The sequence below is a fragment of the Antechinus flavipes genome, chromosome 3 (genome assembly GCF_016432865.1).
Source record: "Antechinus flavipes isolate AdamAnt ecotype Samford, QLD, Australia chromosome 3, AdamAnt_v2, whole genome shotgun sequence".
Classification (NCBI taxonomy): domain Eukaryota; kingdom Metazoa; phylum Chordata; class Mammalia; order Dasyuromorphia; family Dasyuridae; genus Antechinus; species Antechinus flavipes.
The window spans coordinates 523496842-523641020 of record NC_067400.1 but is presented as its reverse complement, the minus strand read 5'-3'; the positions used below and the strand labels follow the sequence as shown (position 1 = coordinate 523641020).

At 36.6% G+C, this 144179-nt stretch overlaps 2 protein-coding genes across 3 annotated transcripts; both read left to right on the top strand.

The window, feature by feature from the left end:
* Positions 1-27365: 27365 nt before the first annotated feature.
* Positions 27366-33772, top strand: KCTD14 (potassium channel tetramerization domain containing 14). Its single transcript, XM_051987204.1, has 2 exons — positions 27366-27517; positions 32986-33772. The coding sequence occupies exons 1-2, from the start codon at positions 27464-27466 to the stop codon at positions 33655-33657; spliced, it is 726 nt and encodes a 241-aa protein (XP_051843164.1). The 5' UTR covers positions 27366-27463; the 3' UTR covers positions 33658-33772.
* A 13282-nt stretch (positions 33773-47054) lies between these two features.
* On the top strand, positions 47055-139577 carry INTS4 (integrator complex subunit 4). Of its 2 annotated transcripts, XM_051987201.1 has the most exons (24): positions 47055-47406; positions 49974-50168; positions 51267-51347; positions 53227-53344; positions 55542-55648; positions 63304-63489; positions 66337-66387; positions 69423-69511; positions 69901-70021; positions 76351-76422; positions 77229-77403; positions 79825-80030; positions 85189-85331; positions 88758-88873; positions 90366-90499; positions 91788-91945; positions 106215-106308; positions 108717-108797; positions 111543-111673; positions 120220-120279; positions 126576-126735; positions 127907-128050; positions 135281-135401; positions 139094-139577. In XM_051987201.1, the coding sequence occupies exons 1-24, from the start codon at positions 47353-47355 to the stop codon at positions 139270-139272; spliced, it is 2976 nt and encodes a 991-aa protein (XP_051843161.1). In that variant the 5' UTR covers positions 47055-47352; the 3' UTR covers positions 139273-139577. The 2 variants fall into 2 exon arrangements, with proteins under 2 accessions (XP_051843161.1, XP_051843162.1); XM_051987202.1 differs by lacking the exon at positions 51267-51347 and having other exon boundaries at positions 47056-47406.
* The last annotated feature ends 4602 nt before the right edge of the window (positions 139578-144179 follow it).

Genomic DNA, 144179 nt, shown 5'->3' with positions numbered 1-144179 from the left:
ATGAATTTGCAGTTCCACCAACAATGAATTGGTGTAACTTTCCAACAATTGCAATCCCCTGTAATATAATGTAAAAGTAATGTTTTAATTTACATTTTTCTAATTATTGGTGATATGGAGGTATTCTGCTATATTAATCCATTCTTCAAAAGCAATTTTCCCAATAAATAGTTCTGATTATGTCATTACTCAGCTCAAAAATGTTGGCTAACTTTATTGCCTTCTTAGTATGGCAGTCAAAACCCTTGCCAATCTAATTCCAACTTATTTTCAATATTCGTTCACTTCATTCTATTTCACATCTATTGACTTATACAGAAATGTCCTAAGGAAGAGGAAAAGGTTCAAAGACAGATCTCATGATGAGTTTGTAGTCTACTAAGATTTTCAAGTCTTCTTTACATATAATGTTTCCTGGCCATGCTTTTTGCATTAGTAAGAATTTATTTTTCTGGACCAATTTATCAGGACATGTGGGAAATAATGCCTAATACTAAATAAATAGCTATAATAATCTAAGCCTGATAGACTAAAATGACAGGAAAAGATAATGATAAATATTGGAGGGGATGTGGGAAAACTGGGACACTAATACATTGTTGGTGAAGTTGTGAACTGATCCAACCATTCTGGAAAGCAATTTGGAACTATGTGCAAAGAACTATCAAACTGTGATCCAGCAGGGTCTCTTCTTTTTCTGTATCCCAAAGAGATCATAAAAGAGGGGAAAGGAAGCACATGTGTAAAAATGTTTGTGGCAGTCTTTTTTGTAATGGCAAGACAGATATTGTTGTTTGCTTTTTTTCTTACTTTTTTCCCTTTTTGTTATGATTTTTTTATGCAGCATGATAAATGAAGAAATATGTTTAAAAGAATTTACACATGTTTAATTGATATTGGTACTAATTATCTGACTTTAAGATTCATGAAGCACTTTACTTCTATTAATGCATTTGATATATACAAAACTTTGTGAACAAAATGCTAGATACTATTATTCCCATTTTATAGAAAGGAAAGTACCTTTGAAATTGAATAGGTGACATGACCATAGTTACATTTCTAAGAATTAGAGTCAGAATTTGACTCCAAGATTCAGATTATTCCAAACCAATATACTTCTTATCACTATATGCAGAGGTTCAGCTCATATAGCAGTTTCTTTATAGGAAGGCTAATATCTTCAGTTAGATGTCATAGCTAATCATCTCTCCTCACTTCTGAATGAGCAACCATAAGGTGGTTCCTGGTGAGCTAAGAATGGGCTTTATAGCAATTGGGAGTCATAGTTTATATTTCTATAGAATGTTTAGGCTCAAGAAGTGGAGTTATTATTCTATATAATTTCATCTCCTTCATTTGTATAATAAGGAAACTATTGATTCAGTGTGGCCCAGGGTCCCAGAGTTGAGTCGTTCCTTGAAATCATGTCTCCTGACTCAAGAACCAGCATTCATAGAGACCTCAGGATTTAGAATCAGAAGGAATATTATAATTTAATTATCTTGAAGAGTGAACCTAAAGATTATAGGTCTCCCAGGAAAACATAACAAATCAAAAAACTCAAACACCACAATGCAAGAAATAATAAAAGAAAACATTTAAGAATTTCTGAACACAGAAAATTAAATAATAATTATAAGAATTCATTGACTGGGTCCAGGGAAAAAACATAAACAAACAAAAAACCTTAAGGCTTCAAAGTCCAAGACGCATAGTGGTTAAGGTTTAACAATTTGATTCAGAAATAACAGATTCTGCAAGTGACCAAGAGAAAGATCTTCAAATACAGAGAAGACCCAAATTTCTTTTGAATAGACTAGTCCATCAAAGATATAAACTAGGTATGAATAAATCCTTGAATATGTGAAATATTTTGATTATTTAATGGAATCAAATGACATCATGTAGGAGTTATGTTGGAATTGGTTTAGGGAATTGGATACATATCTGGAAATGAAATCTGAATAACACAAGACTATTCTGCAGCCACCAAAAATATAGAAGAGAATGGAATAATGTGTACTGAAGAGCCATGGAGCTCAGAATGCAGCCCAGTGTGACCTACCCTGAAATCTGAGCTTAAGCATAAGTGGAAAGGGATGTACACTCTTTGAAAGAAAACTAAACCTGAAGAGATTATTTGCTGCTCAAGTATCCCAAAAAAGAGAAATGCAGGAAAGATGAATGGATGCAGCAGCCAAGGATAGCAAGAGCAACAAAATGACAACAAAGAGACCAATAATAGAGTTCTTTCTAAATGTACACATAGAGACAGGGGTGGGGGGAAGAGTTCAGGTGGAGAGAACAGTAGAGATGAAGCAACTATGTGGTTCTATGGACAAAGTGCTGCTTCTGAGTTCAAATTTGGACCATATACACATTAGCTGTGTGATCCTGGGCATGTCAGTTTAACCTTAATCATTCTATTATCTTTGACAAGAAACCCTACATAGAATCATGAAGAGAGTCAATACAACTGAACGACTGAACAATAACAACAGAAGAGAGGCAGAACTGGGGCATTATGGATAGAACCTCATAGATCCTGCCTGAGATGAATCAATGTTTGGGTTTTTTTTAATGAAATTATATTACAAAATAGGAAGTGAATATAAATGGGGAGGGAAGTAGGAGCATACAGAGGAGTATGTAAAGTGCTCTGATTAAATCTAGAGCTTGGCAATGAGGGAAAGGGGATCCCTATTGTTTCTAAGGAAGAAAAAACCTACAGGAGAGTGTATGAGGAGGGGAGGGAGGAAAAGGGAGGTTTTGTTTTAGTGATGAGAGGGGGCTCCACTAATGAATGTGCTTGCCGGTTAAGAGAGATGGGGACTTCCGGGAGTGTTGTCTGGAGGATGTGAAGCTTATCCTATTTTGAGAGGAAGAAGGTGAAATTTTAAGAAGCAACTGGAACATAGGGGAATATGAAAGCATACTCAGGGAGGACATTTTAAGGCAAATGGGAAAAGAAGGTAACCAGGGAGAAGGTTTTTAGATAAACAGGCAGACAGACAGATAAACGGATAATCTTTTTTTCTACCATACTGGCAAAAGTTCCAAGGAAGTTTAACATTTTGTAAATATTTTACTATCCTTCATCCACGCCCTTTGATGAATTTAAAATGCAAAAGAGATCAGGACCCCAGATTTTGGGTAGTGCCTTCTCTTACTAGTCTATTATATACAAAAACTATATATACATTTGCAACAGACTTTATATACTTAAACTGTACATGTTCAGAAGGGATAAGCGAGGGCATTGTTTCAAAGAATAAAAATAAAATAAAGTAAAGTAATTCAAAGCCAAGCTACTCTCAGAGCAACTGAAGCCTTCTTCAGGCAATGATGACAGAGAAGAAAGGGAAAGAGAAAGCCCTAACTGCAGCACTTCTCTCCTAGGTGCACTCTGACTTTCTAAATTATGGAAGGAGAAAAGAGAGGTCAGTAAATAGGTATATTTGGCAATTTTAGGGGGAAGGGATCCTACCATGAAAGCACTGTCCTCTCTTTCACCTGAAGGAATTGGCACCATTCTGGGAATGAGGTACAGTGGAAAAGGGAAATTTGTTGGGCACACTTTACAAGTTATTGGCTGAAATTGCTTAGAAGGGAGAGCCCAAAATATACACTTCAATTTTGATTCCATGAGGAATAAAGAGAATGGAAAATGAGACAATATAATAATAGGAGTGATGATTCAGAGAATGAGGATATAGAGTAGACAGAAAGAGAGGATGGATGATGAAGAAAGTGAGAGTAATCCTCTTTAGAAAGAGGTGCAAAAAATAAACTTTTAACAACTAATGAACAGATTCTTCTTTCACAACATGACTAATGTGGAAATATGTTTAATGTGATTATACATATATGATCCATATCAGATTGTTAACTGTCTTGCAGAAAAGAGGGAGAAAAATTTGGAACTCAAAATCTTACAAAAAATAAATGTTGAAAATTATTTTTACATATAATTGGAAAAAATAAAATTTTTTGTTTGCTTTTTTTTTGCAAATTTTTATTAATTGCAAAATTATTCATTGCTATTAATTGCAAAATAAAAAAACAACTAATGAACACAATTAGTTGAAGGGGAAGAGAAAATAGAGGAAGACTTGATTTAGTCTTTGATGGAGAGGAAAAATAGATAGGGAACTAAATAACCAAAAAGTAAAAAGGAATAAACAAGGTAACAACACTATGCAGGAAGGAATCACAGACAAAAAGTTGACATCTATAATTAGCTTTTATACTAAAAAAATTTAATCAGTTCTAGAAGCAGAGCACACTCCTATATGTACTTCTTTGACAATCTGGTAAATCTTATGAACTTCCTCAGGTTCCACAGAATGTTTTTAAACATGTAAAATATAATATATAAGGTTACAAAAATACATACTTAAATGCAGTTATTGAAATGTATATTTTTAAGTTTATGGACCCCAGATTAAGGACTCACAAGCTAAACAAAGTATTTTTTAATTTTATTTTTCCATTAACAAAAATTTACCTTCTTTCTTTCTCAACTTCCCTCCCACCACCCCAACTGAGAAAGGAAGGAAAACAAAACACTGTTACAAATGTGTAGTCAAGCAAAACAAATTTCTCAATTGTCCACGTCTAAAAAAAATAAAATTATGTCTCATTTTGCATTCTGAAATGGTCAGCTCTCTTTCAGGTAAGTAGCTGTTGTCCTTCACTCACAAAGAGGGCCAAAATGACATCACCATGTTAGAACTGAGTTACAGTGTGCCTGACTGTGGTTGATGAGACCAATACGAGGTCGGAGTGCTCTGCACTGATGGGACACAGATAGTCCGAGGAACATTTGGCATGGATTCTCTTCACTTTGCGTGTCTCACATTTCTTCTGAGCTAATTCACTTCTGCTTTGCTCACGGAGCCCAGCACCTTCTCTGATGAGGGCACGCTGTGCTGGGTGGTTCCATGTCATACAGTCAATTCCAAAGTTCCTGAGAGACTTTGAGAGATTTCTATCACTTTTTCTAACCACCTTGTGGGCGCTTGCCTGTGTGAGTTCTCCATAAAATAGTCCTATTGGCAAGTAAGTGTACATTTGACATTCAAACAATGCAGCCAGCCCAATGGAGTTGTGATCTCTGCAGCAGAGTCAGAATGCTGAGCAGTTTAGTTCAAGAAAGGACCTCAGTATCCACTACCTCATCCTGCCAGGTGATCTTCAGAATCTTCCGAAGACAATTCAAATGGAAGAGATTCCGTTTCCTGGCCCGGCGCTGGTTCACTGCCCAGGTTTCACAGGGAGGCAACAGTGAGTTCTGGGGTGGCTCTTTGACCCTCAGTTTCATAGTCAATCTAATTCCTCTCCTCTCCCACACTTTCCTTCAGAGCCTCCCAAACACAGCTAGCTCTGGCAATGTGTGTGTCAACCTCATTATCAATGTGAACATCCCGGGAAAGCATAACGCCAAAGTAAGAGAACTTCTCCACAGCATTCAGAACTCTCCATCTGCTCTAACTGATGGTTCCACATACAGATGGTGAGATGTTGGCTGATGGAGCACCTGTGTTTTCTTGTGTTAATTCTCAGGCCAAAATTAGCACAAGCAGCAGAGAATCAACCCATACCTTGCTGCATCCCAGCTTTGGAGGCTTCCTTGAGTGTACAATCATCTGCAAACAAAAGTTCCTGCCACTTTGGCTTGTAGCCTTTTCAGGTTGAAGAATTTACCATCAGTGCAGCAGCTGACTTTGATTCCATGTTTGTCCTGATTGAAGGCGTTTGACAACATGGCTGAAAACATCAAGCTAAAATGCACGGGAACAAGAACACTTGTTTCCCTCCACTGGTGACTGGAAAAGCTCAAGAGCATTGCTCATTGTCCAGAACCCAGGCAAGCGTGCCATTGTGAAATTAATGTGCTCTACTGATGAACTTCTCAGCACAACCAAATTTTGACATAATTTTCCATAAGTCTTCACAACTGACAGTATCAAAGACCTTGGCCAGATCTAAAAATGTTGTATACAAATCTTTGTTCTGCTCCTGGCATTTCTCCTGGATTTATTAGGCAGTAAACATCATATTAAATGTTCCTCTCTTTCTTCTGAAGCTACAGTGACTCTCTGGTAGATGATCCAGAGGTACTAGTTTTTTCTGAATTCATCCTACACCCCACAGATCAGAGTCTTTCAGAATTACTTCTTTACATTATTGTTGTTATTGTATAAATTTTTCTGATTTTGCTTTCATCACTCTATAGTAATTCAAACATGTCTTCCCAGGTTTCTCTGAAACTATCCCCTTTATCTTTTTATAGCACAAAACTATTCCAATTATATTTATTTAACAGAAATTGTTTAGCCAATCCTCTATTGATGAACACTTCTGTTTTTACGGAATAAGTTTTTTCCCTTTTATTTATTTATTTATTTTGATTTTTTTATTGAAGATTTTTATTTTCAAAACATATGCAAGAATAAATTTTCACATTGACCCTTGCAAAATCTTGTGTTGCAATTTCCCCCTTCCTCCTACCCCCTCTCCTAAATGGAAAGTAATCCAATGTATGTTAAACATGGTAAAAATATATGTAAATCTAATATAGGCATACATATTTATACAATTATCTTGCTGCACAAGAAGAATCAGATCAAAAAGGAAAGAAAACGAGAAAGAAAATAAAATGCAAGCAAACAACAAAAAAAGTAAAAATGTTATGTTGTGATCCAACTCAGTGCCCACAGTCCTCTCTCTGGATGTAGATGGCTCTCTCCATCACAAGATCATTTGCAACTGGCCTGAATCATGTCATTGTTGGAAAGAGCCATATTCATCAGAATTGATCATCACATAATCTTGTTGCCATGCACAATGTTTTCTGAGTTCCACTCACTTTACTCAGCTTCAGTTCATGTGAATCTCTCCAGGTCTCTCTGAAATCATTCTGCTAATTGTTTCTTATAGAACAATAATATTCCATAACAGGAATAAGGTTTTTAAATGCATAAAATATGATACATAAGATGAAAAATATTAAAATGTATTTATCAAAATATATTATTTTAAAAGTTTCCAGTCTGCAGGCTCAAGACCTTAGACTAGACACAATGAAGAAAGGAAGCTTCAGGACCATATGAGCCTACTGATTGTTGGCATCCAGAAGAAAGAGTGAAACACTTACGGAGAAATGCATGAGGTCTTCAGAGAGATAAAAAGGCTTCTAGTAATCAAGAGCTGTGAATGGGTCCATACAGGAGTCTATATGGGCTTATGGGAAAGGTGCCAGTTCTTGAGAGATTTTATACCAATTGTTTTTATTACACCATCTTTGGTAAACATCCCTTTCTAAAAGCTAATTTATTCTAGCTGTCTGATTGATCATCAATGGGGAACACATTGCATGGGAGCTTGTGAACAACCCCAGAAAAAGTAATCAGTGACCCTTTAGGACACCACACAAAAGACCATAAACATGAGTGGGAATTGGGGGAATTAGCACAAAAACCATCCTTAGCTATAAAGTCAGCTAGAATGTACGTTTAAATGGTGGCCTAAAAGTCAGAAGAAAGGATTCATAGCCTCAGCTTTAATAACTTATTCTGGGTTTCAGTTTTTTCCTTTTTCAAATGAAGAAATTATAAGCAGTGGGGAGGATCTGGGTTCAAGGGTTGTTTCTGATAAATACTAATTGTATGACCTAAGCCAGTGGGATGTGATAAGAAAGGAAATCTGCACTAGTAGAGGAAGTTCCTTGCACAAAGCAGAAGGGCATTAGATAAAACAACTTAAAGATCAGTCTCAGGTTTGTCTAGACTAGCACCTGTCTGTGTGGTCACCATTGCTGGGGAGGAGGGCATCAGGCTGAGAAAAAGCCTGAAGTGCCTTGCCATACTTGACCAAGAGAGAGAACAATTGGAGGTGTTGGCTCTCTAATTGGGGGGAAGGGGAGCTCTTCCTGGTCAGTGACCAATCTTCTTTAAAATCACCTCTCATTTTGGGATCCCAGGGACCAGCCAGCAGTATTCTTCCACGCTCTCCAGCAAGAGGCTGAACACATGCATTTTACATTAAAAGTGGCCTGATGCAGGAGACATCAGTAGGGACCAGGGCTCAGGACTACATATGTAGGGTGAAAGAGTGAGTTGAATGTGATACCAATATTATGAATCTAGGAAATCAGAAGAATGATGTTGCCTTGAACAGAAATAGGGAAGATAACCCTACCTTAAATGCTAGGTCTCAATACAGGAAAGACTCTTTGTTTTTTTTTTTTTGTTTTGTTTTGTTTTTAAGGTGAATTAGATACATGGAGAAATATACCATTTATTTATATTAGCTCAGATCTCTTTGTACACACAATTCTTTGGATCCTTGCCTGACCTTAGCCCGTACTTGCCTGTTTTGGCCTTTGGAACCTGAGTCTCTTGCCATATTGGTCATGCATTCTGCTTCTTGCCCCAAGCTGCTCAGTGCCTGCTTATAATTCACCCTCCACTTGCTTGGCTCTGGCCCAGATCAGAATCTTGCTCCATGGAGGGTTCTTGGGGTCAGCCATGGGCTGGACAGTCTCTGGACTTAGTACCAGGAGGTACTAAGGAAGGCTCTTCCCAGAACCAACATAATTCTTGGACATCTACAATGACTTGACTCACTGCCTGGTCTGCCAACAAGAAAAAAAGAAATTGTTTGCACTGCACCACAGGAACACACAGGGGCGGGCCAAGTCAGGGAAACAAACATGAAAAAAAATGTATTTCAGGACTGGTGACTATTGTTTTCAGTGTGCCAGTGTGCATGTACCTGGGCGGAGGACCTAGGATAACTTGCACAAAGCCACAAGACAATCAAAATATTTGCACCAAGGTTTCTGCTTAAGTTTGCCCTCAAATGATTCAAAGTAAACCTTAGTGGAGTAACTGATACTATCCAACACTTTCTCATTCAACAAACATTTACTGATCTCCTATGTGCTCAACACTGAGCTGGGTGGGGTGTGTGTGTGTAGGGTGGACAGTAGGATACAAATACATGTGTAATGACGATAATCAGCAGAAAGTACCATTATGCTCTGGCTAGGACACTTCCATGGAACCAGGAGCACTGGTTCCTTATGGGGTCCCCAACATCAGGCTACTTTTAATGTTACATGGGTCTTAGCCTCTTGCTAAAGAGCCTGTAAGAATAGTGTTTGGTCCCTGTGATGAAGTGTTGTGCTGAAGAGATTTGATAACAGAGCAAAAAGAGCTCCTCATTTAATCATTATTAAGAAAGATGATGTCTGCAATTGTTTTTCTGTCAGGTGTGGCAAGGCACTTCAAATTCTCCCAAAGACTCATTTTAGAAGGGAGGAAAGGGAATCTTATTTTCCACCAGGACAGAAATGGTGTCTGCACTGTGTTGGTCCAGATAAGGGCCTAAACTATTTTTACTCGATACACCTCTTTATTCTTGGGAAATTTTTATGCGATCCCAGGTATATAGGTATATAAAACAGGTATACAAATACTAACAATAAATCATAATTTCATGACACCCACATTCATTTACACAACCCCATATGGGACTGTAAGTTTAAGAAGCTTTGGTCTATACAAGCCTGATGTTGGTGTTCCAGTTTCTAAGTGCCTCTTCTGCTTTGTTTTTCTATCTCTGAACATAAGTGACTGAATGGTGATCCTGAAATGGATTTTTCTAGCCTTGGCAGTAACATTGTTGTTGGGTTTTTCTTTCATTTGTTTTCTCAATTCAACTTTATTTTCAGTTCTGAATTCTCCCCTTCTCCTATTCACTGAGAAGGAAAATAAAATAAAAATCATTCCAAATATATATAGTGATGCAAACAAATTCTTGTATTAGCTATGTCCCTCCCCCCAAAAAAGAAAAAAAAGAAAATAAGCTAAATCTTCTTTGAGTCCATCAGGTCTCCCTGTGGAGGTATGTTTCATCTTGAGTCTTTTGGAATCATGGCTAGTCATTGTGTTGATCAGAGTTATTAAGTCTTTTAGAATTGGTGGTCTTTGCAATATTGCTGGTACTGTATAAATTCTTCTGCCTCTGCTTAGTTTACTTTGCATCAATTCACACAAATCTTCCCAAGTTTTTCTGGGAAAGAAAAAAATATCTACTTCATCGTTACTTATAGCATAAAAGTATTCCGTCACATTCATATACCATAACTTATTCACATATTTCTCAATTAATGCTTTTGATTTCCGATTTTTTGATATTACAAAAAGAGCTGCTATAAATACTCTATACATATAGGATCTTTTCTTCTTTGGTCTCTTTGCTTGCAGTTCTAGTTGCTGGATCAATGGAACAAAGGGTGTGCACAGTTTAACAGTTATGGGGCATAATTCCAAGCTTCTTTCTGGAATAACTGGACTAGTTCACAGATCCATCAACAGTACATTAGCGTACTTGTTTTTCCACAACCCCTCCAATATTTGTCATTTGCCTTTTTTGTCACCATAGTCAATTTGATGGGTGTGATGCTATACTTTAGAGTTGTTTCAATTTTCACTTTCTCTAGTTATTAGTTATTTAGGACATTTAAAATTTTTTTGGCTATTCATATCTTTGATACCTTCCTCCAAAATTTTTTCTTCATATCTTTTGACTATTTATCTATTGAAAATATATTTTATTCTTATAAATTTGACTTAGTACCTTATATGAAACCTTAGAAATGAAACCTTTATCAGAGAAACTTGCTGCACATATTTTCCCCCAATTTCCTTTAGCAGTAACTTTGTAGGTTGGAAAGATTGGGAACAACTAGGTTTAAGTCCACCTCCATTAAGAAGTGATCTTTGCAACAACTTTTTAGAGATAATCCAAGCCAGGGGGTTAGCATCCAGGATCCTCTTCTGACTACTCTTTTATACATCTGACCCTCTTATTTTAAAGACGAAGAAACCAGGATCCAGAGAGGTCAAATGATTTGCCTAGGATCATACAGATAGTAAGTAATAAAGCTAGGATCGATCCAAAAGATATCCAGGGAGAAAAAACTCAGTACTTCCCCAGGCAGTGCAGCCCAATTTTTTTTTTTAATAGCTCTCATTGCTAGACCTACTCAGTGGGAGCATCTGGCTATCTGCCCTACTACATTGTCTATGCCCACATACCTCCTTCCCTGCCTCTTTTTTTTACTCTGCTAATAGCAAACAAATCAATGATATCTTGTTATTAGAGTGTGACAATTTATTGCCCTGTAGTTCTATTTACAATTTCTATATAACTGTTCACATTAAAACTTTCTTTCTTGGCCCATTGCCTATAGGTCTTCTATCTCCTTAATAACATTTTAAAACCTTGAAGATAGAAATTGGGCCACTTTTATATTTGTATTTCCAATACCAGGAACATAGTAGGTACTTAATCAACGCTTGTTCACTCATCAATTAAGAAGTTTTTCCTTTATTTTAGATTTGCTTAAATTTGTCTTGTTTTCCTGAATTTGTTGCCTTGTTGTCTTCAATTTGTCTTTATTTAAATGTCTTGGAACTTTGAATTAATTCCTTCCTCTTGGGCTATGCAAAACAAGTCTAATCTTTTCCCCTATAGCTCTTCTTAACACATTAAGAAGTGGTCTACAACAGGTTTCTTAATTTTTTTCTACTCATTTTTTGCCCAAGAAATTTTTATATGACCCCAGGAACAGATATATAAAATAGATATACTAATCAAACATTTACTGATAATAAATTATAATTTTGTGGCCCCCATTCAGATATAAAACTGATATGGGATCGAGACCCTCAGTTTAAGAATCTAGAGTCTATAATATGGTTCTGCATGAATGAACATGTATAAGTAAGCTATATTATTTACCATGTCAAGAGGAGAGAAGTGGGGGAAGGATAGAAAAAAAATTAGTACTCAAAAATTTTTTAAAGGAATGTTAAAATTACCTTTACATCTAACTGGAGAAAAAATAAAAGATTATTTTTTAAAAGGCAGTGGTTTAGGTCCTAGAACAAGATCAACAGGAGAAAAGGACTGCAGTAAAATATCTGCTTTCCTAGAGTAATATTTTGTATCCTCTAGTAAAGGGAAACCTACTAATTACATCCTGAGAAAGCCCATTTTATTTTTGGATACTTTTGAAATGCTAGATAGTTTTTTCCTAACATCAAGTCTAAACCCTCCCTTCTGATATTTCCCACTCTTAGCTTAGTTCTTCCTACTAAAGCTGAGCCAAATGAGTCATCCTCAATGATGGTCCTTCAAATACTTGAAGATAGCTATCTTATTTCCTTTTTAAATCTCTTCTCTAAATTTAGTATGCCTAATTTTTTCTTTTTTTTTAATCTTAACTTTTTTTCTTTTGTTTAATCCAGTTTTATTTCATTTTCAGTTCCAAATTCTACACACCCACACCCACACATACACAATCCTACCCACTGGGAATCCCTAGTTCTTCCTACTGATCCTCATATAGTATAACTTTAAGATCTTTAACCTTAAACTGAAATTCTCTTTACCAATAGAGAACCACATTTTATAGCCTTAGATATTACCTGGGGAACTGGGAACCCAGGAGGTATGTTTTAGAGGTGGGTCTTGAACCCAGTTATTCCTGACTTTGAGGTCAATTCACTATCCACTATCCCATGCTGCCTCTCATCTTTTTACATTTTTAAGTGCCTTTACTAATATTCTTACATGATCAACATAAGCTCAAGTGGCTTAGAGGGCAAGAAATGGGAAGAGTGTGTCCATCTTTTGACAGAAGTCTGATATACCCTTAGGGGGAACTCCCATTTTCATAAGAGAAGAGGAAGGGCTCCATAGAGGAGGAACTATGAGAAATGTTTTTTTTAGAGGAAATGCTTCTATCCCAGATTTGGCAAGACTTAGAGGAGGTGAGACAAGAAACCAATTTTATCAAAAACTTACATTCAAAATGGTATTTCTGGAGGAGAGTTAGGAATTATCTAGTCTAGATGTTCTTAATTTGGGCTTTAGGAGGATTTCAAAGGATCCTTGAAGTTGGCTGGGAAAAAAAAATCATATCTTTATTATCACTTATCTATGGTTTTCTTTGAAATTCTACATATTTTACTTGATAAATGTAAAAACAATATTCCAAGGAGTCCATGGAGCACAAAAAGGGTGGGAGCCCTTGGTCCACTTCAGCCCTTTCTGTTGATAGAGGAAGACAATGAGACTCAAAAAGGGACGATGGCCTGCTTTAGGCTACATAATTGTAGGTGATATGGTTAGCACTAGCACTCAGGCCTTCTAACAGGAAGATGAATGAATAGTCTTTCCAGTACATCCCAATGCCTCCAAAGGAAGGCTTTCCTCTTTCAAACTATTTCTGTTGGGAGGCAGCACACTGATTCCTCTGAAATTGCCATTACTCAAACCAATTTTTTCCTTTTGCCATTCTTCTTTGGGATTTCCAAAATATTCTTCCCATGTGTCCCTGCTTTCCATCTCCAGTCATCACCCTGGTTTGAATTCCTTGTTAGTTATAACTATGAAAGAAGAAACAGACCAAAAAAAAAGCACCAAAGAAATAAAGTGAAAATAGTATGCTTCAATCTGTATTTCTCTGAATACAGATAGCATTCTCCATCATGAGTCTTTCTTAATTGCCTTGGATCACTGTATTGCTGAGAAGAACTAAATCAGTTTTATTTGATTATTGTAATGGTCTTCTCTAAAAATATAATCTTCTCTAGGAGCAGGTTTCTTGGGAGGCTTCTGGGAGCAGCCTTTGTTTCAGTTCAGTGTAATAATCATCTCAAATGCAGCCAGGGATTAAAGTACAGGTCCTTTATTGTTTCCTTCAAAATAGCCTGGTTAGCTTTCTTAGAGGCCTCTCTCCCTCCTTGGTTCTGAGAGCTCTTGCCGCTAGTCCTTTGTCTCTTCCAGCTTCTGCCTTAGCTCTGAATGTCTCCAGCCAGCACAAAGATGGAAGATGGAATGAATCTCTCTCTGCCTCTGAGAGTGGGCCTCTGTGTCTTAGTGGGCTTCCTCCTTATATATGCTCTCTTAAAGGTATGAATTTTGTGGAACTCTAATAAGTTCTCTAGATGATAGTTCTCTAGAGAACCATTAAGCACCTTTCTAAACAATCATTGTCTGTCTATTCCACTGACTTAGCACCTTGTAAGAATTCTAAAAGATTATTGTGCAATATTGCTGTTACTGGGTACAATATTCTGTTTTTGCTCATTTTGCTTTGCATCAGTTCATGTAAGCCTTTCTAGATTTTTCTGAAATCTGCCTGCTCATCATTTCTTACTGCACAATAATACACTCGTAAACCACAATTTGCTCAGCTATTCCCCAATTGATGGGCATTAATTTCCAATTTTTCACCACCACAAAAAGGGCTGCTATAAACATTTTGTACATGTAGGTCCTTTTCCCTTTCTTATTAGAGTTAATATGTCTTAAAGTTCTATGTAAATGTGAATAATTATCATTGCAATGTGTCTCTGATTAAAAACAGACCTTGAATGACTATCTATAATATATGGTCTAACCAAATGAAATTCAAATCCCTGAATTTAGATTCAAGGCTCCAGAATAAGATGTCATGTAATATTTCTGGACTTTTTTCCCTGTTCTCTTAGTTTTCACATTGTCTTTTAAAAAATTCTATTGATATCATTCTATAGATGTTTCTATATAGTCTAGATTTCCCAAATACCCATTCTTTCCATTACCCATACCCATTATTTATTTATGTATTTATTTAGTTTTTAATTAAAGCTTTTTATTTTTCAAAACATATGCATGGATAATTTTTCAACAATGACTTTTGCAAAACCTGTATTGTCCCTTCCCCATCCCCTCCCCTAGATGGCAAATGATCCAATATATATTAAATATGTTAAAAAATATATGTTAATTCCAATGTATGTCTATATAGTTATACAATTATCTTGCTGCACAAGAAAAAACTCAGATCAAAAAAATGAGAAAGGAAACAAAATGCAAGCAAATAATAACAAAAAGAATGAAAATGTTATGTTATAATCCACTCTCAGTTCCCACAGTCTTCTCTTTGGGTGCAGATGGCTCTCTTCATCATAAGATTATTGAAATTGGCCTGAATCAACTCATTACTGAAAAGAGTCAACATCCATCAGAAATGATCTTTTTATAATCTTGCTGTTGCCATCCATACTCAGTATTTGTTGAGTGAATAATCTTAGAGACTATAGCACATTCTTTTGAATGCCCTTTTTGTGGTGAATCTTTTTGTCTTTTGAAGATCCTCATTTTTTTTTTATCCCAAAGTAAGCTGCAGACAAATCCGGTTAAAAACTATGGTCAATCTGGTGGCACTTTTTGAAATTTTTAAAAGAAAAATGTGATCATAAAGCAAGGATATTGGTATTTCCACATGGATCATAATGTGACATTCTTAAAGAGAAGCTACCAAAATATATATTTTTTAAATTTTATTTTATTTAATAATAACTTTATATTGACAGAATCCATGCCAGGGTAATTTTTTACTACATTATCCCTTGCACTCGCTTCTGTTTCGATTTTTCCCCTCCCTCCTTCCACCCCCTCCCCTAGATGGCAAGCAGTTCTATATATGTTAGATATGTTGCAGTATATCCTAGATACAATATATGTTTGCAGAACCGAACAGTTCTCTTATTGCACAGGGAGAATTGGATTCAGAAGGTATAAATAACCTGGGAAGAAAATCAAAAATGCAAATAGTTCATATTCATTTCCCAGTGTTCTTTCTTTGGGTATAGCTAATTCTGTCCATCACTTATCCATTGAAACTCAGTTAGGTCTCTTTGTCAAAGAAATCCACTTCCATCAGAATACATCCTCATACAATATTGTTGTCGAAGTGTATAATGATCTCCTGGTTCTGCTCATTTCACTTAGCATCAGTTCATGTAAGTCTCTCCAAGCCTCTCTGTATTCATCCTGCTGGTCATTCCTTATAGAACAATAATATTCCATAACATTCATATACCACAATTTACCCAGCCATTCTCCAATTGATGGGCATCCATTCATTTTCCAGTTTCTAGCTACTACAAACAGGGCTGCCACAAACATTTTGGCACGTACAGGTCCCTTTCCCTTCTTTAGTATCTCTTTGGGGTATAAGCCCAATAGAAACACTGCTGGATCAAAGGGTATGCACAGTTTGATAACTTTTTGGGCATAATTCCAGTATGCTCTCCAGAATGGTTGGATTCGTTCACAACTCCACCAACAATGCATCAATGTCCCTGTTTTCCCGCATCCCCTCCAACATTCATCATTATTTTTTCCTGTCATCTTAGCCAACCTGACAGGTGTGTAGTGGTATCTCAGAGTTGTCTTAATTTGCATTTCTCTGATCAATAGTGATTTGGAACACTCTTTCATATGAGTGGTAATAGTTTTAATTTCATCCTCTGAAAATTGTCTGTTCATATCCTTTGACCATTTATCAATTGGAGAATGGCTTGATTTCTTATAAATTAGGGTCAGTTCTTATATATTTTGGAAATGAGGCCTTTATCAGAACCTTTAATGTAAAGATGTTTTCCCAGTTTGTTGCTTCCCTTCTAATCTTGTTTGCATTAGTTCTGTTTGTACAAAGGCTTTTTAATTTGATATAATCAAAATTTTCTATCTTGTGATCAGTAATGGTCTCTAATTCATCTTTGGTCACAAATTTCTTTCTCCTCCACAAGTCTGAGAGATAAACTATCCTATGTTCCTCTAATTTATTTATAATCTCGTTCTTTATGCCTAGGTCATGGACCCATTTTGATCTTATCTTGGTATATGGTGTTAAGTGTGGGTCCATGCCTAATTTCTGCCATATTAATTTTGTTATCCCAGCAGTTTTTATCAAATAATGAATTCTTATCCCAAAAGTTAGAATCTTTGGGTTTGTCAAACACTAGATTACTATAGTTGATTATTCTGTCTTGTGAACCTAACCTTTTCCACTGATCAACTAATCTATTTCTTAGCCAATACCAAATGGTTTTGGTGACTGTTGCTTTATAATATAATTTTAGATCAGGTACAGCTAGACCACCTTCATTTGATTTTTTTTTCATTAATTCCCTTGAGATTCTCAACTTTTTATTGTTCTATATGAATTTTGTTGTTATTTTTTCTAGATCATTAAAATATTTTCTTGGAAGTCTGATTGGTATAGCACTAAATAAATAGATTAGTTTAGGGAGTATTGTCATTATTATATTCGCTCGGCCTATCCAAGAGCACTTAATATTTTTCCAATTATTTAAGTCTGACTTAATTTGTGTGGAAACTTTTTTGTAATTTTGCTCATATAATTCCTGACTTTCCTTTGGTATGTAGATTCCCAAATATTTTATACTATCAACAGTTATTTTGAATGGAATTTCTCTTTGTATCTCTTGCTCTTGGATTTTGTTGGTGGTGTATAAAAATGCTGAGGATTTATGGGAATTTATTTTGTATCCTGCTACTTTGCTAAAATTATGAATTATTTCTAATAGCTTTTTAGTAGAATCTCTGGGGTTCTCTAGGTATACCATCATATCATCTGCAGAGAGTGATAGTTTGGTTTCCTCATTGCCTACTCTAATTCCTTTAATCTCTTTCTCAACTCTTATTGCAGAGGCTAGTGTTTCTAATACAATATTGAATAATAATGGTGATAATGGGCAACCTTGCTTCACTCCAGATCTTACTGGGAAAGGTTCCAGTTTTTCCCCATTGCATATGATGCTTACTGAAGGTTTTTAATATATGCTCCTGACTATTTTAAGGAAAAGTCCTTTTATTCCTATGCTCTCAAGTGTTTTTATTAGGAATGGATGTTGGATTTTATCAAATGCTTTTTCTGCATCTATTGAGATGATCATATGGTTTTTGTTTGTTTGGTTATTGATATAGTCAATTATGCTAATAGTTTTCCTAATATTGAACCAGCCCTGCATTCTTGGTATAAATCCTACTTGGTCATAGTGTATTATCCTGGGGATGATTTTCTGTAATCTTTTTGCTAATATTTTATTTAAGATTTTAGCATCAATATTCATTAGGGAAATTGGTCTATAATTTTCTTTCTCTGTTTTCAGCCTACCTGGTTTAGGTATCAGTACCATGTCTGTGTCATAAAAGGAGTTTGGTAGGACTCCTTCAATCCCTATTTTTTCAAATTGTTTATTTAGCATTGGAGTTATTTGTTCTTTAAATGTTTGATAGAATTCACATGTAAATCCATCTGGTCCTGGGGATTTTTTCTTAGGGAGTTGATTGATAGTTTGTTCTATTTCTTTTTCTGAAATGGGAGTATTTAGGATATTTACTTCTTCCTCTATTAGTTTGGGCAAGCTATATTTTTATAGGTATTCTTCTATTTCATTTAAGTTGTCGAATTTATTGGCATAAAGTTGGGCAAAATAACTCCTAATTATTGCTCTAATTTCCTCTTCGTTAGTGGTGAGTTCTCCCTTTTCATTTTTAAGACTAACAATTTGATTTTCCTCTTTCCTTTTTTTAATCAGATTTACTAAGGGTTTGTCTATTTTGTTGGTTTTTTCATAGAACCAACTCTTAGTTTTATTAATTAATTCAATAGTTTTTTTACTTTCAATTTTATTGATCTCTCCTTTTATTTTTAGAATTTCAAGTTTAGTGTTTGACTGGGGGTTTTTAATTTGTTCCTTTTCTAGCATTTTTAGTTGCAAGCCCAATTCATTGACCTTCTCTTTCTCTATTTTATACAAATAGGCCTCTAGAACTACCAAAATATTTTGAGCAATAATAGTCTCATTGAACTAAGTATATATGTCGCCCAAGGGATTGCTTTTGAGAGAACACATTTGTAGGCATGAAGCCTGGTTTCCAACATTGCCTTCTCATCCTATCTCATATTCCAAATTACACTGGTCACAAAAGTGAGATCTGGCAAAGAACCTAAGGATATAAAATATTATAGATAAAAGGAATCTTGGAATATATAATATTGGAACTTTGAATGAAAGGAGCTTTAGAGATTATTTAATCATCTATCACTATCATCTTATAGATGAGTAAACATTCTTAGAAATATAAAGCAACTTGCCAAAGTTATATAATAATTTACTGGAGAGCCAGGACTAGACATTAGGTCTCTTGGCTCCAAATACATTGATTGCTTTAATCATTAGATACATGGGAAGAATGGAAGCTTTCTATGTCAAAACTTAAATAATATTTCTTTCATTCAGGGCTGGCAAAAGTATTTGAAAATGTAGTACAAGAAAGCATCCCTCAAGATAGTGCAGATGAGAGTTGTGTCCATCAAAAAAGAAAAAAAAAGAAAGAAAAGAAAGAAATGCCTCAAATTAATAAAAACAAGGAAGAGGGAAATAAGTTTCTATAATTTCTACAGAAAAAAATTAAGTCGTGCAGATGAGAGCTGTGTCCATCAAAAAAGAAAAAAAAAAGAAAGAAAAGAAAGAAATGCCTCAAATTAATAAAAACAAGGAAGAGGGAAATAAGTTTCTATAATTTCTACAGAAAAAAATTAAGTCTTTGCTGTAGGTTGACCACTCCTAGATGAGCTCAGCACTACTCATTCTCAAAGCTATAATCTCTGGCTAAGGGAATATTTGTAATTGTAACTTGAAGTCTGCCCTTCTCAGTGATCCAGCCAAACTACTCTTTAATGGGTGGAGGCTTATGAATTGGACTAAACAATGAAGGACAAGGATAAGGAAGGATTCCAGAAGTGTTGGGCCAGAGTCGGTTATCTTGTATAGAAGAGAAGAAACTTTCATCCAGAAAGTCAAGTGAAAGATCACAAAAGATCTCTTTAACATTTAAAAGGCTATTATTCCAAGCAGAACTGTTTGGACCACAAGGACAGAATTAGAAACAATGGATGGATACTGAAAAGAAAAAGCTTTAGAAAGCTTTCATAGGTTTAAAAAAAAAACAACACATTTTAGTAATAGCTTTTTAATTTTCAAAATACATGCAAAAATAATTTTCAACATTCACCCTTGCAAAACCTTGTATATCAAATTTTTCTTCCTCCCTTCTTCCACCCTCTCCCCTAGATAGCAAGTAATCCAATATATGTTAAACATGTACAATTATATATATATTTCCATATATTATGCTACACAAGAAAAATCAGATCAAAAAGGAAAAAAATGAGAAAAAAACAAAATGCAAGCAAATAACAAAAAAGATGAAAATACTATTCTGTGATCCACCTTCAGACTCCATAGTCCTTTCCCTGGATGCAGATGATTGTCGCCATCACAAGTCTATCAGAACTGGCCTGAACTGGTTGTTGAAAAGAGCCAAGTTCATCAGCTGATCAAAACATAATCTTCTTATTGTATACAATGTTCTCTTGGTTTTACTCACTTCAATTAGCATCAGTTCATATTAAGTCTTTCCAGGTCTCTCTGAAATAATCCTGCTGATCATTTCTTATAGCACAATAATATTCCATAACACTCATATACCATAACTTATTCATCCATTCCCCAAATGATGAGCATCCAACCATTCAGTTTTCAGTTCCTTGCCACCACAAAAAGGGCTGCCACAAACATTCTTGTACATGTGGGTTCTTTTCCCTCCTTTATGATTTCTCTGGCATATAGCAGTAGAAACACTGTTGGATCAAAGGATATGTATATTTTGATAACCTTTTGGGCACAGTTCCAAATTACTCTCCAGAATGACTGGACCAGTTCACAACTCAGCCAACAATGTATCAGTGTCCCAGTTTTCCCACATTCCCTCCAATATTTATCATTATCTTTTCCTGTCATTTTATTTTATTTTATTTTTTATAACTTTTTATTGATAGAACCCATGCCAGAGTAATTTTTTTTTTTTACAGCATTATCCCTTGCATTCACTTCTGTTCCGATTTTTCCCCTCCCTCCCTCTACCCCTTCCCCTAGATGGCAAGCAGTCCTTTACATGTTGAATGGGTTACTGTATATCCTAGATACAATATATGTGTGCAGAACTGAACAGTTTTCTTGTTGCACAGGGAGAATTGAATTCAGAAGGTAGAAATAACCCGGGAAGAAAAACAAAAATGCAAGCAGTTTATATTCATTTCCCAATGTTCTTTCTTTGGGTGTAGCTGCTTCTGTCCCTCTTTGATCTGAATTAACTCTCTTTATTGAAGAGATCCACTTCCATCAGAATACATCCTCAAACAGTATCGTTGTTGAGGTATATAATGATCTCCTGGTTCTGCTCATTTCACTTAGCATCAGTTCATGTAAGTCTCTCCAAGTCACTCTGTATTCATCCTGCTGATCATTCCTTACAGAACGATAATATTCCATAACATTCATATACCACAATTTACTCAACCATTCTCCAATTGATGGGCATCCATTCAATTTCCAGCTTCTAGCCACTACAAACAGGGCACATTTTGGCACATACCAGTCCCTTTCCTTTCTTTATTATCTCTTTGGGATATAAGCCCAATAGAAACACTGCTGGATCAAAGGGTATGTACAGTTTGATAACTTTTTGAGCATAGTTCCAAATTGCTCTCCAGAATTTTTCCTGTCATTTTAGCCAATCTGAGAGATATGTAGTGGTACCTCAGAGTTGTCTTCATTTGCATTTCTCTGATCAGAAGTGATTTAGAGCATTTTTTCATATGACTAGAAATGGAAAAAACAACTTTCTTAATAATTAGTGTCTTCAAGAATGCAATGGGTTGTCCCTATACTAAAGTTTTTTAAACTGTAGGTCATGATCCCTATGGAGTCTTATAACTGAATGTGGGGGTTGTGAAATTACAAATTATTATTAGTAAATGTTTGATTTGTATACCTATTTTATATACCTCTACATCTGGGGTCACATAAAAAATTTCCCAGGCAAACAGGGGTCGCAAGTGGAAAGTTTGGGAAGTCTTGTGTCCTATACCAGCAGTCTTTGAGCAGAGACTAAATTACCATGAATAAGGTATGTGGTAGAAGGGATCCTTGAACTATGAGTTGACCTATTTGGCCTCTGCAAGTTCCTGCTAACTGTGATATTCTGTGTTTCTTCTTTTCCTGCTTTTACCTAGGATTAGAGACAGAGTTGAAGAAAGAGAAGCTTTGTTGATTGTTGTAGTAATACCCAATGGCCAGGATCACAAAGATTCCTTGTGTCTGAGCTGGCCAGACCAGTCAGTAAGATTAGCTCATTGATAGGATGCTGGAGTGCTGGGTTTGCATTGTCTGGACTATGAGGGAAGGTTGCCACAGGCAACCTGTTAACAGAAAGCCAGCCTCAACAAAAGAGTCTTTCTCTATGAACCCCGAGATGCTGTATCTTGGCAGTGACCCACTACCCTGGTTAGGAGGAAGGCGAGACGTTTCCCTATGGGAATAATATAGATCTTATTTCTATCACATTTTAAGGTTTACAAAAATGCTTTCCTCTCAATGGCCCTAGAGGATAAATAATGCAATAAGAGTTATAATCCTTGTTTTATGCATGAGGAAAATATGGCTCAGAGACAATCAATGATTTTTACGTTACTCCAGACTGCAATTCTTCAAGTATTTCATCAGTGAGCTTGCCTTCTATCAAGTCAAGTTTCCACCCCTGCAATGCAAGCCAATTCAGCAAGCACCCATTAGACAGTTAGGTGGTGCAGCTGATAGGACAATATTGGACTTCCAAATGGGAATACCTGAATTGAAATCCTACCTCCAACATTTATTTATCTGTGTGACCCAGGACAAATTACTGACTCGTTGTCAGCCTCTTTGTCCTTATGTGCAAAATGAGAATAAATAGCACCTACTTCTTAGGTTGTTATAAGTCTAAGATGAGCTTATATTTGCAAAATACTTTGCAAAACTTAAAGCATCATACAAATATTGTTATTATATCCTAGATGCTGGATGACAATACACAAATATAAAAATGATCAGTCCCTTGTCTTTAGAAAGCTTACATTTTATTCAGGGATATAGCATATCAACAAATAAGTAAATACAAGATGATTTAGGGAGGGTCACATTATTCTTGTTTTTTCATCCTTTGTTTTTGAAGATGACCAAAGACTTTATGGGGTGATGGCTTGATTTGTGCATGAACTGCACTTAAGTGAAGCAGAGCTGCACAAAGTTGTCAGCCTTACTCTCTCTTCCAATCATTGAAGATCAGAGGCAAAATAGAAATCAAGCTGTCTGGTGATGGCGTGGAATACAGTGGATGATTTTGGCATTTGCAATGTCCAACCAAGCTCTAAGCAATTCACAGCACTTGCTTCAGCCACCTTCATGGCAACTGGAAATAATTGTTCTCATTTGTCCATTCCACTAGGGAAGCTAAGAGGCATAGTAGATAGAATAATAAATTTTTAATAAAGTGACTAACAATTCATGTTGTTGACTGGTTTGGGAGCTAAAACAAAAAAAAATCATTTTACATCCTTCTGAAAGAGAGCTTGTATAATTCTCTCATTTTCCATGTCATACATGTGTAAATATTTTTGTGATGATAGGATTCAGGATTAGAAGGAGCCTTTATGGTCTCTTAGTCAAACCCTCCCATTGTATAGATGAGGAAACTGAGGTAGCAAGTAATAAAACCAGGATTTGTGTCCAAATCATAACTAGAAGGGCCTATAGAGGTTATTAGTCAACTCCTTTCATTTTGCAAATGGGGAAACAGGACCAGAGTAGGCTTGCCCAAGATCACGAGGTAGTTAACTTTGGAGGTCCAATTTGAACCCAGGATCTGCCTCTATAGCCAGGACTCACTCATTGTATTCTACTGCCTGCTAAGAGGTCATCTAGTCTAAGCCCTGCATTTGACAAATGAGAAAACTCAGGCTCAGACTCCAAATACATCACTTAGTCCTCACTTTTTCTAAGAAACCCCATGGAATCATTTTAGAAGTCTGAAAATGGCACTCAAATTATGGTGGAAGCCATTCAAATTTCAACATTACAAGCAACTGGCCTTTTTTCACCCTGAAGAGGAATTAGTGTGGCTTCCAGTTGGTGATTCAACATTAGAATGTTTCATTGATGTTTAACAAACTTGGCTGAGATATAATAAGCCCTACTGTTTCTTTCGGGATCCAGTTTTTCTTGTGCAGCAAGATAACTGTATGGAAATGTATACATATATTGGATTTAATATATATTTTAACATGTATTGGAATATCTGCCATCTAGGGAAGGGAGTGGGGGGGAGGAGAGGAAAATTTGGAACAGAAGGTTTTGCAAGAGTCAGTGTTGAAAAATTACCCATGCATATGTTTTATAAATAAAAAACTGTAATAAAAATAAAATAAAATAAAATGATTGTATAATCTATATCAGATTGCTTGCCATCTTGAGGAGAGAGGAGATATGAAGGAAGAAAAATTTGGAACTCAATATCTTACAAACATGAATATTGAAAACTATATATGTAATTGGAAAAATAAAATACTATTTAGAGAAAAATGCTGACCTGTATTCAGATCCCAGCTCTGATAAATGTACTTGCTTTGTGACCTTGGACAAAGTCACTTAATCTCAGTTAATTCAGAAGTTTGTTTCCATATTTGGAAAATCAGAGTAATACTGCCACTGCTACCAACCCTATCACCCACTCAGTATAAACTTCAGTATCTCCCTATCTCGCATCTCCAGGATTAAATACAAAAGCCTATTTGGTGGCTTCATAATCTTCATAAGGTCCTTCATAACCAGGTCCCTCTCCTTTATCCAGTAACACTGGCTTCCAGCTTCCTGTTCTTAAGACACTCCATCTCTCAGCAGTCCTCATTTTCTCCAGCTGTCTCCCATGCCTGGAATTGTTCTTCCTCTTCATCTTATTCTCATCTCCACCTCTGGCTTCCCTGAAGTCCCAGATAAAACACTATTTTCTTCAGGAAATCTGACCTGAAAGGACTTATATGTGCAAAAATGTTTCTGTCACCCTGGCAAGAAACTGGAAACTGATTAGATGCCCTTCAATTGGAAAATGGCTGAATAAGTTATGGTATATGAATGTTACAGAATATTATTGTTCTATAAGAAATGATCAGTAGGGGAAATGAATATAAACTGCTTGCATTTTTGTTTTTCTTCCCTGGTTATTTATACCTTCTGAATTCAATTCTCCCTGTGCAACAAGAGAACTGTTCGGTTCTGCACACATATATTGTATCTAGGATATACTGTAACCTATTCAACATGTAAAGGACTGCTTGCCATCTGGGGGAGGGGGTGGAGAGAGGGAGGGGAAAAATCAAAACAGAAGTGAGTGCAAGGAATAATGCTGTAAAAAAAATCAACCTGGCATGGGTTCTGTCAATAAAAAGTTATAAAAAAAAAAATCCTCACTATAAAATAATCACAAAAAAAAAAAGAAAGAAATGATCAGTGGGATGATTTCAGAGAGGCCTAAAGAGACTTACATGAACTGATACTGAGTGAAATGAGTATAATCAAGATAACATTGTGCAAAGCAACAAGATTATATAAATGATCAATTCTGACAGAAGAGGCTCTTTTCAACAGTGATGGGATTCAGGCCTGTTCCAATGGATTTGTGATGAAAAGAGTCATCTGCACCAAGAGAGAGGACTGTGGGGACTGAGTGTGGATCACAGCACAATGTTTTCACTTTTGTTGTTTGCTTGTATTTTGTTTTCTTTCTCATTCCTTCCCCTTTTTGATCTGATTTTTCTTGTGCAGCATGATAATTGTGAATGTGTATATAGAAGAATTACATGGTTAACACGTATATGATTGCTTGCGAGCTGGGAGGAGTGGAGGGGGGAGGAGAAAAGAAAATTTGGAATGTAGGCTTTTGCAGGGATGGGTATGGAGGGCTATATATGCATATGTTTTGAAAATGGAAGGCTTTGAAAAAAAATAAATTTCAATTAAAAATAAAGAAAAAGAAAAAAAGAAACTAGTATTTGGGTTTTTTTTTTGTAATTTTGCAATAAAATTATAAGGCTAACGTATTTATTGCAGAAAAGTTTAGTTATTTACCCATGTTCATATAATGTAGCTATAGGATATTAGTCAGTACTGAAAACAGACCCCTGAAGTCATCATTCAGCCCTCTCATTATCCAGGTTTGGACCTGGTCTCCTAATTCTCAATTAAATGCTTTATCTATTATATCATGCTTCCATTATGGTATTACATAAAGAGAAGCAGATAAAACGATGGATATTTATAACATTTAAAGAAAGAACAGTAGATAACAATGGGCTTGATTTCAGGCCCAGCCTTCTATCCTCTATGTCATTACTAATTCAGAAGAACATGATGAGGATTGGTAATAGCTTGACATGTGACTTCTCTCAAAAAACATTAATCAACAGTTTGCATGTTCTCCCACCCATTAGATTGTGAGCTCCTGCCAAGGCAGGTCTCTCTTTTGTCTTTCTTCCTGTTCCCAGTATTTAGCACAGTACCGGCACATGGTAGGTGCTAAATAAATGTTAATTGGCGCAATCAATTGAGACCTATACTACAGATGCAAACCTAGGCTCCCAGGATCACAGACTTGTGGCGGGATCACAGATTTATGTAACTGCAACTCAAGAGACTGAAACTGCTCTAACTCATACAGGAAATGGATGACCAAGCTCAAATTCGAACCCAGAATCTCTGTCTTCAAATCCAGACAGTTTTCCAGGGCATGGAACTACTTACTGTGACTCGGGACAAGTACTCATCTCAGTATGATCAGTCTTTCCCTCATCTGTAAATGGGGATAGATAATCAGGGCTGTGAGAGGCAGCATTTGTGTAAAGACCTGTGCGCTCTGTCTTTGGGAGGCAACAGCCTATAGCTGCGGTGCTTGGGCTGGAAGCAGGGCGCCGCCACCACATCTCTGGGCCATGGCTAGATAACTTTTAAAAGTTTGAACTCTAAAACGGGTATTTGAGAGGTATGCGCTTTATAAACTTTAAAGAGCCGGGGAAAAGCCGGTAGCTAAAATATCAACACTTAAAAGCGTTAAGGAGGTCCCAAGACGGCGCTGGAAGGAACTTTGGAACCTTCTCTACCCGCTCTTTTTACAGAGGAGGATGACAGGCAGAGGACAGACTTTCGTTCAAGGTCACAGAGCCAAGCCTCGGACGTAAAGCCTCCGGCTTCTGCGGTGCCGATGCCCGGCCCCTGGCCCCGGGCTCCCACATCTCACCTAGCCTACCTAGCCCCAGGAGCAGCAGCCAAGGAGCCTTCCTCAGCCTTTATTCCCGAGACGTTCCGGACTCGAAGGCCCGGCCGGCAGAACTGCTTCCTCCTCCAGTCTCCTCCCTTAAACTCCACCCTGCCTCACCTGGCCAGGCTGGGCCCCGCCCCTCTCACCTGGCCAGGCTGGGCCCCGCCCCTCTCACCTGGCCAGGCTGGGCCCCGCCCCTCTCACCTGGTCCGGCTGGGCTGGGCAGCCGCGGCCGCACCAGCAGCAGCTGGTAGAGCGTGTCCGCGCAGTACAGGTGCCAAGCAGTCCGGTCCAGCCCGCGCCCAGTCCGGGGCCTTTCCAGGGAAAAGGAATGAGTCTGATGGGCGAATCTCGAGCTCCGGGGAAGCCTGCGGTGTTACAGACGGTGAGCTCAGCTAGCGGAGCGGGTCTGGGGCCTTTGCCTGTTCTCGCTCCAACCTGTGCCCTCGTCTCCTCTTGGCCCGGGTTGCGGGACGTTCCCTCACACCTTGGGTTTTGGCCACCGCTCTGCTCTCCCCCCGCCCCCTCTCACATATGCTCCCTGCCAACCCCTCTCTCCCCCGCACCTGCACGCACGTATTCCCACGTACCTCGCCCGCACACAACCACAACTACTTGATTGAGCACACTTACCTCCCTGCGCACTTACACTTACTCTGCCCTTCTAGCGAACGGGCACGAACCCTCCGCGCTCCCCGCCAGTTCCTGAAATCTTTTACCAGCCTGTTCAGAATAGACCCAACCTAGGGAGTGCTGCCCTCTCCGAAAAAAGCAGATCCTGACTCCCCATCCTCTCCCCGCCGGGCTGAGAGAGGCCGGATCAACCAATCCATGTCTCTGGCCCTTTGAGTTCCCCAGGCTCTCTGGCTAGTTCGCACCTGAGTAAGGAAGTGGCTAAAAGTATTTTATATTACTTAAGTACTGTAGGAAGCCTCTCAGTGAAATGCCAAAGAGCAAATTTTCACTCTTTTGAAAAGGGGAAATAATGGCATGAGATTTGCACTGTGCATTTTGGATTTTATCACAGTGTTCCTTTATGTTTTGTAGTCTGAATTTTGCCAGAGTATCTACTACTGAGCAGCATTCCCTTCTCTTACTTTGGCTATGGAACGTTTTAAATGATCTTGATAAAATTTCACTTGTTAATCTTGTGGAAGAGATTGGACTAAATCATAGTATTGTTAGGTATATTTGGCAGTGGTTTAATGGTGGGACCCATAAAAAAGTCATTACAGATTTATGCCTAATTTGGAAGGTCTCCAGTGGAGTGTTTGAAGAATATGTGCCTGGCTTTATGCTTTTACATTATTTGGGTAAAAGCATAGATAATATCACCATCAAATTCACCAACGACCCAAAGCTAGATGGGATGGCTAAAACATTGAATGACAAAGATTAAAAAAGATCTCAATAGGTCCCATCCAACAAAATGAAACTCCATAGGGATAAATGGGAATTCAAAAAAAAAAAAATCAACTCCTCGAATACAAGACTGGGATGGCAGGGATTAACAGCAGATTATCTAAAATCAAACAAACAACAACAACAACAACAACAAAAACAACAACACTAGGATCTATTGTGAAAGCTCATTGTGAGTCAACAGTGTGATCTAACAGAGATGTAGTGCCCAGGAATTGAAGTGATCATTCTACTGATCAAGCCACTGTAAAGTCTTAATTCTGGGCACCACATTTTAGAGAGGACATTGCTAAGCTTGAGAGGTGGGGAATCATGAAAATAAAGGACTAATTAATGGAAAGGGGGATTTTGTCCTACAGATGAGAAGATCCAGAGAAACATGACTGTTAATTATATTTGGGTACTTGAAGGACTATCATGTGAAAAATAATAGCTAATAAATATAATGAAAGCTAGCATTTTAAAGTGTTTACTAAGGGCCAGGCACTGGCTAAATGCTTTACAATTGATCCTTTCAACTACCCAGAGAGGTAGGTATTATCCCATTTTACAATTGAGGAAACTAAGGTGAATATGAGGCTTGCCCACATTCATACTGTTGAGGGCCTGAGGTTCTGTTTGAACTCATGTTTCCCAGGTCTCCCTAAAACCCACTGCCTAGTCAGACACCAAGATCATCATGACTGTCCATTCTGGCTTTTGTCTTGCTACAGATGACTCTGGAAGAAAAAATGAGGCTGTATACTTTGTGAATTGTCTCATTTAAATTTAGTTCACAAATGAGTCTAGACACCACCCTGTGATAGCATTGCTCCTCTTGGAAATGGAGGATGTGTGGACTGTTGGACCTGCAGTCAGAAGTACCTGAGTTTGAATCTTGCCTCAGATGCCATAGCTGTGTTTAAACAACTCCTTTAATTTCTCTGGGTCTTAGTTTCATCATCTGCAAAACGAAGGTTTGGACTGAATGATCTAAGTTTATTTCCAGTTCAAACATTCTATGATTTTAAAATGTGACTTCAATGTGTGTTCTACTTTCACCCATCTATTTCATATAGGGGATGTAATGAATAATAACCCTGTGACAGTGCTTTGAGCTTTGTAATTGAAGGATGTATATGAGGAGCAATGTTCTGATTCTTTTTCTTATTGCTGTTTATTGTTTAAATGTGTGGCTTGGGAGCCATACTGCCTGATCAAGTACGAAATGGCCATTCAAAGATACTACCCCCTTTTTCCTTCCCTAGACCCTGTGCTAGTTAGAGTTGCCCATGGCAACACAGTCCTCCTGAGCAGTTAGGTTGCTTCTGATTTTTTTAATGCGTTAAAGCATTCTTGGCTAGAGCCTGCAGCAGCTTTTCTACACCCTCCATATGTCTCTTTATGCTTTGGTTACTTGCAACTTTGAATCTTTTGGAATGGTGAAGAACATCAATTGGTATAGAGAAAATAACTGATGTTTATATAGTGCTTTAAGAAAGTATATATACATACACTGAAATCATCTAAATAGCCAAGTGAAATATCATTTCAGAGGAACAAATCACAGATCAAGAAAATAGGATATGAGAACAAAGCTATTAAGACTGTAGCAGAAATATATTTCTCTGCATCCTTTCTCTGCTACTTAGCACAAGGATGAAAGTACATTCTAAACTATAAGAGCCATCCATAAAACAAATTTGCAGGATTACAGCACAATACATTTTTGGTGTGGTAGTAAAATAATTAGCCACATACCAATATTAAGTGGATGAATTAAGTGGAATTTTGGTTGGAATTTAAAGGAACCATGGGGGTCAATAGAGCAGAGGAGGGAGATGATTTCGTGCAAAGGGGATAGCTAGAGAATAGACTCAAAGCCTAGAGATGCAGGGTCATGTTTTTCGAATATCATGCTGTTCAGCATGCAAAGCCCCCTCTTACTTTCCAATCTGATTCAGCGACACTGGCTTCATGATGTTCGAAAAACATGACCCTGCATCTCTAGGCTTTGAGTCTATTCTCTAGCTAGAGATAATAGAAACCCACTGGAGTTTATTGAGTAGAGAGGTGACAGAATCAGACCCCAGTGAGGGAAAAGCACTTCAGTGGCTGAACAGAAGATGGACTAGAGTGAGTTGAGACTTAAGGTGAGCTGCTGCAATAATCAGGTCATAAGATGAGGAACACTGGTCCTTGAGTGATGGCAGAGAAGAGAGGAAGGCAGATAATTGCAAAGATGAAATCCACAGGCCTTGGTGGATTTGGGAAGAAGTGGTGAGGAGTCCCTGATGACTCCTGTGTGGTGAGCCTGGGAGGCTGATGTTGGCTTCTACAGAGATAGGGAAAGGAGAAGGACTTAGTTTAGCAATGACAAGTTTTGTTTGGTCTTGGAACATCTTAAATCCTGGGCCTTTCTTCTGCTTGATCCATTCCGTATGTGTGGCATTGCTGGCCACCTCCTTTATGAAACCTCTGTTTTCCCTGATAGAACATTTCCCCATTTTTTCTTCTTATGTTTTGTGTCTGGGTTTGCTGGCTTATCTCCTTCTGGCCTCAGACTGTGAACATTCCCCAAAGCTTGGTTCTTGACTCTGCACTAAGAGAAATTATTCCAAACAAAGTCCTACGACTACTAAAATTCCCTTTTCACTTGATTCTCAGCAACCCAGTGACCCAGGAATATAAACAGAATCACCTTCAGGCTGGGATGTGGAGGACTAGATTCTGGTTCTGGTTTCATACTGTCTTGCAATGGAGCATTAAGTGACTCAGTTTGCCTCTGGGTATCTTTTTCCCATACTAATGATTATGGTACCTGTTCCTACTTAGCACTATCTAGGTTTATGGTTTATGTATGTATAGTGCTTAAAGGGTGGTAAAGATCCTTTCCTCATCATATCCCTATGAAGTGATATAATTCTTGGAATCACAGAAATTAATGGGAAAGAACCATACTTTTTCTACTTATATTCTACATATACCATGTACTTTCTACACCATACATCTTCCAATTTTTTATTTTAGGCTTCCAGTAAGGAGGAACCCATGAATTGTGGAAGAGTGGAAAGAGGTTCTGCAGTCAAGAGAATCTGAGTTCAAATTCTATTTCTGAAACTAACCTGTGTGATTTTAAACCAATCATTTAACTCCTGCCAACTCCATTTTCCTTTTCTGGGCAACAAGAGTATACTAGATGGTCTCTGAGGTCCCTTTTAGCTCTAGATTTATGATCCGATGACCTCCCAGGGCACTTAGTTCAGCTTTGTGATAGCCCTCATCGTTAGGAAGCTTCTTCTGCTCAATCTGAATTTCTCTCTTTGCTACTTCCAGCCATTACTTATAAATCTGTTAAGACCAAGCAGAAAAAGTCTATTCCCTCTTTCAATAACAGTCCTTGAAATATTTGAAGATACCTGTATAGATTCTCCTTTGAGTCTTTTCTTCTCCAGATTAAATATCCCTAATTCCTTTAACTGATCCTTGTAAGACATTGTGAACATCCTGATTGTAGAGGGCTGAAACTCTGAAAAGGTGTGCTTGAATCAGACAACAGAGCACTTAAGGCTAATCACTTATTCAATGTGAGATAATGGCTCTATATACATATATTTAGATGAGATGATGTGATGGTTCTCCTCACCATTGGTGCTTGCTGAATATTTTGTGATGAGGTAATTGTAGGCAAGGATTGCCGGGCTGAGAGAGAGAAATCAGGGGTCACTTGGCTGCAGGAAGAGGAGGAGAAGGGCTGGAGACTCTGTACTCCAGAATCCAGGATACATCTTTGGCAAGCCTCATGGCAGCTTGCCTGCCTCCTTCACTTCTCTCTCTAAAGACCAAAAACTTTGATTGAAACTAACTCTGACTGATTCTGAGACCCTCCAGGGAGTTAGCTTGTTGATGTATGATACCCAGAATTAAACACAGTATTCCAGATGTAGTCTGACTTGGGCAGATTTTATACAGGGATACATAACTACCTGGTTTAGGACACTGTGTCTCTCTAAACATAGCTTCAGATTGCGTTAATTTCTTTGCTGCCATATCACACTGTTGACTTTCATTGAGCTTAAAGTTCACTAAAACCCCTAGATTTTTTTCAAACCATTGTCTATCTAGCTATCTCCCCTATCTTAACATTTGTGAACTTAATTTTTTAGATATCAAAATGTAAGATTTTATATCAATCCCTATTACATTTCATTTTATCCTTCCTAGCTCCTTTTTAAAAAATAAAATCCAACAAATTATGTAATTAAGAATCAGATTAGGTGATTTCCCCAGGATTTCTATGCTATATTCCCAGAATCTATACTAGATTCCCAAACTTTATATTTCGAATCGATGCTTATTCTGCCACACCATAGATTTTATTTTGCAAATAAAAGTGTCATGAAATTTTTGGGTATAATCAAGGTGCTAATGATCCTTTCTGGTTATCTACAGATGTCACTTGTTGTTGAACTGAATGTGGGGGGTGAGCTGTACACTACCACTGTGGGCACCCTGAAAAAATTCCCTGGCTCCAAGCTGGCAGAAATGTTCAGCACAGCCAAGCCTCCTCGGCCTGATTCCCAAGGCAGAATCTTCATTGACCGACCAGGTACCCATTTTCGACCCATCCTAGAATATCTCCGTAGTGGACAGCTGCCTACACAGAGCATCCCAGAGGTATATAGAGAAGCCCAGTTCTATGAGATCCAACCCCTGGTCAAGCTTCTAGAGGATACACCCCAGATCTTTGGGGAGCAGGTAGCCAGGAAGCAGTTCTTGCTCCGAGTCCCAGGATACAATGAGAACCTTGAGCTCATGATCCGGATCGCCAGAGCAGAGGCTGTGGCAGCTCGATGTTCTGGTGTGGTGGTATGTGCAGTGCGGACTGAGGAGGATGCCACTCGCTGTCTGGATGCTTTACAGACTCTGGAGACAGACAAGAGGTCAGTGGTGAAGTTTGGGCCCTGGAAGGCATCACCAGCCATCACCGACCTATTGGATTGTGTCAAAATGGACATTGAAGCTCAGGGATACTGTGTGTCTTACCAGCCCTATGCAGCTGAGAAGGGATTCCGAATCAAGTCCTCTGATTATTTTTATAAATTCACTTTCACCTGGTGGTGACCTCCTCAATAGTCTAAGGATTGATACATTTGGCTAGGGGTGGATGCTTATAGAAAAAGAAATTGTTAAATCATTTAAGTGAAATAAATTAAGAAAGTAAAAATTACAACATAAACATTTTGAATGTTTTCATGACAAAGGGAAGATAATGTGGTTGGTAATCAGTACTGGACAAATAGGAAAAGTAAGTGACATCTGGACCCCTTTCTGATTTTGTCTGTTAACAATGGGCATATTATTTCAATTCTCTGTACTTTTTTGCTATAAAAAATATATGTATACTCATATGTTTACACACATATGTATAAATACACACATAATTATACACACACACATACACACACACACACAATGCATTTTCAAATCATTATCTAGCTATACTTTCCCCATCTTAACATTTGTGAACTTGATTTTTTGGAAGTCAAAGTAAAAGACTTTATATCAATCCCAATTACACACACATGCACACACACACACACACACACACACACACACACAATCCAACAGTATCTATATACATACACACAATATGGTAGGAAAAATGAAGAAGAATTGGATTAGAGCCTCTAAGATCTAAGAATATGTAATCTAAGGTGCCTTGCACCACTGATATACTATGATTTATATTTTTTAATACTTTTATTTCTTCAGAGAAAGGGTCTATGTGAATGATAAATATAAAACATTGAAATTCTTATATTGCTAGCCTTTTTTAAGGCTAGTACAGTAAAAAGAGAATTTCGTTTAGCTTTATTTTTTTTTCCTCTGTAAAAAGACTGCTGAAAGCTTTTTAATTGTGTCCCTTTTTCCTGGAGTAAAACATGTCTAACTTTGCCAATAGTATAGAATCAATACTACCTCTATGAATGGCCAGATAGGTGCCAGCTCAGAAATATTGTCTTTGGTTGTAAAAAATAGAAAGCTGCAAAAATGTTAGGCCAACAGGTAATGAGAATGTTGACACATTTCCCAAACCATTTGTTGATCAAGAAGCCATATCAGAAAAGGATTCTTTGGAAGATCATTGACTTGACTGTGAAGCAAAGCCCAAAAGTAAAGCGATATTTTTCTTATCTTAATGAAAATTCTAAAATTCTGTTTTTAAGTAATGTGTTGGTAATGGTAGTTATGAGTCTATGATTTTTTTTTAATTTCTGAATCCTGAAAAGTAAATAATTCTAGTTCAAAAGAACTGATTCCTTATTCATGGTACTATTAACTGTAGACTTTTTAAAAATAAAATTGATAAAGGATAGAGATTTTTCAAATTAGAATCTCTGCTCACAGTGATTATGCAATAAAATTGTTTATGGTATGTTACTATTTAGTCATTGTGGCTGGTTTGGGGGGGGTCATTCATAAATTTTGCTTTATGGGTTTTCTTTTGATAATTTTAAAATATAATTAAATAGTTGGATTATTGATGATAATAATGATAACAATGGCTATTTAGTATTTAAGATTTATAAAGTTCTTTCTTCAAAACCACAAGAGATAGCACAATTTGATGGATTTAGAAGAAATGGGCTCTAATTCTAGCTCTGCTAAGTACTGTGTGTCACCTTGAACAAGTCACATAACCTATCAAATCTATTTTTTCATCTATAAAATAAGAATGCTTCCCTCAAAAGATTGTTATAATAACAATAGCTCATAGCTCTTTAAAGGTTTCAAAGCATTGTTCTAGCAATGATGGAAAAGCAACATGGTGTAATAAAGTGCTGGTCTTGAAATTGGGAAAACCTGAGATCAAAAAATGGGTTCTTTTTCTATGCATCTGACTATTTTTCAGTCTCTTTTATAGGTTCTTCATTCATGGCATGTTCACTAACCCTGTGAACCTATGGCTCTTACCTTCTCTTTTTGCTCTATACTGTCTTACTGAGAAGTGATATGGTACAGTCTGTTCAATTTGGAGTCAAGAAAACCCAAGTTCAGATCCTTCCACTTATCTTTGTGGCCCTGGTCAAACCATTTAACTCTTAATAGCACCTAATTCACAGGGTTGTTGTGAGGGTCAAGTAAGATAACATATGTACAATCCTTTGCAAACCTTAAAGCACTATATAATTGCTAGCTTTTATGTAGTTATTTACATGTTATCTCCCCTATTAGAATATACAAATCTTGAAGGTATTGAATGTTTTTGTTTTTCTTTGCATCTTCAGCAAAAATACTTGTTTACTGATTTGATTCCATCCCTAATTAGCTGTAAATCCACAGGAAAATCACTTAACATTTCTAAGTCTTAGTATTCCTTAAAATGGTGACAATTATCTATAGTACCAAACAGGCTTACTGTGAAATTCCATTCCTTTAAGCTAACAATCTTTATCTCTCATAGAAACTCATAGTCAAACTCATAGAAAATCCTACTCCACAAATTATTGGCAACTCTTTGCGATTTAACTTCTGCCTTCATTTATCTAAAATAACTCTCCAAATTATGAGTGATCTCTTAATTGTCAAATCGATGGTTTACTAACTTTCTTGACCTCTTTGTATCTTGACAATATTGACCCAGTCTTCCTCCAGGAGACTCCTCTGTGTTAACCTTTGTTTTAGGAAAATCCCTCTGGTAGCTCTGTGGAGACTGGATTGGAATGGGGAAACCAATTAGAAAACTATTGCCATAGTCTAGATGAGAGGTAATTTCTTGAATTAGGGTGGCAGCTGTGTGAAGAGGTTGTGAAAGTAAAAAATGTCAAAATTTGACATAATTGAATATGTGGGGTGAAGATGAGGAGTTGACACAGATTGTAGATCTGGCTAACTGGGATGGTGGGGCCCTCAGCAACAATAAGGAAGATGAGAAAAGGAATGGGAAATGGGAAAGATTAGTTGTTTTGGATATGTTGAGTTTTAAGAGATTAATAGGATATCCAGTTTGAAATATTCAGTGCACACTTAACAATGTGAGCCTGGAGCTCAGAATAGGAATTGGGACTGGCTCTATAAATCTGGTAATCAACTGTGTAAATAATTTAATTTATAGATGAGATTATCAAATGAGATAGTATAATGAACAAAGGAAGCCAGGACAGAGGCTTAGTTTGCAATATCCAAATTGAAATAACTTGGATAAAAGTGTAACAAAAACTGAGAAACTGTGATACAGATTAAGTGAATCATTGCTTTGTAGTTCCCCAAACATGGGGAACTATGTTGGAATGTATATCTTCTTCACCCCTGCTTCTTAAATCCTTATGTTCTTTCTAATGCCACATCCTAGAGAAGGCCTGTACTGACATTCTAAGTTAAATTGCCAGATTGGCTAAGTTGACAGGAAAAGATGATAAATGTTGGAGGGTTTGTGGGGAAACTGGGACACTAATACATTGTTGGTGAAATTATGAAGTGATCCAGCCATTCTGGAGAGCTATCTGGAACTATGCGCAAAAGATTATCAAACTGTGCATACCCTTTGACCCAGCAGTGCCATTACTGGGTCTATATCACAAGGCAATCATAAGGAAAAGGACCCCATGTGCAAAAATGTTTGTAGCAGCTCTTTTTGTGGTAGCAAAGAATTGGGGAATGGCTGAACAAGCAGAACCAGGAATATATTATACACAATAATAGCAAGAATGTGCGATGATCAACTACAAAAGACTTGGTACTTCTCAGTAATTCAGTCATCCAAAGCAATTCCAATAGACTTTGGACAGAAAATGTCATTTGCATCCAGAAAAACAACTAAGGAGATTGAATATAAATCAACACATATTATATTCACTTCTTTTTTCTGTTTTAATTTCTCCTGTGGTTTTTTCCTTTTGCTCTGATTTTTCTCTCCCAACATGATTCATAAAACAATATATATTAAAAAATAAACTTACCAAATTAAATTGCCAGTACCCTCTTATCACACACATGCACAATGTTTATATTTATATATCTTTATATATGTTGTTTTCTTTGGTAGACTAATAAGTTTCTTTAGGCTAGACCCCATCCATTTTTGTGTTGTATGACTTTTGCCTAATAAGAGTGCCTGGCACATTTAAACTACTTAATAATCAATTCTTGCTAAATAAAGTGTGTAAAATACCTTTTGGATTGCAAAATGTTATATGTTATACCTTTATCTTTTTTTCTCATCATAGGGAGACAATTTTCAAAAGATCAAAAAAAGCCAACCTTCAGGGAATTCAGAAAAGAGAAACTTCAATTATCTGAAAACATTGCTTTATGTTAATATGATCAAATGCCACAGTCCTGAGTCTTCTAGCAAGAGATTTTGACTAAGTCTCACAAAGAGTTAAAGGCCTGTTTCTTCTAAATTGAAAAGATTGAACTAAATATTTATAAGAGTTTGTTCAACACCAACATCCTCTGATGTACATATTTGTTTTGCAGCTCTAACCAGAATCCTATTTTGTATATAAACAGTAGAATAGGGAAAAATGTATTACTATATGTTGACCACTGTGTTAAAAGCTGAGAATAAGAGCAAAATCAAGCTAAATCTCTCACATTTGAATAGGATAAGACAACACACATGGTTTATGTATTTAGTTTCTGGCAGCAAATAAGTAGGGCTGGTCTCTGACCAACAAGATATGCCCTTTGTGGAGAAGAATTCTAATGGAAATTCTTAAGAGTAATGGTGTTCCTTTTGTAAAGTAGAACCTATGAGTAAATCTAATATATTATCCTCCCCAACCCCAAAATTTTCCTCTAAGTGTTTACTTAACTTCCAGTATGAACATAGATATGGGTCCTTGTTTTGGGTATGACCTAACATCCAACTGGATGCATAACTGGTCTTATGCAATTGTATTGTTTGAGAAGCGAGTTTGAGAGAACAAAACTAATACCAGATAATCCTGACTATCTGTCTCCAACTTGGACTATTGGACCCTTGATTTGGATTAAGGGAGATATCATTTATTATGCCTTCCTACTGGACACGAGGAGCTGAAAACTGGAGAGGGCTATTCTCTCCTCTTCCATCCCATCGTCAAGTTGGTTGCTCTTTGCTGTTAGAGAATGTCTGTTTCATTTATAGAACATAAGATCCTTAAAAATAGGGGCTGTTTGTATTTTATTGTTTTATCCACAGTTCTATTGCACGTAGCATAAGCAGTAAGTATAAGATGCCTTCTACATGCAAAGTAATGTGCTAGGTGAAAGGGCTATAAAGATAGATAGAAAACCAAATTCTGTTTTCAATCAACTTAATTAGGAGAATACACAAACTATGATAAAAGGGAAAATCAGCTAAAAGTTAAAGATTCAGAAAAGATTCTAGGAAAGTAATTTTATATATCTGGAGAGATAAACCTTTGTCAATTAAACAAAACTTTTCTAAGAATATATCTATGACTGAAAACAAACTGCCGGAATTATCTTTATGCTGGAAACAGTACTAGATGCCTACAATTCATATGACTAACTTGCTGAGAATCATATAAGATGGAGAACTGATATTTACATCTAGGTCTCCTAACTCCAAAATCAGGGTTCTTCTCAAGATAGACATAAACTACTGATATCATATTCCATTAAAAATGTTTCTTAACAACACCAAAGTTTTCCTTAAAGAAACATTCAAATGAGCAAACCAGGAACATTTTATAGATAGGGACATTTGTAAGGCCTCCTAAAATCTTACTGATCTTTGGGAATTGAAATTGAGAAAATCCTGTCAGGACTCATCAGAGACAAGGTAGGTAGAGAAAGATGCTATTTTTGGCATGTAATCTATAAGTTTCATTTGACTGCTAGAAATCATATGGCAATCGATTTTGCATATGTTTAAAAAGCAATGTTCAATTATAAGGGCATTGTTTTCTTTTAATTATAAAGAATCTCAGCAAATGCAAACAAAAATAATTTAAAACTAAATGCAAGCCATGGAATCAGATTATTTGCATATCGGAATACATTTTAACAAAATAACTCTGGGTCCTTTTCTATCTGAAGTTTTAAGATGATTGTTGTCTTCTCATGGTATGGCCACCCTGTTATTGAGAACTATGCTGGAAAGTGCAAGTTCTGGAATAGCTTTAATATAGGTCTAGGAACTGGCTACATTTTTTAAGGATCAGCCTAGCTAAGTTTGGAAAGATTTATCATTTAGTAGGTTGATCATGAAGTAATTATTTTTGGTCACAGCAAATCATGAAACTTTGTATTATGGAGGGAATTACAATGACAGATGTCAATCAAAAGTACATTCACACCAATAAAATCATGAATCCTTATTCAAAACCTGCTGTTTTAAATCTTTCTTTACATTCCTCTATTCTGAATATCTTTACATTCTTTATATTTTCCATTTGGATTCCCCCCCCCCCCCCGAGACAATTGGGGTTAAGTGACTTGCCCAGGGTCACACAACTAGGCAGTATTAAGTGTCTGAGACCAGATTTGAACTCAGATCCTCCTGAATTCTGAGATGGTGCTTTATCCACTTCGCCACCTAGCTGCCCCCATTATATTCTGGAAAATTTTCTTCACTAATTTTCTGAAAGTAACCCAATTATTACTCTTAATGTGTTCTAGGATGCTAATAATTCTGAGGTTCCCTTTCCTTAATCAGTCCTCCAAATCTATAATCTATTCTGCAAATCTTACATATCTTTTCACAGATGAGTTTTTTATTTTAATATTTTTCTTTAAAGTCTTGAGTTCCAAATTCTATCCCTTCTTCTCTTTCACCTTCCCTTACATGATAAGCAATCAGACTTTATATATGTGCAATTGTATAAGACTTTTTCCTATTATTCAGTCTGTGGTTAGTCAAAATCAGTTCCTTCACAGGAGACAGCAGGCTTCATCACTAATCTTTTGGGATTGTCTTGGATCATTGTATTGCTGAGAATAGCTAAGTCATAGTTCTTTCAACAATATTCCTGTAACTGTAACTGTAATGTTCTCCTGGTTCTATGCACTTGACTTTGCAACAGTTCATGTAAGTCTTTCCAGCTTTTTCTGAAATCATCCTGCTTGTCATTTCTCATAGTATAATAATATTCCATTACAGTCCTATACCACAGCTTGTTTAGCCAAAGTCCAATTGATGGGCCTCTCTTTAATTTCCAATTCTTAACCAATATGAAAAAAGTTGCTATAAATATTTTTATACAAACAGGTCCTTTCTCCTTTTTTTTTCCTGGATGTCTTTGGGATATAGACCTAATAGTGGTTTTGCTAATCAAAGGGTATGCAGTTTTATAGCATTTGGGGCATAGTTCCAAATTATTCTCCAGAAAGTTTGGATCTGTTCACAAACTCAATTATTTTTTAATCTTGCTTTTCTACTTCAATTGCATTATCTGCTACTTTTTGTTCCACTTCCTTAATTCTGCTTTTGGCTGCATCCAGTGAAATTTTCAAGTCCTCTAAGTGTTATGAGCCAGAACTTGAAACAAGATGTTAAGTCACTAGAATTGATAGACACAATGCTTAAGTTTACACCTTTAAGAATTCACACATTAGCTCACACATTAGTTCATAAGTTCGGGAGATTCACAAGTCAGAAACCCACAATCCCACTCTCTCAGAGGAGGAATCAACCTTTGGATTCACATCTTTAAGAGATTATATATAAGAAGCTCTTAGAGCTTCAGTCAAGAGACTTGAAGAGATTGAGAAGCCAGCAGTCAGAGTTGAGCTAGAGGCAGAAGCTGGAAGAGCTAAAAGACAAGCTGCAAGAACTCTTGGAACAAGGAAGGATATAGGCCTCTAAAAAAACTAACTGGGCTATTTTGGAAGAGACAATAAAAGACTGTACTTTAATCCCTGGCTGCATTTGAGATGATTATTACTTTGAACTGAAACTAAGGCTGCCTCCAGAAGCCCCCCAAGAAACCTCCTCCTCCCAGAGAATGATCCTATTTTAGAAAAGAAGAGAACACCACATCTAAGTTATTTTCTAGTTTCATAATTTTAAAAAAATCATTCTGGGATTTCTTAGCTGCATTCAATTTCTTTGTTTCTTTTTGTAATTTTTAAAATTAATTTATTTACAAAGCATATGCATAGGTAATTTTTCTAACATTGACTCACACAAAACCTTTTGTTCCAAATTTTCCCCTTCTTTCCCCCACCCTCTCCCCTAGCTGGCAGGTAGTCCAATACATAAATATGTTGAAATACATGTTAAATCCAATATATGTATACATATTTATACAGTTATCTTGCTGCACAAGAAAAATCAGATCAAGAAGGCAAAAAACTGAAAAAAACAAAATGCAAGCAAATAACAGATAGAGTGAAAATGCTATGTTGTGTTCCACACTGTTCCCATGTAGCTCTCTCCATCACTGAACAAGTGGAACTGGTTTGAATCCTCTCATTATTGAAAAGAGCCACATCTATCAGAACTGATCATTGTATAGTCTTGTTTTCGTATATAATGATCTCCTGGTTCTGCTCATTTCATTTAGCATCAGTTCAAGTAGGCCTCTCCAAACCTCTCTGAAATCATCCTGCTGGTCATTTCTTACAGAACAGTAGTATTCCATAACATTCATATACCATAATTTATTCAGCCATTTTCCAATTGATGGGCTTCCACTCAGTTTCCAGTTTTTTGCCACTACAAAAAGTGCTGCCACAAACATTTTTACACATGTGGGTTCCTTTCCCTCTTTTAAGGGAAGACAAGCTGAAAGTATATTGGGTTATAATCCCAGTAGAAACACTGCTGGGTCAAAAGGTATGCAGTTTGCTAACTTTTTGAGCATAGTTTCAAACTGCTTTCTAGAATGGTTGGATCCGTTCACAGTTTCACCAACAATGTATCAGTGTCCCAGTTTTCTTACATCCTTTACAACATTTGTCATTATCTTTTCCTGTCATCTTAGCCAATTTGACAGGTGTGTAGTGGTATCTCAGAGTTGTCTTAATTTGCATTTATCTGATCAATAGTGATTTGGAGCACCTTTTCATGTGAGTATAGTTTTAATTTCTTCATCTGAAAATTGTCTATTCATATCCTTTGATCATTTATCAATTGGAGAGTGGCTTGAACTATTATAAATTTGAGTCAATTCTCTATATATTTTAGAAATGAGGCCTTTGGATGTGTTTTCCCAATTTATTGCTTCCCTTTTTCTTATCTGCATTAGTTTTGTTTGCACAAAAACTTTTTAAGTTAATATAATAAAAATTATCTATTTTGTGATCAAATTCCTTCCTCCTCCACAAATCTGCAAGGTAAACTATCCTATGTTCTTCTAATTTGTTTATAATACCATTATGTCTACATCATGAACCTATTTCGACTTTATCTTGGTATACGATGTTAAGTGTGGGTCTATACCTAGTTTCTGCCATACTACTTTCCAATTTTCCCAGCAGTTTTTATCAGATAATGAATTCTTTTCCCAAAATCTGGGGCCTTTAGGTTTGTCAAATACTAGATTACTATAGTCATTGACTATTTTGTTCTGTGAATCTAACCTATTCCACTCATCAACTTTATTTCTTAGCCAGTATCAAATGGTTTTGATGACTGCTGCTTTATAATATAGTTTTAAATCTGGTACAACTAGGCCACTTTAGTTTGCTTTTCTCTTCATTAATTCCTTTGAAATGTTTGACCTTTTGTTCTTTCAGATGAATTTTGTTATTTTTTCTAGGTCAGTAAAATAGTTTCTTGGGAGTTTGATTGGTATAGCACTAAATACATAGATTAATTTAGGGAGTATTGTCATCTTTGTTATATTTGCTCAACCTATCCAAGAGCACTTGATATTTTTCCAATTGCTTAAATCTGACTTTGTGAGGAAAGTGTTTTGTAGTTTTGCTCATATAATTCCTGACTTTCCTTTGGTAGATGGATTCCCAAATACTTTCACTATAGATAGTTATTTTAAATGGAATTTCTCTTTGAATCTCTTGCTGTTGGATTTTGTTAATGATATATTAAAATGCTGGTGATTTATATGGATTTACTTTGTATCCTGCAACTTTGCTAAAGTTGTGGATTATTTTTAATAGTTTTTTTGGTTAATTCTCTAGGGTTCTCTAAGTATACCATAATATCATCTGCAAAGAAGGATAATTTGTTTTCCTCATGTAATCTTTTTTCTATGCTTGATTCTTTTAATTCCTTGAGTGAGTCTATGATCCATGTGAGCACATCTCTAAGGATTTTTTGGTATTATTTTAGATGTAGTTTCTGACACTATGTCAGGGTGCCTTTTTCCTCTTTTTTTTCAAAAATGTCTTTTAAAAATTATATTAGAATTTTCCTTAGTTTATTGTCTCTTTTGGTCAGTTTTTTTTTTTTTAATAAAATCTTTCTTTTTGGTGTTTCTATTGCTCTTTCTTAGGACCATGAAAACTCTACTCCTTATGAACTCAGTTCATAAATTTTCCTCGTAAATATATTTTAAAAGCTTAATTATGATATAAACTGAATTTTAACTCCAAATTCTTTGACAAGTCAGTCTATACAGAAGTAGTTTATACAGGATCCTATTAGAACAGCTTGTCTAAACTTATTGTATAGATAAGTTAAAATGCAATTTTCATATTTTACACAATTGCCTGCTAAAGTACTAATCACAAAATGTGGGAAGCTTAGGGGAATTAGTAAAGCTGATGGGAACTCATAGGAATCAGAAAAAGGTCAGGCAGCTTATTCACCATGACATTCCAAGGCTACAGCAATTAGCTGATGCCTAATTGCTTTCTTACTGCTTTTCCAGATGTCTCAGGGGAGTGAGGATAGAAAAGATTCTCCTTGAAATTCTTGGCTTCCCTAACCTTTGGCCTATCCTCTCATCCTTTTTTGGCATTTCTTGCTCTCTACTTGAATCACTAAGATTCAATCATTACACCTCCACTCTTCTCTCAGTATATTTCTTCAAAGAGCACAGGCACACTTTCAACTTCAACTATAGCTTCTACGTAGATGAAGCCCAAGACTTTGTCTTCTCTCTGTTCCAATCTTCTCATCCTGAACTCCCAATCTTATTGACCCTCCTGACTTGTCTCTTTTTTAATGGCATTTTCAATCCCCCTCATACTAACTCAAAACCCTTAAGAATCTAACCTGAGATTAATTGTTTTAATTTTTGTTGGAATCTTTACAAACTGCTAATTCATTAGAGTTGATAGATTATTGATCTGATCTTACAAGAATCTGTTTTGGGCCAGAACCTGAAACAAGGTACTAAGTGAACTAATTGATACAATGCTTGTGTTCACACCTTTACTCATTGGAGTTCACAAGTATGGGGGTTCTTGTGTTCACACCTTTACTCATTGGAGTTCACAAGTATGGGGATTCTTGTGTTCACACCTTTACTCATTGGAGTTCACAAGTATGGGGGTTCTTGTGTTCACACCTTTACTCATTGGAGTTCACAAGTATGGGGGGTTCTTGTGTTCACACCTTTACTCATTGGAGTTCACAAGTATGGGAGTTGACAAAAGAACTCCCATACTTGTGAACTCCAATGAGTAAAGGTGTGAACACAAGCACTGTATCAATTAGTTCTACTTAATACCTTGTTTCAGGTTCTGGCCCAAAACATCTTCTTGTAAGATCAGATCAATAATCTATCAACTCTAATGAGTTAGTAGTTTGTAAAGATTCCAAAAAATTTTGATCAAGTTATTTAACTCCCACATTCCGTTTTCTCATCAATAAAATAAGGGGGTTAGACTAAATGGTCCCTGATGTACCTTCAGACTCTAGATTTACAGTCTTTTAAGTTTTGTTGATCACCATTTCTTTAAATTCTGGCAGCACTGAACTCCTACTACTTTGAAATGCTAGAAAACTGATAAATCTAGAGCGGGAAGGGACTTCAGAAGCCAAGTAGTCCAGCTTCCTTATTTTATAGATGAAGAAATCAAAGCTCCTAAAATTAAAGACTTTTAGCTAAAATAAGCATCAGGTGAGATTTGAATCCTAGGTTCAGGTTCTTATTACCAAGTCAAGCTGCACTGCTGTCTCCAGCTTAGGTGAGCGTTTTCTTCCTTCTGTCTCGGATTGATCTCACACATAGTTTCTAACTAGATTCTTTTTTTCCCCCTCCCTCTCCTGATACATATAGTTTGCAAATACCCCAGAAATATTTTAAGATTCATCTTATAATGTGAGCACTCCTGCCAGTGATGGGGCCAATTTGGGTTCTCAAATGGCAAAATTTATTGATAGCCCAATGAAGCTAGGTCAGGATGGCCAGAGCTTGGGTCCTGCCATTAAAAGTCTTCAAGAATCCATGATCTAATTATCAGGGGGATATCTTTCCTTTCCTCTCCCAGAAATCCTTCCAACTCATAGATTCCTACATAGTCCTCTCCCGTGGATCCGTCACCCCCATTTCCTTCACACATACTCCCACTTCCTCTTACCACAACCTCAAACTCACTCCCTTTTTCTCTATCCTCACCCCTCATATATCCTTCTTGTCCCCATACCTTTCCTCCCCTTACAAATTTTATCCCCTCACTTTCTTTCTCCTTACTTTTCACATATCCTTTCCCCTTTCCCTACTTCCCCATCACATATCCCCCATCTTCCATTCTTTCTCCCTACTTCCCCATACATTCCTTTTCCTCACATCCTCCCTACTCCTCTCGTCCATCACTGTCCTTCACATTCCCGTCCTCCTTTCCTCAATCTCCTCTACCCTTACACTTCCCAATCCCCCATCTCCACTCCTATCCCCTCTACCTACCCGATTTCTGCTCACCCTTTCTCACTCACAATCCCATCCTCTTTTTCCCCTCATCTTCATGTCCTCCCCATCCCATCCTCCACCCCAATATGTCCTCCCAGTTCCTCCTCCATGTCCCACTCCAGACATCCTCTCCTCCCTCCTCTCTTCCTACTTCCCACTCCCTCTCCGTTTCTGCACAACCTCCCCTCACAAATCCTTACACGGCCCCTTCCATCTCCCATCCTCACAATCCCCGCACTTTCTACCGTCCCTTACTTCCTCCTTCTCCCCAAGTCCTCAGAGCATCCCCTCCTCTCCATTCTCCACTCTCCACTCATTTCCTCATCCCCTCTCCTATCCCCCTCTTCTCCCTCAGACATTCACCCTTTTCATATGTTCCCTCACATCCTTCTCCCTCCTTCCCCTGTATAAAAACTCTGCCCTAATTCGTTGGTATCATCTCCCGAATCACCTGGACTGACTGCCTTCAGCCAACCCGGGCCAATCCCGCCCAATCCGGGCCCAGCCCCCCCCTCAGTCCCGCATTCGCTCCATAGCTGCTCTCACTCTAGCTCCAGGACCAAATCCTGCTCCGCCTTTTCCCGTTCTCTCCAAATTCAGTCCCGCCCTCATGAGGTCTCACCCAATTACAACCGGCGCAGCCGTCTGCTCTGGTTCACTGGCTATCTGCCCTCCTGAGCTCCGCCCCCTTCCTCTAGCTTTCTCTCCACCTCTTTCCCAGTCCCTTCTCTCCCTTGTTTTCATTCCCTCAGTCGCATGAGGCCCAAACGTCGCTGGGGTAGTTGGGGCGGGCGCGGGAAACTAAGCGCCTAGGGGGAGGAAAGAGCACGTAATCCACGCCACTCCTCCTCTTTCCCCGCTGCATTGTGGGATACTGGCGTCCCAATTCTAACTCTATTCTCCATTCCCTTCCCCGCCCGCACCCAGCGGGGCTCTCGGAGGCTGAAGGGGGTGGGAGCCCGGCCGAGGCTACGGCGGCCGGGAAGGGCCGGCCCGGAAGAGAAAGGCGGCTGTGGAGGTGCTGTTTGTCCCAGCTGCCGCCATGGCCGCGCACCTCAAGAAGCGAGTATATGAAGAGTTCACCAAGGTCGTGCAGGTAAACGGCTCTCAGTCTGAGGGACCGCGGCAGCATCTGGGGAGCAGGATCCTGGGTTGCGGGGTGCCACCTCCGAGGGGATCCCTCGAGATCTGGCCAGCCTGCAATAGTCAAAACACCTGGGTCGTGCCATTTCGCGTCTAACGCGTCCATCTTCTCACTCCGGACCTCAGTTCCCTCTTCTGTTAAATGGGCACAGTGATCTAATAACGAGTGAAAGAAGGTTCAGCTGAGTTGGGGGGATTTCAGAGGCGACCTATCCCATCTTATACCTGGGTACAAGCCCCACCTCCGGATCTCTAATTGTGTGAAAGTTCTGGCTTCGTTCAATCCCATCTTTAGTTCTGATCCCAACACGTTTATTTGTAGTCAACAAACATTATGCTCCTATGGGGAAAGTTTAGACTTTGGAGAAGGTGATAATCACGCCTACTTTTTGGGCTTCAGTCAGTTCATCATCTTTACAATGAGCTGATTGGACTAACCGGCTTGGGCAAACGGAGCGACACAGGCCTAGGCACCGAGCATGTCAATCAGATAAGAGTCCTGAAAATTTTATCTTATTAGGAATACACAGAATAGTAGATATAAAGTGTGTGTAAAATAAATAAAAGGTTAATTTCCCAGGCCGTGGCCTAGAGAGAGCAGGAATGTGGCTCTTGCCTGGACAGATAGCCCTAAAGGTAGGGCACGAGCAAACTGTGAAGAACGTTAAATGCCAAAGAGAGGTTTGGTCCAAGAGCCCCTGAAGCTTCCTGAGGGACGGAAGGAGACAGTATCAGTGTCAGTCGGGGCTGGGAATATTTGAGGAAGGCGAAATCATGCCCTTCTGGGATGAGGAGGGAGGAGGGTGATTCCGCACTAGAGATTGTCTCTTTGGCATTAGAGAGCAGATCCTGAATATCAGAAGATCGAAGAAGTTTTACTGTAGCATAGGGTGAAACATATTGAGATTGGAACTAGTTTTGGGAGGAGAGAGGAGGTCGCAAGTGGAAGAGATGTGGAGATAGAATCAGCAAAATTTGTCAACTGATTTTTTAGACAGTGTTCTGAAAAAAGTCTCATTTCTAAAATATATATAGAGATTGGCTTAAATTTATAGAAATACAAGCTGTTCCCCATTTGATGAATGGTCAAAGGATATGAAGTTTTCAGATGAAGACATTAAAACTGTAATCACAGAAAAAATGCTCTAAATCACTATTGGTTAGAGAAATGCAAATTAAAACAACTCTAGCTACCACTTCACACTTCTCAGATTGGCTAAGATGACAGGAAAAAATAATGATAAATGTTGGAGGGGATGTGGGAAAACTGGAACACTAACGCATTGTTGGTGGAGTTGTGAACTGATGCAACCATTCTGGAGAGCAATTTGGAACCATGCTCGAAGGGCTATAAAACTCTGCATACCCTTTGACCCAGCAGTGACACTACTGAATCCATACCTGAAAGAGATCATAAAAGGAGAAAGAGTCCATATTTACAAAAATGTTTGTAGCAGCTCTTTTTATGGTTGAACAAGTTATGGCATATGAAAGTAATGGAATATTCTATAAAAAATGATGAACAAGCTGATTTTAGAAAGGCCTGGAAAGATTTACATGAACTGATGCTGAGCGGAACAAGCAGAACCAGGAAAACATTTTACTATAGCAACAGCAGGATTGTACAATGATCCTCTCTGACAGACTTGGTTCTTCTCAGAGGTTCAGTGATCCAAGAAAATTCCAATAAACTTTGGATAGAAAACACCATTAGCACTATTTCCTTTTTTTTCTTGTGGTTTTTCCCTTTTGTTTTGATTTTTCTCTCTTAATATGATTCATATAGAAGTACATAAAAATGGATGTATGTATACAACAAAAAGCATTTTTACATATAAACAGGAAAATAAAAATACTTAAAAAAAAGATTTGTCAATTAATTGGATGAGGTCAGGGTGAAAGGGAGGAGTTAAGAGGCAGTTAGAGGTCACAGCCAATAGATACTTAACACTTCCTAGCTGTGTGATCCTGGGCAAGTCACTTACCTCCAATTGTCTCAGCCAAAAAAAAAAAGTGAGTCAGTGGGTTGTGTTCTAAGTTTTAAGCAGTACATAAGTATATTTTTTCAATAGTATTTGATTCTGTGACCCCAGTTGGGATATTCTTGGCAGAGATAATGGAATGGTTTTTAACATTTCCTTCTCCAGCTCATTTTTACAGATGAGGAAATTGAGTCAAACATGGTTAAGTGACTTGCCCAGTGAGGCTGGATTTGAACTCGGGTCTTCCTGATTCTTTGAATAATGCTCTACTTCAACACCTTGCTGCTACATATATGTATGATAGAGAAATATAAAACAAAGTTCCATGTGAGGTCTGGTGGGGAGGTCAGTCCCATGGAATTGGTCACTTAACAAACCCTTATTGGGTGCATCTCTAATGTGCCAAGTACTGCTAATCATTAGAGATACAAAGAATCTATAGAACTTGACAATTCATTAGTTTTTATAGAATTGCTTGGGTGTACTCTTTATTTTCGTATTTTCCTTCACCAAAATAATCTGTTTTAATCCATTGCAGCAACAGCATGAAGAGATTGCAACCAAGAAGCTCCGTCTGACTAAGCCGAGTAAGTCAGCAGCACTCCATATAGATCTCTGCAAAGCCACTTCACCAGCAGATGCCTTGCAGTACCTCCTTCAGTTTGCTCGGAAACCAGTGGAGGCAGAGAGTGTAGAGGGAGTTGTCAGAATTCTCTTGGAACATTATTACAAGGTGAGAAGATGGCCACTGAAGTCATCCTGGGCAGCCTTGTTGTGGGGTGTAGGGGGAGTCTGGGTCCTTATAGTCTGGGTCAGAAGACTGGTAAGCCTCACAAGAGCCTGGCTATTTAGACTGATTTAAGACAGTGGACTGAATTGTAGATTGGGTGCTAGAGAGAACTAGAGGAAATGTTGATATAAAAGAAAGAGGTCTTAGTAGATAATTCTTGAGTGCTCCTTCTGTGTGCAAGGCTATTTGGCTTAGGTGCTGGGGAGATAAGTAAAGTAACATCCCTTATCAAGGAGTTTACAGACTACAGGTAAATCTCATTTTATTGCACATTTGCTTTATTACACTTCACAATAGTGAAGATACTGCTTTTTTTTTTTAAACAAATTTAAGGTTTATGACAACTTTGCAGGTATGCAAGTCTATCTGCACCATTTTTCCAACAGCATGTACTCACATCATGTCTGTCATATTTTAGTAATTCTCACAGTATTTCAAACTTTTTCATTATATATCTATTATGGTGATCTGTGAACAGTGATCTTTGATGTTACTGTTACTGTTGTTATTGTTGGGGGTGGGGAAGACACACTCCACAGACTGTACTCATAGAAGATAGTAAACTTAATAAATGTTGTGTGTTTTGACTGCTCTATCAACCAGCAATCTCTCCCCCTTCTTGAATCTTCCTATTTCCTGAGACACAATAATGTTTAAATTAGGCCAATTAATAACCCTGCAATGGCCCCTAAGTGTTCAGGTGAAAGAAAGAATCCATCAATGTGGCAAGCTTCATTGCCTCATTTTAAGAAATTGCCACAGCCATTCCAACTTTCAACCCTGATCAGTCAGCAGCCAACAACATCGGGGCAAGATTTTCCACCAGCATAAAGACTATGATTCGTTGACGACTCAGAGGATGGTTCAGACCTAGTTTAACAATAAAATATTCTTTAATTAAGGTATGTGCATTGTTTTTTGAGACATAATACTGTTGCACAATTAATAGACTATGATGTAGTGTAAACATAACTTTAATATGTACTGGGAAATCAAAAAATTCACATGACTTGCTTTATTGTGATATTTGCTTTATTACAGTGGTCTGGAACTGACCCTTCAACATCTCTGAGATACACTTGTAGTGGGAAAAGCAAGACAGATCAGTATCCAAAATACAAGGTAGATTGCATAAGTACAATAATTCAGGCTAATACTGGTGTTGTGGGCGTTCAGATGGCTGGGATATGAATGTGAGAAACACCAGCTCTCCAAAATGAGTTAAAATAGGCTAAGTGAATGAAAGGTGAAATTGTTTCTTCAGGCTTTGTACTGCAAAGTGCTTTGAGTCACTTGTAAAGTTTACTTGTTCATTCTATGAGTATTCATTGAGTACTTCAGTCTTCATAGCTTTATCCCAGGTATCATTGGAGAGATTATAATCTAGATGAGAACTGAGACTTCCTAATCATAGCATATAGGATGATAATTAAAAAGTTTGAAATATTGTGAGAATTGGGGCAGTTAGAAGGCACAGTGGATAGAGTACCAGCTCTGGAATCAGGAGGACCTGAGTTCAAATCCAGTTTTGGAATCTTCAGAAGTTAATCTGAAAATCTATAGAGTAAAAATATATCAAAGCACTTAACCTATTTAAATACTAGGCAAGTCACTTAATCCCAGTTGTCTCCAATAAAAAGAAATAGTGTCAAGAATTACTAAAATGTGACACAGAGTTGTCACAAGCCTTCAATTTTTTTTTTTTAAAGAAGATGAACAAATTCATTATATAATTGTATATTTAAGTATGAAATGTCTTCTTTTGGTCTTTGTGCTGAAGATCTATTCAGTCTTATGCTTTTCAAAGCTAGATAGCACACCGATTAGAGTGCTGGGTACAATCCTGTCTCAGACCCTAAATAGCTGTATCACTATGGGCAAGTCACTTAACCTGTCTGTCTCAGTTTCTTCAGAAACTTGTGATCCTTTTTTGTCATTTTCTTGTCAAAGATATGGAATTGTTTGCCATTTCCTTTTCCAACTTAGAAGGAAACAGGGATAAGTGACTTGTCTGGCTAATATGTGTTTAAGACCGTATTTGAATTCTGGAAGTTGTATATTTATGATTTCAAGCCCAGCCCTCTAGTCACTATTGTCCTGTAGCATATAATAGTCACTTAATAAGTACTTGTTTCCTCTTTCTCTTGCCTCCTACCTACCAGGAGGTGAGTGCTTGTTTCATATTCAGTCTTCTGCATTTGTCCTCTTTGTACAGATGAAAAAACTGAGGCTAAGAGAGGTTAAGTTAGTTCACGAGCATTTAAACATCTGGTATGTTCCAGGCACTGTGTTATGAACTGTCCAGGGTCACAAGCTAATTAGCAACTGGGGCAGGATTTGAATTTATGTCTTCCTGCCTACAAATCCTGCACTCTATCTGCTATACCGCTTTGTTTTAATAAACATTTATTAAGTGCCTATTATGTATCAAGCAGTTAGGCCAAAGAGAATAGAGCTAGTCTATTCCCTCAAGCTCACATTCTATTAGTTAAAGGAGAGCTGAGAATTGGAAATCCCCATTACTATTGCCTGGGAGATGATAAATGTTTCATATACAGCTGCCTTTTTTTTTAATTAAAGCTTTTTATTTTTCAAAATATATGCGTGGACAATTCTTCAACATTAGCCCTTGCAAAATCCACAGCTGCTCTTTAAAGATGTACCAACTTAGAGTAACATTGTAATTTTCAAATGTAGTAACCATTATTAACACAATTCTACCCTGACAAATTGGACATAGCATTGTGAAACCTAGAGCTCTGACCTTTTTTTTTTTCCTCCCCTCCCCTGGATTGTACACAGTCTCATCTGGCAGCTAGGTAGTGGAGTAGGTAGAAAGCCCCAGGAAAAATTCTTCCAAAATAGCCATAGTTCTGAACCAAAGCTTTGGCCCAGATAGTCCTCTGAGGCTCTTCTCAGATTTTGCTTCCTTTAGTCTGCAGGTTTATGATTAGTTGAAAGAATAGTGTGAAGATAACAACAGTCACTTCTTTTGTTCTAGGAAAATGATGCATCTGTGAGGCTGAAAATAGCTTCATTGTTGGGTTTGTTATCAAAGACAGCAGGATTTTCACCAGACTGTATCATGGATGATGCCATTAACACCCTTCAGAATGAAAGTAAGTTATAGTTTTTAAAAGTACTATATAGAGCTTGGTAATTTTCTGAAATAAAGCAAGAAAGAGATCTTACCTTTTCAGAACATAATCTGAAAATCTATAGAGTAAAATATATCAAAGCACTTAATCTATTTAAAGAATCAAAAAAAGAATATCTAAATTTCAAATCATTAAGTTAACATAATTTACAAATGTAAAGACTTTATTGTAATTTTAAATGTGTTTTACTGCAGTTTGTTTCATTCTTTGACTATAAGGCTATATATAATAAAATTTATTTCTATGAAAAAAAAGAAAAAAGCTCTATACAGGGGAAAGATTTTTGATTCCTTTTATATAAAATTTTGTATGGTGACAAGTAAAATGAGGAGAGAAAGCATCTCAAGCATGGAAAAGAGTAAGAGATGGAGTGTCATGTCTGAAAAGTTGCTGGTAGACCAATGTAGTCAGATTGTAGAATTTACGGAAAGCTGTAAAGTCTGAGGACTGGAAAAGTTGAAAGGAGCAGACAGTTAATATGCAGAGGACTTTAAAATTAACACTGGAGTTAATAGGGAACTACTCTAGTTCATTGACTAGAAGAAGAGCAGGGGAGCATAATAGGAGGGAGGTAACATGTTAGAATTCTGTTTTAAGAAAATCACTTTGGTAGCTCTATGGAGGTCAGGTTGGCATAGGGAGAAACTTGAGGTAGGGGGATCAATTAGAAGATTATTTCAATAATCCAGATGAGTAGTGATAAGGGCCTGAACTAAGGTGGTATAATTGGTGAGGGGGCAACATAGGTTAGAGATGGCAAGTCCTGTGGATTGGATAACTAGGGTGAAGGCAAGTGAGGGTGATGAGGACCTAATTCAATGAGAGAATGGTGTTCAGTGCTTATATTCTTAAGTGCTTATTGGAATTTTTTTCTTATGCTAAAGTTATATTATAATAATATTTGTACTCAGTTGTGATTTATAACTTCTATGGAATTATTTAGTAAAGATTGAGGAAAATTTTTATTTAAATAGTGAAAGTTATTTTATTGCCCAAGTATAGGAAATGTCTTTTTCACATAGAAAAATATGATGGTTGCTATTGAATGAATTTCACATGTGGAGATTGGGAAGAATGTGATTATACAGTTCTTAAAGGAATGATCTCAGTTCATCTAACCTTTTCAGATGAGGAATCTGAAAACTGAAAGCTGTAATAGCTGAGCTATGACTAAAATCCACTTACTGTATTTTAATTGAAATGTTTTTTCCTAAAAAATATATTTAAAAGAAAAAAAAATTAATGTGGTCCAGGACTCATCTTCCTCTTAAAGAGTACAAGAATTTTAGATTTTTTTTAGCAGGAACAGTTGATTCTCCTTGAATTACTTAGTATTTCCATTCTAGCACTCCACTTTATAGTCTCATTTCTTTTCTGCTAATACTGTCCTTGCACTGGATTCATAGAGTGATAGAATTTGAGTGAGAAGGGAAGTCATCAGTGGACTCATGAAGCTAGCTGGAGGGAAATAGACAACATGTAATCCAGTCTGAGAATATTTTCTCTCACATATAATGAGGTATTCCTGTGCAGTGGCGCTACCAAATTTGCAGTAAAGCTAGAAAGGCATCCACAGTCTTCTGACTCTGCTTTTTGCACTGAAAGTGTACAACATCCTATGAAGTGGTTTTGGCACCCAGAGAATCTAGCATATTCTAGTAGAAGCATTCTTAGTTGTAGGATAGGGACTGGACCTATGACTTCATTGGCTTAGGGAACTTTGAGGAGAGGAAGCTCCATTTGCCATTTGAGAACGTTTACCAATTCAGACCATTCTGCTCTCTACCATTTAAGTTCATAGAGAGCAGCCCAGGACAGATTTGCCCAGAGTTTGAGTGGCATGTGTCAGAAGTAGGACTTTAAATGTGCCAGGCCTTCCTGGCCTTAAGTCTCAGTTCTAGACACTAAATATGTTGTCTTTCCCAGAATGCTTCATTTGTTAAAATCAATCAGTTTAAAAGTATTTATGGAGTATCTGCTGTGTATTTAGTATAATGATAGTTGCAAAGAAAAATGTAGAATAATTTGATACAGTCTCTGCCCATGTGATGCTTACATCTTATTTGGAAAAATGAGACTTAAATTCCAAATTCTCATGACCAAATAGACAATGTGCTGAGTCTCATTTTCATATTCTGTGATTCCATCTTGCTTCTAGAATCTCATCAAGTTCTTGCTCAGCTTCTGGACACACTGTTAGCTATTGGCACTAAACTTCCAGAGAATCCAGCTGTTCAAGCACGACTGATTGATGTTGCCTGCAAGGTAAAAGAGCATGAGTTTTTGAAAATTATTCTTTAATATATTATTTTGCATTTTTTCCTATGGTGGCATATTTCATATCTCTGATTCATATAAAGTCTGTCTTTGTATCTTATATTTCCATGTGTGAAGCTAAAAAAATTCCATTTTTTATGATCTCTAAAAGAGTACTACATTCTCACTTTGTATTCCGAGGAAGATGATAGCTAACTTTTTACATAGGGAGATAACCAAATTCTCTAGGAAAAGCAAAAAAAAAAAAAATTGTTTAGAAAACCTTGACTTGGAAAATCAGAGGTCCCTGGATTTTTGGTAGATATTCCCTAATCAACTCACATTCTTAAAGTATTTTAAAGTTTGCTTTCCTCACAACATCCTTATGAAGTAGATAGTGCTTGTAGTTTACATATGAGGAAACTGAGACAGAGAGAAGTACCTGTCTTCATGCAATTAGTGTCAGATTTTTTTTTCTAAATGTTTTCTCTTATGTCTTTTTTCTTTGAAATTATAGTTTGATTGATAGTTCTCTCAGTAATGAAATAATTAAACTAACTTTGAAAGGAAAAACAGGTAGTATACATTCTTTGAGTTATTATAAGAATATTAGTTAAGGAATCAGAAGTCTTAATTTTGTTTCTGTGTTGTACCCTTTATTTTCCCTTGAGATCCTATGAAATTTGTAAGTATGAGTGTTAACATTAGGTGAACTATTCAGAGTCACATGGCCAGGATGGAATAGGGTCAGGACTTGACCCTAAAGCTTGTGATTTAATCTGAGCCCAACTTCCTCACTTCGAAAAAGAAGATAATGACTTGTGTATTAGTTAACCCATTCTACAGGGTTAGTGGAAAGAGAATATTTTGGAAACCATAAGATGTTTTACAAATAGGAACTCATTCTTCAAGTTTAATTTAGGTTTCTAATAAACATTCTTTTATGCATGGCATTTACATAACATGTCCATGTACTGAGTGTTTTATAAATACTTTTTCAAAAGATTGTTTTGATATTCTGAGAAGAAAAAGAATTAAAATAGTTGTGAAATTAGTTAGCAGTTTTTGATTTCTGAGAGCTGATTGATTCATTCCTTTTTAAATACTTTGGAGGATAAGCACAATAATAAATATTGTGACTTCATTCTAAAAAATCATTTCAAAGCTAGGGATTTGGTCCTTTCAGGCTGTGGTTTCATTCCAGTTTGAGTTCTGTAGGTAGTATGTGTCTTATCAAATGATGCTGATCAGTAGTGGTAGGAACTCATTATGTGGATTTTGTTGAAAAGATGTCTTCTGTTCTATGTACAAATATTCTTTAAGTTGTAGCTTCTCAGTTTTTTTCCCCCAACCACCTTTAATATAGATTTTAGATTTGTCTCTTTGCCATATAGAAGACTCAAGACCCTTGTTTCTAAAGTGATTTTTAATAGTACAAGGTCATCCTTTTACTATAGTAGAAGGTTCGCAGGAACATCTGATTTTCCAGTTAACATTCATAGAATGTATACTATTTGTCTTGGGAATTATTTGTGATTTGTTAGGAGTGCTTTTTAGTTAGAATCAAAATAATAGATTTTGTTTCAACCCATTATTTTAATTGTCAGTCTTTATGTTTCAAGTATGTTTCTTATAAATAGCATATTGTTAGTTTTGCTTTCTAATCCATACTGCTCACCTTTTCCATTTTATGAGTTCATCTCATTCAGATTCAGAATTATGATAGTTAATTGTTTATTTAATCTCTTATGCTTTTTCTTCTCTATATTCCTCAGTTTCTGTTTATTTCCACTGATTACTTTCAGGATTTTTCAGTGGTATGTGAAGAGGACTTGTCTTAGCATACAGCGCCCAGTTGTTTTTTTGTTTTGTTTTGCTACTGTCGTTTTTTTCTAGCTTGGAATTTATGGTTTTGTCAGCACAGTTAACTCTAGAAATTCCTTTAAGATTTAACTTGATCAGTAACTTATCTGTACCTTACACTCCTAGAGAATTGGTTGGAATATTGAGAGGTTAATACCTTGTTTGTGGTTACCCAGCTACTTATTGTGTCAGAGGTAGAATTTAAGTCCAGATCTTACTATAAAATGCAGCCTTTCTGTTCATTGATAAAGATGTATCTGTGAGAACATTAGATCTTTTTAGTTCAATTTTTTTCATGGTTAACATTTCATAACTTAATATTCATTAAATTCATCATTCTTTTTGATGCAATAATATTTCATTAAATTCACATGCCACAATATATTCAGCCATTGTCCAATCATTAGACACATAGTTTATTTTCCATTTTTTCTTTTAAAAAAAAAGTCCTGCAACATTTTTATGCTGGGGCATTTTCAATTTAACAACTTCCTTAGGATATAAACCTGTAAAAGTAAAATTGCTAGCCCTCAACGGGTATGAATGTTTTTTGCAATTTTTGTATAATTTCAGATTGCTTCCCAGAATAGTTGAAGCAATTCATATTCCCACTAGTAGTAAATTAGTGAACCTGTTTTCCTACATCCCTGCTAATATTAAATATTTTGCTTTTACCATTTTTGTCAATTTAGATATATGATGGTAACCCAGAATTTTTATTTTATTAGTGATTTTGGGGTGCATTTTCAAGTGGCTATCAAAGGTTTACATTTCTGTTTTTGAGAACAGTTTTTTAAATATCCTTTGACCACTTACCTATTAGAAAATTATTCGAAGTCAATCATCCAAATCAACAAATATCTTATTATGTGACAGACACTACGCAAGGTACTGGTGATAGAAATACAAAGAAACATTCCCTATTCTCTAAGAGTTTTATAATGTATAAATTCCCTATAGATTTGAAATAACAGATTTTGATGAGAAATATTAATATTTTTCCTTATTTTAGTTATTCATTTTTATCATTGAAATTTTTTTTTAATATCTTCTGATTGTGACTTAATATTCCCTTCTCCCTTTATCCAGTTATAAAATTATATAACTTATTCTCTAATTTTAATGATATAACTTTTAAAATTTTTAGGTATTTGACCCTTTTGGAATTTTTTTGTGGAATCATAAAGATAATGGTGTAATTCTATTTTCTACCGAATTTGTTTCATCTTTGTCATATTCGGGTTTGAAAAACTTAGTAGTTATTCCTTTTCTACCAAATCATTGAACAAAAATCTGAAATGACATAAGGCCCAGTCTAGATCTGGGGCGTGGAAGATTTTTCGTTAGATACCCAATCTCAGTTGACTTTGATTCATTATTGCCTGTTCACACCTCATACTTGGAAGGAACTGATCAGACCACCTAGTACGATCTATATAAGAATTAGGTTTCATTCTATAGCATGTCCAAAAAATGGTCATTGGACTTTTGGCTCAAAGCTTCTGGGGAAGGGATAGCTCCAGGGGCAGAGTATCCACTTCTGGATGGCTTTGATTGTTTGACTTTTTTCATTTCATCAATCATAAATCTGGCTCCCTGCAGTTTCTACCCATTGAGATAACGTATACCTCCAAGCTTGTCTTTATCCACAAATTTGGTAAGAAAGAATTCAATCTTTATCTTAGTTATTGCTAAGCACTGGATTTTGAATCAGAGGACCTGGTTTCAAATCCTCATTTTGGCCATTCCTATTTGTATGACTTTGGGCCAAGTCCATAATGTCTCTGGACTTTAGTTCCCTTTTTTACAAAATGAAGAGTTTATACTGATTGAACTTTAATGTCTTTCTTAGCTCTAAATATGTGGTCTTGGATCCTTGGAGTATTATACTAAAAACCTCTTTCTAATTTGATATCAAACCAGGAATGGATTATTCTTTGGGGTTAGCCATTTGAGTTTTTTTCACATACACTTAACTGCCCTGTTGTTGAGCCTAATAATGTCTAAACTTTTGAACATACCCCAAAACAAAAAAAAGTTTGAGCATGCAATCCCAGTAATATATATTTATAATTATAATACTAATATGTACATTGTAAAACATTCACAAAATAGAAATTTAAAAAGGTGAAATAGAATTAAACTTTTTTAAAAATTAATTTTCATTTTAATGATAGTATAAGAAATTTTTTTGCTTGATCCAGAGGTCTCCAAAAGTTTGTGCTTCTGCAGTAAGAGCAGAAGAAGGCAATAAGAGGTAAACTAGGGCCAGAGACTAGATGGTGAATAACACATTGCCTTTCTGAGAGAGAAGCCTTTGAGTAGGAGGCTATGGAAAGGGAAGGCAGCAGAGGGAGGAAGTGGCTGTACCCATGCTGTTCAGTTGCACTACTTCCTCAATTATATTAATTTCTTTATCCCCCCCCAGTCGATTTTCTTGTGCATCCACTTTGGGGGCCACTGTTCTAACTTGTTTATATGAACAAATTATTCAAATTGTCAAAGGTAGGATTGGAAGTCAGATCTTCCTAACTTCCAAAAACTATACTCCTTTTTACGGAACTGCTGCCTTTCCTGAGCTTATCTACTAAAATAACAATTAAGAAAATTAGATTAGTTTCTCATGACTTATCTTTCCCCCCATCCCCTTTTTTGGTTAATTTTGTTAATTTTATTTTTCAGTTCCAAGTTCTTTTCTTCTTTCTGTACTTTCTCCTTACTTATTGAGAAGGCAAGACATATGATACCCATTGCACATAAAAAATCATACAAGACATGTTTCCACATGTTCTGGGCGGGGGGACAAAAACCTAAGAAAAATGTTTCCATCTGCATTCAGAGTTCATCAGTTCTCTCTCTGGAGGTATAACATTTTTCATTATGAGGTCTTTAGAATTGAGTAGAGGAACTAAATTCTGTCACTATTGATCATTGTTATAATAATTGCTGTTACTGTGTACAATGTTCTCCTTGTTCTGCTATTTCATTTTGTATCAGTTCATATAAGTCTCCCCAGTTATTTCTGAAACCACCCATTTCGTTTCTTACAGCGCAGTAGTATTCTATCACTTTCATATAACATAACTTGTTCAGTAATTCCCCAATTGATAGACATTTTCTCAGTTTCCAATTCTTTGCTAGTACAAAAAGAGATGCTGTTCATGTTTTTGTACATATGGATCCTTTTCTTTTTTTCCTTTTTCTTTCTGAGATCCAGACTTGTATCAGAGGATATGCACAGTTTTATATTCTTTAGGGTATAGTTATAAATTTTTTTCCAGGGTGGTTGAACACTTTGGTTGTATAAACAGTACATTATTGTGCCTTTTTGTTTTTTTATTCTGCATTCCCTTCCAGCTTTTGTCATTTTCCTTTTCTGTCATATTAGTTAATCTGATGGATGTAAGGTAATTCCTCAGAATTTTTTAAAGATGCATTTTTCTAATTAGAGACTTAGAGCATTTTTTTCATATGATTGTTGATAGCTTTGAAAACTTTGTCTTCATGTCCTTTGACCACTTATCAGTTGGGAAATGGCCCTTATTTTTATAAATTGCTTTAGTTCCCTATATAGACAAGAAATGAGACCTTTTTCAAAAAACTTTTCTATAGAGATTTTCCCCCCATTTTCTTGCTTCTCTTCTAATCTTAACTGCATTGCTTTTATTTGTGTAAAATTTTAAAATTTAATTTCATGAAAATTATCCATTTTACTTCCCATGAACTTCTCTCATTTGGTTGTGTTATGATCTATCTTTTGAGAAACTAGGCTGGTTTTTGATTATCACTAATGTTCCTTTTATATAATAAATTTTGTCAGGAACTGTAGTTAAACTTAATGGACTGGTTTCTGATTGTTGAATTCTGATGATCTGAACTCATCAAAGACAAATACGTACCATTCCTTCTATTGACAGAGGAGAAAGAGATATTTTTTCCCCATCTCTCACTTTCTCTTTGGAGGTGGGAGGATTTCCCTACCCTCACTTACTATTTTTCTTATCTTAGGTTGAGTTTCCATTCCTGTCATTCATTCTTATTTCCTTTTTGAGACAAAGATGATTCTTGGTACAGAAAACAGAAGCAAAATGAGAACTGACTAGCACTTCATTCTCTCCATTAGTGATTCGTTGTCTTAGCTTCTTCTGACTGTGCTACAGTTCACTTGGTCCTTTCCTTTCCCCCTCCTCCCACAAGAGAGCTTAAAAAGTAAAACAAAATCTTTTTTTGTTCTTCTTACTCTGAACCTTAGTAATCCTGATGAAGTTGTTAAAGATCTGGTCACATATTACTTTTCATATTATCATAATGATACTTTGGTCTAACGAGTATTTACATCTGGGGCCAACTGCAGTTGTCTAGATCTATATCTTGCTAGGTAACTCCAGAGAAGAAAATGAGATTGGCCATTTTGCACAGCCTTTCTTTGTTTAAATCCATTTGTTTATATGTCATGGCATCATCTCCCTGATTTCGTGGTCCTCTTTAAGAATGAGGGACAAACATACATACACACACACTTTAAAAAATTCTAGATTGGTTTACTACATTCTCTGAGCCTCCTTTGATTTCTTCAGGTTACTCCCTCCTTTTGTTCTTTTAGAAATTATTTTTCTTTGTGCATTCAGAATTCCCATCCATCCTTGGATGACTTCTATATAATTTTAAACCAGAGTATTCTCACCAATTCTTTGAAACTTGTTATCACAAAAATCTGTGATACGTGCTGTGCTTAGCTTTATCTGCCTTTTTTTTTTTGGATTTAATTATTCAACCAGTCATCAGACTACCTAATGAAAGACTCTTCCAGCCTATATTTCTCCATGTTGTGTAAATGAATATCATGAGAAACTGTTGAATATTTTGCTGAACTTCAGGCCTGTAATAGCCCTCTAATCTATTCTAGTCTAGCCTTATCATAAAAAGAAATGAGGTCAATATGGCAGACTAACAGACTAACAGTCTGTTCTTTTATTAATCTGTAAATTTAATTTTATTATGTAGCTAACATAATTATAGGGAACCGATTCAGATTTATAGGAATAAAAGCCATTCCCCAGTTAACATCTAGTCAATACATGTAAATAGATTGTTTTCAAAGGAGAAAATCCAAACTATCCATAGCCCTATGAAAAAAATGTTCTAAATCAGGAATGTAAATTAAAACAACTCTGAGCTGCCACCTCATATTTATCATATGTTGGAAAGGTTATGGAAAATAGATACAATAGCTACTGCTGGTGGAGTTGTGAATTGGTCCAATCATTTTGGGAAATAAGGTGGCACTGTGTTTAAAAAGTTATTAAACTACCCATACCCCTTGACATGGTGATATCACTACTAGATCTATCCTCCAAAGAGATTTTAAAAAGAGGAAAAGCACCTATATGTACAAATATATTTCTAGAATTGGAGATACAGTAAGATCATAAATTGCAGAATGGATAAATAGCTTTTACCATAACAGCATTTTGTAAAGACAGACAACTTTGGAAAAACTTTAAAAATCAACACAATGACCAAGCATAGTGCAAAGGATTCATGATATAACAATAATTTCACCTTTCCCTCTCCTCATTGAGAGGTGATGAACTTATAGGGCTGATTAAAATAATTTTTTGGACATGGCCAACGTGAGAATTGGTTTTGCTCAACTATATATTTGTATGGGGGGAGGGTGTTTTGTTCTCATTGGGGTGGGAGGGAAAGAATGCTGATCTAAAAATAAAATTGCATTAAAATATTTTTTAAAAAATTAATCAACCTCAATAATATCTTTTGGTTTCTTTTTTCTGTTATAGCATCTAACAGACACCTCTCATGGTGTAAGAAACAAGTGTCTGCAGTTACTTGGCAATCTGGGCTCTTTGGAAAAAAATATTGCCAAGGATGCTGAAGGCCTGGCTACCAAAGATGTCCAGAAGATTATAGGGGATTATTTTGTAGATCAGGACCCTCGTGTCCGGACAGCAGCTATAAAAGCAATGGTAAATAAAATTGGAAAAATGAATTACAGACAGTTTTAATTTGTTTTTGTTTTAAATTTGGGTCAAATTTGTTAATGTATCGCATGCTCTTGTATATATCTTTTCTTCTTGACAAGGCCTTCAGATTTAAGTTTAAAACCTAAGATTTTCGAGAAGTGAAAAACTTGGATTCTTATATAATATGATTAGACTTAGGTTTGTTTTTGTTATTTATTTATTTGTTGTTGTTTAATTTTATTTATTTTATTATTATTACATGGGCATATATAATGCCCATGTAATGAGTATTTAGTAAATATTTATTGAATACATGGTGTCTTAGGGTATGTTTTAAGATGTACATGTATATATGTGTTCTAGACTTGTCTTTACATGTAAGTATGGTATGTATATAAAAGTGTATCTTCATGCATGTGATTCTAAATGTATTAGCTAGTGTACACCTTTGAGCAAGTCTAAGACTATGCACAATCAGGTGTGTGTCTTGTAAATGTACTTCTGAGAGGGGTCAAGTGTATGTGCTCTGTTGAATGTGATTAGAAAAAGAAATTATCACTAAAAGTTAGCACATCTTCCTATCAGACTAAACTCATGTTCTCATTTGACAGAATAAACAGGTTGGCTGATAGGGAGATTGCCATCCAGATTTTAAATTTGGGTTTCAATAAAATTAGTGACAGATTGGCTTATGTTCTGGTTGAAATAAGATAAAGGAAAAAAGGTTGAGGTGGAGCAAGACCCACAGAGTAAAAAGATAAGGAAACTGGACTAGAAACTGGTTTATCATAGGGCCAATAGGAAGAAAGGAGTAGTGAAGGGTAAAGGCAGCTTAGATAATTGATTGGAGATTATATGTGATGGGAGGGGCCAGGGCTCAACTGCCTCTGACATGCCCCACCTGTGTGACCTTGGGCAGGTCACTAAACTTTGCTGGGCCCTCTTCATTTTTCAGGAGCAGATGGCCTCTGGGGTTCCTTTTAGCTCTCACTCTGATCTGATGATGGAGCATTTGGAAAAGAGGATTTGACTTGTGCTTAGGTGCAGAGGGTAGACATTACATAGAAACATTGAAGGTTGATGTAAGAGAAACCTTCCTAAACCTCTAAACCCAAGTGCTGTGTGCTGCCTCAGAAGGCTTAGTTGCCTTCATTGGAGCTGAGGCTCATTGGAGAAAAGGCTGGACATACTGCTTGTTGGGGAAGTAGTTTTTATTTAGTTACAGTTTTAACAGATGCCTTCTGTGCTCAGTTGATTCATTCTTTCAGGATTGTGTGTGTGTGTGAGCATTAGCATGTGATTGAGTGTTTGTAGTGGAGTGTTTCTATTTGTATGCTTTGTTATGTATTTGTTCATAGTACCTGGGACTGATTCAAACATTAATTGGCTTTTAATGTTTTGGAGGCTGCAGGCCTATTTCCACTTAATAGGTGTTTGGTTTTTTTTCCTATTTTTTGAAATATAGGTGAAGTAAATTTTTTTCTTTATCTCTTCCTTCCTCAGATAGACTTTTTGTTATTTTTATTGCTGCCTTTTGCACTTACATCCCATTCATTTTTGAATATACCCCTCTTCTTCCTTTTAGGGAAAAAAGAAAGGAGATCCTCAAGAGTAATCAGCACAGTGACCACCTTTTTGTTGTTGTTGTTTTTAAGGTTTTTTTTCTGGTTATACATGTATATTAACTTTTTAAATACACATTTCTTTATGAATCATTTTGGGAGAGAAAAATCAGAATAGAAGGGAAAAACCATGAGAAAAGAAAAAAAAAAACAGAAGAAAAAGGAAAAAAATGAACATAGCATGTGTTGATTTATATTCAATTTCCATAGTTCTCTTTCTGGATGTGTTTTCTATCCAAAGTTTATCAGGATTGCCTTGTAGCACTTAACTGAGAAGAACCAAGTCTTAAACAGTTGATCATCACATAGTCTTGCTGTTACTGTGGAAAATATATTATTGATTCTGCTTATTTCGCTCAACATCAGTTTGTGTAAACCTTTCCAGGCCTTTCTAAAATCAGCCTGTTCAACATTTTTGGTAGAACAATAATGTTCCCTCACCTTCATATAACATAACTTGTTCAGCCATTCCCCATGGGGTTGATGGGCATCTACCCATTTTCCAGTTCTTTGCTACCACAAAAAGAGCTACAAACATTTTTGTACATGTGGGTCCTTTTCCCTCTTTTATGATTTTTTTGGGATACAGATCCAGTAACAGTGACCACTTTCTAACAGCATGTGTACCATGCCACACCTGTAGTCTCTTACCTTTCCAAGAAAAGTATAGAGATATGGTTATTTATTTCTCCTCTAGGGCCAGGCTCCATTTTTTATAATTGTACAGTGTTCAGTTTTATTTTTCCTGCCAGTTTTGTTGTTGTGCTGGTGTACGTTTTTTCACTCTGCATGAATTTATATGTCTTTCCATGTTTCCCCTTAGGCTGCTTGTTAATATAACCAAATTTTTCTCACATCCGTATCTGAGCACTAAGACAGTGACGTCCCTAGGCATTCCCTGAATTTGCTTTTTTTTCTTTAATATATTCAACGAAGAGTTCTCATGAAATATTTGGTCAAATTCTTTAATTGTGTTGCCCCGAGGCTGTGGTAGAGTACCTGGATTTATGTCTTGATTCTGTCTTTGTGACCCTGATTAAGTTAGTTTTCCTCTTAGCTTTATTTTCCTTATCTCTTTAGTGGAAATGACATTTCCATTAACTCCTCCCCAGAGTTGTTATAAGGAAAGCCCTATGCAAATTGTGAAGTCATTTGAAAATGTTAAATGTTATATTAATATCAGATAAACATGTCCAAATGTTGAAGTTGCCATTTCTTTCTTTTTTAGTTGCAGCTCCATGAAAGAGGACTGAAATTACATCAAACAATTTATAATCAGGTAACAATTACTTTTGTCATGGGAATGGAACAGTCTTTTTTTTCCTGAGGCCAAACAAGTGAAAGTTGTTGGCTTTGGGTTATAGGAAGTTTTATATCAGAGTTTCACAGAGCAGATGGGTTTTAGGAGAAAAACAAAACAACCAGTCATTCCAGTTCTTTTATGACTGGAACTATGAAAATAATCCCTCTTGCTTAAATCTTAGAATTTTCCCATATACTATCATTAAATCAGAAAGCTATACTTTGTTGTCCCAGGATTAATATGGAAATAAAAGGTATTTTAGTAGGAGGACAGTATTCTGAGCCCTCACCAGCCTCTTTTTTTAGGACTCGTGTCAGGCAATGCAATAATTTCTGTATGCTATCTCTGGTACATTGTATCTATAGCCCATTCAGGGCTTACCTCATTCTGCTTTCCTCATAAACACTGCATTCTAGACACACAACATGATTTTCTGTCCCTAATTATGTCCTGTACTCTTCTGACTTATCGCTTCTTATAAATGTTCCTAGTCTTGGAGTGTTCCTTCCCTTATCTTCCACCTCTTCCTTCTACCTTTCAAGGCCTATATTTCAAATACCATTTCTGAGAAGAAGCCCTTTTTGATCTTATCACACAGAGATGATTTTTCCCAGTCTGATTTCATACACATTGTATTTCCCTTTTTTACTGATCGTAGTTTAATTATCTCCCCCATTTTATTCTAAGCTCCTAGAAGATAGCGATATAGTTTTTGTTATTTTCCTTGGTACCTAATAAAGTGTATTGCATGTACATTGATGAATTTGTGGTCTTATTATTTTGAGTATTTCTTCTACTGATACAAATTGCAATCTACTCACATTCCTTATATGAAATATTTTGTCCATATTCTATAATCCTAAATTTTCTAATTAAATCCAGAGATCTACTCATTGCCCTTGAGAGACCTTATTCTTGTTCTGGTAAGGTCTTAGAAGTACTGGGCCATCTGTTGATATTCATTCTCAATACATTCAGCCCTCTTCCTTTTCTCCATAATGCCTTTCACTATTATTTTGTTTACATGATTAATTATGCCAATTATTTTTCTAAAGTTGAACTATTCTTGTATCCCTGGTATGGATCCAACTTGGTTGTAATAAATTATTTTCAAGTTATGTACAGACTTGCATGAATACATATAAAGTATCCTGTAAGGATTTTATTTAAATTTTTTGCAACAGTATTTATTAATGAAATTGGTCTATAGTTCTCTTTCTCTATCTTGACTTTTCTTGATTTGACTATCAGGATGGATGATATTTGTTTCATAAGGGGCTTTCTGTCTCTACATTTGAGAATAGCTTTTACCATAATTGCTCTTTAAATATTTGATAAATTTCACTCATAAATATGTTTGAACCATGTTCCTTTTCATTAGCCATTCATTTCTGGCCTTCTTGGTTTCTTTTGATAATTCTCTTCCTTTGCTATTAATTTACCTAGTTTGTTTTCTTTTTCTTGATTATGTTGGCTATGTTTTGTTGATTTTGTTAGTTTTTTAAAAATCATCTCTTTATCTGTTCTGTGGGATTTTTTGCTTTTGAATTTATTTCTCCTGTAAAGATTTCTCCTTTTATACTGTTTTAGGGTTGTTAATTTTTTTCCCCCTAGTCTGTTTAATTGTATATTCAGTTCATTGTCATTTTTGCTGCTTTTCTGTCAAACACATTGATGGTAGGTACCGCGTTTCCCCGATAATAAGACAATGTCTTATTAATTTTTTTTGGACAGAAAAACCCCAGAGGGCTTATTTTCAGGGGAGGGCTTATTTTAATCAAATCACTGGGGAAGAACAGGATGACATGCTCACTACTGCAGCTCTGATTGGATGCAGCTTGGAGCGTGGCGTGCGTTTCATGGAGGGCGAGGAGGGGACGGTGTATACAGAGGGTACCGTAATGTAGCGTGTAGCGCAGGGGATCACCTTCACTACAGTAGCAATCTCAATAGGGCTTATTTTCGGGGGAGGGCTTATTTTAGAGGAATCTTACACAGTAAGGGGAGGGCTTATTTTCGGGATAGGTCTTATTATCGGGGAAACACGGTAGCATTCTGCAGCTATTTATGTTTATCATTTATATTTAGTTGTCTTTTGAGTCATTTGCAGTAACTCTTATGGTCATGATGTTCCATGATTTACAGTCATATCATGTGTAGCGAGTTATGATCATTGAAAGTATTACAAAATTTTCCAAATGCATTTTGGGCTAATCATTTCCTCTCTGATTTTGGCCCCCGCTCATTATCGATCTTTAAGATTTGTTGACTAGAAGTAGCTAGCTGGCACAAAATTTGAAGTCCAAAAGGACCCGGGTTAGATTCCTGCTTCATCCCCTTACTAGCTGTGTGACCCACAGGACATCACTTAAAAGTCTCTCAGTTTGAATTTCCTTGTCCGTAGAATGGGGATAATAACAATATCTACTTCATAGATCAGTTATTGGATAAAATGAGATACCATGTAAAAGACTTTGTAAATCTTAAAGCACTTTATAAATGCTAGCTATCATTGTTATTATTACTGAAGTTATGCAAATTAGTAAACTAACTGGATGTCTTGCCTGGCTACATAGTGTCATAAGGCAATATATGTTTTTTCTTCCAACATCATCCTACCATTCCCCTCCTCCTCTTCCCCCATTCCATATCCTCAGAGTGGGTGATGATGGTCTTTCCTAATGTTATGGATTTCTCTGAAGAACTTTTATAGGGTTCCAAATTTTAAAACAATTTGTATACTGCTGATGTGCAAATAGTAATATGGCGCAGTGGATGGAGTGGATTGGAGTCAAAAAGACTTGAATTCAAGTTTAGCCTCAGATACATACTAGCTGTATGATCCTGAGCAAGTCAGTTAACCTTTGTTGGTCTTAGCTGTAAAATGGGTACAATAACAGTATCTATCTTCCAGAATTGTTGTGAAACTCAAATGAGATACTTATAAAGCACTTGTCACAGTGCCAAATAGAAATATATAATTAAAGTCTTATTGGAAACTTTCTTTACAGGCCTGTAGACTGCTCTCTGATGATTATGAACAAGTACGGAGTGCTGCTGTTCAGTTAATTTGGGTCCTTAGTCAGCTCTATCCTGAAAGGTCTGTATGAGGGGTAAAAAGAAACTTCTGTTTATCATCAAACAATTTTTTTCTTCCCACTCATAAAACCTGAACAGAACTCACTGGGAATGTCCAAGGTTCGCATAATGGAAGGATGTGAAAGTACTATATTATTATTATTGAACCAAATAATTATAAATGACTGCCTTTTTCAGAACACTTAAATCCTTATGTTTTCCATTGTCCTAATTGCATTGATTTTATGTTGCTTCCTATTCTAAAAGTAAAAGTATTTAGTAGGACTAGGTTTGTTTATTGTTGTATTTTTTAATGTTCCCATCTACATTATAATGATTTTTATTCTGTTGATTCCAAACCTAAGAATTCATGTTTGAAGCAAGTTTTTTTTTTAATCATTTATTATTTAGCATTGTCCCCATTCCTTCTTCTAATGAGGAAATTCGCTTAGTTGATGATGCTTTTGGAAAAATTTGTCACATGGTCAGTGATGGTTCTTGGGTGGTTCGAGTCCAAGCAGCAAAGCTTTTGGTAAGTTACTTTTGTTTTGTTTTGTTTTTTCTCCCTGCCAATATTAGATATAGGGTTTGGTTTGGCAGGGAAATAGTTTGTCAAAAACTCTGAACATTTTTTTGGGGGGAGGTAATTAATGTAATATTAGAATTTACCCTTTAAATAGTAAGCTTTCCTAGTTTATTTCATTCTGATTTCCTATATGTATAACTTTTCAGGATTGCATATTAACTCCTGTAAAACAAAGCATTGAATAAAAGCATTCTAATCCTTGCTTTCTCAATAACCAATGATGTGATCTTGAAAACAATCACCTAACCCTTCTTATGTATTATATCTTATATAATATAAGATAATAACAGTAAACTATATTTACAGGCCCATAGCTGTATGATTGATTGCTTAGGGCTCTTGTCCTGTGAATTGAACTTTGAATTGAGCTTTTAGTAAAGCTCTTTTTTTTACTAATGTAAGTTGGCACTGCTCTACAACTAATAAATAACTTACCCAAAGTCACACAACCGTTATATGTCAGAAGTAGGATTTAAATCCACAACTTCATTTTAGAAGTTAATTCTTTATTCAGGGTACCATGCTGCCTCTTTGGAAATTGGAAAACCCAAAGTAGTTATCATATTTTATCCTCCCTTAGTGAGGACATTGGCAGCTCTGGTTCTTCTGTTGCCCTACCAAACCAAGGTGAATTTTATGGGACAAGTTTTTTCTTACAATATCTCTAGAGAGTGTAAAAGATTGTAATTGTTTCTAATGTAGAAACAGTCCTAATTGTAAAACGGAAGTCTTTGAGACTTCCTATAAAGTCCTGCACTTTTGTCATCATTATCATTGTTTTTATATGGTGATGGTGGTGGTGGTGACAACAAAGACAATACTTTACATTTATAATGGACTTTTTAGTTTGTGCTCTGAGTAGGTAGCATATTAATACACCTATTTTACAAGACTAATGAAACTGATATGTGATGAGATTGTCTTATTTTTTTCTACTTTATTTGCTATATTGTAATAAAATATAAATCACTTTTCAAAATTTAATGTATATATTGTTCTAGAAAATAACACTTATCTCATGTATAATTGCTTCACTTGGGCAGGTTATGTCAAAAAGGTGCCCTCTAAAACTATCTAGTCCTGTAACATAGTAGCAGAAACTCTTTTAGTTAGGTAGGCATAGGCCTTCCCTAGAATGCTGGAAATTATGTCAAATGTATAATAGAACTCAATGGGAATGTAACGTACAAGGATATGGATCCTTGTGGAAGGATATCAAAAGTGTCATGTTGTTACTATTACTGAACCAAAGATGCCAGTATCATCCATTGCATCCTGGACCATCTGCAGTTTTCCTGATTTTTGTCCTGCAACTGCACTTGATGACTGGAAGAGAAAGTGAGGCTGAAGATTTTGCGCAACTCTGTGTCATTTAACTCCATTTCACACATGAATCAAGACATGATTCTGGTATTACTGGTCCTGTTTGAAAATGAAGGACAAACAACAACTAGTTAGCCTTCTCTTTCTCCCTTTAGATTGTAAGCTCCTTGAAGGCAGGGACTATCTTTTGCCTCTTTTTATATACCTAACATTTGACATGATATCTGGCACATAGTGGGCACTTACTAAATATTGTTTGATTGATTGATCTTTCCCCCTCTTTCTTTTTTCCTCTTAACTGCCAATCTCCCTTTACTGTCACAGGGACACACCAAGAAACAAATCAGCACATTGACATTTAATGTGATCTTCCTTCAATTTTCTCTGTAACTGAAACCAGAACTATTGCTGTATTTACTGATTTGAGCATTTTAAGGATTTTTTGAGATTCTTTTATGTACTTTTTTGAGTTCTATTACTTTTCCCCAAAAGGACTTGGGTATACGTTTGTAAATTTCCCAGCATTTAAAAATAAAGGTGTTACTATCACATGATGGGGAGAAGGGGGAAACATTCTCCTGTGTTCAGGTTACCTTAGATGTAGCACTGATTTTTGTACTCTCTATGTACATGACATTGGGCATTGGGCAAGACCTTAGTTTCCTTGTTGGCTTTAATGATAATAATTCTCATTTCTTAAGTGCTTTACCATTTTTATATCTTACCATGGGGTAAATAAAGCATTAGTATCTCTCTCTTCTTCTATTTTTCTTTTAAAAGTATCTATTTTTATAGATAGTTGAGGAACCAAGCTCCAAAAGCTTAAGTGAATGGTACTCTGCTTCTTTTATCTACAAAATGAAGGAGTTAGGACTAGGTTATACTAGGTTATCTTTAAGGTAGCTTCCAATTCTGAGCCTTCTTTGCTTTTGTGGAAGCTGTCAGTCAAGTAGTATGTATTTGTTAAGCATCTGCTATCATGTGTCAGGTATTGTGCTTTGTGTTGGGTCAGAACAACAAAAATGAAAATCATTTCAGAAACTTATGTTCACTGAGAGAAACTGTACATTGGTAAGTGGATATAGAACATTGCTCTGGAAGACAAGGGATGTAAATCAGGAGAGGCTTCCTCCTCTTTCTCCCAGGGGTCTGTTTCTCTGGAAGTTAATTATTCTTTGTTTATTTTCTAGCACTAAAAATATATAAAAATTAGAGATTTTTTTTTAATGAGGTTCTCATTAACTATTTATCAAATAGATACTTTAAAACCAGTGGGGAAAATAGCTCTTAGACTTCTGGATTTATTAAAAGTTTATTTCACATATGTATCAAGTATCTTTTTTGTGTCAAAATCCTGACTCTGGTGCTTGCAGAGAAAAAAAAAAAACTAATCTCAGACATGTTCTGTTCTTCATGTAGCTTGTACTCTGCTTGGGGATGTGTAACATGCACATCTTCCCCTTTCAGATTCCTTATTCTTCAAAAATCAGTTCAGGTTCTAATTTCCCATCCTCCTTCCTACCTTCAATTATATGCCCCCATTGCATAATAGATGTTGATTTCATCCTTGAATATTCCTATAAGAGTCAGTCAATTAACATTTAGTAAGCACCTTCTAGGTACCAGGCAGCAGGCCTGGCAAAGAAAGGTACAAGACTTTGTGCCCTCAAGGAATTACAGTCTAATGAGAGAGATAACATATTTTTTACAAAGCTAAAAAAAAATGGAGTAGGGATGGGAGGAGCATGGTGAAGTCATAAACCTGGGGAGTGAAATGATCTGAAGAGGGGTGATTTTGAAATCAACTGAAACCAGACTATGGAGGTGTAAGATAACTGCAAAGATGGCAGTGGGCGAGAGGGTGAAGGACTTTCCAAGCCAAAGAAAGATTTGATATTTGATCCTGAAGGTAATTGGGAAGCACTAGAGATTATTGAACAAGGGAGGATGTGATTAGACTTGTAGTATAAGATCAGTTTGAAAGCAGGCTAAAGGATGGATTGGAGTGGCAAGAATGAGGCAGGGAGAAGAACCAACAGACTCTTAAAATAACCTGAGTTTGAGAGTTTGAAGGTTTGCATGAGAATAATTGCAGCATCCTAGGAGAGAAGGTACATAGTTGAGAGATCTTGTGACAACTGAAACTCTTACAGCACCTGGGTTGTGACCCTCAAGAAGAAAGAAGAATTAGAAAAAGGGGAGGATCTGGGAAAAGATGAGTTTGATTTTAGGCATTTCAAGTTTTAAGATGTCAGTAGGGCATCCAATCTGAGATGTCCCATTAGCAGTTTTGATGCTGTGAGACTAGAGGTTAGAAGAGATGTTAGAGCTGGAGAGGTTGAACTAAGATTCATCTGCATTGAAGTGATCATTAAAAGCTTAGGAGTTGGTGACTTCACCAAATGAAATAGTATAGAAAGAAATGAGAAGAGGGTTCAGGAGAGAATTGGGAGGACTCCCAAGGTTAACAAGTATGATGTGGATGAAAATCCAACAAATGAGACAAAGCAGAAGGGTCAGGCAGGTAAGAGGAGAACTTGGAGAGAGCATTGTCAGGAAAACAGGAGTATCAAAGAAAAGACAGTGTCAAAAGATTAACAATGTCAAAGACTACAGAGAGGTCAAGCAGAGGGAGGATTGAGAAAAGGGCATTAGATTTGGCAATTAAGAGACTACTAGTTACTTTGGCTTATCTGTGTATATTGTGTGACCTTTCCACTCAGTAGACTTCCTGAAGACGGGTTATTTTTGTCATATTCACTGTTGCTTTGAGAAAGAAATCAGATTTTTGTACATAACAGTATCAGTATTTGTGCACAAACTAATAAAGCATGTGTGGTAAGTTTAATCAGCTATATGAGTTGTCCATTGTACAATTACAAAGCAAAGAAATATGTGAAGTCTGAGAGGAAGAAATTATCCTAACAGGAAAGAAATAGGGAAAACTTACATAGGAGTAATTTCATTTGAATTGGCCTCTAATAGGTTGAAAGAAATTGAATGGGTGAAAAGAGAGTGAAAATATTCCAGACATTAAGAAATAGCCTCTGCTAAGACAAGGATGAAAATCATGTTCTTCATTCTGAGATCAAGAAAGAAGTACTTTTTAAATAAAAGTCTTTTTTAAAATTAAACAGGAATGGATGTCTGTATGTGGATTCACTGCTAAATGCTTTTCTTTAGTGCTAGAATGAGCCTAAGCTCATTCTAAAATGTGATAAGTAATGATGTTTGAAGGGGAAAATCTAAATTGTTACTGTTAAAAGAATGAGAGTTCCAGTTTCAATTAATAAATGATGGACAGAAGCAGCTACACCCAAAGAAAGAACACTGGGAAACGAATGTGAACTATTTGCATTTTTGTTTTTCTTCCCGGGTTATTTTTACCTTCTGAATCCAATTCTCTCTATGCAACAAGAGAACTGTTCGGTTCTGCAAACATATATTGTATCTAGGATATATTGCAACATATCTAACATATATAGGACTGCTTGCCATCTAGGGGAGGGGGTGGAGGGAGGGAGGGGAAAAATTGGAACAGAAGCGAGTGCAAGGGATAATGTTGTAAAAAAATTACCCTGGCATGGATTCTGTCAATATAAAGTTATTATAAAATAAAATAAAATATTAAAAAAAGAAAGAAAGAAAAGAAAAAAAAAAGAATGAGAGTTCACTTGGGTTTTTTTTTTTTTTTTTTGAAGGATGGGATAAGTAAATGTGAGAGAGAGGGAAGGAGAAAGAGGAAAAAGGTGGGGAGAAGGTATGGGGGTAATATGATGTGGTATTTGTGTTGTTTTTAGGGACTTGACTGAATGAAGTAGTTGTTGCTTTTTGTGATATAATGAGAAGAGCATACAAGACTTAAAATGAGAATATGTAAAGTCTCATCTGGTTGATCCTGTTTGAACCTTAGTTCCATCTGTAAAATAGGAATAAGCTAGACTATAGCCATCCCTGGATAGTCAATGAAAATAGTGAGGGGATTAGAAATCATGCTAAAGAAAGATGGAATAAATACAGTATTTCAGATGGAGTCTTACAATCCTCTGTCCTGCTGAGAACACATCTGAGGTATTATATTTATTTCTAAGTATTCCATTTTAGACTAGACATTGATAAACTTTAACAGATCTAGAAAGGGACTGACAGGACAGGAAATCATGAAGTTAGGCGGGTTGATTGAAGAAACTGGGGAAGTTTCATTTGGAGAAAAGAATTCTTACATGGAGGGTGGGGAATGATAGTAGTCTAGCATCTGGAGAAGAATATTTTTTTCTTTGTCTTAGTTCTTCACATAAACATAAATATATCCATGCTTAACTGTAGCCTTTTTGGGGGAAGTAATAGGGGAGAAAGGAAGAAAAAGAATTAAGTAAAAAGTACATAACAGAACAAAAGAAAACCTACAGAGAATCAAAGAAAACATGGATAGTTTTGAATATAGTGTTTTATTATTACATATATTTTATTGAAATGAAAATTTGTTGATACATATTTTGAATCCTCATATTCTGCTGTGCACATGACACTTTTTTTTCTTTTTGTTTTTCTATTTCCTATTTAAGCTATAAATTAAAAAAAATTATTAGATCAGTTCCAATGTAGTATGGACTGTCTCAGGAGGGAGCAAGATCCCTATCACTAAGAGTTTTCTTGCATACTGGATGATCTGTTATTTGTCAGAAATGTTGGAGAGGAGATTCCTATTCAAGCATTGTTTATCATGTTTTAGAGAGACTGAAAGAATGGAAGTTAATGCAACTCTTAAGATTAAATGCCTACTTTATTTTTTATCACAGAACTATTGTGATAAAAACACTTTTAAATTACAAAGAACCACAGATATTTGAGATATGATAGGCTTTGTTAATAAACTATAATATGTGAATTGAGAGACAGTGTTCAAAGCATACAAGTTATTTTATGTGATTAATTGATTCATCATTTTACAGGGTTCTATGGGGCAAGTCAGTTCACATTTCTTGGAGCAGACCCTTGATAAGAAGCTCATGTCGGATCTCAGGGTAAACTGGTATTTGTTCACATATCCTAGATCTTTGTAACTAATGTTCCTTGCTTGAGCATATCCTGAGTCAGTCTTACACGCTTTTCAGGTTTATCCCTTCCTTAAGACATTTATTGAGTGGTTAATTGTTTAACATTTTGGAACTGAAAAAAAAAACAAATTACTTTGTTAATGTTCATTGTGGAGTCACCTAAAAATTAGTGTGGATAATGAGTTTCACTTTAAAAAGAAAGATTTCCTGAGTTCAGATCTGTCCTCAGAACACTTAACACTTCCTAGATGTGTGACCCGGGGCAAATCACTTAGCCCCAATTGCCTCAGCAAAAAACAAACTAGCAAAAAAAAAAGGGCAGCTAAGTGGTGCAATGAATGGAACACCACCCCTGAAGTCAGAAGGACCCGAGTTCAAATGTGGCCTCAGACACGTAACATTTCCTAACTGTGTGACCCTGGGCAAATCACTTAACCCCATTTGCCTCAACAAAAAAACCACAAATAAACAAAAAAGAGGAAGATTTAACATAAAAAGTCTCCTGGCTTTACTAAGTCTCATTTGATTGAGGCAGAATGATTCATTTCTTATTTTTGGCATACTATTCTATATGGCATCTTGCAGCCCATTTTCAGCAGCAGATCCTACCTGATGGCGATGGAAGCTTCACTTTCTTCAAAATTTTTCACAAAATTCTTTTGTGTTAGGGTTAGTTGGGTAGCAGCTAGAAAAAAAATTCATTTTAACTTTCTTGTAAATAGACTTTTATGAATGTTTTTTATGAATATTAATTTCAATGTTTGTCTTTGCAGCGGAAGCGCACAGCACATGAGCGTGCCAAAGAACTGTACAGCTCAGGGGAATTTTCTAGTGGCAGAAAATGGGGTGATGATGCCCCCAAAGAGGAAATAGATACAGGCGCCGTGAATTTGATTGAATCTGGAGCTTGTGGAGCCTTTGTCCATGGTTTGGAAGATGAAATGTATGGTAAGTTCTACTCCAAAGCCTTCTTGGACAGGAGAGCAAAGCAAGCTGCTCCTAGAAATAACCTTAATAGCAATGCTTCAGTTAGGACAAAGATAGGATAAAGATTGGGTTTTTAAGGATTCTAAAATGCCGTCATCCTCTTAACAGTCTTACAAGCTAGGTGCAATCATGTTTAATACTCCCATCGCTGAAAAGCATTCTTCTAAAGTAGGAAGTGCTACATTTGGAGCAGGTAGCTATTGGGTCAGTTACTTAACTTTTACTGACCAACAGTTTCTGTAAGTATAATTCGGGTTTTAGAAAACTTATAATATGCTTCTTATACATTGACTTTGTGCTGAGCACGCACTTGGGCCTGCTCTCGATGGGCACATGGCCCTAAGCGACTAACCCGGTGATCCGTAGGATCTGCTCAGTGCTAGGTGAACTTAAGGTGACAAGCACCATTTCTGAGTATCAGCTATCATTGAGATCTAACTGGGTGACCTTTATTTCTGGCCCAGTGGTGCTGCTTCCCTGCAGACTTGGGGCTTGGCTTAATTAGAAAAGATTCTAATTAAGTCTGAGTGCGACTGGTTCATTTCTGACCTGGGGTTTTGTTAAATCAAGGTGAGGGAATGCTATGCTGGTACATTGTAAGCTGTGGGCAGAGAATGTCATCTTCTGGTTTCTTTCCTTTTGGTTTCCAGTTGAGACCTACTTTGGGGTGCTTGGTTTGCTAAATGAGATGCATGGCAGCCAGCAGCTCATAGGCTTGGGATCCGCATCCCCTTCCCCCCTCCTCTCCATTCCTCTGCCCTATTTGGAAAATTCATGAGCATGCTTTCGATCTTGTGGTTAGTTTTATTGCCTCAGAATCCAAGATATCTTATACACAGTGGGAAGAATTAATAAAAAATAATGTGTTTTAGTAGTGAGAATGGGCTCCGAGTGTGCAGGCTTAGCTTCAAATCCCAGGTCTGGTACTCCTGGATGCGTGACCATTAGTAGGGTACTTCCCCTGCTTGAGGCTCAGCGTCTTCATCTGTTACATGTTATGTAATTGTACGTGTATAAATACCTAAGGGTACTTGGAAAAAAGGTGTTTGGTAAGTCTTAAAGTGCCATGTAAAGTTTTAGTAAGTCATTATTAAGCCTATGTCTAAATTCTATAATTACAAGAATTGATTCATAAACCATGTCTCCAGAGCCCTGCTTATAAAAGAATCAAACAAATGATTGCTGTTACTTACTATTACCCATGCATCATTAGACAAATCCCTTTCTTTCCCTAAGTCTTAAGATTTAGAATGGAAGATGGGATGTTTGCATGTAAAAGACCATTCTATTAGTATGTGTATTAAGTGTCAAGGAAGATATTCCTCCCCAATTCCATGACCTCTTTTTTGTCATAAGGAAGAGAGACATACCTTTTTGCATCTCCCCATCACCCTGACTCATCTTTTAACCAGAGAAGTATCTGGTATTTAGAGGGGTAGGTAGGTCTGACTTCTAATTTGAGAGTTACTTGCCAAATCTACAAAGCAGAAAAGGTTCTCAGGGTTCAGGCCTGCCACTTTATTCCCAGATCCTATAGTTCAAGTTAATCCTCGTTAATGTCACCAGCATTTATTAATTACTTACTCTTGGCTAAGTTCTCAAAATTAATAACTATGAACTGACATAAATATAAGCATGAAAAATAAGGAATAAATTTTTACTTAAAAGTTTTAAGTAAAATCAGACAAGAAGTAGGTTTATTCTGTGTTCCTTTTCAAGCCCATCTAAAGTTCTGTTGCTTTTGACTTTCTTTTCTCTTTCTGAATTAAAAATCAATGTGAATGCAGTTCTGGCTCTACAGGCTTCACTTTGGAACTTGTATATTTTAAGCACTTGGCCTGATAGTTTTATATTCTGAGAAACTATTCCCTATGTTGAGCAGCAGCCCAGAATCCCTCACCCCAACATCCCAGGACTGGCATAACTTAGATTAAAAATTATTAAATGTTTTTATGGTGATAAAATGCTTTTTAATTATTTGAGATTTTTGCTTATAAGATCCAAACTGTAAATGTATAGGAAAGACTCTTTACCATTTTCCCCTTAGTTCCCATTAGTCAGGTACTACTGACACATACACATTTCTTAAAAGATTTTCCTGCTTACAGAGTACTTTTCTCACAATAGGTCTACCAGATGGATAGTGCGATGTTTTTATTCCCATTTTTCAAGAAAGCAAACTGGCAAAGAGAGGGCAGGTACCATGCTCAGAGCTGCCTGGTGGAGTCAGGCCTAAAGTCTAGGTGTGTTTGTACAGATCTTAGGCTCTTTCCATAATGCCATGTTCTGTGCTTATTTGGCAGAGCACTGGTGAGTGAGACTTGGAGACACTCAGACAGCATCCCTCAGGCTGCTATTGTTTTCCCTTTCTTTTCTCCACAGAGGTCCGGATTGCTGCAGTGGAGGCTCTCTGCATGCTGGCCCAGTCTTCACCGTCTTTTGCAGAGAAGTGCCTTGATTTTTTGGTGGATATGTTCAATGATGAAATTGAAGAGGTGCGCCTCCAATCAATACACACCATGAGAAAGATCTCTAATAATATCACTCTTCGAGAGGATCAACTTGATACTGTGCTGGCTGTCTTGGAGGTAAGTATGGTACTTTCTCCACAGCAGAGATCATCTCTTCTAGGGTTTAACTTCAACCAGCAGTGCTTCCTTCCATTGGTCTCATTGGGCTTCCAAAGTAGGGACTTTGGATTTTTCAATTATTTATTAATTAATCCAGATCTTTATTGTTGTGGTGCTTACGGCTGTGCACATGCTGGCCATCTTAGAAGAAATAGAAATAAATAAGAGACTTGCTCTCCAGAAATATGTGATTTAGTAGGAGAAAGAAGACATAATTAGAAAAATCTTCATTTCAAGATAAATAAAAGTGTAGTAAGAGAGTTATAAACAAACACTTTCCCCTTGCTTGATCTTTTTAACAAAATATTTACCTCCACTAAAATCTGTCTTTAGCACAAAGTTCTTCACCTGAACTCCACAGGACTCAAGAAGGGTATGAACTTGGATGGGAGAAAAAAAATCACACTTTTATTTCACTACAGTTTGTTTCCTTTTGTAACCCTATACATTTTATTTTATGCCTTTTAAAAAACATGATTCTGAGAGAGGGTCCCTAGGCTTCATCACACTGATTGCCTAAGGGGTCTATACCCAGAAGAGAGAAAGAGCCTCTGTTCTCGTGATGACTCTGGACCACAGCCCTTCCCCACCACAAAGATCTCCAGCTTAGGCATTGGAGAGGTTGTAGATCTGTGTTGCGCTGTTGTTTGTGACCAAATTGGCACCTATTTTCTGATCATAAGAACTCATAAAATTGGCTCTTGAGGGTCGCAGGGCTCTGGGGATACACACCCGAGTGCTATCCCAGAATGTGGTCTGGCCCCTCCCCTAAGAAGAATTCTGCTTTTAGTTCTTTCCTGTAGAGCCAAGCAAAGTGCGCCTAATGTCCCTCACCCCTGCACCCCCCTTGTGGTAGTCCTTCAGACACTTGAAAGCAAGTCTCACTAACCCTCAGTCTACACCTTTCTGCATCTTTGACTCTTCAGCTTGAGATCCCTTTCTATTGTTTTAAGGGAACATAGTCCTCCAGACATGCTATAATTAGGTCCAGGGAGAGCAGGACCACCCCTCCCCCCCCGCCCCCCATCCTTGGTTGCTGATCTGCTCTCTATATAAGCTTACTTCACTGCCATTTCACGCTGTTGTGTCATTTAATTTGTAGTTCATAAAGAGCCTGTTGTTACTGGGTCTTTTTTTCAAATAGACTACTATCTGGCTTTGTCTTTTCTGTCTTAAACCTGATTTCCTAAATTTCATTGTAAAACTTTAATCCCTATTAAATTTTATTTTAATTAACTTCACCCCAGCCTGCCATTTGGCTATTATAAATTTCCATCATAATAATCATAATGATACTATCTTAGTCATAGCATCACTTTGAGAATTATATTTGTATTATTTCGCAAATACATTTCCTTCTAGTTTAGAATGAGCTACAGGTCTGGTAATGGCTTAGAAGATTCATGACACTGATTTATCTTAATTAAAGAAATGTTTTTTAAATGTCGGCTTTGTGTAAGACACTGCTTAGTTATAGTGATACAAAAATGAACTACAAATGCACAGCAGAGTTTCAGCTAGAGAAATAAGTGCATTGGGAAGAGATTTCACTTTTTGCTTGGGGAACCCAGGAAGGCTTCTTGGAAGAGGGGGCATCTCACTTAGTCTTTGAAGTAAGAAATTTCAGAAGCAGATGGGCAGGGAGTTTCTACCAGATTTAGGGAATAGTCTTCATAAATGAATGGAAATGATAAATGTGGAAACATATTTAGAAGAATTTCACGTTTAACCCATATTGAATTACTTGCAGTTTAGGTGAGGGGCGAAATAGGGAGGGAGGGAGAAAAAATATGGACATAAGGTTTTGCAAGGGTGGATATTGAGAACTACTTTTGCATGTGTTTTGAAAAATAAAAAGCCAAGAAGCAATAAATTGGGAAACATAGAATGTTTCATTGTTAGTCCTCTGGAATCATGGTTAATTATTATATTTATCAGATTTCTTAAGTCTTTGAAAGTTGTTCTGATTATAGTTTTAAGCCAACATCATATATATGAGAATATGATGGTTTTTAATTTTTTGTTTAGTCATTATCAGAGAACAGCTCCCGTTTTTATAGCATTTTGTCATAAAAAATTGTTTTTCCTCATAGTAGTTGTATGAATTAGATATTGTAAATATTGCTTCATTATTAATATGGGTATTCCTATATTACAGATTAGGAAACTGGGATGTAGGTGGGTATTAAATGATTTGTACATGATCACATAGCTATTAAGAGGAAAAGAGCTAGCATTTGAACCCAGATCTATATCAAGGATGATAATTCTTTTCTATTACATAGTGTTGCTTTTGTCAAGACTTTGGAGGTTTACTTCTAAAGTAGCATAAGATTTTACTAGTATTTCTGCTAGTGTCTTTAACAAAGATGTCATATCATACCAATGTCAGAAACAAAGAGGAAAGGATCTATATGTACAAAATATTTTTTGCTGTTCCAAAGAACTAAAAACAAAGGAGAATATGGAAAAAAAACAACAAAAATGGTATGTAGATATAATGGAATATTATTCTGAAGAATTCAGAAAAAATTGGGCAGACTCATGCAAAGAGATAACAGTCTTATAAACAAAACTGGAAGAATATCTTAAATGATGAACATAATTCTATAAAGAAAATCAACTTTGAAAAACTTCAGAGTTTTAAAACTACAGGTCAATATCTGATCTATGTAATAAATTATCATGATTTCGGAATACTGATAATCAAACCTACCTCTAGCCTTTAAGCAGACAGTTGATAGACAATGAAAATGAAAAGTCACGCACACAATATATATAATAGGTTGAGGCTCGAGTTGATGCACTGAGGTCCCAAGCACGTGAGCCTAAGTAGTAATTGGACCATACTCTATTAATATATATGCTTGGAGAAAGAATGGCCCCCCGCCCACTCTTTGTACAAATCCTGATGTGTTGAATAGGAAATGACGATTTTGGTGGGTGGAGGCAGGGGGGCGGGGAGGGAAGTGGAAAGAGACTGCTGTTGGGCTTCTTGTCGCAGCTGCACAACATTGCTATCATGACCCCCCTTCACCTCCAGTTCCCCCTTCACCTCCGATTCCCCTTCACCTTTGATCCTTCTTCACCTCCACTAAGAATAAAGATCAACGATTTTCCCCTAACTTGAATTCCTGACTCTGTCTGATTTTAAATACAGTCATCACAAATATACACATGCACATAAGATGAAGAAAAGAATGAGAACATACACAAAAAAAAGCAAAAAAAATTTAGAAGGCAAAACAATTTTATTAGTTTATCATTAAATTTAATATATACTTTAAAAAAAAATTTACATACCAAAATTTCAGTTATGTGTGTGTGGGGTGTGTGTGTGTGTGTGTGTGTGTGTGTGTATGTGTGTGTGTTTTATATGTATACACATAAAACGTTTTGTTTATTGGAATGTTTGTGTTTATTGATGATTTATAAATTCATAATCTTAAAATTAGAGAGGTAACATTTATAATGAGTAAAGCAATTTTACTGTTTTATACTTTTCATTGTTTAAAAAAAACACAGGAAAAATAGACTATAGAACAAGAAACATGTATGGAATGGGAGCAAAGAGTAATTTTGTGAATGGGAAGTTACAGGATTGCATCTCAAATATGTTTTTGTTGGGGATATTATCACTACATTGTCAGTCCCTTTGTCTTGTTCATTTTTGTTTTATGACAACATCTCACAGTACTTTTGCATATAATAGATAATATATTTTTTGGATTGAATTGATTTACATTTGACCTTTGGAATCAGGAGAGCTTTAGTTCCTAATTGCTCCATTTTATTATTGATAGTATATTCATTCAGGTATTTCTGAAGGATTTTTCAGGAGAAGGAGATAGGGTGGACAAAAGCAGCCTTGGCCTAAAAACCTGGCTAGTTGAATTCCAATCCCAGCTAACTATCATCATTACTGTGTAATTATTGAAAAAGTCCTTAACTGACATAATGTTTTCCATTAAATGAGATTGTCCTCTCAGATAATTTCTAAGGTTTCTCCCAATTCTAGCATTGTAATTTTTTTTTTTAAAGAATGGGGCACCCCATTTTGCCTAATCTGTAAGTAGAAGGGGGGGCTACTCATATGTTTGCTCTACTTCTAACCTGGTTTAGCTTCCTCCTACTTAGGCAGCCTAGTTGGCCTTCCTGTTCCCAAGAGTTTGCCATACTGATGCTGTATTTAGTGCTCATTCATCATAGCCCACTATAGCAAGAACTCCCAAGCTAGAGCAATCCTTAGCCTCCTCAAGCAGTGAGAATTAATAGTCTGAGCCCTCATGTCTGGTCCACTATATCTTTTTAAGTCCCTTCCATCTCTAACTCTCTTTTAGCCTTGATATTTTGTAAATCTCTAAAGCAGGGGTCCTCAAACTTTTTAAATAGGGGGCCAGTTCACTGTCCTCAGACTGTTGGAGGGCCGGACTATAGTAAAAACAAAAACTTTGTTTTGTGGGCCTTTAAATAAAGAAACTTCATAGCCCTGGGTGAGGGGGATAAACGTCCTCAGCTGCCGCATCTGGCCCTCGGGCCATAGTTTGAGGACCCCTGCTCTAAAGCATAGTCATATTAATAAAATCAGATCCTTGTATTAAATCATCATGGTTTATTTATTCTAGATGTTCTGTTTTGCTGTTTTCTGGGTTTTGAAGCCTCTTTCAGCTCTGAAACTTTGCGACTGTTGGACTTTTCACATTTTCACACTTCTGGTATAAGTTGGATCAAATGATTTCTGCGGTCCTTCTTCAGTGACTATAGGATCATAGATTTAGAGCTGGAAGGGACATGAGAGATACTTGTAAACCTAACATATTGAGAAGTTGGATATACTTTTAGTCTGCTGGCTTAAGAAATATAGCTTGGTACAGTTGGAATTATGCTGGATTTGGAGTAAGAGGACCTGAGTTCAGATTCCACTGCTGTCACTTAACTGCCTTGTGACCTTGGGAAAGTAACTTAATCTTTGCAAGTAACAATTTTTTCATCTGTAAAATGAGGAGATTGGACTAGAAGCTTCCAAGGTCACTTTCAGCACTAAATAAATGGTCTAATAATACTGTTTGGTCATCTTGTTTAACATGAGTATCTTTAATGTTCATCTTTTAAAAAGGATTCCTCACGAGATATTCGAGAGGCTCTTCATGAACTGCTGTGTTATACAAATGTGTCAACCAAAGAAGGGATCCATCTTGCACTGGTTGAGCTTCTGAAGAATTTAGCTAAGTACCCAACAGATAGAGAATCTATATGGAAGTAAGTCCGTTTCTTTTCTTTTCTTTTTTTTTTAATTTGTTCACTTAAGATAAAATAATCTGTAGTTTGCCATGTTTATTTATCCAAATAGAGAGTTTTGACTTTTCATACCAAATCTTAAGTGAAATCTGAATATAACCTAAAATGGGCATTGTATTTGTTTCCCTTCTGTGACTTTTTAAGGTTTGCAAAACTCTTTTTTTCTTTTCTTCCCCACAGCAGCTTTTTGATCTGGTTTGCAAATATTGTAGTCATTTTACAAGTGATAAAACTGATATACACTAAAATTAGTAAACTAGGTCTAGGTAATATAGTAAACAGTTCTACAAATATGAAATAAAAGAGGCATCACTTGGGGATAATTAAGGAGAGCTTCAAGGAAGAACTATAATCTGAATTGATCCTTGAAAGAAGGGAATGATTTGAACAGGCGTAGATGGAATGAAATCCATATTAAAAAGTTATGTGTAACATAAAGATTGATTGAAATAACTAAAGAAACAAAGATTTGAGTTCCGAGCATATTGATTTAGTAAGCAATGCATGCCAATTGCATAACAAATCAGGACCAGGTGCTGGCACTGGACTCCGAGTACAGGAGGAGATAGATTTTTGTGCATTGAAAGAAAACAATTAACAAAATATAAACCAGGATACAAACTTAGATAATCTGACTCATAATTGAAGAAAAGATTATTTGGACAGATATGGTTCCCTGAAATCAGAGAAAGAGGTGTCATTCCGCTTAGTGTTCAATCAAAGTAAGTGTCCAGTGTTATATCAGTTTTCAGATAAAATATGTCACTTGCTTGAGAAGTATAATTATGAAAAAATTCCTTGCATCAGTCTTGGGATCTAATTGGGTTTCTAGTCAAAACCTAGGTCTTTAGATGTTAAGGATAGAGGTAGTCCAGTTTCCCAGCCAGACAAGATTAGGTTTAAACAATGTAATAAAGTATTCTCACGGTTCTCCCAGTTGAATAAAGTTTTCTCACAAGACAGAAATTGGACTAGACTCATAAACTAATAGAAAGGTAACTTCACTAAATCCAGAATTGAGTTACAAGATGGAGTCAGTTCCCAAATGGAGAATTCCCAAAATTCTGAGAAATCCCAAAAATACAGTCTAGAAAGCTGGACAGGGCAGAATGGGAAATAGTAAGTAGCTTCTTTTGTCTTGAATAAAAAGTTGTTAAAGGGAGTAATTGAAGTGAAGTTGTGTTCAGCTGTGGAGTTTATAACCTATTATGTATAATAAGGAGTTAATAAAGGTTTTTAAACAGAGAAATGACATGGTCAGTCCCTTGGGCATTGGGAAGATTGTTTTATCAGCTGAATGAAGGCTAGAATGGAGAGAGTTTAGAATCACAGAGACCAGAAAGAGGTTATTACTATATATAGTACAGGTAAGAGATAATGAGGGCCTCAGTTTAAATAGTGGTAATAAGAGAAGAGAGGAGAGGACAGATTTGAGAAGTTTTGTTACCACCAGGCATGATGAAGGTCCACAATTTTAGGATTTCATGCCTCAGAGCCTTTCAAATATAAAATATATGGTTTTCCACTTCAAATACTTAAATGAGTTTTCTATAAAACATCACAAAGGCATTATTTTTTAAAAATAAAGAAGTGGTGCTAAAAATTGAAGGGATATTGTATAAAATGTAAATTGGAAGGTTGAAACCAAGAGAAAATGAGTCAGTGACTTTGAGGTAAGATTTTGGTATCTGGCTTCTGGCTATTTTGCCTGTATTCTGGTTTCTATCTAAGCACAGACTATAACTTATGTAGGCATTTGATCTGAGTATTTTGTTAAAAATAGTCATGAAACGAATCTATCACCATAGAATACATTTAAGCCATACTATCACCAAAGAATACATTTGATAATTTCTGTTATTTAATTTTCATCTTTTCTCATGAATAAAAACATATTGTATGAATTATGATAATAAGGAAGATAATAATAAGTTATTCTATTGTTTTTTCTAAGTTTCATATTTTACGAGCAATGCTGCCAGATTGGTTATAGAGCAGTCGGATCAGGAGAGAATCTTAAAACAGTGACATTTGATGATCAGTTGAAGGAATTTCTGAGATGAAACATAATTATGATAAACAATATTTAAACTGTTTTCATTTGGCAGGATGAGGGCTAGGCTTATTCTGTTTGATCCTAGAGGAATTAAGTAGATTAAGTAGGGATAAGTTACAAGAGTGTGATATGTGGCTTATTATGAGGAAGAACTTAAGAGAGTTATATATCAGCAAAATGAGCTATTTCAAGAAATATAGTGGATGCTCCATCTTAGCAAAGGTTGAATGACCACCTGTTAGGATTCTTGCAAGGTGCTAAGTAAGTGGAATTGAGGAGACAGTGATTAAATCTAGTTTAGCATTGATTTAATTCTATAACAAATAATGGTTTCCTAGTGGTGTAATGATGGGTGTGTACTCAGTGTACAGCATATAAGCAAGGAGCTCTCAGGGCCAGACACAGAAGCCCACTAGAAGCTCATTCAGAGGGAGCTAGAGGCTGAAGCTGGCAGAGGCAAAGGACTCTCAGCAGGAGCTCTCATAACCAAGGAGAGAGAGGCCTCTATTAAAACTAACTGGTCCCCAGGAAAAGATACAAGATTTTGAAGGAAACAATAAAGGATTTGGACTTTAATCTCTGGCTGCATTTGGGGTGATTACTCTGAACTGAAACTAAGGCTTCCTCCAGAAGTCCCCCAAGAAACCTGCTCCCAGAAAACATTATATTTTAGAGAAGAATATTACAACCACCTATCAAGGATACTGCTTTAGGAAGGATTTAGGTATGGGTTAATTTAAGTGATTTCTATCTCTGATAGCCTAAAGTGGGTAAGAGAGATTGAACCATGGTAATCATTTCAGATTGATTAAAAATAGAATTTAAAGTTCTTATGAATAGGAACAGTATTTTATCCATGGTAGCTACCATTATTTCTAGGACAATTCTTTTTATTATTATTATTATTATTATTATTATTTATTAAAGCTTTTAATTTTCAAAACATATGCACAGATAATTTTCAACAGTCACCCTTGCAAAAGCACGTGTTTCAAAGTTTTTTTCCCTCCCTACTCCTTACCCCTAGATGGCAAGTAATCCAACATGTTAAACATGTGCAGTTCTTCTATACATATTTCTACAATTATCATGCTGCACAAGAAAAATCAGATCAAAAAGGAAAAAAATGAGAAGGAAAACAAAAAGCAAGCAAGCAACAAAAAGTGAAAATACTTTTGTGACCCACATACAGTCCCCACGATTCTCTTTCTGGGTGCAGATGGCTCTCTTCATCACAAGACCATTGGAACTAGGACAGTTCTTAATACTAGTAGTAGATGCCTAATGAATGTTTGTTGATTATAATGGATCATTATACATGTGTTTTTCAGATGTTTGAAGTTTCTGGGAGGTAGACATCCAACATTGGTACTTCCCCTCGTCCCAGACCTCCTTAGTACACATCCATTCTTTGATACTGCTGAACCTGATATGGATGACCCAGCCTGTATCCTTTGTGCTTAAGGCAGGCACTGCTAATTTTCTTTATATTTCCTCAAATGAAAGAATATTTTTCATCTTCATTCTTATGGATTACATAGTTTAACAAAAAGTATAATTTGTTCTTAATAATAATGATAGCATGCTTATTATTTTACCATTTTCTTACAATTCTGTGAAGCAGATGATGCAAATATTAATCCTCTTTACAAATGAGTAAACTGAGGATCCAAAAAGATTTAGACTTGCCTATGGTCACATACCTAGTAAGTTAGAGCTGGGATTTGAATTTGGATCTCTTGACATGGGTTTAGTGTTTTAGTGTTTTTTGTTTTATTCTACTATATTACTTTATTAAGAGTGGTCGTGGGGTAAATGTCAAGCATCCACTTATGTTAAACAAGAGCTGTAGTGGTAATATGCCATCAATAGAGCAGTGAAAATGGTCTTGCTTTGATGCATCCATAGTATCTGAGTTGGTCTCCCTACGGCTAAAAGGATGAGTTTATAAGAAGGAAGGACCAGGATGTGCAGAAAAGTGCTAATGAGCTACCACCATCCTGATTATACTACTTAGTGCATGTGGGATCCAGGAAGTCACTTCACTTAACAGGGCTTCAGGTTCTTAATGTGAAGGATGAAGATGTTAGATCTAAACACCTGTGTGGACCTGAAATTCTAGAACTGACTGCCTTCATGCTGTGTGGGTGTAGCTCAGGGAATTTTACATGGTGTGATCACAAGGAACATGATGGCCACTTGGGCCTCGACTGTCCTTTGGCTACAGCCCTGAGATGATTTTGGCCTTCCTTCAGATGATGCCAGAGCTTGAGCTTTCTAAAAGCTCTGTCAGGGAAGCTTGGGGGTGTTCAAGCAAAGGCTGGATGGTGATCTCTCAGGCAGAGAATTGGACCAAAAGACTTCTGCAGTCCTTAGCAGCCTTGGCACTCTGTCATACTAACTATAGTGCTTGGATGCAGCATGATGTGACAAGAGGTGTGAGATCACTGGATTTAGAGATGGGGGACTTGGGCACAGCTGGAACTCTGCCATTTAACCAACTGTGTAATTTTTGGCAAATTATTTACCTTCTTTGAATTTTGGCTTCCTTGTACTACTTGCACTCTAGATTGCTTTGAAGAAAGAACTTTTTAAAGTGTTCAAACAGTATTGGAATAAGTTTCAGTTTCCTTAGAGGGCTGTATGACTTGGTCTGAAAGGGTCTTTTAAATATATATATCTCTGATTTAATTACTAATAATATTACTTTGAGGATAATTTAGTTTACTTTGTATGTTATAAGAAAGAACTAAGAAATCTCTGGTCCCTGGTCTCATTTTAAAATGTACTCATTTGATAATTAATGGGGAGTGTTTCTTTCAAAGATTATGTAAATTAGATGGAGTTTTTATTATGTCCTTTTATGTAGAATGCCCACCAAGTTTGTCTCACTTTTCCTTTTTGACATTGAAGGATTTTCACTTAACAATCTATGTCAGATATTGCTGTATTGGTTCTTATCTTCAATGCTGCTGAAACCTGTCCCACCATGCCTGCACTGTTTTCAGATCATACCTTCAGACACTATGCTTACCTCCGTGACAGTCTTTCTCACCTTGTTCCTGCTTTGAGAGTATGCTAAAAATCTCCTTGGGCCAATTTGGGGTTCTTTGGTTTTTCTTTTAAGTAAATAGGAAAAAATAAAATCATACTTAATTTGAGATTTAAACCAGTTTGTTTCTAAAGAAAAAAAATCTTTCTCTTCACTATACTTTATTTGATATTATAGAGGGTGAGAAAAAGGTCTGTGTGTATTGATGGTATTTTAAGTTCTGAATTACATCATGGCTTATTACAGCAAAGACTTCTGATTGTCCTCCTCTGACACGGTTCTTTATATCTTGTTTCATATTCAAAGTTTAGAAATAAATCATTCAGATAAAGTGAAAAATCAAATAAGATATAAGGTGATGATGATAGGGAGAGAAAATAGACCTATGAAGATGGGAAGGTAATTAGTAATATCTATTTATCTGCATGAAGTCGATTTTGTAATTGCAGGGAATTCCAAGTACACATACTCTTCTACCCAAGAAGTAAGTGCTTCCACAATTACTGGCTTAGACAGTTGTCTGGGTCATTGGGTAGAAAAATCAGTCACTTTCCCAGGGTCTCATGGCCTGGCTTTAAGGCCAGCATTCCCTCACATCTTGTGATACATTGTTATTCTTTATAAACATCATAATACTATTAAATGAAAGTCTCCCTAAATCTCTTTTTTGCTTCCTTGTATTATGGAGGTATCTCAGAAGTTCAGCCAGAAACCATAAACTCTTGCTGGTCTCATGTAGCTAGAAAAGCTTGAAGCTGATCTTAGCAATAGACTGTGTCCTCCAAAGACTAAATGAGCTAAATTCAGAGAAGCTTGATTGCTAGGTGATGTTTTTTATGTTTTTGAAGCAATAATTCTTTAAACTATCTACTAAGACATGGAAAGGCTATTGATGTGAGTCACTACCAAGCCTATAATCCATTTGGGTATTTAGACCTTTTTTTTAAAAGCATGTCAGTTACTGTAGGAAAAGGTGATCATAATTTTCAGGGCATTTCTTTAAAGGACAAACCAGATTCTGGGTTTTTTGTTTGTTTGGTTGGTTTTTTAATAATATTTAACCCTTCCCCTGCTTTGTTTTAAAAGAATAGTTCCAGAACTACACATAAGTAATAGAATATAGTGGAATAAAGAGTAGATTTGGACTTGGCAGACCTGGGTTTGTATCCTAGCTCTGTTATTTGGTACCTCTTATCCATTAGCAGCTAAATTCACCTCTCTGAGCCAGGTTTATTACCTATAACTATCAGATAATCTCTGAAGTCCTTTCTAGCTTGATCCATGATTTTGTGGATGTTTGTTTGCTTAGTTGCCAGGTAGAAAACTACTGTCATCTCCTGTTTCCCCAAGCATCACACCACATGAAGACCCTTCTCAGCAATTTCTACAGCAAAGCCTAGAAAGGGTATATAATCTTCAGCATCTTGATCCTCAGGGCACTCAGGAGCTGCTTCAGTTTACAATCCGGTAAGGTGATTTTTTTGGAAATTGTGACCTCGTTCTTTTAACTGAATAATACACATGGGCTTTTAAATTTTACTGTGTAGTCCAGCCAAATGAGAATAGTCAATATTTTTGTTTAAATTCTGCTAAGTTTTCAAAGTACAATTCAAATGGATATTCTTTATGAAGGTTTTCCTGATTTTACCCAAATCAAAAGTGATCTCTTGCTTCCTGGAGTTCTCTTGGCACTTCATTTGGTTATCTTTGGTGTTCATATTCTATTAATTCTCTCTTTCCTTTTTACATCATCATTTCCTTTCTCTTTCTGTCCCTTTTTTCATCTCTCTCTGTCTCTCTCTTTCTCTTCTCTATATTTTTCTCACTTTCCCTCTCCCTTTTTCTAGAACTTTCCCCCAACATTTGCCCTTCTCCCCCATTCCTACCTGTGTGTTTTATGCTTAAGATAGACATAGCCAGTCTGGCAGATTGGGTAACTTTCCATTTGATGTAAATCATATGTTTAAGAGTTATTTATATTTTAACCAAAATAACATATTTTATTGTTAATAGTATTGATATCATATTATTTATAGTTTACAAAGTATATTTGTTTCAGCAATCCTAAGAGGTAAATAGTACAGATGAGAATTCAGAAAACTTGTCCCTTTTCTCCCCTTCTTCCTCTTCTTCCCTGCCTTCCTTACTCCCTCATTTCTTATTTCCCCTACTAGATAAAAAATTATTAGAGGATAAGAATCTATAAAATCACAGATATGGTTTTTAAAAGGAGGGACCATATCATAGTGTAGCAGATACTTATGTAAGTAATGTTATATTCTTATTTTTGAAGTATGAGATCATTTTTAAAAAAAAATTTCTTGCCTTTAAAACCTTTTTCAAATCTTGACCTGATTAATGATTAGTGAAGACATAGAATCCACTAGAAAAAAGCTCATGCAGGTTTAAACTTTTTGTCAAGGAAATGTAAATGAAAACAAAATAAATAGAAATTTATTAAAAATGACATTCAGGGGCCAAATCTGATTATCTAAATTTCACAGTTCATGTCAAATTTTGCTTTTGGACAGTAAAACAGTATCTGCCATCTTTTATTACTGTTGTAGAAGTATCACTTCTGCTCTTGCCTTCAAAGATTCCTGGTACTAGGCATTATTTTGTTAATGTAATGGGATTTTAAATTTGATGATTCAGTCTGTTCCTTTTTAAAAAAAAAAAATTCTTCTTACTCTAAAGTTAATCAAATATTTCTGCTATGCCTGTTATGTGGGGGACCTTGTAAGAAGGGATACACATAGGCATATAGTTCAATTTTAACCTTCCAGAAGCCTTTACCAAAAAGTATGATATTGGATGGATTACTCATATGAAGAATTATAGAATTAAAAATTGGGGAGAGAGTAGAAGGAGTTAGAAATTTATTAAACACTATGTGCCAAATGATGTACTAGAACTCAGAAAGCACACTGTCAAAACAAATATTAGCTCTGAAACCATGTAGTCTGATCTTCTCATTAGTTTTCTCTTTCATAGGTTTTATTATAAAGCATATGAATGTGTTAAAACTTATTTTAAGTAAAAAACATTTTATTGAACTAATAACAAAAACCTCTCCATGATTCCCTATCTTCTTCCATTTCAGCAATAATTCAGTAGGCATTTATTCATTGCCTCCATAGAGGACTTTGAGAGATACTAAGTTTTGGTAAATTCATTGCTCTTAATGAAGTTTAGACTAATTGGAGAGTATGACATTTCTAGATATTGCCAAATTGCATAAAAGAGGTGCAGACAGGTACTTTGTGAGGTGGAAGAATGAGGAGGGCCAAGAAAGCCTTCCTAAAGTAGGTAGATTTTGTATAAGGGGGATGAATTCAGTAAAATGAGGAAGAAATGAAGAGTATTTGAATCAGAGCAGGCGCAGATGCTTCCAGGTAAATTTAAATAGCTTTCCCCTTGCAACAGAAGGTAATATGGGCTACATATCAGAGAGGCATGAGCTAATTTCCCTGATTCCTACAAATTCAGCCTTGGACTGTGGTGATCTAGGAAGCTGTGGTGGAAACCATTGGGGTTAGCACTGTCCTCATGTAAAATTATAGAGGACCCAGCTATGGGTCCTTTGGAGCAAGACAGGTATAAGAAGTTTTGAGATGCCTTGTGGACCTTTTTTAATCTTCCTGTGGCATTTGTTTGTTTTTCTTCTGTGAACTCTTTCTGAACTCCCTTGAAAAATACTTCTATCTGAAGGCATTGAAATACTGTTTTTTTTTTTTGTTTTGTTTTTTTTGTTTTTTTGTTTATATCTTATTTTATTTTATTTAATAATAACTTTATATTGACAGAATCCATGCCAGGGTAATTTTTTTTACAACATTATCCCTTGTACTCGCTTCTGTTCCGATTTTTCCCCTCCCTCCCTCCACCCCCTCCCCTAAATGGCAAGCAGTCCTATCTTTGTTAGATATATTGCAGAATATCCTAAATACAATATATGTTTGCAGAACTGAACAGCTCTCTTGTTGTACAGGGAGAATTGGATTCAGAAAGTAAAAATAACCCGGGAAGAAAAACAAAAATGCAAATAGTTCACATTCGTTTCCCAGTATTCTTTCTTTGGGTGTAGCTGCTTCTGTCCATCATTTATCATTTGAAACTCAATTAGGTCTATTTGTCAAAGAAGTCCACTTCCATCAGAATACATCCTCATACAGTATTGTTGTCGAAGTGTATAATGATCTCCTGGTTCTGCTTATTTCACTTAGCATCAGTTCATGTAAGTCTCTCCAAGCCTCTCTGTGTTCATCCTGCTGGTCATTTCTTATAGAACAATAATATGGAATACTGTTTGAGTAAAAGGAGTATTTATTTAAACCCTTTTGCTCTCCGTGGTCCATTATTCCAGGTGCAGGAGAAGAATCCCAACAGAAAAGGAGGGAATAAGTAGTGACTACAAGAAAATTTTTGGAATGATAGAGGAAAAATGAGTTCCTTAGGCTTACTGAAAAGACAGCTTAAGAAAGCAGTGAGACATAGTATCCATTTTCTTAGGTCCTCTGGAATAACAATGATGGGTTTTGTTCATCCTTTGAGTGGAGGCAGCATGACATGGTAGGTGGAGAGAGGCCTGGTTTGAATCAAGAAAACATGGGCTCACAACTCGCCTTAGACAGATCCTGGCTGTCTTACCCTTAACTAATCAGGTGTTCCTTGAAACACCAGTGAAATTCTAGATCCAGATCTAAAGTGGAGGGCAAGATAAACATGAGTGGTGATACTTTTAAAAGAGAGAAACCTAATGTGCTTTAAGGCTATGTGAAGTATTTGGTTAGGATCACAAAATGGACTGACTGGCATTTCAGTATTATAACTCCTCTTGAGGGTACTGTGTGTGCACATTATTACCATTTAACAGCTACAGAAGCTGAGATTCAAAGTAATTAGATGTTTTTCCCAAATTCTCACAGTCAGAAAGTGTCAGAGCCCCACTGTCACATTAGTCAGGTGATTTCTGTATATTTGTTCAGCTCTAGGTAAAGTATTGTAATATGAAAAACATTTATTAATAATGAAAAAATGCCAATCAAGGTAGCCTTGCTGTGGCGGACCTAAAACCATATTATAAAGCAGCAATCAACAAAACCATTTGGTACTGGCTAAGAAATAGGCTAATCTATCAGTGGAATAGGTTAGTTTCACAGAACAAACAAAATAGGCAATAACTATAGCAATTTAGTGTTTGACAAACCCAAAGACCCCAGCTTTTGGGATAAGAACTCACTATTTGACAAAAATTGCTGGGAAAATTGGAAACCAGTATGGCAGAAATGAGGCATTGACCTACACGTAACACTATACTAAGATAAGGTTGAAATGGGTTCGTGATCTAGACATAAAGAGTGATATTATAAGCAAATTGGAAGAACAAAGGATAATTTTGTGACCAAAGAAGAACTGGATATCATTATTGATTCCAAAATAGACGATTTTAATTATAATAAGTTTTAAAGTATTTGTACAAACAAAATTAATGCAGATTAGAAGGGAAGCAATAAATTGGAAATATTTTTATATTCAAGGGTTCAACATATTTATATTTCATATTACACTAAAATATTTAGAGAATTGACTCAAATTTATAAGAATTTAAGCCATTCTCCAATTGATAAATGGTCAAAGGATGTGAACAGACAATTTTCAGATGAAGAAATTGAAACCGTATCTACTCATATGAAAAGGTGCTCTAAATCACTATTGGTCAGAGAAATGCAAATTAAGACAACTCTGAGGTATACTATTACACACCTCTCAGATTAGCTAAGGTGACAAGGAAAGACAATGATGAATATTGGAGGGGATGTGGGAAAACTGGGACATTAATACATTATTGATGGAATTGTGAAGTGCTACTATTCTGGAGAGCAATTTGGAACTATGCACAAAGATCTATCAAACTGCACACCCTTTGATCCAGCAATGTTCCTACTGGGCTTATATCCCAAAGAAATCTTACAGGAGGGAAAGGGACCCACAGGTTTATGGCAACCCTTTTTGTAGTGGCAAGAAACTGGAAACTTGATGCCCATTATTGGGGAATGACTGAATAAGTTATGATATATGAATGTTATGGAATATTATTGTTCTGTAAGAAGTGATCAGCAGGATGATTTCAGAGATTGATGCTGAGTGAAATGAGCAGAACCAGGAGATCATTGTACATGGCAACAATAAGATTATATGAAGATCAGTTATGATAGGTGTGGTTCTTTTCAACAATGAGATTCCAATACCAATGATCTTGAGAAGAGAACCATCTACACCCAGAGTGAGAACTGTGGGAACTGAGTATGGATCACAACATAGCATTTTCCCTTCTTTTATTGTTTACTTGAATTTTTTCTCATTTTTCTTCCTTTTTGATCTGATTCTTCTTGTGCAGCAAGATAACTCTATAAATATGTATGCCTATATTGGATTTGCATATATTTTTACCATGTTTAACATAAAAACAATATTTATTAAGCATTTACTCTGCCTAAGTACTACAAATTATTAAAGAAGCAAGCAGGATAGGCCCTCCTTTCAAAGAAATTTACCTTCAAAAACAGAAAGACAGCAAATATAGAGGTGCAATAATTGTAAAGCAGTGGTTATGAGGAAAGGTTTGGAAGACAGTATGCATGTGGTAGCCTAACGAAGATGGCTAAGAAATGAGATGGTAGTCCACAACCAAATGGAAGTTCATCTTTCAGAGCTTGGTTCCAGGAGAGAGAGATCTGATGAGAAGAGAAGAAGGAAGCAGGCCTATAGACAGTATGGTTTAAAAATGGCCTCAAAAATGGCAAATTTGAAAGCATCCTAGAAGAGTAACTAAAATAATATGCATTCAACAAATCACTTCAGACCAGGATTTCTGAACAAGTTTAGCCCTGAGAAGAAGAGGCTAAAGAGTCATAATGCTGTTTTCAAATATTTTAGACTGTTTTGTGGAAGAAAGCATAGACATTCTGTGATTTGTCAGTAATTAGAACTAAAACTAAAAGAGTGGTAACAAGAAGAATACAGGAAATTTCTCTTAGCCAGGATTGAGACTACTTATAATTGTTCAGTTGGTTTCTAGGTGACTGTCTCTCAGATAAAGTATAAGAGGAATTACTAAATTGTTAGTATTTTGGAATAGATCTTTCTGCCCATATGCAAATTCTTTTTTTATTCTTTAGAATTCTTTGTTGGTTATATTTTGTTGTCTCTCCCTGGGCCTTGTGTCACTTTCTGTTTGAAGATATTGGGTCCCAAATAATTTACTTTTAAGAAACTCCCAGTGAGCATTTCTTCTATGCAAAGTCTAGTACGAGATGCCAAGAGAAGCCAGCTTCTATCTTCAAGGAACTTAGAATATTCCTTATGTCTTAGAGGGCATCCAAATATCCAGAATGAAGTAGAGTATATGTTCATCTAGAGAGATCTAGATGAAGTTCCACAATTCTTATTGGAAACCCCAAATTAAGCTAAACTAAAATATATCCTCCCAAATAAAAACCTAATAATGTATTCTTATATATACTTTCTCTCTTCATGTTGGTAGCAACATCTATGTATTGTGAGTTAGAATCTGCTACAAGGCCTCATCTTAATGAATAAGTATATAAAGCCTGTTTAGAAATTTGTGCCCTCTGCAATGACCTCAAAATAAGGGAAGCAGTGAGCTGGAAACTTGAAAATCTGAGGTTAAGTCCTAGCTGTGCCACGAGTTACGTGTGATGTCCAGCAAACTACTTAACCTTTCTCCTCTAAAGCAAGGAAGATAATGTTGGTTCTCTGCTCCGTAATGTTGTTGTAAGCCTTTTGTAAATTGTGCATCTCTTTTCTTTATCAAAGGTCATAAGTTTGAATGATAAACATTTGGACTGCTTAAAGTAAGCTGTCTATTCCAGAGTGATTAGATACATGTTATGAAAATGCACCCGTGATTAGTGTTATTGCAGTAGAATTGTATTCCTTTTATAGAATTACTGAGAATCCTGAAAAAGGATGAAAGAAATTCTAGAAGCCATCATAATTTCCCTTGATGAACATTTTAAGTGTCTATTATATTCAGAATACTGTTTTAGGTACTGAAGAAGATCAAAAATAGATGGTCCCAGCTCCCATGGACTTTAGATACTGGCAGGAGTTCACTTTAATTAACATTTATTAAGCACTTTATTATGTGTTCCAAGCATTGTGTTACTTGTTGGAGATACAGAGACATAATAAAACAGTCTCTACCCTCAAGGAGTTAACCTTCTTTGGGGAGCATGGAAGGAACAGAAACAAATACAGTATATGTATAAAGTCATTTTTGAGTCTAATGTAAAGGTCAATTTGTTGCTAATAAAATGAGTTGTAGAGGGCAAAATGAAAAGGGAGGGAGGGAGATAGAGATGTTGAAAGGATGGCCATAGCTTGGATAGATGTGAGAGAGCAGGAAATAGTGGTCAGGGCTTCAACTTTGGCAGCCTGTTATTCAGATTCAGAGGTAGCCGTAGGGCAGCAAATTGTCATTTTTCACAATAGCAAATATGAGTAAAATGCCTATAACAGTCATATATGAATATCTAATAAACGAGCAAATTTTAAAGGCCCCAAAATGCTAATAGTCATTCAACATTTCTTTTTACTAGGTGGTGAAAATATTGCGTGTGTGCATATAGAGATATCAACATATTTGAGGGGAAAAAAAAAAAACGGTCCTCTAGGAATTTAGGATTAAAATGGGAGAGAAAGATGTGTGTAAAAAATGAGCCAGAGGAGAGTAAAATACATGCAAAAGTGAGATCCAGGCAAAATTCTGTAATTGTTATTCCTCCAGAAGTGGTGATCAGGAAACCTTTATGGGAGAAGTGACACCTGAGATGGGACTTGAAGACAAGGACATCTGAAGCCACATATTCTATTCCATACAGGATGAACAAAGAAAGACGTGGGAGGGGCCAGAAGGAAAATGAGGAACTATGGGTAGGTTTAAATATAGAGGATGTGAAAGAAAATAGTATGAGGTAAGGCTGGAAAGGCATATTGGAGCAAGGTTGTAGAGGGATTTGAATGCCACAGTGGGAAATAGGCAATAGGAAGCAATGCTGAAGATTTTTTAATATAGAAGCAAATAGGTCGTATTGTGAATAGAGCTCTTGTCCTAGCAACACGAAGACCTGAATTCAAATGTGGTCTCAGCTATTTATTAGCTATGTGATTATGGGCAAGTCACTCTGCTTCCATTTCCTCAGAATTCGTGTTGTAAAATAAGAGTAACAGTAGCATCTACCCCCTAAAAATGGTTGTGAGAATCAAATAAGATAATATTTGTAAAGTGCTTTTTTTTGCAAACTGAGAAGCACTCTATAATTGTAGTGGTTTTTTCTCTAGTAAATTTATTTATTTTTAATACACATTGTTTTATGAATCATTGGGAGAGAAAAATCAGAGCAAAAGGAAAAAACTATGGGAGACATAAAAAAGCAGAAAAAAGAAGTAAACATAGTATTGTTGATTTACATTCAGTCTCCATAGTTTTTTTCTGGATGCAGAGGGCATTTTCTGTCCAGAGTCTTTTGGGATTGTTTTGGATTACTGAACTGCTGAGAAGAATCAAACCTTTCATAGTTGATCATCATATATTCTTGCTTGTGTACAATGGATTCCTGGTTCTGCTTGTTTTGCTCAGCATCAGTTTGTGTAAATCTTTTCAGGTCTTTCTAAAATCAGCTTATTCATTATTTTTATAGAACAATAATGTTCCATTATCTTCATATACCACAACTTGTTCAGCCATTCCCCAGTTGATGGGCATCCACTCCTTTTCTAATTCATTGTTACCATAAAAAGAATTGCTACAAACTTTTTTGCACATGTGGGTCCTTTTCCCTCCTTTATGATTTCCTTGGCATACAGATACTATAATGGCACTGCTGGGTCAAAGGATATACACAGATTTATAGCTCCTTGGGCATAGTTCCACTCTCCAGAATGGTTAGTTCATTTCACAACTCCACCCAACAATGTATTTGTGTCCCACATCCCTTCCAACATTTGTCATTATCTTTTCCTGTCATTTCAGCCAAATGGTAGTTCTCGTTATATAGGAATGACAGAGCATCCCAGTAGGAAAACTGTCTGTGTTCTGAAGGAATGGATTAGAAAGGAGGTAGACTGCAGAAAGGAAGATCTGTTTTAAGAGACTAGTACAGGCATCTAGTTAAAGAGAGAGACCTGAATCCAAATTCTTGAAGGGCTATCTTGTGTTATTTTCACTTTTACAGCTTCTTCCCTTTGAAGTTTCATAAATGGAGTTTCAATATATGTGCAGTTCTATGGTGGAGTGTGAAACAGATGGTATGCTTCGTTTGCTTAGAAGTGATAATAATTTGTATAAAGTGCATCTTGTGTTTTCTCCTAGAAATGTTTTACATATCAGCTTCTGTCTATGTGTGGTGTGGTTGTGTTCTTTGAAACAATTTGCCTGCCACCCAGCACTGGAAGTCTCACTAGAGCTGTGCACATTTTCTAATCTGGGAACTATTTCAGAAAATAGTGAGGTGGAAAGGAAATGTTTATAATCTGCAGTCATCTGGGAGCAGAGTTGAAAATAGCTTTTGAAAAATCACCAAAACTGTTCTTATTTTGATCTTTCTAACATACCTTGTTACTATATAAGCCTCTAAGTGGAATTAATAGTAAATGCAGTGTTGGGAATTCTCAGGGACAGAAAGAGAAATATTTGCCATAAATAACATTTGGTTTAAGAATTTAATCGGCTTTTAATATGGGGGGTTGGCTTTATCCATGAATTTTAACAGAAACAAGGATGATTTTTTTCAAATTAATATATTTAATCTGTTATATTGTTTGTGCAACTCATCAAACATAGCAAATGTGTCTTAAAATGTTTCAAAAATATTTACTCCTTCATATGGGCTCAGTTCTGCTGAAGTGCCTCTTATTTGGAGTAGAGATGGGAATGGGAAGGATGGTTTTTCTCTGCCAGATTTCACTATATTTTCTTGTGGTTCATTGTGTGTGTCTTAAAATTATTATTTTTTTCCATTTCGACTCTTGTTCTCATAAATACTTAATTAGTAAAATAATAAATAACTATTATTCTGAGCCAAATACCAGTTGATTAATTATTGAACTCAAGGAGAGAGGTACAGGATTATTGCCTTCAGAGAACTTCCAATCTGATTATGGAAACAAAAGACCAGTTAAATTATAGAACACATTGTGTTCTTCTGAGTGCTTAAGACTTGGTTTAAGATTTGCCTTCATGATTATAGTATTTTAAATCTATTTTTGAACTAACAAAAATATATATGCTAAGCCTCGTATCCACCAAAATTGAGTGTGGGGAAAAGCAAAACAGATCTTTCTAACAGATATGCATATTCAAATAAAACGAATTCCAACATTGGTCAAACATTGGCCAAAAAATGTTTTGTTGGGTATGCTGAGTCTGTGACCTCTATCGCTAATTAAGATTGTTCATTTTTTTCTTCTGTGATCCATACTATCTCTTGATCCATGAACTCTTTCCCATCCACAGATCTAAAAGATAGCTTTTTCCTTGTTTTAAATTGTATGTGACTTTTTATGTCTGAGTCTTCAAGAACTTTCTATAAGACAGAAGGTATTGATTTGTACGTAGTTTCTGCCAGATTTCTTCCCGGGTTATCCAACAGTTTTTGTTGAGGTGAATTCTTGCTTAGAGAGCTTTGAGTTACTAAAAAACTACTGTTTTTATTTGCTTCTCTAGTTTATTTAATTAGTCTGCTTCACTGGTCAGGCACTCTATTTCAAACCAGTATCAAATTGTTTTGATGATTATTGCTTTGTTATAAAGTTTGAAAGCTAGCTCTGCCAATCCTCCTCATTTTTTATCACTATTTTCCTTGAGATTCTTGACTTCTTATTCTTTCAGATTAATTTTGTTCTTTTTCCCTGTTCTCCAATAAGCTCTCTAAACTAAATAGTTCTTTGGTGGTTTCATTGGGATGGCAAAGTTAATTTTTATCATTTTTATTATAGAGACATGTTAATATTTCTCTCTCTCTTTTTTTTTTTTTTTAAAAGATCTGCCTTTATTACTGTAAGGTATTTTGTAGTTATGGTCTCTCACTTCCTTTCCCTCTTGCCAGGTAGACTCTCCATGTGTCTTATACATATTTTAAAATTGAATTTCTCTTTTCTAGCTCTTCCTTTTGCTGGATCTTGTTGGTAACACAGAAATACTAGTGATATAAGTGTATTTTTTGTGTGTCCTATACCTAAAACTTTGCTCAAGTTATTAATTTATTTTTTAGTTGACTCTAGTGTTCTTTAAACTATTCTGTCATTTTAAAAAAGTGATAATTTTGTTTCTTCTTTGTCTGTTTATTCCCTCATCTTTTTTCTTTTCTTTTTGCCAAGCTTGGCATTTCTAGGACTAAATAAAATGGTACTCATGATAACAGATATCTTTGCTTTACCTTGATGTTATTGGAAAGAACTCAAGTTTGTTTCCATTATATATAATAGAAATTGGTTTTAGATAGGTAATATCTGTTATATTAAACTTCCATTTATTCTCCAATATTCCATATTATGTTTTCTAGTGCTTTTAAAAAATAATGGATTTTTTTTATCGGCTATTATAATTTTAAGTTACTATTATTTTTATACTTGTATTATCCTTATAGATTGTTTAGTAGGAATAAGGAATTGATCCAGTAACTCACTGAGAGAGATATCTCCAGAATGAGGAATCTCTCCTCTGCCAGTGCAAGTTGACATTCTTGCTGCAGTTTAGAATCTTAAAGCCTGAGCCTGGGATGTGCTGAAGCTCTCGGAGTTAGGACTTACATTTAGGGCTTCTTGACTGCCAGGTCAGCACTCCTCACACTACTTCATTCACATTCTAATCAAGAGGTATTCTGGGATCAAGAAAAAGGCTTTAGGGGCAGCTAGGAGGCACAGTGTATAGAGCACCAGCAATGAAGTCAGGAGGACCTACTTTCAAATGTGACCTCAGTCACTTAACACTTCCTAGCTGTGTGACCCTGGACAAGTCATTTAATCCTAAATGCCTCACTTAAAAAAAAAAAAAAAAAAAAGAAAAGGCACTGACCTTGAGGGAAACCTCTGTTTAAATTCTAGTTCCAAACAGACGGCTTTTGTGACCTTGTAGCTGGCCTTTTTGAGCCTGCAAGTAAGAGAAAATTTCTGTTTCCTACTTTACAGGATTTCTGTAAGGAAAGTTCTGGCTATATCTTAAACTACTATCAGTGAATAGTAGCTGTTATTGTACAGATAGAATCATCAAGTAGTTTTATGAAATAAGTAGTACAGGTATAATCATCTTCACGTTATAGATAAACTAAAATTTAGACCGGCCACATAACGTCTGGAAGTCACCCAAGTAGTATTGCCCTGGTCTGCCTCCTGTAAAACCTTAGTACAGCCCCTGGTTGGGATCTGTACATGTAAATGCCTGTGTTTTCTTTTGTAGAACTTTCATTAGGTTTAGTATTCATTGGGCCATTATGGTATGGGATAAATCCAAGTCTTGAACTCTCAACTTCACCAAGTTCAGGCTTTCTTTCTCTGTGTCATAGTGCCTTTCTATGTGAATCTCTTATATTGTTCCCCAAGACCAGCCCTGCCACCTTTAACTGAAACCTCTCCTTGCCCCCTTCCTATTTTTGTGAACTCTGCTGTATAACATTTCATTCAGTTGAATGCAAATGTATTACTTGTTATTCCGTCCAAATTAAAGGTGGTTGCATTCATTGTAGAGGCTGTGACATCAGTAGGTTTCCCAGCAGTCTGCAGAGTCATGTACCATAATGAATGACTAGCCCTAGGGCCTGTTGTGCTAACCAACCAACAAAGAGTAAAATGAATTTGGCAGGTGCCCAAGTCTAGTCAGCTACACAGCTGGTTTGGCATTTCTCACATGGTGAAAAATCTACCCAGAGAGCATGGGCGAGTTGGGTCAAGGAAACATATATGAAGAATAGGGGCTGTACATGAGGTAGTTAGAGTTGTTTAGGTAAAATCTAGATGATCACTTGTAGGGAATGTCAAAAAGGATTCTTTCTTTTTTTTTTTTTATTATAACTTTTTATTGACAGAACATATGCCTGGGTAATTTTTTACATTATCCCTTGCACTCTCTTCTGTTCCGACTTTTCCCTTTCCTCCCTCTACCCCCTCCCCTAGATGGCAAGCAATTTTATACGTGTTAAATATGTTATGAGTATATCCTAGATACAATATATGTGTGTAGAACCGAACAGTTCTCTTGCTGCACAGGGAAAATTGAATTCAGAAAGTAAAAATAACCTGGAAAGAAAAACAAAAATGCAAACAGTTTACACTCATTTTCCCGTGTTCCTTCTCTGGGTGTAGCTGATTCTGTCCAGCATTGATCAGTTGGAATTGAGTTAGATCTTCTCTTTGTCGAAGATATCTACTTCCATCAGAATACATCCTCATACAGTATTGTTGTTGAAGTGTATAATGATCTCCTGCTCATTTCACTTAGCATCAGTTCATGTCTCTCCAAGCCTCTCTGTATTCATCCTGCTGGTCATTTCTTACAGAATAGTGATATTCCATAACATTCACATGCTACAATTTACCCAACCATTCTCCAATTGATGGGCATCCATTTATTTTCCAGTTTCTAGCCACTACAAATAGGGCTGCCACAAACATTTTGGCATATACAGGTTTCTTTCCCTTCTTTAGTATTTCTTTGGTGTATAAGCCCAGTAGCAGCACTGCTGGATCAAAGGGTATGCACAGTTTGATAACTTTTTGTGCATAATTCCAGATTGCTCTCCAGAATGGTTGGATTCATTCACAACTCCACCAACGCATTCATCAATGTCCCAGTTTTCCCACAATGTCCCAGTCTTCAAAATTCATCATTATTTTTTCCTGTCATCTTAGCCAATCTGACAGGTGTGTACTGGTATCTCAGAGTTGTCTTAATTTTCCTTTCTCTGATCAATAGTGATTTGGAACACTTTCATATAAATGGAAATAGTTTCAATTTTGTCAACTGAAAATTGTCTGTTCATATCCCAAAAGGAATTCTTTCTTCATGGAGTTATTAGTTTAATGCCTGGCTCACAAAAGCAGTGTTTTGGGCAGCTAGGTGGCATTATTAATGAAACGTCAGACCTGGAGTCAGGAAGTCGCGTCTCAGTTCAAATCCAGCCTCAGAGACTTACTAGTTGTGTAACTCTGGCCAAGTCATATAACTCTGCTTACCTCAGTTTCCTGATCTATGAAATGAGCTGGAGAGGGAAATGGCAGACCACGCTATTATTTCTGCCAAGAAAATTCCTAATTCTGAAACTGTGTTAAAGGTTTTGGTTTCATTAGGTGCTTTTTATTTCTTTTTTTTTAGTTTATTTTTAATATACATTGTTTTATTATGTTGCGAGAAAGAAATCAGCAAGAGAAAAACCATGAGAGAGATTAAAAAAAAAAAGTGAACATAACATATGTTGATTTACATTTAGTCTCTTTAGTTCTTTTTCTAGTTGCAGATGGCATTTTCCATCCAAAGTCTATTGGAGTTGCTTTGGATCACTGAACTACTGAGAAGAACCAAGACTTTCATAGTTGATCATTGCACATTCTTGCTGTTATTGTGTACAATGTATTCTTGGTTCTGCTTATTTCACTCAGATGCTTTCTATTTCTGTGTTATTCCCAATCTACATTTGCTTCTGGGTTTTATGTCTTTCAGTGACCTGCAGAGACTTGGAGAACTTCAGTCTGACCTGGCAGGAGTAGCAGACTTTTCTGCCACTTATCTTCGGTGTCAGCTGCTTCTCATCAAGGTTTGGCCCTGGCTTGTGGTAGTGGCAGTTATGATGTAATGACATTTTGAAGCCCTAGGGAGCAAGGCTTAAAGACCACATAATATGGTGTGAGCAGTTAGTTCTAAAGTCAGAATAAGAGAGGTTTGGATGGGAACTAAATTGACTTTGTGACCAAGGACACATGGGGAACTCCTTTATTTGTACTTAGTACTTTCATTTGTAAAATGGGAATAATAATGCCTGTTGCCTGTCTCATGTAGTTTCAGAGCAAAGGCATTGTAAACCTCAAAGGCCCATATAAATGGGAGAAGTAACACTTATTTGTTGTGAGGAGAAACTCATCCTCTGAAAATACCACATACTTACCAGTATAATTATATTTGCCCTTTAATTAAAGAAATAATAATTTCCAGGAAATAGATTGTTTTTCTAGTCCTTTGAGGTAGTTGCTAAAGACTTAAAGAGTTTTATGAATGTGGGATGTCAGCACACCATGCAGCCAGGGAAATGTGTTTATGTGTTCAAGATGTCTTGCCAAAGGATATGTTTATATCAGGATTCTGAGTAAAACATTCTTTTGATGGAAATGTAAAATTTGAATGACAAGGGCTTGCTTCAGTTTTCTTGGTATTCTTTGTGGAGGCACAAGTCATTTTATTTAAAGTTTTTTTTTTTTTTAAACAACCCTAATTTTCTTTGCTTTTCAAAGCAAGCCCTTATTGACATTTCATTTTGGCTATAAATCTTCATATACAGGATTATGATCCAAGAAGTTATTTTAAGTCAGCAGAGTTAGACTATTTGGCTAGCTGAATGCTTGGTACCTTCAGTAGTTATCTATTCAAAAAACCAATGCAGAGGATTTAGGGAACACTTTTAAAAACTATTCCCAGTTGGTAATTTTGCGGCAGTCATAGTCTGCTTTTAGATTGAATATTTTTAGTATCAAAAAGGTATTGATGATGTTTTGGCTAAATTTAGAATAAATGAGATGGGTCAAGAGAGACCAAGACAATTATCAGAGGTTATTTTCTTCATTAGCATGCTAATGTATTATAAAAGAACACTGGGCTTGAGACCCAGCCCTGCCACTTAATTCATTTTCTTATTTTCTCTCACCTTCAGTTTCTTTATTTGCAAAATGTGGGTAATAATGCCTTGCCCTTCCTAACATTAAAAATAGGTTTTATTTACATGGCTACAAAATGCATAGTGTTAGTAACACTAGCCTGAGAGTTGGGAGACTGAACTAATAGTTCTGCTACTTATTTACTATTTATCCCTGGAAAATATCACTTTGTCTGAACTTGTTTCCACCTCTGTAAGAGACAAGGTAATTGGACTACGTAATAGCACAGGTCCCTTCCAGATCTATCATTTGATGCTTTAAATGTTCTACATTGCATTTACTAACATTATACAGTCACTTCCACTGTTACTCTGTATCCTAAATTCGTTTCCAACTTTACCATTCTCCATGTTAAAATCCCTTAGCTCTGAAATCCTGTGTGTGAATTAAATTTAAATGGCAGTGAAAAAAGTTGCCAGAAACTGGCACAGCAATCCAGCCGCCTCCTCTGCCCATCTCCTAATGAAAGTCAGCCTGTCTTGCCTCATTTCCAACAATAGGTAGAGGGCCTCCAGTGCCACCAACATTTTGAACATCTGCTATGTAATTTTCTGTGTTAAATACTGACCTTAACAATAAATTTGATTGAATTGAGACCTGAGCATGGAAGATTTTAATTTTTGCTTTTAAACTTATCAAAATGGATCATAAAGTTTAGAGCCAGAAAAAACTTTTGAGCTCATCGAATCTATTTCCCTCATTCTGCCATTATACCCCAGCTAAGACCTGACAAGCCTAGAGACTGAAGTCTCTCTTCTGAATCACTCCCAGCCTCTGCCTCTTGGCAGCCTGCTCATCCTTCAAGGCCCAGTTTAGGTGTTCTCTCTTCCATAAATTAGGCCTTTCCTAAGTCTCTTTATTTTTCCATCTGACCTCATAGAGCTTTGTGTTTTTTTTAAATATACCTATATTCTAGTTTATTTAGATATATATGTATTATCCTTCTATTCAAATCTAAACTCTTTGAGGAGGACAGAAATTATATATTTTATTTCTGTTTTCCACAACATCTAGTACTTAATATGGTGTTATAATAATGTAATGACATTAATTTAAAAAGTATTTATCACCATCTACAATGCCCTACAACCTAGTCTCCTGGGAACTTTTCATTACACAAATAACTTAATATCATCTCCCTGCCCCAGACTCAGTATTTCTAAACTTTGTGAAACTGCGCAATAACAAAAAATATTTGTTAAGCCCGACTTTGTGCCAGGCACTGGCTGAGCACCATGAAGTGTTTTAGATGTTATTTCATTGATGAGCTGCAGCATCATGGTTCCTTTCTTGGCAGGCATTGCAGGAAAAGCTGTGGAACATGGCTGCCCCACTCTATCTGAAGCAGAGTGATATGGCATCCGCTGCTGCTAAACAGGTGAGTTTGGAACAATGGCCTCTCAGATATAACCTGGCTAGAACTAAAGACTAGCTGACTGAGTCATATATATAAATCTATTCATGAAAAAATTAAGATCATATATATTGATATATATTAAAGTTCTTCACACAGAGCACTGTCATTCCTGATCCACATCTATTTGGCATCAAGGTAATATATGGAAAAGAATGAGGGGCTTGGAGGTACTAGAAAGATCTGAGTTCTAATCCTATCTCAGATACTTAATAGTTCTGTAACTCCTGGGAAAATCACTTAACCTGATAGTTTTCTTATCTATAAAATGAAGCTAATAATGCACTTTCTTCACAGAATTGTTTGAAATTTAAATGATGACATTTATAAAGTATTTTTTAAATCTTAAAGCTATATCTAAATGTTTACTATATTAATAATATATTTGACAAATAATATCTGTATACCTATTAGCTAGCATTTATATAGTATTTAATATGTGCCAAGTACTATTCTTATTGTTTTACAAATACTGTCTCTTTTGATCCTCACAACAACCTGGGGAAGTCGATGATATTATTCCCATTTTACATTTAAGGAAATAGGTTTAATTACCTGTCCAACTTCACCCAGCCAATAAAAGGCCAGATTTGAACTTAGTTGTCTATGACTCCAGGCCCACCACTGTCTCTACTGCTGGGTGTGTGTATATGTGTGTGTGTGTACAGATATATGTCAAGGTCATGGTTTTTCAAATAGCAGTTTATGACTGAGAGTTGAACTGTAAGGAAAACTGAATGCCACAGACTCAAAACTTTTGAATTGTGGCGCTGCAGAAGACATTTGAGAGTCCATTGGAATGGACTTGGAGAGAGTCCAATGGAATTGGAGTGGTCAAATCACTCAGTACTTAAATTTTTTAATTCAGAGTATTCATTGGAAGGTCAAATACTGATGCTGAAGCTTAAATACTTTGGCCAAATAATGAAAAGACAAGATTCTTTGGAAGGGACCTTGATGTTGGGAAAGACTGAAGGCAAAAGGAAAAGGGAATGGCAGAGAATGAAATGGATAGTGTTATGGAAGCAGCAAACATAAGCTCGGACAAACTTTGAGAGGTAGTGGAGGGTAGTTCTTTATTTATTCTTTCTCTAGATCATTCAATGGTAAGGATATTTGGGCATTACCTGATATTTTATAATATGCCTAGAAGTAGTATTCAGATTTTAAACAATGGAGATAACAGTAAAGAACTCTTAATTTCTGATTTAAATGAACTGATACTAAGTGAAGTGAGTAGAACCAAGAAAACATATGCAGTAAGAGCAAGATTATTTAATGGTCAGCTATGATTGACTTAACTCTTCTCAGCAATACAGTGATCCAAGACAGTTCTAATAGACTTAAGATGAAAATGCCATCTGTATCCAGAAGGAGAACTATGGAGACAAAAAATGAAACATACTATTTTTACCGTTTTTTGTTTGTTTGCTGTTTCTTTCTCTTGGTTTTTTTTCCCTTTTGTTCTGGTTTTTCTTTCACAACATGACAAATAAGACATAGGTTTAAAAAGATTGTGCATGTATATATAACCTATATCAGATTGTTTGCTGTCTTGGTTGGTGGGAAGTTAAGAAAAAAAATTTGGAACTCAAAATGTTAAACAAATGAATGTTGAAATGAGGAGATTCAGGCCAATTCCAAAAGACTTTGCAACTGATGGGGGAAAGATTCCTTTCTAGATTCCCACCCCCCTCCTAGTGAATGTAAATTGCCTTTTAACTCACAAATCCTGGTCCCTTTGAATTCCAATAGAAGATCAGGATCTGTCCCAGCCCTACTGGATCTGAGCCAACTTTGGGGCTACACTCAAAAACCCCTCCAGCGAAATCTCCCATTATAAAAGGGACACACGGGACCGTCTCTTGGCAGATTCCAAACATGCTAGCCATATGAGGACCCTCTGTTTGATGCCCTCCTTATCTCTACCTTCACCTATCTCCTTACTTCCAAACCCAATAATAAACCTCTTTTATCAATCTAGCTCTTGGGCCAATAAATGCCTTTATTGGGGACTCGGGCCACTACTAGACCTCATTTACTGCTGTATCCTTGCACCAAATCCAGGGGAAGCTCTGTTTGACTCCCTGTACCCCAAACCTGCCACTAGACCTCCACTAAACCCTAATTTCATTTAGATACCCCAAATCTGAACCTCAACACAACCAGAAAGTAGACTATAGGGATTGAATGTATATTGCAACATAGTATTTTCACCTTTTGTTGTTGTTTGATTGCTTTTTTTCTCCTCATTTTTTTCCTTTTTTTGATCTGATTTTTCTTGTGCTACATGATAAATGTGGAAATATATATAGAGAAAAATTGCACGTATGTAACCTGTATTGGATTATTTGCTATCTAGGGGAAGGGATGAGAGGAAGGGAGGGAAAAAATTTTGGAACACAAGGCTTTTTAAGGGTGAATGTTGAAAATTACCTTTACATATATTTTGAAAATAATTAAATTGATAAAAAATGAATGTTAAAAGCTATCTTTATTTGTAATTGGAAAATGAAATATTATTTAAAAAATATTAACTACTAACTACTTGTAAAAAAAAAAACACTCTAATTTCTTTAGTGCTTTAATATTTACAAAGTTCTATCTCCACCATACCATATTCTGTCTCTTAAAGCGCCCCTACTAAAGAGTCTTAATTGTGTATGGAATCATTATTGTCATCAATAGATAATGCCATTTTCTTTCTAGATCTTGGAAGAGACATACAAGATGGAATTCATGTATAGTGGAGTGGAAAGCAGACAAGTAGTGATCATTCATCATATGCGGTTGCAAGCCAAAGCATTGCAACTTATAGTAACAGCACGGACTACCAGAGGGTGAGTGATTCCTTAAATATAGGAGAAATTGCATTTTCTCATCTTTAAGTAACAGAAAGGGAGAAGGCGATCTTTACATTAATTTCTCTTAAGTGTATTACACAAGAATGTACTGGAGTCAAAGTTAGGCAATCTCAGTTCTGAATTTGACTACTACCAGCTTGTTGCATCAACTTCACAAGGTCACTTTTCCATGACTGGATTTCACCTTCCTGTTCTTCCCATTAAAATGAGAAGGTTGGATTGCACGGTTCCTAAATAAATCCATTCAATCAAAGAATTCTAGATTTAGAGATAGGAAGAATCTTTGTGGTCAGTCCAGCTCCCTCATTTGCATATGAAGAAACTGAGGTCTAGAGAAGAGAAATGATTTGCCTAGTATATGAGGATGATTAGGTGCAAAATAGAGAGAAAGAGATCTTCTAACAGCAATGGGATCTCCTTGGCCAGTGGCATTTGCAAACCCCAGTGAATACAAGCAAGAGGCAGAGAATGGATTTAATTACACTAAGAAGCCAGCTTGCTGGGAAGACAGACTTCTTAGTGGGCAAGGAATATAGCAAAGGTGGGTTACATGGAGAAGAGAATATCTTCTGCAGTGGGCAAGATCCTATTAGGAGGTCTGTGAAAATTCGGGGTTCAGAGTTGTTTTTTATTAGCCCTCTGGGGTTTGGGACTTCAATTCAAAACTTGAATGAGATTACTTAATTGGGTGTTTGAGCCACTCAATGTTGACAGTGCCCCAGACCTAGATTTCCAGTTGAAAAGAGATTACTTATCGGGAGAGTTTCCCTAATGAACAGAAGGGTGTGGCCCTTCCCTACAGGCTGGGAAAGTTTGAGGTTCAGGAATTCTCCCCCAAAAGGGGGAAAAATTTTCAGGGCCCCCACCCAAAGTTTAAAGGGGACACAATTTATATCCAGGGGAGATTTGAACTCAAGTCTTCTTGACCACAGCCCCAGTACTTTGACATTCTAGCATTCTGTTATAAAAATCTAAGCATATAAGTGTGAGATATAGCTCCATTGGATTTGTGAGAGTGAAGTTGTCTTTAATTGTACTGATGAGGTTCAGCACAGGTTAGAGAGTTGTGGGAACCCCCCTGGTCAGTGCAGGTCCTTCGTAAATGAATTTACGAACCCAAAAAGTTAGACTGGCAAAAGAGGTTTATTGGCACTGGGAAGTCAGCTTTTGCAGGTTGACTTCCTTAGTGGCAAGGTCCCAACAGAGAAATAAAGGTCTAGCAGAGAAGTCCTGGCAGAGAGATAAAATTCCTAGGAGAGAAATTCCAACAGAAAGGTAAAGAGGGATTTATAGTCCTTTTAGGGAAATGTGTGTGAGAGACAAAGAAGTTAACGCTGAAAAGAGAATGTCTTTTCAGCAGGCAGAGAGAACCTCTCAGGCAGCCATGCCAAGGGCAGTCCCTTGGCCTGCCATGATTCCTGCTTTGGTCTCTGCAAGGAATTGAGCCCAGTTGCCTCTTTTTAGGGAGAGGCTAGGAGGCAGTTTGAGTTGAAATCAGAATAGAGAATCTTCTAATTGGATGAGTAGGCCTAGCATAATCTTCAACTCATAGAGGATATAATCAATAGTGAGTGTTATCCATGGGTGTGCGGATCTAACAGAATGAAACTACTTATCCTGATTCCCTGGGGCAGGTTTTTTGCAGAGACAAGGTTCAAGAAGTTTCTATCTCATTCCCCCCTTTCCCCTCAAGTCAGAGAGAGAAAGAGTTTCAGGGCTCTCCTCATAAGTACTACAGAAGTGGGTATCTTAAAGAATAGGAGTGCTTAGAATCAATAAACTTGTCTTTTTTTTTTTTTTTTTTTTATATACCTGAAATGTAAATCCTTCCCCATATCCCATTAACTGAGAACCACAGATTTTACAGCCTATCCAGAGTTCATAATCCGCCCCCATTTGAGTGTGAATCTCCATCCCTGATTACATCATTACTTCTCCCTTGGAGATCATCTTATTTGGTTGTAGTTCAGTCCTTCCTTTGATTTCTCTATTGTCTGAGTAGTATAAAAGTTATTCTGTCTGAAAAGTCTAATTCCCCCACAGGAATCTTAAGCGGTCCTTTGACTATCTCACCTTCCTTCCACATCCCTACCTCTAATTTAATTATATTTTACAGTGTATTTTTTATTTTAAATATCCACATCTAATTTTTTTCTCTCTGGTTTTAAGTCTGAATCCCCCATCCAGATTACATTTTCCTTTTATTAGTTTTGTTTTCTTATTCTGAATCCCAGCCTCCATTTCCTAGGTTTCAGCCTCACATTTCTAATCTCTCTGCACCTCTCCAATTTAGTTTTTGTAACTCTGTGGAAAACAAACTCCCATCCAATTCGCACATAAGCAAGGGCTTAAAAGTAATCAAAGTGAATGTTTGCAAAGACAGCCTTACTCCCACATAACTCCTAACAAAACCCTAAACTTTTCCTCAGATTAAATGATGAATGAGAAGCTACAGTCAGTAAGTCTTCTGCCTCAGAATCACAGAGTCATCCACAAGTCCACACAATAGGAAATGGAGCCACTAAAAAAGCCAGCACAGAGATACTAACTAATGGCCGTTCATTGTCAGCGAGGATAAGCCAAAGACATTTATCTAGAAGATACTTCCTCCTAAACCCACCCCCCAGCAAAGCACCAAAGTGGTTAGAATAATCTAGCACCTTAGCCCTATGGAGGGACAATGACTATAGCTGCCTAATAGTATTCAAACCAGGATAGCCTAGCCCAAATGCCTATAGATCTACCTAGAACTCTGTCCTGTCACAGAGGACCCTGAACATCAAAAGGTCCAGGGGGACCTAATCCTGGGAAGAGAAGATCAGTGCCAGAAGTGAAGAGACCCAAGGACTGGTAGTGAATAAAGTCTGGCCTGAGTATATAAAACTCCAATTCTGGAACTAAAGATAAAGAGAAAGATAGATTAAACAAGACATCAACTATTAATTTTTTTTTAATAACTTTTTATTGACAGAACCCATGCCAGGGTAATTTTTTACAGCATTATCCCTTGCACTCACTTCTGTTCCGATTTTTCCCCTCCCTCCCTCTACCCCCTCCCCCAGATGGCAAGCAGTCCTTTACATGTTAAATAGGTTACAATATGTCCTAGATACAATATATGTGTGCAGAACCGAACAGTTCTCTTGTTGCACAGGAAGAATTGGATTCAGAAGGCATAAATAACCTGGGAAGAAAAACAAAAATGCAAGCAGTTTACATTCATTTCCCAGTGTCCTTTCTTTGGATGTAGCTGCTTCTGCCCATCCTTGATCAGTTGAAACTGAATTAGCTCTCTTTATCGAAGAGATCCACTTCCATCAGAATACGTCCTCAAACAGTATCCTTGTTGAGGTATATAATGATCTCCTGGTTCTGCTCATTTCACTTAGCATCAGTTCATGTAAGTCTCGCCAGTCCTCTCTGTATTCATCCTGTTGGTCATTCCTTACAGAACAATAATATTCCATAACATTCATATACCACAATTTACCCAACCATTCTCCAATTGATGAGCATCCATTCATTTTCCAGCTTCTAGTCACTATAAACAGGGCTGCCACAAACATTTTGCCACATACGGGCCCCTTTCCCTTCTTTAGTATCTCTTTGGGGTATGAGCCCAGTAGAAACACACATCAACTATTAATGAAAAATTATTGTAGATGTAGGGATTTCCCCAAAAGAAGCAAGTGACTATGTAACAAGTGCATACAAGAGACTCAAGGGGAAAAGTGAGTTTTTCACAAGGATTACATAAATAACTAGAAAACAAAAAGAGGTTTAAAATTAAATAATCCTTTTGCAGAAAGAATTGAAAGAGTAAATAACTTAAAAGAGAAAATGGTAAAAAAGGTAAAACCTTACAAAATGGACTCTCCAAAATGTAGAATAGACCAAAAAAATCAGTTGGCTTCATCAGACAGCAAATCATATTAGAGAAAAAAAATCAAAAGATTGAAAAAGTAAAAGAAAATTAAAATATCTGACATATAAAACAACTAACCTCAAAAGAAGGTCAAGGAGAGAAAATTTAAGAATCATTGGACTCACTAAAAACCATGATTTAAAAGAAAATAAACCCTTGTACATTATATTTCAGATGTCACATGTGAAAGCTGTCCAGGTGTATTAGAACTAGAAAAATCCCAGGAATGTCATAGCCTAAATCCAGAGCTTTTACTTCACAGAAAAACTACTGCAAGCAAGCAGAAAGAAGCCATTCAGATACCAAAGGACTAACAGACAGGATCACACCAGATCTGCTAGTTTCTTCTTTAAATAGGAGGTGCAGCCATGCAGTAAACAGGGAGATACAGGTGTCTGGCCATGAATGACTTATTTGCAGAGCTCAGGGTATCATCCTTTGCAAGAAGGCTCTTAAACTCAAGGTGTCTAAACTGAACACAGTACCTTTACTTCAAAATCTCTGACTTTCCTTTTTCTTTCAAGGGCAAGACTATCTTCCTTGTCCCTCAGGTTCATACCACCTTTCACCCATCCTTCTAATCTTTTGCCAAGGCCTATTGCAACATCCTTTGAGGGCACCTCCAACACTACCACCATTGTGATGCATCAATAAATGTCTAGACTATTCCTACCGCCTGCTGGTAGGTCTGCCTGTGTCCAAATTTCTCCTCACTCCAGCTCATTCTCCATTCAGCCACCAAAGTGATTTTCCTAAAGCACAAGTCAGACCACATCACCTCTCCACCCCCACTGCTCAGTAAACTCCAGTGTTTCCCTGTTTCGTCCAGGATCAAATAGAAAATTTTCTGTTTGATGATCAAAGTCCTTTATAACCTGACCTCATCCTGTCTTTCTAGTCTCCCTGTCAGGTATTTTTCAATCCAATGGCCACTGGCCTCTTTGCTGTTCCATGAACAGGACATTCCATCTCTTAACTCTGGGGACATTTTTTCTGCTTGTTACCTGTGCTTGGAATGTTCTTTCGCCTCTGCTTTGAGTGCTGTTTTCCTTGGCTTCCTTTAAGTCCTAATTAAAATCCCACCTTCTTCAGGAAACCTTCCCTAACCCATAATACTTTCCATTTGTTACATAGTTCCTATTTATTCTTCATATAACTTTTGTCCATGTTTGTTTGCTTTTGTTTCCCTCATTAAAATTGTGAGACCCTTAAAATCATTTAGTCTTTCATCTCCTTTTTGTATCCCCTGTGCTTACTTAGCACATTGCCTGCCACATAGTAGACACTTAAATATATATTGATTGACATGTTGTTGATGTAGACATGTTGCTTCACGTAGGAAGTGATCTTAGCTTTGTGTTGAAGGAAGAAAGGGATTTTGGAGGCAGAAGTGAGGAGAAAGTGGCTTCCAGGCATAGGGAATAAAGCCTGGCCTAGAAGTTTTGTGCCTTCCTAGTCAGAAGGCACAAAATAGACTGGGAGCTTCCTGTGTGAAAAACAAAAAGGGTGGGGGAAGATTTTCCAGGCTGAGCTAGAGTTACATGATAGATAGTCATGTATTTGAAGGCTACAGAGACAGGTTGGGGTGAAAATGAGAATGGCTTTTAAAGCTAGAAATAAAAGTTTTATGTTATAACAACAATAGAAAATTACTGAAATTGGTTAAATAGAAGAGTGATATGATCAGAGTGTGCTTTAGGAAAATCATTCTAACTATAATGTTAAGAGACTAGTTAAGAAAACTTTATGATCTTTTTTGGTGAAAGGTGACAAGGGCCTGAGCTAAGGTGGTGCTTATGGAAATGGACAGAATATTGTGGAGGCAGAAATGGTGAAATTTGGCAACTGATTGGATATATGAAATGACAGGGAATTTTTGAAAGTAATGCCCTATTTAGGACACGACCAGAATGGTGATAACTTTTGCAGAAATAAGGAAGTTTGAATCTGGGGGTGGAGGGGTGTAAGAGAAGGACAAAATGTTTTAGAAATACTGAGTTTGAGGTATTTTCAGGACAGCCAAGTGTAACTGGACTAATTGGTGATACAGTATCACAGTTTGGGTTGAGACTGGCAGTGGAGATATGTGGTATTCTCTTCTTTTATATAATATAATGGTTCTCTCTGGGAACAGCTTTCTTGGAAAGGTTTTCTGGAGGCAGCCTTAGTATCAGTTCAGATCAATAATCACTTCAAATGCAGCCAGCTGATAAAATCCAAACATTTCTTTTCTCCTTCCTTGATTCCAAGAGCTCTTGCAGCTTGTCCTTTGCTTCTGCTTCTGCTTCTGCCTCAACTCTGACTCGTGGCTTTCAATCTTCCGAAGTGACTTCTGGCTCTAGCTCAACTCCCACTAGGTGGCTTCTTCTGAACTGAGGCTTCTCCACTCTGAATCTTTTCAACTGACCCTGCTGACTGAGCTCAGCTGTTTTTATGCTCTCTCAAAGATTGGCTCCTCCTCTGAGAGTGGGATTATGGGAGGTGTGAGTTCACAAAGTTACAAAGTTAACTTTGTGAATCTCCCATACTTGTGAACTCCAATGAGTACTTAAATACATTAGTGAGTAGAGAATTTGCTAAGTACCATGCTAAATTAGGCAACTGACATCACTTTGTAAGGATTCTAACAGATATATAGATGTGTTGTTCATATAGACATGATAGCGGAACCCTTGTGGGTTAATGAAGTTGCCAAGAGAAGCAATATAGAAAGAGAAGAGTGGGGGATATAGCATGGAACCTTGAGGAACTGGGGTGGGGTGCAGGGGCAGAAGCATAATCTGAATGATGATAAATAAGCAGAAGAGTCTGTGAAGAAGTGATCAGGTGGGATGAATAGAGGAGAATGGGATCACTAAAGCCCAGAAGGAAGAGAGTCTCTAGGAAAGGGAGAATGATCACTAGTGTTAAATGCAATAAAGGGGGTTAAAAGGATGAGAACTGCAAAGACCATCAAATTTGGCATCCTACAGGAACTTTTGGAAGTACAATTTAAATCAAGTAGGAATCTAGGCTGCTAGGAAATGAGTAATGAGTGAGCATGGAAGTAGTGATAGCAATGAGTTTAGATAGCATTAGATATTTGATGGGACTGTAAGGGACAGTGGGGCTTAGTGAAAGTTTTTTAAAGGTAAGAGAGATTTGGGGAATATGTTTAAAGACAAAACTGAAGAAACTAATAAAGTAACCACATCTCTGTTTTTTGGAATCTTTCTACTATACCAAATCTTTTGACAAGATTTACAAGTGTCCCATAGGATAAAAAATAAATTTGAGATAGAGAAAAGGTGTTGATTACAAATGTCTCACATAAGAAATAGCAGCCAGTAGAGATGAGTACATCGTTTCTGTAGAACAACAAAGATCAATAAATAGAAGAATTGGACATCTGGAAAGATATAAATATAAATAATGAATAACCCAAATGAAGCAGAATTAGAAAAATAATTATATATATGCCCTATGATCATATGAGTAAAAGTAAATGCGAATGAATATAAACAGATTCTATTGGGGATTTAAAAAGTATTGGCTGAAACAGTACTGTTAATATTTACATTAAACTTTAATAATAAGTAGCTTTTTTTTTTTTTTTAACAAGTTTAGTTTATTGAGTGAAATGATTTAGGCCAATTCCAATAGATTTGTGATTGAGAGAGTAATCTGCATCCAGAGAAAAGACTATGGGGCCTGAATGTGAATCACAACATAGTATTTTCACCCTTTTTTTTTTTTTAATAGTTGTTTGGTTGGTTGGTTGCTTTTTTCTTTATCATTTTTTTCTCCTTTTTGATTTGATTTTTCTTGTACAGCAGGAAAAATGTGGAAATATGTTTAGAAGTTCACATGCTTAAACCCTATTGAATTATTTGCTTTCTAGGGGAGGAGGAGAAAGGGAGAAAGTTTTGGAACATAAGGTTTTAGAAGGATGAATGTTGAAAACTATCTTTGCATGTATTTTGAAAAATAAAAAGCTATTATAAAAAAGAAGCCTAAAAATTTATATTTAATAAAAAACTAGCTATTTTTATTGTTGTTTATTATTTTTAATAATCACTTAATAATAGTTTTTAATTGGTAATGGACTGGTTAGACACATACCTTATATGTAAATTTAACTGAGAAACCCAGATATACATTCTTTATTTAAGGATTTATTTAAGGATTCTCCTGAGTCTCTTTATTAGAGATTACTTTTATAGTATAAATATGTTCATTACTGTACAGTTTGGATCTTGAGTCTTCTCATTTTGCAGATTTCACATATAAAAGACAGATTTTGTTTTTTTAGATTTGAAAGCAAACTCTTGCCACCAAATTCTGTGATACGTCAAATAGATTGACATCAGAAATTGGTATCATTTCATTAGTGAAAATAACATTAACAAAGATACATTGCCATATGTTTTGTCACTGTACCCTAAGGACTTTGGAACCTTTTCGTCTCTCTTAAAGTTGAAACCTTCTATGTATGTTGTCTCCTCCAAGAGAACGAGTCCCACATGAGCCCTTTAGGTTTGTATCTGATACGGGACTTAGCATAGAAAAAAGCTTTATTAATTCATTTGTATTGTCATCTTATTTTTCTCCCTTATAGAATGGAGCCCCTTTTTGGAATGTGTGAGAAATTTTTGCAAGAAGTGGATTTATTTCAGAGGTAAGCACTTTATATTTTCTTTCAGTTTCTTAAGTATACTGCAGTCACCTCTTATTTTACAGAGTATACTAAAATTAACTGAAGTGACATGCTCACATAGTTAAGAGGGATGGAGATGAGATTTGAATCAAAGTGCTCTATCACCAAATTTATTTCTGTGCATAGCCAAAATTAAAATTACAGGATTTTAGGGCTGGAAGATACCTAAAAGACATGTAGGTACAATCTATAACAAAGCAGAAATACATTTTACAGAATTCTTAACTATGATTTTCTACCTTCATTTGAAGACCTCCATTGAAAGAGAACTCACTTTTTCAAGAAATAGAGCATTTTATTGACTATTAGGTTTTAAAATTATTATCTAAAAAAATAATTAGATTTTTCCTTATGTTGACCTAAAATTTTCTAAAATTTTCCTACTGAAACTTTTTTCCTGATCTGTACCTTTTTTAAAAAATTATTTATTTAAAACAAATACAAAATAGTACTTCAGGACTACAGAGGCAGGCTGGGGTGAAAATGAGAATGGCTTTTAAAGCTAGATGGAAAAGAGTATATTGTGTTCTAAAAAAAATAAAAAGTCACTGAAATTGGTTGAGTAGGACAGGAGTGAGCCATAAAAAATACTATCAGTAATGATTTCTGCACTATCACCTGCTTGGGTTCTAAGGTTATCCATTACAATTCAGGCATTGTGGAAGGGCTCATGACCACAGTCTATGATTTTCACCCAGAAAATAAAAATAATTATAGTAATAGCTAATATGTATGTGATGCTTAAGATTTGCAAAGCACTTCATATTTTATTTCATTTGATCCTTACAGTAATTCTAGGAAGTAGTTACTATTATTCTTTCCATTTTACAGACCCTGAGACAGACATAGGTTAAGTGACTTACTTGCAGGCCAGCTAGTAAATGTCTGAAGCAGGGTTTGAAACACAGATCTTGACTGCAGGCCTACCACTCTACCCCCTGGCTTAGCTAGTCATCCCAAGTTAGTAGATGACTCTTTTGGCAAGTTGTGGCATTATAGGCATGGTGCTACTCAAAACATTTTCCCATCAGAATAGTAATGCATTGTTAGTGGAGTTGTGAACTGATCCAACCAATTCTGGAGAGCAATTTGGAACTATGCCCAAAAGACTGTCCAACTGTGCATATCCTTTGATCCAGAAATGGCATCACTGAGTCCGTATCCCAAAGAGATTGTTAAAAGAGGAACCCACATTTATAAAAATATTTATAGCAGCCCATTTTTTAAGAATTGGAAATTGAGGGATTGCCCATCAATTGGGGAATGGCTGAACAAATTGTAATATGTAAATACCATTGGTATTAATACTACAAATAATTATTGATTAATAAATATTGAATAATATGAATATAGTGATAATGGATACTATTATGCTATGAGAAATAATGAGCTGGTGGATTTCAGAAAAACTTGGAAAGACAACATGAACTGCTGCTGAATGAAAAGAGCAGACTCAGGAGAACATTGTACATATGATTCAGTATGATGTGATGATCAACTATGGTAGACTTATTTCTTCTCAATAAAACAATGATTCAAAACGAATCTAAAATTCTCATGATGGAAAATGTTGACCATATCCAAAGAATAATGGAGTTGAATGCAAATTGAAGCATACTATTTTCACTTGTTTTTTCTCTTGTTTTTCTTTTTTGTTCTGATTCTTCTTTCACAAAAAACTAATGTGGAAATATGTTTAACATGATTGTACAAATATAACCTATATTAAATTGCTTGATGTCTTGGAGGGGGAGGGAGAAAATTTGCAACTCAAAATCTTACAAAACGGATGTTGAAAACTATCTTTACATGTAATTGGAAAAAATAAATTACTATTAAGATGGTGGGGGCAGGGGAACATTTTTCCCATTTCCACTAGTATGTTAGTCTCCACAGAAGGAACAAGTTGAATCTTGTAATTTTAACTCTTCCACCTAGGATGCTAGTACTTTGTCAAGCTTATTTCCTGCTATAAAAGGAAGTGTGTGGTTTTAGCATATGTGTAGTAGACATTGGGGATTACAGAATCCCCAAATGTAAAGCACAGGCTTATCTGCAGAAGGTTACAGAGAAAGATTATATATAAAAGAATATGAGCAGTATTGCTCCCAAACAGCAGAGGCTCATTGAAGAAGTGATCTTGTAGGCAGCTCAGTATGAAATCCAACTAAGCCAGCTAAGAGAAGGAAACTGGGATAGGCCTTCCCGTGTTGTTATCATTGACCTATTTTTATTAGCGATACTAAGACCTTTACATTTGGATCCTACCCCTGAGGTATTCAGTTTATTGAATGAGGAAGGTAGTTCCTAAGATATGGTCAAGGAAGAGCAGCTGATCCTAACCAAAAGGGCCTAGAAGAAAATCCAAGCTGGAGACCCAGTGTAAAGCATCATTTGGATAGTTGTCAGCATAACTCAAAGGGCTCCAGGGAATTCAAAAGAAGACGAAGATCACAGATGGATACTTCTACAAGAGAAAGACCAACATTTACTCCTGAGTCACACTTGATCTCATTTGTATAAAATTATTGAGAATGATCTCTGCATCTTTGATGAAAATCTTGGAAGGGAACAGCAGAACACATCTCCAAAGTCACACAGCTGATGATTTTATAGACACTGTCGTTATTGTTTACATTTGAGTCTGTAGAATAGAGCTTAGTATTTATAATTTCTTCTTAAGATCTCTCAATTATTTATCTGTTAAAATTAGATAAGCCTTCACAGATGGCAATAGAGAGGACAATGAGAATTGCTATAAATTCAGGTATGACCCAAGCATTTGCAGGTGCTCTATCATGCCACTGACTACCTATGATCTCCCAGGGTCATGTTTCCTTGATCTCTAAATGTTATCTGAAACCTGTCTTCTGATATTATGCTATTATATTCAGTGCAGGATCCAAACAATAAGATTTTTTATTGAAATCAAATTTCTCTAAATATCCCATCCACAGATAACTTTCTGCTGATTATATTGAACATTACAGATTTCCTTAGGGAAATCAACAGCAGAGAATCTAAGCACATAGGAAGAGCAAAGGGAATGAAAAGTGCATATTTCCTATACGTGATGCACAGATAGATAGGCAGCCTGTTTGATTAGTCTTTTAATAATTTGTGGCTGTCAGATAAATAGGTAGACAGAGATAAATCCATTTTGTCCAAAATAGGATAGATCTATAGATGGACAGTAAGGTGGGCCTAAAATTGAATTGAAAACATCAGAGTGAATTTTATTTGTGAAATTATGAAGTATTTAAGTGGTGCCAAAATGTTCATTTTTCCCAAAGCCTTTCTTACAGTATGATCTCTTTTTGATGATGCTACAGGTCAGCAAATCAAAAAAAAAAACACTATAATGTCTTAAAAATTAAAATGACTGTTTTCTCCAAGAACAATATAAAGGTACATGGTAGACATAAGGTTGCCACATATTATCAGCAATTAAATGCCTAGGAAACGTGCTTTGAACCATCAGCAAGAACATGTCTTATCAGGAAAAGCTGATAAAGAGACAAGGCATCAAGACATTTGACTGGTTGCAGCTAACCACTCCATTAGTATTCTGGAAATGCTCAAAGACTTAAAGGCAGCTTTCCACATGCTGCAAGTTTCCTTTATTGAGGATTTACAGGAAGAAATGAGTAGGAATCCCGCAGAAAATATAGGTGATATGGGAAGATTCGGATCCTGAATCCTAATTATTCCATATTCCATATTCACAGAGCCTTTCCTGATTCCTCCAGCCTACAATGAGCTCTTTCACTCATTTTTTTTTTGTCTGTACTTCTTTTATTTATTTATTTATTTTTGCTGAGGCAATTGGGGTTGTGACTTGCCCAGGGTCACACAACTAGGAAGTGTTGTGTCTGAGACCAAAAGGAAGACCCCTTGTCAAATAGAGCTGGGGTTCACAGTGTCTCAGAGGGCCTAAGCTAGGACATCCAGGTTAAGTGCCTGCTCTCTGTAAAACCCTGCATTAAGGCCTGTCTGTACAGTCTTCACAAGCCCGGCTCTGACCTTCTGTCACATACATGCTGTTGTCCTGGGACTCTTGTAAATTCCTTCAAAGTACCATGGTTTCCATTCCTTTCCTTGATGCTTGTCACCATCTTCAACTCTAGTAATATCTTAGATTTATCTGATATTTGGAAAGGCATCAATATAGATAGCACTTGAAGAGCTGGCCTTGGGGTCAGGGAGACCTGAATTCAAATCCTACTTCCACCATTGGCTGTGACCCTGAGAGCATCATTTCTTTGTGCTCTAAGGATCTTTTCAAGACTAAATGCTACCCTTTGATACAGCAGTGTTTCTATTGGGCTTATATCCCAAAGAGATCACACAGAAAGGGAAGGGACCCACATGTGCAAGAATGTTAGTGGCAACCTTTTTTTAGTGGCAAGAAACTGGAAACTGAATGGATGCTCATCAGTTGGAGAATGGCTGAACAAGTTATGGTATATGAATGTTATGGAATATTATTGTTTAAGGAGAATGATTTCAGAGAACCCTGGAGAGACTTACATGAACTGATGCTGAGTGAAGTGCACAGAAACAAGAGATCATTGTTCATAGCAACATCAATATTATACACCATGATCAATTCTGATGAACATGATTCTTTCCAACAATGAGATGATTGAGGCCAGTTCCAATGATCTTGTTTTGGAGAGAACCATCAACACCAAGAGAGGACTGTGTGAACTGAATGTGGATCACAACATAACATTCTCATTCTTTTTATTGTTTGCTTGCGTTTTCTTTCTCATTTACTTTTTTTGATCTGATTTCTTTTGTACAGCAAGAGATTGTATAAATATGTTTATACATGTTAGATTTAACATATATTTTAACATGTTTAATATACATTGAATTGCTTGCCATCTAGGGGAGGGGGTAGAGAGGAAGAGAAAATCTGAAATACAAGGCTATGCAAGAATCAGTTTTGTCAAATTATCTGTGCATATGTTTTAGAAACAAAAAGCTTTAAAAAAAAATGATTGAATAAAAACTTCATACCACAATGATGTTACTAAAACAACAACAACAAAAAAGACTATAATGCTAATCTGATTCATAGGTGGAAGAATTTCTTCACTGGGAGTTCCCTTTGCCAGTTACATTAAAGATCTCTCCTAAATATTAGATGCAACACTAGCATACATTATCTCCTTAATGCCTTACAATAAGCTAGTGAAGTTGGCAACATAAATATTATACCCACTACAAAAAGCTGTGATTTAACCAAGTAAGTTTGGTTAGGGCAGAGCCAAGACTCAAAGTCTTTATGTTTGAAATTTGATATTCTTTACAATGTGCCACAGTTGACTTCTTCCTGTCTGACACAAGTTTCCAGAACTCATTCTTCGTCTCCATTTTAGTGAATGATTGCAACTTCTAAGGATGTTATGCCATGCTGTCATCATCAAGGATGCTGTTCAAAAATTCCTAGAAACTCATTTATTTGGACCAATTATGGAATTAGTGCCATTTTTCCCTCAATAATATTTTTCCAAATACGTAAAGATAATTTTCAGCATTTATTTTTGCAATATTTTGTGTTTAAATTATTTCATCCTTCCTTTCTTCCCTTCTTCCCAAGATAGCAAGCAATCTGACACGTTATACATGTACAATCCTTGTAAATATAGTTCCATATTTGTTCTGTTGTGCAAGAAAAATAAGATCAAAAAGGAATAATCATGAGAAAAGGCAGACAAATCAAAAAAAAAAAAGTAAAATACTGTTTCGATCCACACTTAGTCTCCATAGGTCTCTCTCTGGATGCAGATGGCATTTTCTATCCCATGTCTATTGAAATTATCTTGGTTCACTGTAATACTTATTTTTTGCATATAGAAATCTGTAAGTTTGGAATTTCTATATTTCTGTGACAATTTTAAATAGTTTTTAGAGTACTCCTCAGAATAAACAACTGAGTTTAAGTGATCTAAATGTGTAATATGATGTAGTAGCAAAAACACAGAGAATTAGAATTGAAGCTATCACTTTAGTTACTTTTCTGAGGCTGGTTTCAGCCCCTGTAATATAAGCAAAATAACATTTGTATCATCTTTCTTACAATATTGTTGTAAAAATCAAACAAGGTTGACAGGGACTGTGTTAATACTTATCTTTTACATAGAAAGAAGTAGTTATTATCCTAACATTAAGAAGATAGGGGTGATTCTATGAATATTGTGAACAAAAGCTACATGGTCAATTATTTCCATATGTAACTTCCCAATCAGATGTTTCATCACCGAGTTGCCTCACTTGCAAGACAGCTTTGTGGACAAACTTCTAGACCTCATGCCTCGACTGATGACTTCCAAGCCTTCAGAAGTAGTAAAAATTCTGCAGGCTACACTTCGACAGAGTACTTTTCTACACCTCCCTCTACCAGAAAAGGTCAGTTTCCATGTAAATGGTCAAGAATTTGGTAGATATAAGCTGCATATCTGTGTGTAAGACTTGTACTTAGGAGGAGGAAGATAGACAGGCAGTCATAGTTCTGCCCATGAGGAGCTCTCAGCTTTTACGAGGGAGAGAAAACATGAGCATGAATAACTACAGCACAAACTATAATATTGACCTGCCTTTAAAAGAAGTATATCCTCAAATCTGGTGTCAGACACTTAAACTTCCTAGTGTGATCCTGGGCAAGTCATTTAATCCCAATTGCCTCAGCAAAAAATAAAAAATAAAAGAAGTATAGACAAAAAACCATGAATGAAAGAGCTCATTGTGGGTTGGGGGAATTAGGAAAGGCTTTGTGGAATGTGAGGCATTGGATTTCGGCTTGAAGAATAAGCATAACCTGGGTAAGGAGAAATGGGATGATGGTAAAAGAAACTTTAGGAACAAGAGAGAGAACATAGATGTCAGTGGAGATATCTACCCCAGAGCCTGGTATACATGCTGCAGTGTAGTAGGAGGGATGTTAGGCTGGGGCCAGTTCCCTGAATTCTCAGCTCACAATTTTGAATTCCATCCTGTAAGTCTTGAGGAAGCATCAAAAGTTTGGAGGAGGAGAGCAGTGTGATCAGAATGGGGCTTTAGAAAGTAGTGTCCTGTGTTATGAATAGTAGGATTTGGGAGATGGGAACTATAAGTAGGGGGGGATAAGTGCATACAGATGAAATGTTTGATAATAATAAGAACTAGTGATCCAGAGATTTCCAGACATTTCAGTGCTGCCCACATTGACCTAAAACTCACAACATGGAAGAGTAGGAAAAGGACTGGACTTTGAGGCACAAGAACTATTTCAAATCTCAGCTTTGTCATATAGTATCTAAGACCATAAGACTTGCCTCGGGGTCACAACTTCCTTATTTATAAAATGGTAGGAAAATATGACTCAAATACTACTTGGCTCCCAAAGCTCTCTAGAAATGTGGAGTCTTATTATGTTGAGTTAGGCTTGGCCTATAAACTATAAGAGTTGGAATGGAATATTTCATTAAACTAGGCAGATAGGCCCCAAATACAGACCCTTGTCCTTGTGTCTCCTCTGCCATCTTTTACTTTCCAAGGTCAATCTGTGCCCTCCATCACCATGTGCTACTTTGCCCTGCAGATCCACAGAGCAACCGCCACAATTATTGAGCCAGCTGGCGAGTCAGACAACCCTTTGAGATTCACCTCTGGGCTGGTGGTGGCGTTGGATGTTGATGCGACTCTAGAGCATGTACAGGATCCTCAGACAATTGTCAAAGTACAGGTCTGTCCATGTGAAGTGTTTGCAAAACTGATTAAGGTTAACTAATAATCTGGGTGTGTTTGGGATAACTTAGTTTTAGTTAGAATACTACTTGGGACATGAATGATTTAGTCTTGTAATGAGTCTGTTCATAGAGAAAAGGACAAGTAAGATTCAGAATGCATTATTACCTGTCTGAAAACTAGAGTTTATAGAACAAATTTTGTATATTCATAATTATTTAGAAATTATTTAGGTGTATTCCATTCTAGGAAACAAATTCTGGGATGATTTTAAATCTCTATACTTAATATTTTAAAGACATTTACACAGATAAAAAATTTTTTTAAAAATATAACTATTCAATTCATGAAAGCTTTTTTGAGCATCTACTATATGCTGAGCACTGTAGATGTCAAGACAAAAATGAAATAGTCCCTTTTCTCAGAGAACTTACTTCCTATTGTGGAAATAGTGTGTATACAGAGAAATACATGGAAAATATCCGTGGTATAAAGACATAGTAATTTCAGAGAGAGAGAAAACATTCACAACTTTTCAACAATCATGAAATTTCTTCTTATTGAGTATTCCAATTAACTAAACAGGAATATATCAAGAAGGAAACATGGTGAGAAGAAAGTCTGGGCAGATGAACGCAAGCCTTGCCTTGGTTAATTTTCATGCATAATTTTTGGAGATGATTCTGAATGGTTGTTCACCTATTTAATAAAGTAATATGAAAGATAGTTAGAAAGCACAGGTGGCAAGTGTGAATGTGGCCAGGAGACATTCTGGGATGTGGTGAAACCTTTATAGCACAGTTTTTATATTTGCTGTTCAAAGTATGTATCCTTGTTTTTTGAGGATTGCTAAGGTCTAAGTAGATGATTAGTGCAGAAGTGTATATATGAGTAAGTCAAAGAGTTACTGTTTTAGAAGCCTCTGGAGATTCACAAATGAACATAGTAAGAAAAAAAAAACTCACTGTGGATGCTTCCCAAAAACCTTACATATGGTTAAAAAATGTTTATCCCTTTGTTGAAAAAACACTTTATCTTTTTTCTCAGTTATATGTAAAAGCAATTTTTAATATTTTTAAAGTAATTTTTGAGTTCTAAATTCCTTTCTTCCCTTTTCTCTATCCTTCTTAAAAAGGTAAGCACTTTGATATAGATTTTATATATATGCAGTCATGCAAAATGTATTTCCATATTAGCTATGTTGCTAAAGAGAACATAGGCCAATACAGACACACAAAATAAAAAGTATGCTTTGATCTGTCTTCAAACTCTGTCAACTCTCTCAGGAGGTAATTAGCATTTTTCGTCATGCATCTTTCAGAATTGTCTTTGATCATTGTATTGCTGAGAATAGCCAAATCATTCACAGTTGATCATTGTACAAGAATACTATTACTATGTACAATGTCATCCTGGTTCCACTTGATTCACTTTGAATTAGTTCATATAAATCTTCCTAGTTTTTCTGAGAGCATTCTGTTCTTCATTTCTTATACCACAATAACATTCTATCACAATCATATGCCATAACTTATGCAGCCATTTCCTAATTTCTGCTGAAGCAATAAAAAAAATGGTTGTAAAAGACAAATGCTGAGGCAGCACAAGAGAGTGGGATGAGTACTGGCCTAGGAGGCAGGATATCTGGGTTTGGATTCTGTCTCAGATATCTCATATAATCTTAGAACATCAGTTTACTTCTCTGCTCTATTGGAACTGATTTGATTCATCTCATTGTTGAAGAGGGCCAGGTCCATCAGAATTTATCGTCATATAGTATTATTGTTGAAGTATATAATGATCTCCTGGTCCTGCTCATTTCACTCAGCATCAGTGCATGTAAGTCTCTCCAGGCCTCTCTGAAATCATCCTGTTGGTCATTTCTTTTTTTTTCTTTTTTTTTTTTTTTTTATAATAACTTTATATTGACAGAATCCATGCCAGGGTAATTTTTTTTACAACATTATCCCTTGCACTCGCTTCTGTTCCAATTTTTCCCCTTCCTCCCTCCACTCCCTTCCCTAGATGGCAAGCAGTCCTACATATGTTAGATATGTTGCAGTATATCCTAGATACAATATATGTTTGCAGAACCGAACAGTTCTCTTGTTGCACAGGGAGAATTAGATTCAGAAGGTATAAATAACCAGGGAAGAAAAACAAAAATGCAAATAGTTCACATTCATTTCCCAGTGTTCTTTCTTTGGATGTAGCTGCTTCTGTCCATCATTTATCAATTGAGACTGAGTTAGGTCTCTTTGTCAAAGAAATCCACTTCCATCAGAATACATCCTCATACAATATCGTTGTTGAAGTGTATAGTAATCTCTGTTCTGCTCATTTCACTCAGCATCAGTTCATGTAAGTCTCTCCAAGCCTCTCTGTATTCATCCTGCTGGTCATTTCTTAAAGAACAATCATATTCCATAACATTCATATACCACAATTTATTCAGCCATTCTCCAATTGATGGGCATCCATTCATTTTCCAGTTTCTGGCAACTACAAAGAGGGCTGCCGCAAATGTTCATGCACATACAGGCCCCTTCTCTTATAAGCCCGGTAGTAATATTGCTGGATCAAAGGATGTGTACATACCCTTGCAAAAGTTTGATAACTTTTTGAACATAGTTCCAAATTGCTCTCCAGAATGGCTGGTGTATTCACAATTCTGTCAACAATGTGTTAGTGTCCCAGTTTTCCCACATCCCCTCCAACATTTCGCATTATCTTTCCCTGTCATTCTAGCTAATCTGACAGGTGTGTAGTGGTATCTCAGAGTTCGACCCATTCATTCTTTAGGATTAGATAGATAATTTAGTTTCCAATTAATTTTTAATCTATCTTTCCACGACCTCTTATCACATATAACTTTTGTTGTATTGTGATTTGAAAAGGATACATTTGATATTTCTGCCTTTCTGCATTTGATTGTGAGGTTTTTGTGTAAGTTCATGTTCTGCTGATAAAAAGGTATTTTCCTTTCTATCCCCATTTAGTTTTCTCCAGAGGTCTATCATATGTGATTTTTCTAAAATTCTATTCATCTCCTTAACTTCTTTCTTTATTTTGTGATTAGGTTTATCTAGTTCTATGTAAGATTGTGTGAGGATAGACTATGATAGACTTAGCTCAACTTAGCAATAGAGTGATTCAAGGCAATTTCAATAGACTTGGGATGGAAAGACCTCTCACATCCAGAGAGAGCACTATGGGGATTGAATATGGATCTAAGCATATATTTTCACCAATTTTTGTCTGTTTTTTTCTTTGTCATGGTTTTTCCCTTTTGTTCTGATTTTTCTGTCACAGCATGACTGATATGGAAATATGTTTAAAATGATTGTGCATGTATAACATATATCAGATTTCTTGCTGTTTTGGAGAGGGGAAAAGGTAAAGAAAGGAGGAGTAAAAAATTACAAAAATAAATGTTGAAAATATTGTTAAAATAAAATACTATTATGAAATAATTTTTAAAATATGAAAAAAATCCCAATAGATAAATGGTCAAAGGATATGAGAAGTAGTTCTCAAAGGAAAAACTGTCTAAGCTATCCAAAAACATGCCCAAAAAAGTGCCAATTCACAAATAGTTAAATACAAATTAAAGCAAAAAAAAAAAAAAAAAAGATTTATGTTTTTGCTTTTGCTTTGTTTGCTTTGTCTGAGATCAGCATTGCTACCCCTTGTTTTTTTGTTCGTTTGTTGTTTGTTTTTTATTTCAGCTGAAACTTTTTACCTTTATTCTTCCTATGTTTCTCTCTGCTTCAGATTTGTTTCTTGTAAACATCATATTGTAGAATTCAGTTCTTAATTCACTCTGCTATTTACTTCTGTTTTATGGGAGAGTTCATCCTTTTTTCATCAGTTATGATTAGTGCATGTTTCCCTCTGTCCTATTTTTCCTGTTTATACTTTTCTGTTTCTTTTGTTTCACCCTATCCCTTTTGCTTTTGACTGCCACCTCCCTCAATCAGCCCCTCCCCCCCTTTTTCCCTTTCTCTCCCTACTTCCTTATAGGTTAAGATAAATTTCTTTACCCAGTTGAGTGTGTATATTATTCCCTCTTTGAGCCAAATGAGAGTGAGTTTCAAACAGTGCTCACCCAATCCCTTCTTTATCTCTACTGTGATAAATCTTTCTTGCTTGTTCCTGTGATATAATTTGTGGTGTTCTCTTCTTTTTTATAATATATGATGGTTCTCTCTGGGAGCAGATTCCTTGGGGAGGTTTTCTGGAGGCAGCCTTAATTTCAGTTCTGAGTAATAAACACTTCAAATACAGCCAGCTGATAAAATCCAAATGTTTATTTCTTCTCTCTTTCCTTGGACCCAGTTAGCTTTCTTAGAGGCCTATCTCTCTGCTTGGTTCCAAGAGCTCTTGCAGCTTGTCCTTTGCTTCTACCTCTGCTTTCTTTAGCCTCCAGCCAGTACAAAGGTGGAAAATGGAATGAATCTAACTCCGCCTCCAAGAGTGGGCTTGTGGGCTTCTGTATTTCTCAGAGGGCTCTCTGGCCCTGAGAGCTTCTTGCTTATATGCTGTTCACTGAATACACACCAATCATTATATCACTGGGAAACCATTATTTGTTGTATGATTAAATCAATGCTAAATTAGATTTAAACATTGTCTCCTCAATTCCACTTAGTACCTTGTTTCAAGTTCTGGTCCATAACATCTCCTTGTAGGATCAGATCAATCATACTGGACCATGCTAAATTAGATAATTATTGTCTCTATCAACTCTAATGAGTTAACACTTTGTAAAGATTCCAACAATAATTTACCCTTTCTGCCTCTCCCTTTCTGCTTCTCCCAGTACAATCTTCTTTTCTTTTTTTTTAATCATCACATCAAAGTCAACTTATACCCACACCCTCTGGGTATATTCCTTTCTACTGCCTTAGTAGAGATAGAGTTCTTAAGTTACAAGTATCATCTGCCTATGTAAAGATGTAAAGAGTTTAACCTTATTAAATATTAGGGTTTTTTTTTCTTTTCTGTTCACTTTTTTATGCTTTTCTTGTGTTTTCTATTTGTAGATCTGATTTTCTATTCGGCTCCCATCTTTTCATCAGGAAATTTTCTAAGTCATCTATTTCAGTGAATGTCCATCTTTTTCCCAGAAAGATTATGCTTGATTTTGCTGGGTAATTGATTCTTGGTTATAATACAAACTCCTTTGCATCCCATAATATCATATTCCAAGCCCTATAATCATTTGATATAGAAGTTGCTAAGTTCTGTGTAATTCTGACTGTGCCTCATTGATATTTGAATTGTTCCTTTCTGGCTACTTAGTTTTTTCTCCTTGACTGATAGTCCTGAAATTTGATTATAATGTTCTTTGGAATTTTTGTTTGGGGATTTTCTTCCAGGAGATGGTCAGTAGATTCTTTAAATGACTATTTTATTCTCTGGTCTTATATATCAATTTTGATAATTTCAGGAAAGATGCTGATCAGGCTCATTTTTGATCATGACTTTCAGTTACTCTATCTCTCCTAGATCTAGTTTCTAGGTCACTCGTTTTTTAAATGAGGTATTTTACATTTTCTTCTATTATTTTTCATTCTTTTATGTTTCATAGAGTCATTAGCTTTATTTGTAGTTTTTGTACTTCCTTTTTCATTTGGCCAATTCTGTTCTTAAAATTGTTTTCTTCAGTCCATTTTTATGCTTCCTTTTCCAAGATATTGACTCTTTTGTCATAATTTTCTTACATAACTCATTACTTTTCTCAATTTTTTTCTCCTTCTTCTTTTACTTGATTTTGAAAATATCTTTTGAGCTCTTCTTGCAAGAGAACTTTTTGATCTTGAGATCAATTCACATTCTCCCTTGAGGCTTCACATGTAAGCATTTTGACAGTATTGTCCTCTTAGTCCCCTGTCACTGTAGTAACTTCTATGGTCAGGGCTCTTTTTTGTTTTTTTGCTCATTTTTCAAAGTTGAACTCTGCTTCCTGGGATATGAGAGGGGTCTGGTCACTGATGTTCTACACCAGGACTTTTGGAGCTGATGCTTGCCTGCAGCACTTGACTACTGACCCAGGTGCCCCTAATCTGCTCTGGGTTCCAGGGCTGGCCGTTTGCTTGTTGCACTGGGATCGCTGAGCCAGGCCTGGGAGTATTGAGTGCTGGGCACCTCCTGCTTGCTTGTCTGGGCACCACTTATGCTGGGCTGTGCTCCTTTCTTTTTTCCCCATCTTTTTGTGGATTCTGTCATTCCAGAATTCTTTCAGAGACTTGATTTAATGTTTCTGAGAGAAACTGGGGGAAGCACAGACAACTTTCTGACTTCTCTTCACCAGTTTGGATCTGTCTGTTTTTACCTTGTCATAGTTTTGAAGCATTAAAATTTCTTCTGGCCCAGGCCAGTGATTTCATTGATTTGGGAAACTCCCTCTACCAGTGCAGATTAGCAACTCTTCTGCAAATTCAAATTTTGAAAGAGTTCCCTGAAAGATGAAGGGACTTGATCAAGAGTCACTTAGTCCAATATATGTCCAAAGTGGAGCTTAAGCCTGGGGCTTCTTGACTCCGTGGCTGGACCTCTATGCCCTAGGCTGTGCTGCTTCTCATCGACAACATAACAATAATAATGGCATTTCACTTTTATGTAGGCTTGACAGAGAACCTTCCTCACAGCAAAACCAAGGAAGATGATGCAGATATACTATGCCTATTTTACAAATGAGAAACCTAGAGGACATGTAGAGAAGTTAGCTAGTTTGCCCAAAGTTGTGCAATAAATTAGTTGCAAAGCTGGAAAAATTGTCTTGACCCCACATCCAGTTTCTTCCTTTTCTTCATCTGTCTCATCTTTTTTGTTTAGTTCCATGTCATTTCCTTTGTGCTATTTACACTGTCTCTAATGAATCAAGACATAAATTGTGTTTGCCTGATTCTTCCTGGATATCTGGTTTCTCAAAGTCCATCTCAGTAGCAGAGTCATTACTATTTGAGAAAAGGCCTGGTCATGCATACAGTGGTATTTCCCTCATCTCAGGGACCAGCCTAGTAAAGAATGGAAACCTCATTAGAAAAAGGGTTGGGATATTAGCAGGTTAATTTTTTTTTTTTTTTATTACTACCACTCCTAAAGTACCCACGTGGATGGTATCATTAAGCCTTGAAAATGAAATTAGAATATCCTAAACAGGTACATCCATGGCAAAAGTGGTATTTGTTGTCTTATATTCTTGATTTGTTACTTTACTTAGGTATTATATCCTGATGGTCAGGCCCAGATAATCCATCCTAAACCTTCAGACTTCCGAAATCCTGGGCCTGGAAGACATAGGCTGATAACTCAAGTTTACCTCTCCCATGGTGCCTGGACAGGTAAGAAACAATGTCTGACTTCCCAGGCATTCCTGGGCCCCTAAATCTTGAATGGGGGGATGATAAGTAAGGGAAAATAGTGGAACCCCAAAATAAGAAAATCTTCTGATGGAGCTAATTCATCCTCTTTCCAACCTCTCCCAGGATTTGCCTTTTTGCTCAGTAGGGAAGTTGAGGGTTGAATTTCCCAGTCTCAGAACTGGAAGTGACAGCACAGACCCCCTCAGAGTCTTACCTCTCCCCAAGGCAGGGATGTCATCTACCACATTTCTGACAAATGACCATCTTGACAGTGCTTGAGTAATAGTGACAAGGAACTCTGTACTGCCAAGGTAGGCCATTCAGTTTTAGAGAGTTCTGATTGTTTCACAGTCCTTCCTTCTCTTAAGTCCAAATCATAGGACCATAAGATTTAGTGGTAGAAGGAACCTTAAATAAGGATGAAGTCCCAGCCTCCTTTAGATATTAATTGAGGTTCAGAGAAAAAGAAGGGCTTTGCTCAGGATAAAAGCTAATAAGTGATTAGGTCTCATCAGTGCAGATCCAGAGCTTTGTGTCTGTCCCTCACTCCCAGCGATGCAGGTGAGCCTCCCTGTCCAACTACTCTTTGTCTTCACTCCCCTGTGGGGCCAGCTGGAAGAACTACAGGCCCTCCTCAGAACTGCCTGTTAGAGATTGTGAGATATGTTCCTTCTCATTTTCTCTTCTCCAGGCTTAGCATTCTATGCCAGAGCCTGAATTTCATGTTCTCAAAATAGCCAGTAGATATTTGTATTGTCTCCTATACAAGTCTACCACCACAAGGGATCATTTTGTTTGTAATTATAGAAGGAAAGTTTAACAGTAGAAAGAAAATAAAAACAATAAATATTTATCTGCAGAGACGCAGCATGGCATAGTGGGTGTGAGGTGATCTTTAAACCAGGCCTACGTGGGTTCAAGCTTGCCTTCTTGCAATTTGTGATCATATGACCCTGAGCAAGTCATTTTTCAGTGTTCTATACTCTTTAGACTGTCAGATAGAGAAGGTTAAATCCTCCATTGCTAGAGGGAATTTATTCACTTGGAAGTTTGCTATACCAATGCCTTTAGCAGCCAAGTCAGTACTAATCCGAGTACTTTTTTCTTTCATTTCTCTTGTGAGCCTTAAAATAACCTTCCTAAATAAAATACTGAGACTCAACATTGTGTGAAAGATCCTTTCTTATCCTATACTCTTCCTGTCTCTCTGTACCTACCTGGAAGACGCTTTTTTTTGCCTCCTATATCCATTGCCTTTGGGGATTATCTGCCTTATAACTATGGTGAAAAGATCAGCCAGAAGAACCAGAGAGCATTAAAGGCAGCAAAGCAGCCTTTCACTGACTTCACAAGGACAGTTCCTCAAAGTTGAGAACTGAGCCATGATGGGCAGAGTTGAGGGCAGGAAGGATGAGAATTCCTTGGGAAAAGAGACTAGGGGAGATTCTTTTGGGGAAAGTTGCCTTGGTAAATGGAGTGGGTGATGCAATTTTCACAAAGATCAGAACCCATTTTCCCCTTAATCTGCCCTGAGTTGATGACTCAACTATTATATTTGGCAGGGATAAGTGAATTGTTCTCCAAGAGATTTGTGCATTTCTCAAGTAAAGGATTCAAAGAACTCAGATGAGTTATTATCCTCTCAGAAGGCTTTGGAAGGCCTAGATGTTTTGTTCTCCTATCCCTGTGTGTGTGTGTGTGTGTGTGTGTGTGTGTGTGTGTGTGTGTGTGTTTGTGCGCGCTTGTGCACACTTGCACGCACAATGGTAGGCATACTAAAGATTGATGAACGTGCGGGAGAGTAAAACATCCAAAGCTTCAGGGTCATTAGTATGCTGAGGATGGGTGGCCTATAGATTTCTTTTCCTCAGTGCCAGATCGGGTCCCTTCCCTTTTCCCAAAACCTCCCTGAGGTTTAGGATGTCTGGTTAAAAAGCAGCCAGCACATCGTCAGTCCTGTAGAAACAACCTCTTCGGGTGGCTGAGGAAAAGAAGCATGAGGAGGAGTGGAAAGCACAGGGACTATTGTGGCTTTTATTGAAACAATAATTGTACTGGGGCTTCAATCTGGTTTCCTGAGTTTGGAGCTTTGAAGCTGTTGTCTGCTTCCTAGTAGGTTACATTCGACACAATGACTATTTTTCAAGGAGCCTCTAATTGCTGAAAGTATTTTTGGTGGAAGAGATATTTAAAGCATAGAGAGCAGTATGTAGTATAATAGAAAGTCAGGAGGCCTGAGTTCTACTCTTTTTTTCCACTAATCTTGACAAAGTCACCATCTTTCTCTTATGTCTTATTTTTTGACCTTTATATTGAGAAGACCAGCCTTGAAACTCTATAAGGACTGCTCAACACTACTATTCTACAGATGTAATAAATAAATCTGGGGACCTAAGGGTCATACTACACAGAATGACGTAGCTGCCTTTGAAAAATACTCACAAAGAAGGGAGTCTGAAAATCATCAGTGTGACTTGTACCTCTAGCTTAAAGATAAAAGATAAAAGATCCTTTTAAAAAGAATTTTGTATTTGTTTTGTTTTGTTTTTTTTTTGGCTCATTCTTTGTTCTCTTTATCAGTTAATATGTCTTCTGACTACTGGAGTGCACAAACCCAAAGTTAACATAGGACACATTGCCATCTGTGAGATTAGCTTCTAGACTTGGGCCATTAAGCCATGAGGATCCAGGATCTGTACTAATATCACAGAAAACCCACCGCTTAAAATGAAAGTTCTTAAGCTGGGGGTCTGTGGACTTTTTAAAAATAGCTTTTTGTCTATAAATCAATATAATTGTTTTTTATAATTCTATGTATTTTGTTACGTGCACTTGACAATAATATTTTGATGAGGAGCCCATAGGCTTCCCCAAACTATCTGAAGGCAGCATGGCTTAAAGAAAGTAAAATACCTCTGATTCTAAGGGAGCACAGTGCAAAGAAAAGAGCTCCTGCCCAAGAGAGTCTCTGGACCCGGATTGAAATTCCAGCTTTGACTGAAATTTAAATCATTTAAGTTCTCTGAAGTCTCTGAAAAAAACTGGAATAATGATATTTAGACTGCTTTCCTCATTGAGTGGTACTAAAGAAAGCATTATATAAATTATTTGTTTGTACATACTCATTTGTTTTTTGTCTCCTTACATTGTGAGTTCCTGGAGTACATAGACAGTCCTTTGCCTCTTTTTGAATTTAGCATTGCACCTAGAACATAAAAGGCCCTCAATGTTGATTGACTAGAAGCTAGGTGGTAGCTAGAACTGGATGTGGGCCGAGTGAGCCCTGGGGCTGCAGGCAGGGAGTTCAGGTCTGGCCTCAGACCTTCCTAGCTGTATCATCCTGGGCAGGTCACTTTCCCCCATTTGCCTCAGATTGCTTATCTGTGAAATGAGCTCGAGAAAACAGCGGCTAAGTTCTCCAGTCTCTCCCCAGAAAGCTCTGACTTGGTCATGCAGAGTCGGGTGAATAACACTGACACCCTGGCCTACAAAGAGTTAAACACCCCAGTCACCACCAGGCTGCAGAAAGATTTGTTTCTGAAGCTGGTCTGAGCCTGTTTGTTTTGGCTTCTCATTTAAGGTTCCCAAAGCTGCCCAGTTAAGGATCGTAGTGTGGAGGGCCTTAAATTCACCAAGAACATCTCTCTCTTTCTCTCTCTTCTCCCTTTCAGAACCATGTCAGATTGAGGTGCGGCTGCTGCTGGCCTATGACTCGTCCACCCGGATCTCCAGAGCTGCTTGTTTGGATGGCACAGAAGCTCTGCCGCTGGTAGAGAATAGTATTGAAGGGACCATCCCCTTTAGCAAACCTGTCAAGGTTTACATCATGCCTAAGCCAGCTCGACGCTGACCTCTGCCCTATGTGAGGGCTTCCTGGGGAGCACAGCGTCCTGGAAACAGTGGTGACCACGTCCTAATTCTGTCACTGAGGAGTAGCCACTTGGATTGCTTTTTGCTCAGCATAGGGTGACTCTGGGGCCACTTCACAACAGTGAGTGGACAAGGGATGCCATGGGACTCAAAAGGGTTAGCAACTGCCAAAAGTTGCTGGATTGTCATAGCTTTCCCCAAGGGCTGGTACACTAAGATCTTTGTTTCTCCCAGTTCAAAGCACAGGGTAAATAATTTTACATTAAAAGAACCAAAAAGTTTCAAGGCTACTTTCTTTTTTTATTACAATAAATGTTGAGAAAATTTCTTCTCTTTTTGTCTTAAAAGCAAAATTTTATATTTGTTAGGGATTTGCATTCGCATTAGAAAATGTTTATTTTCCTCAAATGTTTAACACAAACCCCTTCCTACCCTTTTTTTAATCTTTATGCCAAACTCCTCCCCCTAAGAAGTGGTTATTCTGCAGTCTTGCTTCTTAAACTTCGAGTTTTTTCACTTGGATTGAATACAAATTAGTTTCCAATAACTGAATTTTTGCCACCTAGAGTTTCTGGGTGAGCATCTGGAGGAACAGCAGAGAGCTGTTAAAGAATAAATTGTGTCTATATTTTCAGTCCAGTTAGAGCAAACATCAAAAATTAACCATATCCAAGGTGTTATTTAAAAGTGCTTTCAATAACTGTTCAATAACTGTTGCAATAAATTGCAAATTTAGAGGGTATATGCCTTCCTGGAACCTGCCCCAACTCTGTGCTAGGCACTAGGGAACTTGAATTTTTCTTCATAGGTACCCTGTCTTGACAAAATAGATATACCAGCGGCTGTGGTTAGGAAAGCTTTCGTGCAGAGGATTGTACTTGAAGGATGCTGAGCTGGAAGTGAGGACTTACATTCTGTTGGGAGATCTACGAAAGGCATGAAGTCAGAAAACAAGAGATTGTTTATGAGGAACAGCAAAAAGGCCTTGAATGTTAGCACCAGAGTATAGGAGATGGACTGTGGCAATAATCTAGACTTGAGATTTAGCAATTTAGGTGCATACAGTGTAAGGGTATGCTGTACTGGAGGTAAAAATAGAAAAGATAGCAAACTGCCACCAAAGGGCTCCACTAATATCTAGAGATGTCCATAGGGGGGCTCAATTACAGGGAGAATGCCAGTTCCAGAAGGTCTTAGAGTTCATCCAGGTAGCTGCCCCACAGTGGGGCAAGGTTTATTTACATCATGCCTAAGCCAGCTCATGGGGAACCTGGAAAGGATGAGCTACTTTTATTGGGAGGGGAGAAAAGGGGCCTAAGAGTCAGAGTGAAATAGAGATTGAGTTCCCTTAGAGTTCGGATGAAGAAGTCCATCCAGAAAGGAGATATTAACAAGAAGAGTTGGGATCTGCCAGCATAGGATTCCAGAGAAGATGACGGTATGGAGTTGAGCTGGTTAGCTAAGAGGATGAGGTTGGAAAGAGCAGAAAGTGAAGCCTGGGTAGTGACAGCATGGTAAAATACTGAAAGATGGAGAAATTGCAGGTTACTGAGACTGAACATTAGGTTTAGAAGGAGTAAGATGGAAGAAGAGAGGAAAGAGTGAAAGCCTTTATTTAGCATTTCCTATCAGCCTTGCACGGAGCAAAGCATTGGGGATTAAATACAAAAACAATAATAGTCTCTATTCTCATGGAGCTTAATTATCACGAGAGATAATATACCTTAGAAGAGAGGGGCACTTTAATCTTGCAAGTTACAAAAATGGTGACTGTTAGGATCATAGGGAGATAACTGTTGCCCTCCTTTCAGGAGCAATGGCAAAATTCAGTTGACCATAATTTCAGAATTATGGGGGTGGGTGAGATGTCCAAGGAGAGGGAGAATCATGGATTGGGGCCCCAGGGCATTAGTCATTACAGGAGGTTATGATCAAAAGAATTCCAGCATTCTTGATCATGAAATAGAATATCTGAAGTTAGATCTTCTTAACTCTAATCTCCTTCCAAAGAGGAGGGAAGAAATTAGGTAAAATATTTTTTTCCAATAGTACTTTATTTTCCCAAATACATATAAAGATAATCTTCAGCATCCATTTTTGTAAAACTTGTATTCCAGATTTTCCTCCTCCTTACTTCCTGCCCTCCCCAAGGCAGCAGCAATCTGTAGGTTAAATATATACAATTCTTTTAAACATTTCTACATTTGTCATGTTGTATATGAAAAATCAGACTAAAAGGGGGAAAAAAACACAAGAAAGGAAAAAAAAAACCTCATAATTAATCATTATATAATCTTGCTGTCGCAGTGATACGTTCTCCTGATTGTACTCACTCCACATCAGTTCATGTAAGTCTTTCCAGGCCTTTCTGAAGTCATCCTGCTGATTGTTTCTTACAGAACAATAATATTCCATAACATTCATGTACCATAACTTATTTGGCCATCCTCCAGCTGATGGGCATCCACTCAGTTTCCAGTTCCTCGCCACTACCAAAAGGAACTGCTATGAGCATATTTGTACATGTGGGTCCTTTTCCTTCTTATGATCTCTTTGGGATATAAGCCACTGCTGGATCAAAGGCTATGCTCAATGTAGATAGCCCTTTGGGCATAATTCCAAATTGGTCTCCAGAAAGCTTGGGTCATTTCACAACTCCACCTCTTTAGTTCAACTAATACACAAGTATTGGTGTCCCAGTTTTTCCCACATTCCCTTCAATATTTATCATTATCTTTTCCTGTCATCTTAGCCAATCTGAGAGATACAAAGTGGTACCTTAGAGTTGTCTTAATTTGCATTTCTCTAATCAATAGGAATTTAGAGCATTTTTTTCATGACTAGAAAGGACTTTAATTTTTTCCTCTGAAAATTGTCTGTTCATACCCTTTGACAATTCATCAGTTGGGGAATGGCATGAATTCTTATAAATTTTAGTTCTCTATATTTTAGAAATGAGGTATTTATCAGAAACACTGGCTGTAATTGTTTTCCTCCAGTTTACTCCTAATCTTGGCTGCTTTGGTTTTGTTTGTGCAAAAACTTTGTCATCAAAATTATCTACTTTGTACTTCATAATGTCCTCTAGTTCTTCTTTGGCCATAAATTCCCTTCTCCACAGTTCTGAGAAGTAGACTATCCCTTGTTCTCCTAATTTGCTTATATTATCACCCTTTATGTCTAAATCATGAACCCATTAGGCGTTGTCTTGGTCCAGGGTGTTAGATGTTGGTCAATATCTAGTTTCTCCCATGCTGTTTATCAGTTTTCCCAGCAAAAATTGATTAAATTCTTAATGCTAAATATCAGAATTTAGCCTTTGAGGAGGTTGGTCAGGGACCCAAGGATATATGATGTGCCCAAATTTACAAGCCAACATCTTCATCATTTGTTTTATAACTTTCTATCCTGCTGGCTGTCTCTGCCTCATCCTCCTAAACTGATTATTCATTCTTGTCTCTGCTCTGACCTCCAGTCCCTCTTCCTATTCCTCTTCTAATCTAATTTACTATCTTGCTCCCTTCCTTGTGGTTTATCAGTTCAATTACATTTTGGATCCCATCTTTTCTCCTATCCTTAACCCTCAAACTCTGGGTTACATTCCTTTCTTCCTATCCCTCCATCTATGTTTTCTGTATGTCTGGAAAGAGTCCACAAAACTGATTAGATTTACTAAGAATTTCTCTTACGGAAACTCACTTGGACTCTGCTTCACTTCCGCTCTCAGATGACTATTCCTGGCCTCTTAAATCACCATCTTCTTTCTCCCTCAGGTTTGCCTCCTATATTTACTTTTTTTTTTTTTTTAATGCAGGTTATTCATCCCAAACTCCCTCTTTACACTTAGAAACCTGTCTTCATCATAGGCAGAGCCAATATGGCAGAGTAAAGGCAGGAACTTGTCCAACTTCTTCCCAAACTGCTCAGTCCAAAATCTTTTAAATAATGACTCTAAACAAATTTTTGAGTGTCAGAACACCCAACAAAGACTAAGTAGGACATCTTTAGTTAAAGGCAACTTAGAAGATCAGCAAAAAAGTTCTGGAACCTCTCTTCCTCATTTTCTGTTCTCCTTTGCTCCAGCCTTACTAAAAGCCAGTCTCTCTACTTCCATTCATCTCATGCTCTTTTGCCTCCTACAGCAGCTTTCTCCCATAATCATTCACTCTTTTATCTTTAGACTTCTTATCCACTGGCTCCATTCCTTATTCTTAGAAGATCTTCATCTGACCTTGCAGTCCCTTCAAGCTAGCATCCTATATCCCATCCCTTGGAGCCAAATTCTTCAAGAAAGTTACACTCTGCCTTAGTACTTTGCAGTCCAGCTTCCTAACCCACTGTTTGACTGAAACCTCTCTCAGTCCAGTGGCTTTTATCCAGCCCTTCTGCTTGACATTGTGGAAATTCTCACCTGCCACCTTCATTGGTTTTCTTAGTTTTCCTACTTGTCAGGCCACCTTTGAAGGCTCACTATTTTGCTCCTACCCATAAAGCTTGGATGTGACCAAGACCCACTTTCTCCTTTGGTGATCCCATCAGCTCCTATAGATTCAATAATCATCCCTGAGATGACTCCCAGATCTATGTAGCCAGACTTAAGCTCTGCTGTATCATCAGCTGTCTACTAAAAATCCCTGCTTGGATGTCCTATAGGAATCTGAAATGCCACCTGTTCAAAATAGTATTTATCCCCAATCCATTTACTTACCTCTACTTTCCACCCCCTTTCGAATTTCTTATTTCTATTGAGGGCACTGCTTCCAATGCTTCTATAAAATAGAATTTATAAAAATCTGTCATTGCCTTTCTTTTCAATTATCCATCCTAGTTTAAGCCCTCAACTCTTATCCAGATCATTGCAGTCAGTCTTTTAATTTATCCCTGCAT

Excerpts from the sequence above, each read along its gene's own strand:
- KCTD14 (XM_051987204.1), top strand. The coding sequence starts at position 27,464 with ATGAGTCTGATGGGCGAATCTCGAGCTCCGGGGAAGCCTGCGGTGTTA. Across the intron at positions 27,518-32,985 it reads AGCCTGCGGTGTTACAGACG|ATGTCACTTGTTGTTGAACT; the intron begins GTGAGCTCAGCT and ends GGTTATCTACAG.
- INTS4 (XM_051987201.1), top strand. The coding sequence starts at position 47,353 with ATGGCCGCGCACCTCAAGAAGCGAGTATATGAAGAGTTCACCAAGGTC. Across the intron at positions 85,332-88,757 it reads GATAGAGAATCTATATGGAA|ATGTTTGAAGTTTCTGGGAG; the intron begins GTAAGTCCGTTT and ends TGTGTTTTTCAG. Across the intron at positions 108,798-111,542 it reads CATCCGCTGCTGCTAAACAG|ATCTTGGAAGAGACATACAA; the intron begins GTGAGTTTGGAA and ends TTTTCTTTCTAG.